The sequence below is a fragment of the Chionomys nivalis genome, chromosome 7 (genome assembly GCF_950005125.1).
Source record: "Chionomys nivalis chromosome 7, mChiNiv1.1, whole genome shotgun sequence".
NCBI classification, from domain to species: domain Eukaryota; kingdom Metazoa; phylum Chordata; class Mammalia; order Rodentia; family Cricetidae; genus Chionomys; species Chionomys nivalis.
In genome coordinates, this window is record NC_080092.1 from 98,481,494 (window position 1) to 98,617,738 (window position 136,245).

Genomic DNA, 136,245 nt, shown 5'->3' on the forward strand with positions numbered 1-136,245 from the left:
AGCAAGAGTCATGCAGAACACATCAGCAGATTCATTTTGATCAAATATGTACAGAAAATTAGACCAAAAGGAGATAAGTAAATGTCATCAAATGTCAAGGAATGAGATGCAGAGACCTGGATTAAGGGAGACAAGAACAGTATCCCTGCTGGGGCTGTTCTTGCCCAGGCCTGCTTCTTGTCTTGGAAGTCAGGGCAGTGGTCTGTTTGCTGAACATAGAGTTCATCAGGTTGTTAGTCCTTCCTGGATGTGAACCGAATACCTGGAACCAAAAGGGATAATGTTTGTTTGACTCACGGCTTCAGCGGTGTCAGGGATCTGGTGATACTGGGATTGGTGAAGTAGAGCATAGTGACAGCTGAACCATGTTACCTCACAGCATACAGGAGGCAGAGAGAGAGAGAGAGGAGAGAGAGAGAGAGAGGGGGGGGGGGGAGGGGGAGGGGGAGGGGGAGGGGGAGGGGGAGAGAGAGAGAGAGAGAGAGAGAGAGAGAGAGAGAGAAAGGAGACAAGATACAGTCTCAAATACATGCCCCCAGTGACCTACTACTCCCTTGGAGTAAACTCCCTTAGTTTACGAGGCAGGCACAAAAACCAGCTGGAGTGATATTTTCAAAAAATCCTGTCTACAGCTTTCAGTCATCTCTTTGTATTAAAAAAAAAAGAAATATAAGATAATCTAAAAGGAGGGAAAACTATGTATAGATTATCTACACCTCTGATAAATAGACTGGTACTGACCCAGGCACTGGTCCGTCCAGGATACACAGTGAGAATAGGTTTGTGGGAGGGGCTCTGGCTCTGGCCTGCCCCCCAGGCTTGGGATGAAGTTAAGTTGCTTACCTCACACACAGGAAGCTTTGGGGCAATCTCCAGCACTGCACAAACCGGGCACAGTACATACCTGTAATCCCAGCACTAGACAGAGGTGGATGCAGGAAGATCAGAAATTAGGGTCATCCTCAGCTGGACAGGGAATTTAAGTCCAGTTTGAGCTACATGAAATGCTGTAAAGGAAGAAGGAAAGGAAGGGAGGGGGGGAGGAAGAAAGAAAAAAGGAAAGAAAAAAGAAAGAAGCAAAGAGAGACGCCAACTTCTGATACATTGATCATGTACTTCTAGCTTTTTGTTTCCTGACCCTGCTCAATTGCCTGACAAGGAGATTCAATGCCATGCTGCGGGTAGCTAATGTGGACACTTCTGCTCCACCCCAAAAAGAGGGGGCAAAGGTTAAGTCCATTCTCCTCTTGCTATGCCATCCTTTGCAGAAACACTGCCTACCCAACTTCTGCTTTTAATCTCCACCACACTCAGGATGGGCCCATGTCCATTCCACAGGCCCACACCAGCCCAACCCCAGGCTTGACAAGAGATGGCACCCACAGTCAGGCAGACAATGAGAGTGGTTTGGGCAGATTTGGAGTTTATTTGCTGCAGTTCCTTGGAGCTAGTTTACAAGGCAAAAACAAACAAAAACAACTGGAATAATAATATTTTTAAAAAACCCTGTCAACAACTTTCAGTCATTTCTCTGTATTTTGACAAATCCTTTTTTTTTTAAACAAATACAAAATAATCTAAAAGGAGAAAAACTATGTATGGATTATTTACACCTCTGATAAATAGACTGGGACCGAGCCAGATGCTGGTCTGCCCAGGACACACCCATGAGAACTGGTGTGCGGGAGGGGCTCTGGCCCTGGCCCGACTCCCCCGACAACAGGGACCGGCACTGCCTGGTTCTCTACCAGGAGGCTCAGTTTCCAGCCTGGACCCTCTTCCCCGTCACTGTCGCCTTCGCACACTCCAGCATCAAGCACCTGAAGCCACTCGAGGCCGGATCCACAGGAAGGGGGCCAGAGTGCTGCCCCCAAACTCACCCCTCTTTGCAAAGCTATTTCCAGAGGTGCTGACCCCCTTCTGAGATTGAGCTCATGCAGCCCAGTGGGGACCCATGGCTCCTCCAACCTGCCTGGAGGCAGCATTCTGCCACTGAGGCCTTGGCCACATGGAGGAGTGTGCCAAGATACCACCTGCCACCTGCTCTGCCTGGACTGGCATGCTGGTCCTGGCCGAGGAGCAGGAGCTGCCCTTGAGAGTCCCTGAGAGAACGGCAGGAGATGCTGCATTTCATGGCTCCCTTCACACTGAGTTAGGAGAGCAGGGCCAACTCACACACGTGCCGTGGCATGCCATGTCATAGAGGGCAAGGGGACAGAAAGGCCACCTCACCCTTGCTTGACTGCATTGCACCCTGCTGAGCAAAGCCCCTGCTCCTGGAGGCTACCACAGAGTGCACCAGAATAGTCCAGTTGGGGATACATTTGAGGCAGAAAAGGCTGAAGCCCCAAGGCGATAAAACCTACTCCTTCCTCTAGAACGAGGAATGGAGTTCTCGGGGAGGAGAAAGAAAAACCAGCTATGAAACAGTCAGCCACCCAGGACCATGGGGTGACCTCCTCACAGTTTTGGTTAATAGGAAAATGCAGACTTTCCGCTTTAAAGCGCAGTGGGCCTGGGTACTGAGGGCCAGGCAAGGAGCTATCCACTTCACCCCATCCCACAGGCACTGGGCAGGAGCTACCCATACTGCCTGCCTGCTGCCCTACTGGGGCCCTGGAGGCCTCCCTGTGTCTGCTGGGAGCTGCCAGCAGCTCTGCTTTTGCCCCTCCTGGGGTGCCAGCAGTCCCAGAGTCCCTTTCTAGGGGAGGCTTCCCAAGCAGGGCACAGGAGAACAGGATACAGTGCTACGTTCACTTTTGCTTAAAAAAACAAAAATAAATCTTTATAGTGCGTGGCTTCTTTTCCTTTCCTCCTTTCTCCTTAGTACGTAAGAGTACGTCCTCACAGGCATCTGTGGAGCAGAGGTGAAGGCCCTTGGCCAGGAACACTGCGAGGTAAAGAGAGAGCTCTGGGCGCTGCTGTCAGCCCGCTGAGTCGAGGCGTGGGGATCGCAGCACTAGTCTGCTGCTAGCAGCGGTTGGTGCTGGCAGCAGCAGTCTCCAGCCCCAGCCCTCACTGCCACCCTTCTCCCACCTAGAAAACTGCGAAAGCTGAAGCTTAGTCTCTGGGAGCTGGCAGGGACTGGCAGGGGAGCCCTCTGCTCTCCTTTGCTGGGCTCCGCAGCGCCCCTCAAGGGGAGGCAGGAGAAAGGGCCACAGCTTCCTGGGCTGGCTGTGCCCTGGTTCGCTCTCAGTGTCTCTTGGTGGAGGAGACCTTCTTTTTCCGTGCTGCAAGCATCTCGTAGAAAGGGTCTCTGCTGATGGCAGCTCTGGAGGGCAGAAAAGGGAGAGAAGAGGCATGAGGGGCAGATTGACTTAGGCTATCCAGCTGTCACCAGGAACGCCCACCCTCACTCTGTCCAAGCTTAAGGTGACACACAGAGACATGTAACAAAGTAACTGTGGTGGACTCTGCCTATTTTAAACTAACATTACTTAACATTTGTGAGTAGACTCATACATTCCGTAGCTGAGCTCCAAGTTTGGGGATGTGGTTTTCTCAGCCAAGCGACTGTCCTCTGTAGTCCTGAGCGCCATGCTGTAATAAGTTACTCCACTCGCAGTGTTCGAGAGGCTGGCATGGACGGCAGAGGAACTTCTGGGGGCCTGTGAGAACCAGCTCCATGTAGACGAGTGCTGCTGCTGGGGGCCCAGTGTGAAAGGGAACAGCCGTGTTGAAGGAGGGCATGCATCACCTGCACTAGACAGTGGAGGCGGCTAAGGCCACAGAGCTGGTGCTTGGCCTCCTAGGGAAGCAGAGTCTGTGTGATGCTTAGTTCTAGTGGTCACCAGCGACCCGGAATCCACAGCACACATTCCAGTGCTCGCTCTCCCTGCCACAATGCTGGCAGCTAGCGGGGTCTCACCACAGGGACTCAGCACCCAAAGGAACATGGCCCGTCAGAAGTCTCTCATTTTCAGGGTACAGGTGATTCTACTTTGGCTTCTGGGGGTGGCTAACTTTCTGGTAGGCTGCTTGTCCTTGTAGAGCAGTGCTCATGACGTCCAGATGAAATTATGCTTGGAAACGGTGCCAAGAACTGGGTTGGCATCAGACACTCCTCAGTTATGGGCTGTGTTTTGCTCCCTCTTTATCCCTGGTTCTGAGATCTTGCCCTGTTAATTCTTGGCATTGGAAATTGTATCACTCTGCTCCAACAGGTACAGGCTCCCCGTGGCTGACAGTGGACATCTCTGGTTTCCTGAGTGTCTGCTTGCAGCCTGGACTCCGTTGAACTCAGTATTGAGATGGACATGTGCAACACGAGTCTTCTCAGGCTGCTGGGAACCCCTAGGAAGGGCAGCTGCCAAGGGAAAGTATCTCGGCTCTTCTACAACTCCACGAAGCCCATCACCCCAGTGCTCTCTCGTCTCTCCCCTCCACACAGGTTCTGAGCCATGCAGTGTCACAGCTCCTCATCTGTGGAGTGGTGTGTACCATTTTCTGGGCCTTCCTCATGGGGATGGGGATGTAGAGACCACAACACAGAGTCCCAGCATCTGCATATCCTCCAGGGGCAGAGCCAGATCACCCAGGGAAACATTAAGACTAGTTGGGGGAGTTGTGAGAGGAGCTTGGCAGTATCATGAGGAAGTCTAACATCCACCAGAGGCCCAGTATTCACAAGAATTCAAGAGCATTTTAAAGAACACTCCATTTTTCTGATTAGAGCAGCAAAAGCTTATATGATAGCCAAAATGGATAAAAATAGCCAAAATTCTTTTGAAAGAATTGAGGGGAAGGAGCCTTTACCAAAGCATATTCTACTGTCAGAGGCAATGGGTGTTCACAAGGGAAGACAGTGGTCCACACAGGCCGGTCAGAGGCTATGCAGACTGTGGTATAACCACGTGTCAAACAGACACTTACTGGATTGAGAGAATAGTTCCAACCCTCGCGCTAAACCACAGGCAAGAAATGAACTTCCAACAAAAGGGCATAGGAGATATCGAGTGCTATCTATTCCCTGGTCTCAGGTCTTTCCACGACACAGAGCCAATGCTCAGAGGATGGGTTGCCTACCTGGCCCCATCTGTAGACCATAACTGTCACAATGGCTGTCACTTAAGGACAATGCCTAAATCAGGGCAGCATGCTCTCAACCTCAGCACTCAACCTTAGTCCTCAAGCAGCCCTCTAAGTTGGGAATTCCAGAGAAAGATGGGTAACACGCCCCCCAAAATATCAAGGACTGCACTGGTGACCTGAGTCCTAGCCCCAGCCATCTGCTCCCTTTCTTTCCAGAGCAAAGCACCAGCCCCGCTGTACTGGCACTCCTACGCTGTCTCATCTTGGGCAAACAATGCACTGGGTGAGTGAAGTCCTCAAACTTAATTTAGACTAGGTAACAGTTATGTCCCGAGGAGAGGCTGTAGCTTAGTAGAAGGCATGCTATGTCTGACGACACAGAGGCAGCCTGTGAGCTGATGGCATATCTCCGTCACTCCTCAGGTCACTAGGGCCCAGATAACAAGGAAAGCTAAGGAAAACACCTGCATAACTGAAGATCGAAGCCCTCACAACTGTGACTAAGTATGTATTACTGCAAGGAATAATTGCAGAGAGGGTGGGGAAGTCAGAACGCACAACGGCCATCTTCCTGGGACAAGGAGAAAGATGCCCATCACCCAGGTTTCATCTGAGTCCCAGGGGCAGTGTTGGTGGAAGATGTCAATGAGCTTTGCAAAGCCTGTTTCCAGTCACGTGCCACACTGGGACGTTCCTGTCTCTGCAGTAAACATCACGCTGTAGGACTTGGAGAAGCTCCTCCACACAGGTTGCTGTGTTCTCACAGCACATGGTGAGGGGCTGGGCTCTGCTTCATGACCGTGCCTCTCCCTTCTGCCCCTTTCTACAGATGGGTCTTAGTTCCCATATCTGTGACTGGGAGAACGGTCTCTCTGGATAAAAAAGTACAATGAAGTCGAGTGTTATTCACTGAGGAGGCACCAGGGAGAGAGCTGTTCCCCCAGCCACGCACACAATGGAGGTAGGTGGCCTTTGTCCCCACTCTGGGCCTTTGAATTCTCTTAGTGCCTTAGGCTGCAGACTTAGTAAGGCTCTAACAGGAAGAAAACCAAAGGCCTGCTGGGAAGCAAGCTGGGAACCCAGAGCTGGAAGGACAGGAGCTGCAGAGGAGAGGCCAGTCCTCCAACGTGTGGGGGCCACCTACTTGATGCACTTGATCCACTCCTCCTTCTCTTCGGGAGTGGGGGCTGAGATGCGGTACACAGTGTGGTTCCCTTCCACCACTCTCCCGTCAGCCTCCGTCTTACAGGCCTTAATCACCTGATCTTTATTGTCAGGGATATAAAGTTCAAAGCAGTTCTGAGAAGAAGATGAGAAAGTGCAGTCAGATTTTAGGAAGCTGCTGACCAAGGAAAATATTATTTCCCCACACTCTTTTTTCTCACTCTCAAGAACTATACATTAGGGAAATGAGGGCAGAGGACAAAGTCGGTTGATAAAGTGCTGGCCATAGGAGCATGAGGACCTGAGTTTGCTTCTGCATTTAAAAAACCAAGTATGTGTTAAGCCAGGCGGTGGTGGCACACACATTTAATCCCAGCACTCGGGAGGCAGAGACAGGAGGATCTCTGTGAGTTCGAGGCCAGCCTTGTCTACAAGAGCTAGTTCCAGGACAGGCCCCAAAGCTACAGAGAAACCCTGTCTCGAAAAACAAAAGACAAACAACAACAACAACAACAAAAATTTTAAAAGCCAAGTGTGAGCCAGTGTGATGGTGCACACCTTTACACCCCTCCCCCTGCTCTTGGGAGGCAGAGGCAGGTGGATTTATGAGTTCAAGGCCAGCATGGTCTACAAAGCAAGCTCTAGGACAGCTAGGGCTATGCAGTCTCGAAAAAACAAAAATAAATAAGCAATAAAAATACAAATTTGTGTGTGGATACACACAGGCAGGTGCGCTGAACGGGCATGGTATGCGGAGGACAACCTCGAGTGCCAGTCCTTGTCTCCTACCTTGATTGAGACAGGGTCTCACTGCTGTTTCCCACTGCATACGTGAGGTTAGCAAGCCCATGGGCTTCTCCATTCCCTGCTTCACTGCAGGAGTGCTAGTTACACACGTCACCACACCCAGCTTCTCTGAGGATCCCAACTCAGGCTCTGGCGCTTGCCAAAACTTGTCTCACTCACACTTTCCCCACCAGCCCTCCCCCAGCCTGAGACCCCATCTCAGAAAACAAGGTGGGCAGTTCCTGAGGAACGATACTTGAGGTTGACCTCACGTGCATATGTGTAAGCACATTCCCCATACATGTGCACCTGCACACATACACAAATATTTCTTCTATGTAAAAAGACACTCAGACTAGATGTCAACTGTGTTTCGGACCTCTCTGTTGACTGAGATGCTGGCCTGACATCTGCTGGCTCCATTCCTGACGACAGGAGCACGCACAGAGCTGCAGGGGAAGCTGCTCCCACGCCTCATAGTGCATCAGTTATAAAGTCAGCACTGAGCTGCGGGTGCTCACGGCTGACCTGTAGGGACGGCTCAGTCACTAGGTGATGGAGGCAGGCCGACTAAAGACAATAGGGCTATTTGTTTCATCTTTCCCTTGAACACTAAGGATAATCAGAACAGGGGGAGGCAAAGGCATGGCTTTGTTTTCCAGGTTCTCATGTCTGTCTTAAAATGCCTTTGAATGTCACTCTTCTTCAGAGCGAGGTTATGACCAGCCCTTCTGGCCCTGGGCATTGTCACAGGAACACTTACTGGCTTTTTGGAGTCTTCTACCTCTCGGATGCTCAGATTCTCTAAGGGGATGATCCCACGGGGCTCTTTATCCTGCAAGAGTGCAGAAGGATGTCACTCTCGGCTGAGGAAACACCTGCTTCCCCCTCAGCCCATCCTGACTCCTCCCAGGTTGGCTTCAGCCACCCTTGGGTTCTACAACAGAATCAGGGTCAGCAGTGTGTGGCAAAACTTGTGTGGCATTACAAGGTCAGAGAGCTCAGCAGGTGCCATCAAAGTGTCCCTGGAAATGACCCATTAGGCATCAAGCAGGAGACGTGTCTTCCCCCTCCTTCATGTCGTTATCTGGTTTTCCTTTCCGAGCCATGGTTCTGAGCCACTAACTCCTGGAAACCTTTTCAGGCCTATGTCTAGGCCCTCCTGCTCATGCCTGACATAGGGAGTCCAGCTGATTTTCAAATTGCCTCTTGCTCACTGCACATCACCTGAATTTGTAGCCCCTAGGGTAACACTGTCTTTGGGACAGCTGCTCCAAGATCCACAGAGGGGCCTGAGCTCAGGTCCAGACAGACCCTCACCCCCTCCTTCACCTCAGCTGGCCCTCTGAGGTACTGCCCATTGTGTCAGCCAAGGCCCCCACCATGAACATACTTCTACCCATACCAGCCAGCTAACCTAGGTCAAGACGTGTTGCTCCTCAAACATATTAGTCAGAGTTATACATATACAATATGTCAAAAACGAGCTGAAGTCCTGTTCTGCCTTCTAGATCATTCTGGTCACTAGTTAAGAGACTCCAGACGATTTCCCTGGAATCTCTGGGGACACTCTACTTTCTATAGTGTGTCAAGAGAACTGGAGGAGGCTCGTGTGGAGCTTGTCCAGAGAAGAGCTGGCTCCACCTGTTGGCTCCCAGAAGCCCCAAAGGCAGCTTCCTGGGTGAACACACCATCCCATTACAGAGACAAGTCCTGCCTGCTCACTTCCCACCCCTCTATCCGCGGTGGACTTTCCTCCCTCACTGCTCTGCCCCACTCTCACCGGCCTGTGTCTTCCTCCAGGCCAAAGGGTGGAGTGGGCTGATCTCATGCCCGAGCTGCAGCAAAGCTGCTCTGCAAGCCCTTTCTGCTCTGGCTGTCTCATCCCACGCACTCAGTTACTCTGTGTCACTGTCTCGTAGCCCTTGCTGGGAAACCTCTCCTTGCTGCCTAGACCCTATAAAGTCAAAGGAAAGAAGGGTTTTGGAGGGTGGGGGCCCTGGAAGGAAACCTACTTAGCCTTTTATGCACAGTACCCTGGGGAAGGAACAGGGAGACTCTTACTATTTTTATATACTTAATGTATTGTTCTAATGTTTGAAAAGAAGTTAAACACAGCAAAGCAAAGCCTGCTTGCAGCACTTGGGCAGCATGAGTGGGGCCCTGGTGAGACATACTTTGAAAACAATTTCCTGTCAGGCCCACAGCCGTCCTTAGCATGAATGACTGAACTAAACCTGTTAACTCTATGAGGTTAGCCTGGAACATACTATGTAGCCCAGGCTAGCCTCAGACTTGTGTAATGCTCCTATTGCTTTTTTTAAAAAAAACTTTCTTAAAACTATTTTGCACCTCCTTGACCACAAATAAGGCTTCAGCCCTGCTTTCTCAGTGGGGTCAATGACTTTTAATCAGTGAAAATTCAGCCAAGTTAGCTACACTGACCTAGTTTAAGACTTTAGTCCAATATATATGCAAGAAGAACCACCTCCTACAGGTGCCCAGGAAGATGGCAGAACACCAGAGTGCCATGTCACCAGTGTGGGGTCATGGTCTGAGCACCAACACCCTATGGCTTCCTGCGTGTTCTGCCCACAGGAGGTCTGGAGGAATTTTACTGGATATTTCTTATTCCTGCAGCTCCAAAAGGCATCTGCAGGAAGACCGTCCTGCAGTGACGTCTTATCCCAGTGAGCAGACACCCACGAGTTTCCACGGTGTAAGGAAACTTCCTCCCATTCCATCCCGCCCTTTCTCTCTGTTGTCCCTCTTCTCACTGGGGCTCCTCCTTCTGAGTCAGATCCTTTGGCATTTCTGAGACCACAGAAAATCTAAATTCTCCAACTCACGATTATTATCCCTTTCACTAGGTTCACAAGTCTTTCCTGGCAGCTGGCCCCAGTTCCTTGTTTCCAGCCCAGCTACAAACAAGCCCCCAACACTGTGTTCACTGCTCCTTCTCAGTTCTGGGACTTGTGTCTCCATTTTATCTAAAGTCAGGTGCTGGCTCTGAACCACAGTGTCCTGGCCAGCCCCTCCACACCCATTCTAAGATCTACCTTAGCTCTTCCTTGACCCCCCCCCAGGGAAGTAGAGGGACAGATCTGACTGTCTTCCCAGGCCCCGCTCTGGCTGTGTTTGGTTAGAGTGGTTTGGAAGTGGAGGACTGGACCAGCAGATACTCACCGTGGTGTACTCAAAGTAGTAAAGGCAGTTGTCTGTCAGAATGAACCAGCGCCTCTTCCAGGTCTTCACCCTGCCACCTGCCAGCAAAAAAGAGGATGTTCTTGACAACAGACATCAAAGCAGGTGCATGCTACATACACACACACACACACACACACACACACACACACACACACACACCCCTCTCTTCCCAGGGAGGGCATGGGTCGGGCAGGGCATCAGGAGAACATTTAGATCATGGCACAATTTACATCAGTGACAAGACACAGCCAAGACAGAAGCATCTTTCACAGAGTGAAAGTCTATGGTATGAGCAGAGCAAGCGTGTCTGGGTGACACCCTGAGATGTCCCGGACAGCAAGATGAGAGCATGGGCTAGGGAGGAAGACCCAGGGCGATGGCGGTGCAATGCAGGTGTACCTGAGGCTGGAGAAGCCAGCCTACCCTGTGTGGTAGATACAGGCAAAGGAAGAAAGAAGGGAGGTGTCAGCACCCTGATGCAGGCGGCATGGGCAGGGAGTTCCATGAAGTGACAGGAGAAAAGATACAGAAAGTGAGGCAATATGAGCCCTTACAGCCAAACCATGGCTTTCCTCTCCCACCTGCCTGTGGAAGTTCTCACTGGCTTCAGCCCCTTTGGTTAGTGTCCTGAGAGTCATGTCCTCGAGTTATGGGTGTGAACTGAAGCAGGGCTCCTTTACCAGGAAAGGACTAGCTTATCCAAGAGGTCAGTTCAGGAGCCTTTCCACTGTGGCCTCATGTGACTAAGTACAGGAGGCAGCCCTGACAGCTAAGAGGTGGTGACTAGCAGCTGATCAAGGCCTTCCTTAGTCCTCTTCAATGCTAGCAAAATTTAAGCAGCAAAGTTTGGGCCTTGTGAAGTTACTCTGAGTTGGTACAGGGGAACTGTGCCCACTCTGAAGGAGGCTACATCCTCATTTGAATCATGCTCAGGACGCCCACTTTCCCCGACTTACCTCTGGTCAAGGGAGACCATCTTGACACGAACCATTTGGAATTACCCAGGGGATTCCCGTGCTGACATGTACACGAGATTGCATAAACACACTCAGTCCCTGACCTTAGCACTATGGAGAAAATTACTTCTCTACAGTCTCCATAGAGGGCAGGGGAGTGGGACACTTGCCATGCCTACTCCCCTGCTCCCCTGACCTCTTGCTAACATCCATGCAGAGCAGGGCAATTTTATAAAGACTGTTTCCAAATGCCAGCATCTGCCTGCGGGCTCATCCCTAAAATCTGAGAGAAGAGGTCCTGCAGAACAGGTAGGACCTAGACCTTTCTGGGCTATTTTTCAGCTCTGCCTGGGTGCCTGAGCTGGAGGGGTGGAGAAGGACATGTAGGCATCATTAACTACAAGACTCTAAATGACCGAGACCTAGGTTTCCAGACGGAGTGTGCCAGCCACCAACCCTTCTGTGTGGTGCACAGTGAGGCACTCTCCCTCATGGTGATCGTCTGTAAGTTTCATGGAAGCACCCCAAGGGTAAGTGGCATGAACGAGAAAAGACAAGAGTAATATGACATGCATGCTGGCAACAGGGAGGCTGGGCAGAATTAGAACAAATGAGAAGGAAGACAAAGAATGTGCTCAAAACTGAAGGCAGTTGGTCTTAAATTGGATCCCTTCCCATTTCTGAGTTTGAATGCTTCTGTCTTCCAGCCTCTTGGGGAGATCGTTTCCCATTCAGGGCTTGGTACACAAGGATGGCCAACCCATGCTGACCTCCCATGCACTCTGTCACAGGACATTACCCCAGGTGACAATGGGGCTCAGGAAAGGGTGGAAAAAGTGAGTTAGATACCAAAAGAAACAAGATGGCAGGAAATCAAGAAGAAGAAGCAAAGCTGGGAAGTTCTGTCTGGTTATAAAGCTTCATTATGTCCCCCGGACAGTTTGCTGCACCACAGAGCCCTCTACCACAAAGCGTCGCTGCGGGACCACGGGGAACACTTCCACGTGGAAAGAAAAACAGACATGGGACAAGCAGACAGACCGATGTGAGCCTAGAACAGTCCCTGTGGAACTCACAGGACACCCCCCCACAGGGCTTCGCGGGCCTCCCTTAGACAGAAGGCCTGCACTGCCTTAAGGGTGCAGCCTGCCTGTTCGGAGCACTGGAAGGAATGACTGTGTTTGCTCTCCTAAGGGTGGCTCTGTTCTAGTCGAGCTTAGGCACAGATCCGAGGAGTATTCTGGTTCCTCTGAATGTTTCCCCATATCAGCAACCAGAGAACTACAAGGCCAATCTGGGTTTTGAGGATGACTCTTTGAAACAGATGGGGATTTGTACCAGAAGAAACACAGACAGAGGATCCAGGCTATGAGGCCTCCCTGATACTCAAGAAATGGAATCAAGGACTACAGGTAGGGGTTTCTGGTTTCGAGGTTTTAAAATTTCCACTTGTGGGTGTGGAAGACACCATTTCTCTTTTTCATGGAAAGGCAAATGCCGCAAGTATCTTCTAATTTAACCTTTCCTCAAAAGCACATGGCTTTGGGAGTTAACACGCAGCACCCTGTTCTCTGATTCCTCACGTCAGAAATAACTTTTGATCAGATCAACATCAGGGGTCAATTTGAATCCAGCAATTCCCAGGAACACGAAGCCTGTACTCCTCAGCCTTCCTCAGCTCGCTCCAGGCTAGGACTGCGAGAACTACTTGCAGTTTGGGGCCTCCGACCTGGCGGCTGCTGTACCACTCTCTGCTCCAAGAGGAAGTGTGAGCACTGCCCCAAACCCCTGATCCTGGCTGGTTCCCTAGGGACTGTACAGTAAGTTAGAAGCAGCATTAACACTACTACCAGCAATTAAAAAACAAAATAACCAAAAGTAACAAAATTAAAAAAAAAAACCAAAACGCTGCAGCAATGACAGTGGCCTGGGCAGAGTGAGCGAGCAGGTTGCAGGGTTACATACCTCCTGGAGTTTGGGGCAAGGAAAAGGAGAGCCAAAATCATGGAAACATATAAATGAGGGAGAAAAGAAAATTAAAACAAAGAAATCAAACCCGATTCCTTAATCTTAAAGTGCAGCGCACCGGTCACATTTATGTATGCCTGGAGAGGGAGGTAGACCTGAAAACACTGGTGGGCAGCTGACCACCATGCTGGTCAGCAAGGTTGGAGGCCTTACCCACACCTGGCCTAACAGTGCCACAAATCCATTGTTGTAAGACCAGCATTTGCCAGACTCCTCACAATCCAGAGCAAAGAGGGGGATGTGCACTTCTGAAAAAGTCGGTATCTTCCTTAAGACACCCATCACTTTTTAAATGTGTGCAAGGATGCACACACGTAACCCACAGATATACATGTACATATGTGTGTACACAAGGACACACATGCTTATGGCTCTCTGCATACAGGGACATATACAGACAACTACAGATGGCACAAAGCCCTACCCTGTGCAGTGTACAGACACACAGGACTGAGTCTCAGTGTGCCACAGTGGAAACACCCTATCAGGAGTATAGGCAGTTGGAGAACGTGAAGCAATGGCCCCACGATGAACAAGTCCCATATCGTTAGAGTTTTATTCTTTAGGATGAAGCTTTGCTCTACCACCGGGCCGGCTCGATGTCATGGGCTCCAGGGATTCTCCGGCTGTCTCCTGCTTGTCTGGGATCACAGGTGTGCACCATCGCACTTCGTTTAAATTTTTGATTTTTAAAAATATAGGATGCCTCATGAATTTGCATGTCATCCTGGTACAAGAGCCAAGATCATCTCTGTTCTAATTTTAGTGTCTCAGCTGTCAAAGCTAACACTTAGCATTCTCATGGAAACAAATTTCCCTGGAGGGGAAAATACATCTAAACTTGGAGACACTTTTGAAATTCCCAGCACATTTCCTCTTCACTCCATGGGTTGGACAAGAAGAATGTGGAGCAGGTCACCCATGGGTTAAACATTTCAGACCCTCTGCTTAGAGATCACAGACTGTTGGCCACAGTCAGACACTGCAAGGCTCTAATCAGTGAAGTGGTACTTGAAGGAAATTTATGATTTGTCATGTGGGAACACAGGCTTTAGGCCTTATAAAGGAATGTCAACCCTAGCCTAGCTGGATGAATTAGTAGCAGAGGGTATGTTATCTTACTTTTCTGCATGTGTCAGTAATGGCCAAGAATGGGATGCTGCTTATCAGGACAAGTAACCGAGATGGAAGAGGAGCGTGTCTCTAATGGGTTACGTCCTTCTGATATGGGATTAGCTCATCAAAGGCCAAGGCAGAAGGAAATGAATGTGCTCTCTAGTGGTCAAAAAAACTTGAATATTATCATGTCCAGAGAGTTCAGAGACCTCTCTTATGTCTGATAATTAATAAAGCAATCACAGGTGGACATGGATGTGCATGAGAACCCACTGAATTTCTTCTGTTTGGTTACTTTGTCACCTTCCTGGTAAGGCATGACCATAAATCTTAACAATACAGGCTTACTTCTGGCAGAGGGAAGAGAAATGCACCTGCAGTTTTTTGATGACACAATCATTAATGTGGCTGATTGGGACTGGAAAGGGGGTCAATGCCAGAGCATAAGGAAGAGTGCTGTGGTTTGCGCTGCAGCCAAGGGCTCTAGGTTTGCCATGCACACTGCCTGTGGGAGCCAGATGCAGAGGGAAGTGATGATGCATTGGGTGGGGCAGGAGTGCCAGGGATAAATCTGGGATGGGAAGTAGAGAGATGGATATGGCTGGTTACCCTCCCAAGGGTAAGAGGGCAGAAAGGGGGGATGGATCAGGTCCCTAGAAAGTGCCTTAAAGAACATGGCCATCTATTCAGGAATGAACACACAGGGCCCAGATACACATGGGCAATGTTTACAAGGGAGCCCAGGAGTCTCTATTCTATGGTGAATGGCCATCAGCAGCTTTCTTTCTGGAGGTGGGACTTTTAATAAAAGCATAACTCAGGGCATTTTCTGTGGGTGGGATGCCTGTGACCTGGCCCTGCCCCACACCCCAGGCCTGTGTGCACATAGCCATTCTTCCTGAGCTCTACTGCAGGGACCCCACGCTGGGTGGCTGGGAGAGGGGACTCACCAAGTTTCAGCAGCCAGCCTTCTCGGTCTGGGTTGAAGAAAGTGTGGGTGAGGTCATTCCCGTCATCTTCCGGGATTTTAAAGGGTTCGTTTTTTATGCTCTCATAGAGATTCTGGGACAGAAGATGACATTGCATGTTTCATTCTAGAAGTAGCTTTTCTTCATCCCCTCTGTCTACTCATCCCACAGGCACTCACTGTGAGCCTGTAGTAAGGACTAGAGAAGAACACAACCATTTTTCTGCTCTACATCAGCTCACAGGGACAAAAATAAGAAGCCTGGTGGATAATTAAGGAAGGAAAAAAATAGCAGCTTGGAGTCTACTCAAGCCTTTAGTTTCAGATTTAGAAGGCTCTTCCCCTTCCTGTTTCTCTGGCCTTTGTGAAATTCACATATTGAAATGAATTAAGAGAGCAGGCACTTGGCAAGTTATCCTTGTCTCCTCTCCTCTAAGGACGATCCTCGGCCAGCTGAAATGAAGCCACTCTGGCCCTGCTCACCCGGAGCAACTCCTCGGGCAGGTCTCCTCCATCATTGATGCCTCGATTCATGGCAATGAACCTCTCCACTGTAGGCTTGTCCTTGACATTGGGGTTGTGTAGGCTGGTGTTCAGCATGATGATGGCAAAGGAGAGGACGTAGCAAGTGTCTAGGGAAGAGAAGAACAGAATGTGAGAGCAAGGGAAACACCCACTCAGGACCGGAGACACAAAGCCAAGTGCACACATATTCCCAGGCTTACGCTCATGAAAGGAGCAAGGCACATGAGTATACTAAAGATTCAGACAGAAAACAATAAAGTGGCCATCTGGGCATGGTGGAACATGTCTTTTGTCCCAGCACTCAGGAGACAGATTTCTTGTGAGTTCCAGCACAGTCTGATCTCTAAAGAGAGTTCCAGGCCATCTAGGGCCACATAACAAAACCCCAAACCAATACAATGCATAGAAAAGATAAAAACTACCTACAATTCTATTTAGTAATGTTTGGTCTGCTTTATTTCTTCTATATAAATGTGACTATGTAGAAAAATCATGTTACAGACATGGTAACACACTGTCCCCCCAACGCATATATATGGATACTTACATAGGGGGTAGGTACATAAACATACACAATACACAGGTGACAAATAACACACATATATACACACATACATAGGTGATAGACACACGCGTATATACACACGTATTTATACACACATATACATAGGTGATAGGTACACACATATACACACATACACAGGTGATAGACACACACACGTATATACACATGTATTTATACACACATATACATAGGTGATAGGTACACACATATACACACATACACAGGTGATAGACACACACACGTATATACACACGTATTTATACACACATATACATAGGTGATAGGTACACACATATACACACATACACAGGTGATGGATACACATATACATACACACACATATATACAAATACACATGCTTTTTGTTGATCTTATCATTTTCCCATGCCAATATCTTTTTAAAAACATGACTTTCTTTCTTTCTTTCTTTCTTTCTTTCTTTCTTTCTTTCTTTCTTTCTTTCTTTCTTTCTTTCTTTCTTCCTTTTTTTCTAAGACAAGGCTGTGCTTAACTGGCCAACTACAGTCATAATTCTGCTTCTGCCTCCTGAGTAGCTGGGAAGACAGATAAAATCACAGCAGTCAGCTTCTGAACCCAGGGCCTCACGCACAGAGGCATGCACTCTACCACTCCGTCACACCCAGGTCTTTACTGCATCTCTGTCGTGCTCTTCTGGATACTTCCAATCTTTCACAGTTATACACACCATTAGCAAACTGTTCCTCATGCCTTAGAAACCCTCCACGGCCTACAAGAGAACCTGTGGAGAAAGCTTTCCTCCCCACTCACACAGAAGCCTCCTCACGCACCTGTGGACTGGAACACCCCGTTATTACACTGACAGTACCGCTGGGCAAAGGCCTCCATCATACGGTCAATCTTCTGGGCCTCTCCAGGGAGCCGGAAGCTCCACAGGAACTGCCTAAGGGTGGAGACAGGAGCACTGCTTTGACCTGCCTTGCTGCTGGTGGTGGCTTTAATATCAGAGGGCAAAGGGAGGTGAGGGGGCTTCTGTCCACTTTTACAGAAACTGAACAGAAGCGAATTTAGCCACTGCCCATCACTGTGGCTTTAATTGGAAGTAAAGTGCTTAGGTAAACCAAGACATTGAGATTTTCCTATTCCAAAGAACAGCCCCCCTCCTCAGAATAACACACAAAATTGAAGCACAGGAGTTAATCATTTAAAATGAACTCTAAGGTAAGGATTCATCAGAGCATTCATGATGAAACTATGGAAGTCACATGGACCCACGCCATGGGTTTAAATGTGTCTGCAATTACCACATGTATTAAAATCACAGCTCAAAAAATAACCTCAGAATTTATACCTGTAGCAGAGAAAGTTAAAAAGACACAAAATAAGTTTGATTAAAAAATTAAAGTTGCAGCCGGGCGGTGGTGGCGCACGCCTTTAATCCCAGCACTCGGGAGGCAGAGGCAGGCGGATCTCTGTGAGTTCGAGACCAGCCTGGTCTACAGAGCTAGTTCCAGGACAGGCTCCAAAGCCACAGAGAAACCCTGTCTCGAAAAAAACCAAAAAAAAAAAAAAAAAAAAAAAAAAATTAAAGTTGCTGGGCAGTGGGGGTGCAGGCCTTTAATTCCAGAACTCTGGAGGCAGAGGCAGGAGGATCTCTGTGAGTTCGAGGCCAGCCTAGTCTACAGAGTGAATTCCATGATAGCCAGGGTTATATAAAGAAACCCTGTCTCAAAAAACAAACAAACAAAAAAGTTAATTTATTTTTTCTTTTTAAAATGAAATGAGATACCTAGTTTAGGGCAAGATATTAAAGGGCTCTATATTCTGAATAGTAGAAACAATTTTTTGAAAAAATATTTGAACACTGGACAGTTCTTCCACCCCCTAAACCAATAAGCAGTCTTAGCATGCTTTCCCACTCATAGACATGTACACTGGCCCCTTAAATACTTTAGCACAGTCACCAGGACCCCCGCAAAGGGACATTAGTCAAACAGCACACAGGCCCCGCTGACAACACCCACCGCAAGGCCTGGACGAGGTTTAAGTCGGTGAACTCGTGCAGCTCAACAAATGCATGCAGGACCTGGATGCTGAACTCATCTCTGCCAGGAAACAAATAGGAGATGGGATGGAGCACAAGTCAGACCCCTGACCCCAAACAGATGGTATCCCCAGAGTCCCAGGCCATGAGGCTTCTCAAGCCTGGCCATCCACAGAACGACGTTGGACTGGCTCTGTTTACTAACTAGACAAGCAAGGAACCTGCATACCTGAACAGGTAAGTCACTGTTCCTCAGGACACTTCCACTCAATACCATGGCTCCTGCTGCCTTAGGATCATAGTTACCCCATGAACTAAGGAACTTGTCTCTTCCCATGAGTCTGACCATCCTCTCTAAATGCCTTACCTCTCCCCAAGGTAGTCACCAATGGCTGTTTTGTTAAGCCCTTCCCCTTTGTATAAGAATTGGGCAATATCTTCACAAGTGTTCTTCAGCAGGTCATTTTCTATTAAGAACTGGATCCCCTGCAGAAAGACCAGAAAGAGTCAGTGAGAATGAGTAAGGTCAAAGGCGACAATGAGTGTGGGCCCTGGCACATGTACAGTAAACATCCACCAGTGGACACAGGGATGGGGCATCGCAGGGCGCCAGACTCAGGACAGTGAGGTAACCACCCAGCACATACACCAGCAAATAGCAGCTTAGAACAAACGCTGCTGGTTCCCCTCGATCACCAAGGAGGCTGCACCTTAAGACTAGGGGTTTTTGTCAATTCTTTTTGCATACCTTTTTAGGATCCATGTTAAATTTCTTCCTGCCCATGGCTACCTGTTTGTTCCTCTGCATGTTCTTCCTGGAAGAGAAGTGCAGCCATTAGTGCTCGGCAGCGGGAGCTCTGGGGCCTGCAGCAGTCTTCACGAGCACTGCTGACAGTTTTAGAAGACTGGGCCAGCTAGGTCTGGCCAGCTAAAGTCCTGGTCAATGCTCAGGCTCACTGACCTCTTTCCCTCTAGATTCATGGTTTCTCTTAGAATTTTTATTTTCTTAAACTTTGTCGTCTACATATTATAGAATCTGCCTATTTTAAGTGTATAGACCTGGGGATTAGTGAGAAACCTGGCAGTAGGGAAATTCCCAGGAATCTACAAGGATGATCCCAGCTAAGAATCTAAGTAATAGTGGAGAGGGTGCCTTACCTGCCCTTCCTCTGAAATCAAATTGACTACCTTAATTGTCATCATAGAGCCTTCATCCCGTAACTAGTGGAAGCAGATGCAGAGATCCATAGCTAAGCACTGGGCTGAGCTCCTGGAGTCCAGTCATAGGGAGGAACAATATTATGAGAAAAGCGATCAAGACCATGATGGGGAAACCCACAGAAACAGCTGGCCTGAGCTAGTGGGAGCTCACTGACTCTGGACTGACAGTTGGGGAACCTGCATAGGACCAAACTAGGGCCTCTGAATGGGGGTGACAGTTGTGTGGCTTGGACAGTTTGTGAGGTCACTAGCAGTGGAACCAGTGCATGAACTGGCTTTTTGGAGCCCATTCCCTTTGGAGGGATACCTTGCTCAACCTAGACACAGGGGGAGGGCCTTGGTCCTGCCTCAAGTGATGTGAGAAACGTTGTTGACTCCCCATAGGAGGTCTCACCCTCTCTGAGGATTAGTTGGGGAGTAGGGTAGGGGTCAGGTGGGGGGAACAGGGGGAAGAGAAGAATGGGGAACTGGAAATGGTATGTAAAATAAAAAAAGGTTTTTTAAAGTGTGCACCTGAATGCTTTTAATAAGTTAAGCTGTGCAACCATTACCATAAGCAGTTTTAGAATACTTTCATCGGTCCAACAAAGTCCCCACACCCATCCCTACTTCAATCCCAGGAACTCTCAGTCTACCGTTTATGCACTGATCTGCCTGACTCTGACCTTTCATGTGAGCAGAATTGTGGAGTATCTGGACTTCTTTCGCTTAGCCTATTGTCTTCAAGGTCTGTCAGCACAACACTCCTGCCTATTGCTGAGTGACATTCCTCTGCATGTCTACCTCCCTCTGCTTTTCAGATGGCAGATGTAGAGTCAAGTCTGGGGTCATTATGCCCAGGGCTGCTCTCAGCATGTGTCGACGCGTGTGGTGGTCATGTTTTCCTTCCCTTCGGGCAGAAGGGTCAAGGCTGTATGGAGATAGTCAGGTAGTGCTTTCACAGTCAGCTTTTAAGATGCTGTACAAACAAGCTGCAGTTTTCTTAACTGTGCATTAGACTAAACAAATGCAGGTTCATAGACCATGCTTCCCAGGGTGTGGTCCACACACAGATGAGGGAGCGCATCAGACATGCAGAATGCCAGCTCTTAGCTAGTGTGTCTGCCCATTTTATCCAATCCCACAGACGAACTGAGTTACACATTCTGGGCCACTGAGTGACTCAGAGTTTTAGGGGTAGAGGCTAGGTGACATTTCTAAAACCTCCTGTAAGCCTGGCTATACCTGGGAACTGACAGTAATTCTACCGTTTCTGAGCCAATGAGCTACTCAGAAATAGCTTATGCACTGTTTTAAGGAGCACATCAGCACTGGCCAAATCCCCAAAGTTCTTTTTTTCCCCCTTCTTCTTCTTCTTCTTCTTTCCTGGTTGAGACAGGGGTGACTGTAGCTCAGGCTGGGCTGAAATTCACAACAATCCTCCTGCCTCTGTCTCCTAAATGCTGGGATTACACGTGTGAGCCCACCATGTTTGGCCAGCCTGACTTGAGGTTTGGAATGAACAGGTGTGAGTCTTAGGTTATCTACTTACATTTTCCCTAAACCCAATACTACTACTTTGATCCATATTTTAAAAAAAAAAAATACAAGAAAAAAGCTGTTGGGCGATTTCCTATAAGAGTGTGCAATATTTGGCCCTACAATGGCAAGGCACATAACCACCCAAAAGGGCCCTCAGCATCCTTTGCCTTGGTTTGGTTCCTTGCTGAAGGCTTCTTGGGTCTCTGACAAGCCCAGAACCCAGAGCCCAGACTTCAGTAGTACACTTCCAGATCTCTACCAGCTACAATCACTGCTTCTGACAACTCTAGGTGCTTACAGCAGTGGCTGGCTAACTTCACTAGTTCCCCATGAATCAGCTCCCGGCCCTACCCATTCAGAGTGGCCGCTGATGACTGCCTGACATATCACAGGATGCGGCTGGCTAAAGTTCCCAGTTCTCCATGAGTCAGTTCTTGTCCCTACCTGTCTAGCATTGCTGTTTATGACTGATGGGACAGTCACTGTCAGTGGCTGGCTAAGTCATCAATGCATATGGGTCAGCTGTCCTAACTTCGGCACAGTCTCCCGTGGACAGCAGCTGTATCAACTAGGTCAATTGAGAAAGCTTCTCATAGTTTTACGTTGTCTCTATTTCTTACACAGCATATGGACTTATTGCTACAAAATGCTTATCAGGCCTTTGATTACAAGTATGACAACTACCTAATGGAAAACCAGAATTAATAACAAATCCCAACTATACAGATGCTCAGAATCTGCAGAACAGCTCCCCTTTCAGGATCTTTAATTCTGGAAAACTAGCTTAAACTCCAGAGTTTAAAGCATAAATCACTGAAGTATGGTTCTTGAGCTCACAGGCACTAGATGCACTGATGAACATTGGTGTTTTTTCTTTATGTTATTTTTTACATTTTTTATTTATTTGTATTGTTTGTGTACACCTACACAATGTGCATGCATGGGTGTGGAGGTCAAAAGACGGCTTTGTGGAGTCTGTTCTCTCCTTCCACCTCTACATATGTTCCAGGGATTGAAATCAGGTCACCAGGCTTGCAAGGCAAGCACTTTTATATGCTGAGCCATCTTGTCAGCCTTAATATGTTACCTTTAAGGCATTCTTTATGTTTCGAGTTTCATCAGATGATAGTGTTACTTGTCTACTCAAAACCATGGTATCCTGTTGTCCACTCACATAGAACCAGTCCTGGTTCTCTAGCTCAGGATGGGCAGGTCAGGACCCCATGGAGAGCTAAGCACTAGTGAATAAAGAGCTGGGGTTCTCAGGGCCTATCTGCAGACACCGCTGGGGTCTTTCGTCCACTGGAACTGTGATAACCCACAGGACAGTAAGCAAACAGTACCCCGAATCCCACATATATGTGCTGGCACAAAAAGATACAGAAAGAAAGCATACTATGATATTAATCGTTCTTTTTCGGTTGCTGATTTGGGAAAATCTGTTTTCTTCATACTTTTCCATCTTTTACCAGATTACTGCAATAAACATCTACTCCTGGACAGTGCGATGACTCAGCAGGTACAGGGACTTGTAGCTAAGCTGACAACCTAAATTCAACCCCTGGACCCACACGGCAGGATGGAACCAGCTCCAGAAAGGTGTCCTCTGACTTCTATGTGTGTGCTGAGGCACATGTGCTCATTTTTACTAAATAAATAAATACATATAATTTTTAAAATGAAAAATTCCACTTATAACCAGGAAAAGGCCAACAATTTTCTTAAGTCAGGGATAATTCTAATTCAGTGTGAGGCTCGCATCCTAAGGACCCATTCAGTCTGACAGGTATGTATGCCCTGGTAACCACCCCACTGGGTTCTGGTCAGGTCTCCCCTGACACTTGTCAACATCCACTGCTATTTTTGATGGTACATCCCTATCTTCTGTCTCAGCTTTATGACATAAGTATGTATTGTGTCCATGTGGTACTGTGTACACACATACGAACTGCTTCTCTGTTGTGTTTGTGGGGCCTGCACAGGCTATTGCCCTGGATCAGCACGCTCCTCTGATACCTCCGAGTAATGGCCCATTGTCCCAGCCTACTTATGCATTCACCTATTGGTGGATGGCTGGGCAATTTCTACCTTGGTCCATTTTTAATAAGAGTACTTTAAATATCCTTGGTAAAAGTGTTTAAGGACATGTTTTCTTTCTCTTGAGTAAACACCTGTGTTGCTGGGGATCAGCGCTGAACACGTATTTAATACCGTTTGATTCTAGCCATTGCAAGATGTGTTAGGCTGCATTTCAGGTAGTTTTACAGCGCTCACCTGCACAGATGATGATACTGAGCCTCTTCCATGCGGACATCTATTATTTACAACGTCTTGCATAGATCTGCTCAGGATTTGTGTCCATCTGCTTGAGCCATCACATGGTACTGCGCTGCATGGTGTCTACACTGGACAAGGTCTCAGACACACACTGCAGCTATTCTCTCCTACCCTGGGACTTGCTTATCCATTTAGCAGTTTCTTGCTTGCTGTGGTGGAAGAGCTGCTGATGCACTGAATCGAGGTCCTCCCATGCCAGGCAAGTATCCTGCCATTGAGTCACAGCCCTTGCCTGTTTGTTTAGTTGGTTTGGTTTTTGGTTTTGGAGATGGGGGTCTCATTATGTAGCTTTGGCTGTCCTGGAACTCACTATGTAGACCAGGCTGGCCTCAAACTCACAAAGGTCCATCTGCTTCTGCCTTCCAAGTGCTGGGATTACAGGTGTGCGGCACCACACCCAGCTTATTATCTTTTCTATGAGAAGAAGCTTTAAATCTAGATGAACTCTTTTGTTTGTTTTGTTTTTGCTTTCCAAGACAGGGTTTCTCTGTGTAGATCAGGCTGGTCTCAAACTCACAGAGTTCTGCCTGCCTCTGCCTCCTGAGACGAGGCTAGAGACCCAGCTCTCTAGAATAACTCTTGATCTACCAATTTCTATGCTTTTTTTTTTAACAGAAAATAAGGGGCTGCAGAGATGGCTCAGCAGTTAAGAGCACCTGTTCCTCTTGCAGAGGACCAGGGATCATTTCCCAACACCCACATGATAGCTCACAACCATTCATAACTTTAGTTCAAGGAGATCTGATGCTCTCTTCTGACTTCCTTGGGCACTAGGCACACATGCAGTGAACACACATACTAGCAGGTAAAGCACTTATATACATTTTTTTAAAAATCTAAAATAAAAAATTTAATAGAAAGTAAGAAAGCTGTAACCCTAAAAGACAACCTGGAGGCTGGCAATGTCCCACTGGTCACTCTCTGTGGAGGATGTAGCGCCTTCATCCCTATAGCACTGCACACGCGAGTTTAAAATAACAAATCAAAGGGCTTTACAAAGTCAGACAGAGAAGCTTAGGCTTAGAAAAACACAGACATAGAGGAAGCTGGAAGCAGATCATTTATCGAGTGAGACCATTAGAAACAGCCTGGGAATTCTGCTCAAAGTCCCTGACATCTTGTCATTTTACACTGTAATCATTTCCACACTCTTCTCCCTGAAGCATAAAGAGGTACAAGTGCACCTGACATTACACCAGGCACAGGCGGTACACCAGCCTTTGGAAATGATATCAGAAGTGCTAAGCTTTTCCTCCATTAAAAGTAAAACAGAAATTTTAAAAATTCATACAGAGTGGACAAAAGAAGGGGAAATAAATAATCTATACAACAATCTATAAGCACTTAGAGCAGTGTTTTTGCCCTTCCTAATGCTCTAACCTTTAACATAGTTTTTCATGGTGTAGTGACCCCAACCACAAAGTTATTTTGTTACTACTTCATAACTGTAATTTTGTTACTGTTATGGATCATAATTTAAATATCTGATGTGCAGGACATCTGATATGTGACCCCCCTGTGAAAGGGTCGTTCCCCAAAGGAGTCATGACCCACAGGCTGAGAACTGCTGACTTAAGGTTTCTGGGTGCCTTTGAATTTTCTAACTCAGTTTTACACATGTAAAAGGTATCCTGAGGCCAGGTGGTGGCACGCACTTTTAATTCCAGCACTTGGGAGGCAGAGGCAGGCAGATCTCTGTGACCAGTTCAGCCTGGTCTACCGAGTGAATTTCAGAACAGTCAAAGTTATGTAGAAAGACTATCTCAAAAAAGAAAAAAGTTTCCTGTGTTCAGTGAGGACTCAGAGGAAGGCCATGAAGGCTTCCGTGTATCTGCTAGGGCTACACGGCAGAAAACCTACTTTCTCCTCAAATGTGCCAGGACACATGGGGAAGGATGGGTGCACTGGGAGCTAGATCCGGGAACCCAACCAGCAGCAAGGCAGACTCACCTTTCCTCTGTGGATCCCAGGCTTTCAATTTCATTAGCGACTTCTGCTATCTCGTCTTTCAGCCTCTGTAAACAGGAGTCACCAGGATGAAAACTGAAGACCACAGCGACACTTCCAAAGACTCCCTCCATCCCAACACCACAGCACAGCAGAACAGAGCAACAACAACAAAGACACATGCAGAAACTCTAAGAGTTCAACTAGCAGAATGCATTACTCAATAAACATCTACTGGGCTCCCACCAGTGAGCACTTTAGGACTGTGAAGGTGAGAAGGCTGGTCTGTGGTTCCTGGGCTAAGGAAGAAGCCTTCTCGGCTCATGACGTTGTAAAAGGAGCACTCACTGAAGAACAGCCACTTTGGCATAGTGCTTCAGAACAATCTGCAGTCCCCAGACACAGGCATGACGGAGCTCATAGCACACAGGCACCCACACACATGGCTGGCTGGACCAGCTGGGCCTACATTACTGCCTCATGCTGGACATGAGAGTGTCCCACTAAATCTGCTGACCATTCACCCTAGCAGCAAACTCACTACCAGCCAGTGCCTTTCACTTCACTCAGTCTTGGAAGGGAGGGACTGTCTCCATGTAGAGGGTAGGGTGAACTCCTCCATGTTCCTAGCACTTACCAGAGAAACAAGAATCAGAGAATCAGGAAAAACCATCCAAATAGTCCCCAATTGCCAATGGCAAGAGGGCCTGTCCTCTCACTGCCCTGTGAGGTTCCATGCCCTCCTTTCTCACCCCTGAAATCTTACAAAGGGTTTTAGAAGAGCGGCATCCAGCTGCCCAGAGAAAAATAACCCACCCCATAGCTCCTGGACCTTCTTCCCAACACAGTCTTCGGCTATGAAAGGAACTTGGGAAAAGAGCAGCACTGCTGTCTGCAGTCACCAACCATCTCTAGGGATGACCCCTGCAAGCCTCAGTGCAGCAGGCCCTCGCAGGAAGTTGTGAAGGTGCTGCTGTTCTCAGTCGTGACAGCTGGAGCTGCATCCCATGCCCTCAGCTGGTGAGCAGCAGAGTCAGGACCTACAGAAGGAGCCGCAAACCTGAGGCCTGTGTTCTGTGGTGTGTCAGCTGAGAAAACTTAGCTCAGAGTTGCTCTACCTCTGACAAATGGCAAGCATCCAGAGACTCCACTTTCTGGTAAATCAAAGATAACCACTAATACTTGTGCTTCGGCCATAGGTGTGGCAAGCACCAGCTCTTAAGGGCACCTTGTGACACCGACAGCCACAAACTAAGTGTTCCTACATTGGCCAGCCTCCCAGCACCCTCCAACCTGAATGTCAGCCAGCAGCTCCTGCTTCCTTCGCCGGATGTTCTCCAGTTCCTGACACTCTTCTGCAGTGAGGTCACTGGGAACTGCAAAGAGAGGAATGTCACCAAGAAAGCATCTTCCCACAAAAAAATGACAAAAATTTGCCAAGCAGTGGTGGCGCACATCTTTAATTCCAGCACTTGAGAGGCAGAGGCAGGCAGATCTCTATAAGTTCAAGGCCAGCCTGGTTTACAGAGCGAGTTCCAGGACAGGCTCAAAAGCTACACAGAGAAACCCTGTCTCAAAAACAAAACAAAACAACCCCTACTACCACCACCACCACCAAAATTTCAAAGACTCATAGGTAAAAATGTGACCAAAGAAGCCAGAAGCCAATTTTGGCCATGACCGCTGCTGGGAATCACTCTGGCAGGCTTACGAAGAGAGGCAGGACCCTTCAGTTCTTAGACCAGCTGAGCAAGGACAGCTCCAAAGGAAGGACAGGAGGGAGATGCTGCCAGGTGAATTTGCCAGTGAGGAGGGGGAGAGAGGCCTTTCCTCTCAGGCCTTTTGCCTCAGGACAGGCCTCGGCTCCCTGGTGGTCAAAAGTAGAACTACATCTCCCAGGAGCTGTCCGTGGCATCTGAAGTGGAACCAGGCCAATTGGTTCATGAAAGCAACATGAATGTTCTGTGCCATTTTGGAAAAAAGTGGGGTGAGGATTCTTGGCAAACAGAGAAGAAAATCTAGAAGACCAAGAGCAAAATGGAAAGAGCATTTACTCTGGGAGCAGGGATCATGAGACTCTTTCCAACCTTTTCAACCTGGTGTGAACGTCCATAGTGTGCTCCTACCATCAATACATGAACATGGGCCCCCCAATGACCAGCTCCTTGTCTGAACACCCCTCTGTTGAAAGTGGTGGCTACATGGACAGCAAGCACTGGAAACAGCAAAGTGTCCCTGTTCCCACATCTCCAGTCACCATGCCACCTGTCCGCCATCCCCACGCACCCCACCCCCAGTCCCCGCCGCTTCAGACAGACCACATAACCCACTCAGTCACACACTGTCTGACTTCATGGGTGATCTGAGGAGGAAGTGGAATACAGATGTATTCTCTTACCCTCAGAGGACACATTCCAAGGACCCCAGCAGACTTCTGGACAGACAGATAGACTGGTTTTGTCTCCATGTACATCCACATTGGATGCTTTTTCTGTCTGGCCCAGGCACCACCCTACACTGTGGCCAAACCTTTGGCAGCCTGAGGTACAGCATCAAAATGAGTCAACAGTTTCTCACTATTACGAGGGTCACAGACAGAGCAAGGCAGAGCAGGAGAGTGGAAAAGTCATCCTGCTACTCAGAATGCAAATGCAAACGAAGGCTTAAATTAATTATTTGTTTCTGGGATTTTCTATTTAATACTCTGGGCTGCAGATGACAATGGGCAATGATTTTAACTAAAGTGCCTCAACCCTGCCTGGTGTTTAATGGGCAAAGTGTTGGCTCCTGTTCCTGCACAGTATGGTGACACACTGGAGTGACGGAGTAACGCCTCACACTGACGACACACTGGAGTAACGCCTCACACTGATGACACACTGGAGTAACACCTCACACTGAGGGCACACTGGAGTAACGCCTCACACTGAGGGCACACTGGAGTGATGGAGTAACGTCTCACACTGAGGGCACACTGGAGTAACGCCTCACACTGACAACACACTGGAGTAACGCCTCACACTGACGACACACTGGAGTAACGCCGAGGGCACACTGGAGTGATGGAGTAACGTCTCACACTGAGGGCGCACTGTGACAGAGTAAGTGTTTAGCTGACCCCTCAGAGGTTTAATGATGTCTCTGTTTACAGCACAAATGGACACACACTCATCCTAACATAGCATGCTATGGAAGTTCACTTTAAAAATATCTATTCTGAGCCAGGCAGTGGTGGCTTACGCTTTTAGTCCCAGCACTCGGGAAGCAGAGGCAGGAGGATCTCTGTGAGTTAGAGGCCAACCTGGTCTATAAGAGCTAGTTCCAGGACAGACTCCAAAGCTACAGAGAAACCCTGTCTCAAAACAAAACCAAACAAAAACAAAAAAAATCTATTCTAGGGCTGCAGAGGTGGCTCAGTGGTTAAGAACACTGGCTGCCTTCCCAGAGGGCCCGAGTTCAATTCCCAGCACCAACATGGCAGCTCACACCTGTCTGTAACTCAGTTCCAGGGAATCTGACATCCTCACACCAATGTACATAAAATAATATTAAATAAATTATTTTATTTTATTTTTTAAAAAAAACCTATTCCATGAGGACATTAATACCTAGGATCTGATCTGATGCTTACAGAGCTGGTTAACTAGATCATCAATGAGCCTCTGGTGTAGGAGATCCTTCTGTCTGTGTGTTGCTTTCATTGGTTAATAAAGAAACTGCTTTGGCCTGTTGATAGGGAAGAACTTAGGTAGGCCGGGAAGACAGAACTGGATTCTGGGAGAAAGAAGGCAGAGTCAGAGAGATGCCATGGATCCGCCTCCAGAGATAGACGTGCTGGAACTCTGCTGGTAGGCCACGATCTCGTGGTGATACACAGATTAATAAAAATGGGTTAAATTAAGATGTAAGAGTTAGCCAATAAGAAGTCAGAGCTAATGGGCCAGCAGTGATTTAATTAATGCAGTTTCTGTGTGGTTTATTTTGGGGCTAAGCTAGCCGTGACGAGCAAGAGGGCCCTCTTCCTACAAGCATCCATTTGAGCAGAAGCAAGACTAATAAATCCCAGGTCCTTACTATAAAGCTGATTAAAAAAATAAATAAATAAAAAAACTTACCCCCAGACTGCTGACCATTATCACTTGAGTCAGAAACTCGGGGGTTGCCTTGAGATCAGAGAACCGACACTTCCCTCATCACTGTGACAGTCAGGTCCCATTATCTGCATTTTATATTCAAGTTGTGCTTTTCACTGCCTTCCTTCCAAGACGCTACTTTAGAAATAAGGAAGACAGTCTAACAAGTCAACAAACCTACACTCTTGTAGGGCATCAGGAGACAGGATTCCAGCAAGTCTTCCTGACGAAGAACCTGGGACTCAGAAGGCGATCACGTGATGATGCCATCATCTCTCTGGTACATAGTCACAGAGTTCTGTGTGCCAAAGTCTGGAATACATATTTATCACAAGCAAACAAGAACAGACTAGCTGCTGGTGAGCAAGCTATCTAGTGGGTAGTTGCCCCAGGTGGGATGGGAGCCTTTGGTTCTGATGCCTGGAGAACCACAGTGCCCTGAGACAAAGGCTCCTGCCTGTTCCACCTAGCAAAGCCCCATAGTCCTAAGACCCAACCTCCCCACAGTTTTCCCTTTTATTACACCTACAATGGGAAAGAGGAAGACCACAAACAAACCCTGTAGCAAATAGAAAACTCTGCTCTTTAAAACAAAACAAAACCCAGACTCTAGAAAAGGGGACAATTAAAGAGGAAAAAAGAACACAGTGTTGCGAATTAAATTAAACCTTTTTCCCTTTTTCAATCCTCCTATCTAAATAAAAAGATGTCAAGAAACGTGTAAAGGACAAACCTGAGTCTACAAGAAGAGCAACAAGAAAAGACCTGAACGTGAGCACCAATCAGTCCACTGCACAGTAAAAACTAAAGTCCTATCGAGAAATAAATAGATGCAAATAGCCCCAGACCTCTACAGGGCCAGGAGTGGGGTTCACCAGACTGCAGCTGAAGAGATCCACACAGTCCAGTGAGGAGTGTGAAGGTCTTCAAAATTCTAAGTGAAAATTCTTGGACCCCAACCCTCAGCCAAGATGGGGATAAGTCAGAGTCATCAGATGCCTCAGTAGCAGAGAGCCAGGCTCCTGGCCATATGCTCTAAACTGACTTCAAGAGGAGCACAATGTAGGACAAGGGGCAGGGCCAATTCAGGAGCCTGAGGATGGCAAATGACTGGGAGCAGAACAGGTTGGCACGCAGGCTGTGGACTGCAGGAAGGGTATTGCAACAAACAAAATCGACTGCAAATGAAGAACAGGGTGTATTAAAAACACATTAAAAATAAAACAAAAAAGTCATGGCATTTGTCATTTGTTTTGATCCAGTCTCCTGATACTAACCATGAGATTTCTAAGTTACTTCTTTTGCAACACATGTCTGTGACCCCAAAAATCCTGACGCTGAGGTAGGGGGCAGCCCGAGTTTGAAGCCAGCAAGGGCTGTACAGCAATACTGTCTTGGGGATACTGGGAAATGCTTGTGAAATGGGCATGTTTCACCTTCTCCTAACACAATAGGAAAAAGAATACTGGGAGGAAGTCAGTGAGAGTCTGGGCAGCCCGGGATGCTAGAGCAGCTCGCTCAGTGTCTCTTGCACTATCAGTCTGTTTGCAAAGCATAAAATGCTCACCTGGGAAGAACAGTTCTTATCATGGCAACAATGGACAAGACAGGTGTGATGGGAGAGAGTCAGGGTCCCCACTGCAGGGAAGAGGGACAAAGGAAGCAAGAGCCTGAGTAAAAAGACCAGAGTGAGAAGAGCATAGTGCAGACACACTTACGGGACTTGCGAAGGTAAAATAGAAGAAAAAAAGGCACAGCAACTACTCAAAAGAAGAAAAGACGCGTTGGAGCCTCTGTCCACGACAGAGGAAGTGGGAGTTCATTCCTGGCTCTGACACAGTAACAAGCCACTGAAGACGCAGGCAGACTAACACCAAGGAGCCCACGACTCACTTGAGACAGCCTCAGAATGGACTGATGGGGCTACCATGAATATTCACATGTCACATGTCTGACATACTAATCCAGAGTTTCCAGGGAAAAGGACTCTGTGTCCTTGCAGTCACACAAATGGCTTCTAGCCAGTTTGCAGTTATAAAAGACATTAAAAATAAAACAAAAAAGCCATGACATTTGTTGTCATTTTGATCCAGTCTCCTGACACTAACCATGTGATCTCTAAGTTACTTCTTCTGTAATATGTAATAACCTGAAACCAATGCTTCCTTCCATTTTGGTTCAAAGAAGAACTAAGAAATTAGGAGAAGAAATAAAAAAAAAATCTAGATCTCATCTTATCCTCCTGGAATTTTGTTCTAAGATGAGACAAATATAACACTTTAACAAGTACTTCCCCCTGCAGAAACTCACCAACATAACACCAAATCTTACCAACACAACACCAGACCTTACCAACACAACACCAAACTTTAACAATACAGCACAAACCTTAACAATGCAGCACTAAACCTTACCAACGCAGCACCAAACCTTACCAATGCAGCACTAAACCATACCAACACAGCACCAAACAACACCAATACAACACCAAACCTTACCAACACAACACCAATCTTACCAATGCAAATCTTTAGTTCAAGCCTCTGTGCCAGAGGAAAAAACAAATCCCAATGACTGCTTCATTTTACACAAAGGATCTAAATGATTGCTGGGGTGTTGGGGGTGTGAAGGTTCCGGGGACTTGGGCTGATAACACAGACACTATGAACAGTGGAACCATGCTGGGAAGGAGAAGGGAGAGAAGGACAAGGGACACTGGGTCACCCAGTCTACAGAACCAGGGAGAACCAGCAGGAAAGGCTATCTAACCCCATGGTCCGCCAGGGTTAAACTGCACAAGAGCTCTCCGGCAGGCCAGATGGCAGAACAACAAACAACTTCCCTTCCCCCGCTGCCACGTGCTATAGCCATGCTTCTGTGCCAGGAGGCGGCTAAACCCTTTTCTCTAAAAGAATGGCCACTGGGCAGGGCAGCAGGTTGTCCTTGCCGCAGTCAGAGCACAATGGAGACAGATCAGAGGAGCCTCCTGCCACACCAGGACTCACCCTTTCCTGAGCCTGAGGGCCAGGAACCCATGCTCTGAGGTTAATTTGTAAGGTGTCCAGCCGGCAGGCAGAGGGAACAGTACGGCACTGGTCTCCACACCAATCCTTTCCCAGGTTCCAATTTAATGAAGGGGATTAAAGTGGCCGAACAACAAGGAGCCATTGTGTCCAGTTGTAAAGGCAAAAGCCATACAAGGGAAGCTTTCATTTATTTATTTAAAAATGTTGCTTTGCAGATTTTAACTGTAGGCAGAAACCCAGAGCTAAAATATGGTCCAGCCAGTGCATACAAAGGAGAACTGTCTTAAAGAGACGGTGCCTTCTTTCCAAGCCAACGAAGAGAAAATGTGCACAGGATGGCAGGCACGGGTCTAAAGCCCTGCAGTCCCTGTTCTGTTCCATGGCAGCTGCCCAGTGGTGTGACACGAGGTCCCACTGAGGATGTAGCTCCTGTGGCGTGTCAGGTTCTACTCAGCAGCCACACGGGTGCAGGCGTGCTTTGGAACTCAGATTTCCTTCTTCGTGCTTTTTGAGGTCATCTTGCTCTCCTCAGACCCCTCTGCCTGGCTTGAAAATGCACTACCTGCCTTGTTTTTAATTATTATTACCATAGTTATTAACCAGCATCCACAGAGTCCCCCATTTAATGCAGTATTACAGGGAGACATTTAAGAGTAACCAAGAAATGGGTCTTCTCGGAGGGCTCACCTTTTCCTCACTGTGAAAAAGATAAATAGACAAAGCATGGCTGCCATGGTAATAGCCCCAAACCCAGGCCGCAGGGCTCCCCCATATTTCCGTGCAACTTTCCTGCTAAGCTACCTTTCCTATCCAGACCTGGAATGAACGTGTATATGGGTTTTTCCTTTCTCTCCTTCTCCCCATCCCTTCCCTGTCTTTGGCTCACCTCCGGCAACCTAAAGAGCTACAGAGGTGGTAAAACCAAGCCCAAGTTTTCCCACGCCCCACAGAGCAAGCACCTACTCTCAGAGGACAGTGGCTCTCTGAGTTCCAAGAGCACAAACACAGCAAGCTGCTGTTGAAACGTCCACAGTGTGAGGAGCCCTGAAGGCCAGCAGCACCAGCCACAGCAAGGCACCAACCCACCAACTGTCTGCCCCAGAATGAACCTGGCCAGTGTAACCTCAGCAACGAGGCCAGGGTCTGTCCCCTCCAGGGGCCTATATCCCCTTTTCACCCAGGAAACCCCAGGGACTTACACTTTCAAAAGTTTGCAAGCACTAGAAAGAACTCAGGTTCTGGAGCCACACCAATGCTAAGCAGCTGCTCGCCTCTCTGTAAGATGGAACTACCCATCCACTGCTGTAACCGTCGGCTCAGGAAAAGAGATGGAACAGCTGGTTCAGTGGGCACCCTGACCTGAACCAGGTCCCTTCACCTACAGATCCAGCTCACTCTCCTCTTTTGCCTACATACCACTGATGTTCATCCTACCTACAACTACTGCTGGCTCACAGCTGGATGGCAGACTCTCCCTTCCTGGAGGAACATCAGTCCAGAGATCTAGAGGCCATGGACAATTTAGAAATGCATGTTAATGTGAGCCAAATCTGTTGGGCGCTGCCCGCACCCAACAGCTTAGCAGGAACTGAATAAAGTCACTTGGTCCTATCACCCACAGTCCATACTCACTGGCTATGTGGCCCAAAACAAGCTATCTCATCAGTGTGTGTCCCTCAGCAAACAGTAAACTGGCAGACTGCTTCTTGAAGGAACCCTCTGAAGTGGAGCACAGAGAAAAGTGACATCCCTAAGCCTATATAGCGGTGAGTCAGAAACCACAGGGAATGGGGGGCAAGGCAGGAGGGGCTGGCATAGCAGCTAGCAACTGCAGGTTCAAAGACAGGACCAAGTTTCTTACTGATCACTGCTACACTGTCTTGAGAGTCTGTTTTCCCTCAACTCCACTCACAAGTAAAGGGGCTGAGTCACTCAGAAGGACTGAGAATGCAACCTACTTTCCAAGAATCCTTTAGGTAACAGCAAAAGATGGAAACCCACAGCTTTGATGCTCCAGGCCACATAGAAAAGCCAGAATTGTTTCCAGTCCTTGGGACAGTGATCAGGATGGAAGGATGAAGGTGAACACAGGAAAGGCGTGTGATCGTAGTCAGAGACCTAGTGACACACGTGCTGCCTGAAGTGTGCTAAATTCCCATCACACCTTTGTGGAGTCTGCCAGCTTTAGAGAACTAATCCCATTCCTTCCTACTGAGTCAAGCCTTCACAATCCTCCTAAAACTGAATACACCAGCAGGGGTTTAAAAGGAAGGAAGTTCTGACATCACTATAACCCAGATGAACCTGAAGACACTCAGTAAAATGCCCAATCACATGATGGGCAATGTGAGATTTCCCTTACTTAAGGGTTCTTGGTTCGCACCCCCAGAGACAGAGTAGTGATGGTTTGGGGAGGCGAGGGTGGGCTGAGAAGATTAACAGGGGCAGAGTGGTAACCTTTTCTGGGGACATTTCTGGGGATGGATACACCACCATTGTTCAGCACCATTAACTGTATGCTTCAAATGGTTAAGATTAGGTAAGTTTTATATTATATGAATTTTGTCATAATTAAAAATAAACAAAAATTTTAATGATCATATTCTAACTTCTTGATTCCGGTTTAGAGCCTTTTTTACTATGATTTGGTTCTTGAAAGAGCACCCTTTATCCACTACGCTCCTGCACTATATGAGTTTTAAAGAAATTCATGCACTCACAGGCTTGTTGAATCCACATGCAGCAAGCATGAATGGCCTCCGAGACAGATGTGGTGGGCAAACTGCCAATGTGGACATTTACACGCTCTAGTTTACATTCTTTCCAGGCAAATACACCCAGGCCTCTGCTCAGAAGTAAGAGTATTAAAGATTTTATTGCCACATTTTGCATTTTGAGGGAAGATTTTTGTTCTGTGTTTAAGGCTCAGGGACAGCCCCTTTGATGAATACCTTAACAAGAGCCTCTGCCTCAACCTTGCCTGTTGAGTTCAGAGGGGACACTGTCCAGGGACAGGAGGAAGGGAGGGGGCCCAGCACCAGTCAGGACTTCACTGACTTCTTTGTGACCTTGGGCAAAACATGACCTCTCTTCCCCAGTTTCCTCATGTGTATTCTAAAGGCTCCGAGAACATTCTCACAAAAGGAAGATATTTTACTATCATTTAGAGAAGAGAATCAATGCAATTTATCCAATAAATCCTAGAACTCAAAACTGATTTTGAGTGCTATAATTTAGGCAACTCACCAAAGGAAAATGAGATCAAATTTCAAAGCAGTAACAAGAACTAAGCCATCAAATTTTATTATAAAAATTTTATTATTAAAACAAACAAGTAGCTATCATCATAGCTGAGAGATCCCAGGCAGGAGCAGTGACACGGCCAGGGTTCTCAGCGGCTTCTCTTCAGCACCAGGATCCCCGCTTTCTCTACACAGTACAAAGCTGGGACCCCTAGGTGAGGAAGAACCTTCTGGACCCTTTCCGGACAGCACTGGGTTCTTAGCTCTTGGACAGCCAGAGAGTTCCCTACTCCCCCAGGAACCCAGATCAGTGAGCTCTCCTTCCTCTGGGGGTCTGAGGACACTATCTTTTGGGTTAAGCCCTGTCATTCTGGTGCCTGCCAGCTGCAGCCACCATCACACTGCACAGCTGGGCCACCACACCCCTGTGCATCCCGAACAGAAGCAGACTGGGGGTTTTCAGAAGTTACTTCTCTGTCACTTTTCCTCCTCTCTAAAGACTGTCAGCACACCAGTCCTTTATACAACCTTGGATTTTCCTGCATACTCCAGCCTTCTCCCTGATGAGCAGCTGGAAAGGGCCTAGGGTCAAATCTTGCTCTTCTTGGTGTGTTCTGCTAGAACCTCAGCTGCCCCAACCAGGAAGGTCCAAAGGCCCCCGAGTCAGCGGAAACCCCAAGTGGTGGGCAGATCTAGACAATTTGGCTGTGAATTTGCCCCTTGGTTTTTCTGCTATCCTATTTTTAACCTCATCAAAGCCAGAACTGGGAACTGGTTACTGGGTTGCTCTTAAGTCCCAGCCCAAGAAGAAACAACAACAAATCATTGAATACCTATCCAGAAGCACCTTGGAAAATCCCTGAGAGGAGAGAGCAGGGGATGGGAATCCAAGGACAGACATGCAGAGTCAGCGGCACACGTCAGCTCCTGCTGCCTGCTGCAGGGTATGGGGAGCAGGGTGGGAGAGGCTGCATCTAGGCAAAACGGGGGAGCTGCTGACCAGTTCCATGCACACCCACTAGAATCTTACCAGCGGCGTGTCCCCTCTTCTCTGGCCCCAGTGTCCTGTCAAGCCCTGGGCAGCAACATCAAAACCTCAGCTGGTCTGCAGTTCTTCATGTCAGAGGCCATGGTGGATCTGTACAGCAACCCCACAGGCCCAGGCTTCTCGGAGCTCTCCCAGCTCTGGGTGCAGGGAGAGCTGGAGCAAGGACAGCATTTGAGTGCCAGCACACAAGGGCAGGGGAGGAGGCGTCCAGAGGAGACAAAAGCCGAATGGCCAAACAGCGGGCGGGAGTGAGCGGAGCCTGGTGGGGAAGGCTGGCGCAGCCCCGGGGATGCAGCAGCAGCTGACACTCGTGCGCGGCTCCTCTCTAGCAGGCTCATTTCCATGAATGTAATCACACCGCCCCTCCTGCTACCCTCTTCCTGGCCTCCTGGGGGAGGGGAGGCACGGCTCGCGTTTGCTCATAGGCTGCACTTGCCTTCTTCCTCTTAGAAGCAAAGCTTCATGGCTGCTCTCTCCAGGAGGAGGGTGACCCTTCTGCCTTCTCACACAAGACACGGGTCTGGGTGTCAAACATCTGTCACCCATGTGGCATAACCTCAGCCTGCGTGGCAGTCCTATGGCAGACCAGTCTGCCCTTCCTACATACCGTCTGGGAGGGTCTTGAGAGGCAGCACATTCTACAAGATCCACCCCTGGAGGATCTCCTCCCTCCACCTCCACGTGGATACTGCAGTCTTCTTTCTTCTGCTGTTCGTGTATGCTGGCACCCAGGCGTTCTTCACCAGAGGGGAACCACATGTGCTAAGTGCCCTGAGTAGCAGGGCCAGGCAGACTGATTCTGGGATGATTCTATAAGATGGCTGGTGACAAGAAACACAGCTACATACAGCCTAGGCACAAGCAGTGTCTCTGAGTCTTCAAGGAGTGCAAGGGTCACAAGAACACCTATTAGGCAAGGTAAGTGGGACCCAGAGCCCAGGACAAAAACTCCACAGGTCCAGGCCTAACGTTGAAGGGGCAACAAGGCATGTCATGACTGCGGACACACCAGGAGGCATCGCTTGAGACTATGAAGGGAGGAGGTGGCCATTTAAACAAGTAGCCAAATAAGCAATGAGAACGCCCCACTGCCCTAGGCCAGTTCTTCAGTCTGGGCCCAAGGCCATCTAGAACACATCACTCGGTGCTGGGAACTCATCCCTGTGTGCTTCTGGGACCAGCTGAGGCTACCAAAGGAAACAAAAAGGAAGCCAGAAGGGGCTAGATTACCAGGCCTCTTTCCATTGCCATAGCAACCCTCTCTCAGCCAGGTGTGACTACCAAAATGTTTCCAGATATTGCTGAGAGTCCCTGGACAACTCTGATTAGGAATCGTGTCTCTAGACATATAACAAAAGGGGATCCCCACCCCAGGCCTCTCTTCCTTATAGCCTTCTGCACTAAGGAACCACTGTCTAAGTTTGCCCCTCTTTCCACAGGCACCTGTCCCTCACTGTGTTCTCCATTCCAACCCATGTCTTCTAAAATCAGCCACAAATCCTAAATCACTTATAATGTGTCTGCCTTAAGCTGCAAAAGCCTACAAGTCTTCAATGAAATGTGGATAGGGAATCCTGCTGGACACAGTCATAGGCTCCTGTCTCTCAGCCACTTGTGTGTGTGGAGCGTCCACTCTCCCTGCTCTGCCAGGTCTGAGGAGTCTAGCATCCTCCTGTTTGCAGGCTCATCCCCACACTCCACAGACCCACCTCTTCCAGGGAGACTCCCTGATCACCTGTGTATCTCCTTATGGCATCGTCTGACAACCTTCAGCTCACAGGATTAGCAGGTTTGTTTGTATCACACCAGCCATGGCCCACTCACACGCTCTCCACGCTCAGTACCTTACACTGAATATGTCTGTCCGCACTTCTTCTCACAGTCCCAAGTGTTACAATTGCCTTGTTGAGGTGGGTGGCAGTGCTGTTCTTATACAGGTATGTGCACACTCTGGGGACTGAAAGACCCCCGCAGGTGAATCCTGACCTATCCCCTCCCCAGGTGTTCACCCATAATGTGCAAGGCTCTCCATGGCTCTCCCTTATGTGGCCGCTTCCAACATGCATACTAAGTGGATCTTCTGCTGGCTTTACTCATGGACTGGTCACCTTCAGCTGGAACCCATGCTAAATGAATGTGGTAGCAAAAGCCTGTATGAACTCAACTCTAGGCACAAACTAGAAGGTATAGGGAGTCAGCAGACCAGAAGGAGGGGGAAAGGCTGCAAACCGAGTCCCTCCCATACCTAAAGAAAAAAAGATGCTAAAATAAATCCATGTACAACCAAATTTATGAAAGCATAGTGACCAGGAAAACAAAACCAAACAGGGAAAAACCTGCTTGCAGCACAGGAATCCAGACACAGAAAACAGAAGTTTATAAGAAATTATTTTCTTAGACTAATAATTCAACAATTATTTATAACAATAAACCAATCAGGTTTATTAGTGACTGTGGAAGATACAAAGTTGATAAGATAGGGCTCCACTGTGTTTCTTACAAAAAAAAAAGGATCAGACAGCAGGCACACATTAGTCTAAACTGACTCTATACAAGAGCCAAGATTGACATTGAGCCAGAGTTCACCAGGAAGGAAAGAGTTCCCAGACTCAGGGGTGAGGTGGGGGTGGAACAGAGGCGGAAGGGTGGCCCAAGTGGGAAAAGTCTGGAAGGCAAGCTGGAATGGGCTAGTAACTTTGACTCCAGCTGAGACAGTGGGTTCCACTGTTGTTGAGCTGAGCTGAAAAGCAAAAGCAGCAAGGAGGCGCCAGGGAGAAAAGGACCTGGAGGCCTTCCAGCTCCAGAGAGGAGAACAGGGACTGATCGCTAAAACTCCAAGTGTCATAAAGAGAAAGTGCTTCCTCGCCTACTGGTGCTGGTGGCTTCCACTGACTCTCTTGCCTGATTCTAACACTCGAAACACACCCACTAGCGCCCCTACCCCTGTCTCAGGCACAGGGTCTGCTGGAGCAAAGACAGCCTCTGACGAGAGTCCACCATTGCTGGTTTCTTCGGCAACTTCTGATGAGATAGGCAGAGACCAAAGTATCCTGGTGGCCCCTCAGCTCACTGAGGATGCTCAGTGCTGCCTGCAGGCTCTCTACACCTAAGACACTAAAGAACACAATGAACACAAAGTCCCTGCCCAGGCATAACTCCAACCTCCCAGTCCTGGAGGATCTGAAATTCTTTATACTTAAAATGCTTTGAGACTCTTTAGTAAGAAGAGAAACAATGAAAAACTTCTCCAACAAGGCCACAGAAACAATGAAAAGCTTCTCTGACTTTCACTCAATAAGGGCCTGAAAGCTGAGAGGGGTATTTCTACCCTAACCTCACATGTATTAGTTGGGTTTTATTGCTGAGATAATCACCATGACCAAAAGCAGCTTGGGAAGAAAAGGGTTCCTTTAGCTTACAGCTATAGTCCGTAACAGAGTAAAGCCAGGGAGACCCAAGTTAAGAAGACACACATAGAGGCCTAAAGGAAACACTCCCACAGGTGACTAAGTTTACTCTTATATACCAGAGGACCATGTGTGTAGGGATGGAACCACCCACAGTGAATCGTCCCACATCATTAATCAAGAAAATGTCCACAGATTGCCTACTAGTCAATATGATAGAGGCAATTTCTCGGTTGAGGTTTGCTCTTCCCAGATGACCTAACGTGTTGAGGTGCCAAAAACCTAACTAGAGCATCACAGAAGAGTGCCAGACATCCACTCTTTGGAGTTGTTCTTAGTCCTGGCAGCAGGATTAAAGTCTGAAAGGAGCTTGGGAATAAATGGTGACACTGGGTGGAGCCCCAACACCCTGAGCACAGCAAGTCCAACTGCTGGCCCATTAGAGTCACTGCAGCTTAGCAGGAGACCAAGGCCGGGGAGTAGCCACAGAGGCCCAGGCCTCTGGCCTCTGCTGCAGGTACCAGAGCAATGTGGGGGGTGGGAGCAGATTTCATCTCTGCTCTATCCACAAGTGTTCTCAGGCGCTGCTCTTAGATGGGCCCTGTACAGAGGAGGGACTGGAAGAAGCAAGACCTGTGTCTCTGAGACCCAAGGTAGGATGTAAAAGGCAGACTGAGGAGGCACAAGAACTAGGACATGAAAAGATGCTGAAGCTCACCTAGCCCAGGAAGTGCAAACAAAAGCAGACGGACCGCCAGAGCCCGCGCCACCAGCAGTGCAGACGGCTGGCGCGGTGTAGCTTTCTGTGCCACCTTAAACACACAGGTCTTTCCATCTGAAAATATGAGTCTGCTTCTCAAGCTAGATTTGGATTCTTTTTTTTTTTTAAAGTAGTGTTCTGACTGCATGTTTGCCTGCAGGCCAGAAGAGAGCACCAGATCTTATTATAGATGGTTGTGAGCCCCCATGTGGTTGCTGGGAATTGAATTCAGGACCTCTGGAAAAGCAGTCAGTGCTCTTAACCTCTGAGCCATCTCTCCAGTCCCTAAATTTGGATTCTTAGTTAGTGTATAAGAATTTTCCCAATGACAACAACATCAAAATGGTAAAAGCTGAAAAGTTTCAGTACTGTACACAGTGACAAGAATGAGGTATTCTAGAGGTGCCAGGAGTAACACACGATGGCACCAGGCAGCACTATGTCAGGTTCCTCCTTATGTACGATGTGTGCCTGGTGGACACGTGAACCCTGCACCATCAGCGGGCACCACATAAATGAGGTCCACAGAGAGGCTGCATGCTTTAACTCTTCCTTTGCTATGGTTCTATGAGCTGGGTCCACAGGAAATGCAATCTTTGCCATTGAGGCTTCTCCTCAGAGAAAATGCAGAAAAGCCACTGGCTCCTTTGCCAGACAGAGCGGGAGCCCTTCTCTATGTTAGGAACATTCATGTTCTCTGGTTCACTGTCAGCTAAACGCCTGCTTGGCACCCTGACGCTGCTGTGGTAGCACCATGGCCTTTCATATGGGCTTGCTGTTCAGAATCCTAACTCAAAGTAAGGCAGGGAAAGAATACTGAGCACTAAGAATGGGGTCAGAGCAAACACTGACTCTCAAAAGAGACTCACGTCTCTGAGGTCAGAAGTTGAGTTCTATGAGTCTGTCCTCTGTAAAGTGTGAAACACAGGGTTAAGGCAAAATATGACTTCCTTATTTTCTCAAGAAAGGAAGGGACGTACTGGGTGGGTCCTTCCACAGCAGTCCATCTGCAGGGAGCAGGACTTGACTTCCTGCCCCCATAGCTCTCTGCCATACCAAGGCAGGAGAAACAAAATGGTAGCTGATAACCTCCATGGACAAGAGGGGTTACATCGGCAGGGGCAGTACACTTCTTCCTGGCTGTTTGTGTTCAGAGGCCTGCTCTTCTGGGAGCCAAGGCAGTGGCTGTTATTTTAGTGCTGAGCAGGAATTGGCTAGATAACTGCAAAGGCACTTCTTGCTCTGGAAGTCTGACTGCACAGCTACTAGTGACCCCTGACACTGAGCTGGAGCCACACAAAATGCTTAAGCGAGGCTGAAGACCCTGGGAGGGTGCACAGGCGAAGCAGCATTCCCTGGCGTTCTTCCTAAGAAGAAAGTACAGCTAAGTGGGAGACAGATGGATGAGCAGACACTAGTACACTATGTTCAGTGAAGCTGCTTTCAGAAGGGTGTCAAGGTCCAAAGGAAAAATGTGAGGTGGGAACTCCCAGATATTTCCAGGTCTAGCTCTCCATCCTCGATGCAGCCAACAGCAAACTATACAACCTCCACCCCATTTCAGCAGTCTCTGCCGCCCTAGGATGATGGCTGAGAACAGAAGCATGCTGCCTCAAGCCGCTCCTCTGCAGTGCCCAGCTTCGTCCTCGCTGACCACTCTGCAAGTCAACAGGACTCCTGATACCCAAAACCTAAACCTGCTTTTCTTCCCACTGATACTGGACTCTGAAACTCTAGCTCCACCTTCTGCCTCCCCAGACCTCCTTTCTAACTGGTCCTGGGTGTCTGCAGCTAGCTTTCATACTCCACACAAGTAAACGTGGCAGGTGGCAGAAGGCCTCAGGCCCCTGCTTCTGCCCCACCTCCTCATTAAGGAGAAAAGGTGCAATCGTGGCTGCTGTGCTCCACAGGGAGGCCTGTAAAGCTCAAACCAGAGGGAAGCCCTCAACACTGTAACTGCAGATGGTGGCACAGTCTTCCTGCCTTGATGTGTGCTTTGAACAAAGTCAGATATGCTCCTGCTTAAAAATAAGATGAAAGCAAGGGTCACCTGGAGAAGCACCTGAGGTGTTCATCCACAGCACCTTGGGTCTTCCTTCTAACACCTACCAAACAACTTGTTCCAAACCAGGACACAGGTCACCAGGGATGCTGCTGTGGGCCAAGTTAACATCAAGGTGAACTGTTTATCTGTCACTGAAATCCTAGTGTTCTAGTCAAGAGGTGCTATATTCAACTCTGTTTGGTGTGTTTTCCTATAAATAATACTATTTGATACCCTTGTAGTACCTCAAAGCTTCAGACATTTATGAGTCTTTTTAGCTCAGGTCTGAACTGCTCTCTGAGATGAACCGCTCGTGACAGCTCCTCAATGAGGCACAGATCCAATACCAACAGCCTGCTTCATATTCTGGTCCCTGACTGGTCCTCAGCAATTTATTCTCCTACTGAAACCTACAGATCCATCTAGCTAGCATTTGCTGAGCATCTGCCATAGGCGCAGCCTGTGCTTAGAGCTGGGACTTAAATAGCTCTAGACTCAGCCTTGCCAGTGGGGAGAGGCAGGCAAGCCTGTGGCAGCAGCAACCTGACACAGCATCTGTGCATGCTAAGGACATGCCAAGATGCTGCAGAGGGGCCAGCTAGATCAGGACTTAAGGGAATGGTGACTCCTAAGTGACAGAAGAAGCCTTAAGGATGGTGGGCACATCACCAATCAGGACCTAGGGAACACTGGGCCCAGAGAACCCAGGAAGAGGGCTTAGTGACTGCTGTGGAGGGCCATGGGTACATATCAAGAGGGACTACACATAAACAGATAAGCTCAAATAGCTAATTTACTAGAAACAAACCTTTGGCAGTTAAGGAAACAGTGCCCAATTAATTATATTGGTAACTCTCACTTAGGCAAATAAACACAAGATGCTGGAGAACAACCAATTATTTAAGTACAGATAAGAAAGGAGGGTACCGGGCTGGAGAGATGGCTCAGCCGTTAGAGCACTTGCTGCTCTTCCAGAGCACCCAGGTTTGACCCCCAGCACCCACATGGTGGCTCACAACCATGTATAACTCCAGTTCCAGGGGATCCGATACCCTCTTCTGACATCCCAAGACATCAGAGGCACATGTGCTACATGTACATACATGCAGGCAAAACATTCATGCACATAAATAAGTAAGTAAATGTAAGAAATAATTTTTAAAAGAAGGATGTGAAAGCAGCACAGCTGATGTGCACAGCGGAAGGACCTGCCTTCTGAACGTCTGTCCAAAGCCCTCGCTCTCCTCCCCGGGGACCTTAGGGACTTGCCACAGGAAACTCCACTGGTTCTCTTCCATTTTACACCCACATAAATGCCATCCTGCGTCTGTGGCTACACCTCGGGAATCTACCTTAGCAATGGTTAAAAGGGCAATGCTTTTCCCCTTTGTTCCAAACAGGAAACATTAGGAGGGGGTTGGGAAATGGGGGCACTGGCTTTTCAGGGTTGTTTATTAAAAGCAGAGCTGGTCTGAACCCCTCAGGCCCTGTCCCTAAAGCTCTGCCCTAAGACCTGCTCCAGGTCCATCACCCCAGCTCTGGATTTAGGCCTGCACCCATACTCAGGGCAACTGATGATACACTTTAGAGCCTATAAGGCAATGGGGGAGCCAACCACATAGGACCCCTCTGGCTCAAAGTTACTATACCACACTTCCTAGCTGGGTGAAGTTCTAGCAGCCAGTAGCCATGGAGATGTGACATGGAAGCCAGTGATCACTGGTTAGGCAGCCTCACTCTGATATTTCTAGCATTTTATTCCATGTCTTCTTCTCTCAAAATTATTTCCCTTGGAGAAATAATACCAGGGCTAATGTGAATTCCACCTCTGGAAAAAAAGTTTGCAGCAGGCAGCTTACCCTGGCCTGGCATCGGCTCTCATTACCAACCTTCTTTGAAATCAAAAGGACTGCAATAAAAACGGCACAACCTTCTCACTCAGAAGAGTACCCACAATAGAGTTTTCCAAGAAGCCTCGTGGAAATTGCCCAGGGTGAGCTCTCTTTAAAGGCGAGACTTCAAGTGTGTGCTCAGTAAGCCAGGAGAGGGAAGTGAAAGAGACAGCCAGATTTCCTGAACCAGCCCCATGTTAGGTTTACTCTAGTACCCACACTGGCTGCAGCTGGTCACACTTGCTCCCTTTTGCCTCAGGGCTGAAGCACTGCAGCTGAGCCAAGGCAGGCACAACAGGGAGGTTCCCAGGGTTGCAGCTCCTGCAGCTGCACAGCTCCTCTGTTTACAGCATGGGTTGGGGAAGATGAGGGATGCGCAACAGACACCACAAGACTTCAAACAGTCTTCACCTGGCCAACAAAGAGGAATCCTCTACGCTGGCTACACTTCATTTAGGAAAAACAAGAACCACTGAAGCCGAATTTTGATGGCATAACTCAGGAGACGTCTTCCCAGCCCAGCTCCACTGTGTCAGGGAGTTCCCAGAGCTATAGTCCCACTGCTCAGCAGATACAGTAAACGGTCAGCAAGCAGGAGGCCGCAGCTGGTAAAAGCCTGGATGACTCTTGCTACCTCATTTAGAATCTTGTATTTATTCACTCTTTTTGCCTCTCTCCCTCTGACTGAGACACACACACACACCTTAGCATATTGTATATCTTCTGAAAGGAACAGGATTAAAAACCAGACTCTAACCGCACCCTGCCACAAAGGCCCAGTAAAGTTGTTCCCACAGGAGCTCACAGTTGAGTCCATGGAGACCCTCCGAAGCCCATCCCACCCACCTTGGGCCACCTGGATCTAGTCTGGGGCTGGGACTCACCATCCTCCCCTTCTCCTTCTTTAAGAACCATTGTTTGGCCTCTCGGGGCAGCACAGGCTGGGCTCTGCCAGGAAGGACAGCTGCGGCTAACTCACTCAGCACAGTACCCTGAGCAAAGTTTCCTGGGCAGTGGTTGGGTGGGGCTAGGAACACCTACAGGGAGCTGTCCAGTCACTAGGACAGCTGGGGCTGCTTCTAGACTACCAGAGGAACAGCCAGTGACAAGGGGACCAATTAGCCTGCAGGCTGTGCACGCGTCACTGCAGTCTGTCACCGCCCAGTTCCTCAAGTCAAGCTCAAGCACCTTCTAGCACATCAAAGAGCACTGAGTCATCACAACAGCTCAGTAGAGGGCCCACCCTGTCCTCATTCACCCAAACAAGGACACAGCAGCTGCTGCTTTCGGCTTCAGCTCCTAAGTCTTCCCAGTGACAGGATCCCCTAAAACTCGTCACCTTTTGGTGAGGAAGCAGCACACTAACAGCCACAAGACGGTGACAAAGATGGCAATCACCACAGCTTGCCGTCACGGCCCAGCTAAAAGCAGAAGGCAGGGCCCAGAGATGAGACAATCAAGGGCCACACTCCCAATCAATATGAGGTCAATTTCAACTCCATTCTCATTTCTGCAATTTTAACCTACATGTAACAATTGCACATTTATGGTATTCAAATTGAAAATTCCATATATACAAGGTTTAGCTCCTAAATTAGGGTGAGTAATGGATCTCCTTGTCCTTAAATGTCATTCCTTGTACTGGGGACTCCCAACTCTTCTCACTGTAAACGTGGAGCTGGCAAGATGGCCCAATGGGTAAAGAGCTTGACACATACATAGTCTGATGATCGAGTTGAACCCCAGAATGCATAAAGGTGGGAGGAGATACCCAACTTCCACAAGTTGTCTTCTGGCCTCCACATTCTCAAGATGGCATGCACCACCCTCACACCCCAGCACAACAAATCAATGTAAATAATAGTAATGATAATAATAGTAAATCAGGAAGCCAGGTGCGGTAGCATGCACCTTTAGTTCCAGCACTCGGAAGGCAGTGGCAGGCAGACATCTGAGTTAGAGGCTAGCCTAGTCTAAACAGAGCAAGTTCCAGGACAGCTAGGGTTATACAAAGAAACCCTGTCTCAAAAAAACAAACAAACAAAAAAACCAAAGTAAGTAAGTTAAAAATAATAACAACAACAACAATAACTCAGGCCAGCCAAACAGTTCCACACAGCATTTGCTGCAAGGCTCGTACTCACCACCTCTGCGGCCTAGTCAACAGTTGCTACTTTTTGCTGACATCATCCCTGACGATTGGGTGATACTGAGCATTTTAAATATTTTGGTCATTTTTTGTTGCTGGGTTTCGGGGTTTTGTTTGTTTGCTTGAGACACAGCTTCATCATATAGCCCAGACTGACCTTGAACTCACCCACCTACCCACAGACACACCTATACTTGGGGAGTGCTAGAATTACACACAGGCCTATTTCACCATGCCTGGCTCATCTATGGCCATTTGTGTTGCTTCTTTCAAAATAGGTCACCGGGCAGTGGTGGTGGCACATGTCTTTAATCCCAGCTCTCAGAAGACAGAGGCAGGCAGATCTCTGTGAGCTCAAGGCCAACCTGGTCTACAGAGTGAGTTCCAGGACAGCCAGGTGGTTACACCAAGAAACCCTGTCTTGAGAAACTTAAAAAGTCTACTTTGATCTCCTGCTTTGTTTTTCTGCTGTCTTTCCATCTGCTTTAGACAGTCTTATGTAGTCTGGGTTGGCCTCAAACTTCTTAGTAGCTGACAATGATCTCAACTCTGACCTTTCTGCTCCACCTCCCAAGTGCTAAGGTGCAGGCATGTACCACCATGCCCAGTCGCTGGCTTCTTTTTAATTATGTTTCTTCTTCTATTTGGTTCATTGTATATTTCAGATATTATATTCTACACAGTTCACAAATATTTTTTCTCAAAAGCTATTTGGTTTGGTAAAATCTCGTGATCTGTTTCGGCCTTACCATAGTTCCATTGCCTATAACATCTTACAGCACCGCCCTGCTTTTCTATTGGTTTTGTAGTTCCTAATATAATTCAGGTCTTTGATCGTCTGGAGTTGATTTTTTACGATGGTGAGGCAGGGTCAGGTTTCATTCTTCTATATGTGAATAACCACTTTTGCTGGCACCACTGCCTCTGTTGAGAGTCAATTGGCTGCAGACATGTGACTTCTGGGTTCCCACTTTGGTTTCATGTCTGTATGACAATATCATACTATTTGGGCTGCTCTGCTTTACACTGTGTTTGAATCAGCCTCTGGCTGTGTCCATTTTCCTCAGACTGCGATAGTCATCAGGGACTTTTTGTGAATTTTACTACTGTTTTTTCCTATCTGTGAAGAAGGGCACCTTTGTTTAATGTATTCTGACAAGTAACACTAATCTAGAATTAGAAAGCTACCTCCTAAGGAAGATGAACTCAAAGTGGTCTCTTGCTTGAGTTTACAGACTGTCCTCTGCCACCCTGCAGACTGGGTCAGGTTGCTTGACCTTGCTAAAGGACTCTGGGGTGCATCAGTCCCCACTGTTCTGATGGCGGCCACATTGGAGCTGCACATTGCACAGGGTGTAATGGCCTGGCCTGTCCCTTTAAGAGACAAGCCCCACCCATTCCCTCCTCAGTTCACCGAGGCAGGCAGATTTTCCTTCCTGCCTGTAGCAAGTCTTTCCTTTTCTGTCTCTCTCCTAAAGAGGTAGCTGCTGCCATGGCTCCTCTCCTCTCTCTCTCTGCTCTTCTCCTCCAACCTCACTCTGCATGTTGTGCCTATCTGTCTGTCTCTCACCCATGGCGGTTGCGGCTCCTCATGAGACTGGCTGCCCCATCTCTGTCTCTCACCCACCATGCGGCTCCCAGCCTGGATCCGCCGCACGGCCCACAGGCCACTCGGGGAACAGCACCATCTTACTTAAACCAACACTGGGTAGTACTCCTTTCCTGAATCCTAATGCACCACACCAGGATGTTCTTTCCTGTGTGCTTTTCACCATGTTCATGAAACATATTCAGAAAGCAGTAGCAGGCAGTCTGATCCTTTCCCCCAGTGTGAACCACAGACGACACTGTAGGGTTTGGCCTGATTCTTTTGCATGCAATATATATTATGTTACACTGTGTCTTTCATGTCACACACATCTATGTATACACACACCAGAAAGTTAGCAACTATTTTTGCATGCTGTTTATAAACACCTCGTTTTTACTTTTGTGTGTGCACATGTGGGTTCATGGGGTGTGCATCAAATATAACAGGCATTTTCTCAGTTGCTTTTTTTTTTTTTTTTTTGAGACAGGATTTTTCTAGATAGCTCTAGCCAGAACACACTATGTAGACCAGGCTGGCCTCAAACTCACAGAGCTAGGCCTGCCTACCACCGCCTCTTTAATGCTGGGATTAAAGATGTGGGCCAACACACCCAGCTCTTCAGTTTAATTTTGAGACTGGGTCTCTCACTGAGTCCTCACTGGCCCTCACTGATTCAGTCAGACTGCCTGGCCAGAAAACCCCTGAGATAATAATGCAATATGTTGCCACCCTGACTTTTACAGGGCCAAGCTCAGGGTCCTAGGCCCATGAAAGCTCTAGTTCTCTCTAGAAGTCTTTCTTAGAAGTAGAGTTCCTTGATCCAAAGCTCCCCTGTGTTCCCAGGGTGGACTGTGAAGTTCCTTAGCCAGCTATCTGCAATAGCATCAACTTAAAAGGAAACAACCACAAAGCACCGCCATGACATCACTGGGTGGTATCCTAGTTTCATTTCTGTTAATGTGATAAATATCCTGATTAAAAGCAACTTCTGGGGAAACAAAGTTTATTTGGCTTACAATTCCAGGACACGGTCCATCAATTCAGGGAAGCCAAGGCAGAACTCAAACAGCTAGTCACATCACACCCACCGCCAAGAGCAGAGAGAAATGAATATACCCAAGCTGTCTGCTTGCTTGCTTTTTTCTCAGTTAGCTTTACAGCCATAAAATGGTGCCACCCACAGTGGACTGGGAACTCTCATATCAATGAACAAACAATCAAGACATCCCCAACAGACATGCCCGGAGGCCATCCTGATCTAAGCAAGCCCTCTAATCTCAATTCACTCACTTCTTGGGAGAGTCCCGGGTAGTGTCGAGTGGACAGTTAAAATTAAGCAGTACTGGTGGCTTTCACCAACTCTCCTCTCTAGGCTTCACTGACATAGTCTACCTTGTCTAACCCTGAAAACCCTGTAGGCTGAGTGTTCTCTCCAACCTCTGCCCTTGATGAATCCTGTCTGCACCATTTAAAAACTGTTTGAGGGCTGGAGAGATAGCTCAGAGGTTAAGAGCATTGCCTGCTCTTCCAAAGGTCCTGAGTTCAATTCCCAGCAACCACATGGTGGCTCACAACCATCTGTAATGGGGTCTGGTGCCCCCTTCTGGCCTGCTGCGGACATATACACAGAATATTGTATACATAATAAATAAACAGATAAATATAAAAAAAAAAAACTGTTTGACAGTTCCTAACCCGTACTTCTACCTTCTGGCATTAGACCTGATTCCCAGGCAATCCTGACTTGGGTGGAACAGGTCATTTCTACTTCCTATGTTCCAGTAGTAGGACATCACATGTACACTGAACAGCACTGACAGGTAGGGACATTCCCAGTGCTGACCTCTGAATGGACCTCACTGTCATCAAGCTTGTCTTTCCCTAAGTGTGAGAACACTTCTGTTCTGTGCAATGATGTCACACCTTATGTTCTTTTTTCTAACTGTCATCCCTCCTACTGGTTTGAAGGACTGAATAGAATATTTACAACATGTAATGCAATCTGTCACTTGTTTTTAACTCCAGTTCTATCTTCAGTTTCACACATTTAAAAAGAAATCAATCAAATCTATAATCTTTCTACTGTTTCACCCAATAAGGGTCCCTGAGCACAGTGGGTGTGCACTGTAGAGACATCAAGGACTAAAGGGACACAGCATTTCTCTGTGTGGGATGACGACAGCAGGGAATACACAAAAGCAGAGTGGGAGCCACTCTCGGGCATGTGCTCTGGGGCTCAGGACAGTGTCAAGTTCCACGGGAGCAGGAAGGAATGCAAGGTGAGGTCAGAGGGCTGAGGCCTCTGGAGCGCTGTGGGGAGCCTGGGCTGTTTCGGGGACTGCAGTTTCTGTTCTAGGCAGAGCAGACATCTGATTTCCTTTGTGACCAGAGCACCCTGGGTGCTGGCTTATAAGAACAGACTGCAGACAGCCAGGGCAGAAGCAGGGTGGCCTGAGAAGCTGCTATGAGAGGTGGAAGCTGAGCAATAAAAGGGTCAAATTCCTGTTCTATTTATGTCTAGGTTATGTCAGGGCCTACAGATGAACTCCATCTGAGGCATGGAGGCACGAAGAAGAGTCAGGTTTGAGAGCAGGCCATAGCCTGGGCCTCTGTAGCTCCTGCCCAGTCCTCTCCATCAGCCCAGGAACCTAGACCCCTGTTTCTCGGGTTCTCAGCCTCATCCCCACAGCTCCTCACAGCCCCATCCCTTAGCCCCTTGTTTTCGGCCTTCACAACTTTCACCTCTATTAGCCAATGATTCATTCTTAGTATAATTTCCAAAAAGTGACTCAGAATAACTCAAACAGTAGCTACTATCCCTATTTAGGATGACTTCCCGGCAGTCCTGAGTCCCAGCCTCCGGGAGCCTGACAAAAGCTGCCCTACACACTGGAGTGCAGCAGAAACCCTGGCCAGCCCACAGTGCCGCCATGATGCCCTCTGCTGACTTCTGTTCTGCTAAAGCTAGTGCAGCATCAACTCTGCTAACTAAAAAAGGGAAATAAAGAAACCCTTCTCCAATCTTTAAAACAGACATTAGCTCCCAAAGGCCCATGTCTGGCTCAAAGGAAAGTGACTACATAATTTATCATCCTTACTAGGCAAGGCATGTGGTGTACCACTGTAATTCCAGCACTCAGGAGCCTGAGGCAGGGGGATCATAAGCTAGAGACCTGCATGAGCTACACAACAAGAACATCTCTCTCAAAGTCTAAACAAGTAACAAGAAGACCCACGGTCCTGGAAGTACAGGCCGAAATGGCATCTACTGAAAGGGCTGAAGCAAGAGGACTACAAGTCTAAAGCCCGTGCTACAAAGTACATTCAAGGCTGGACTACATAACTTAGAGACTCTACACAGACAAGAAGGGGGATCCGTGAAAGAACATTCATCTAGCTTATGCCAGGCTTTAACCCTAGCAATGACCAAAACAAACATCATGAGAATTTATCTTCCAAATTGCAATATATAACTTGAAAGCTGGCAATATTAAGAGTTACAGCATCTACTCACGGAGTTGGGGAGATGGCTCAGAGGTTTAAAAAAATATGCATACACTGCTCTTCTAGAGGGACCTGGGTTCAATTCCCTGTTCCAAGGGCTCTGGCACCCTCATATAGACATATATGCACATATAATAAAAATTAATTAATTGATTAATTAAAAAAAAGAGTTACAGCACCATACCTGGACATAATAGCACACATCTACAATCCCAATATTCGAAAGGCAGAGTCAAGTGGATCTGTATGGATTCAAAGCGAGCCTGGTCTATCTAGTGAGTTCCAGAGAGCCAAAGCTGCATACAGAGACACTGTCTCAAATGCATAACAAAACTAGTTATAATACAAGCAGGAACAAACTGGAGAGATGGTTCAGCAGTTGAAAGCACTGGCTGCTCTTCCAGAAGTTCTGAATTCAATTCTTGGCAACCACATGGTAGCAGCTCACAACCATCTACAGTAAAATCACTCTGACATAAAGGCATACATACAGATAGAGTACTCATATACATAAAATAAATAAACAAAAATGCAAGTGGGAACTATCCATAACACTGGAATATATAAGCATATATCACATATACTAGACATATGTCTGTCAGTGCCGAATGGAACCTTGTAGAGAAGTCACTGTGCTGTGCCTGGATGGGAACTGTTAGAAAGCTCCCATGTACGTTCTGAAATAACTAGGCACATTACAAAAGCAGACCACGTTACGAGGCCTCAGAACAGTGATTCAGATGATGTAGACGCGCAGGATCAGGGCAGGCCCGACAATGAGTATGAAACTGGCCAAGGGGAAGAAGACACTGAAAACAACGCATACTCATATCATGTGTCAGAGCGTTCCTACACAAGTTTGCTTTTAAAATAAATTTTACTATGCATATTTAAGGTACGCAGTATGATGTTCTGGAAGGCATGTAGATAATGAGAAGGTTGCATGGTGGGGCAAGTTAACACACCTGTCATCTTACAGCATGCCAGCCCAGCACACTGCTGAGCTGTGTTTTCACACCAAGCTGTAGTTCTTCTGACCTATATCTCAAACACTAATGCAGCGTCTAGACTCAAGATGTTTCATGTTTCCAAACAATTAAGACCAAAAACATAGTTAATCCTTTACCCACACACACATCCACAATGGATAGGTGAGAATATCCAAACATGGGCCAACTTGCCACGACACTAAATGTCATGAATATTTCTATGATATTCTGTGCTTCCATTACCTTTTTCAAAAAAAAAAAAAATACACGGTTTCTTTGTGAAACCCTGGATATCTTGAAACTCGATCTGTAGACCAGGTTAGACTCAAACCCAGAGATCTACCTGCCTCTGCCTCTCAAGTACTGCCCAGTTCCACTACCACTCTTAATTCTCTGACTCTAGAACACACCCTGCCGGCTCAGAGGCTGTGGCTTGGCTTCTCTACATGCCTACTCACTGAGTGTAACTACAGATACATTTTGGTGAAACAACTACTTAGCATCTAAAAATAAATAAATATTGCTTGCAAAATACACTATGGATGGAATTACCACAGCAGCATGAAGGGTCACTTTTTCCTGTCTTATGTCTGTCACTAATTAAATGTCAAACTCTACCGCAGCATAAACTGTATCAGCAGGGTCAAGTGCGCCAAGCACTGTATCTTCCAAAGAAGACTCTGGGATAAAGGGATGCATACTACTGATACCCACCCACAAAGCCTGTTCCCATTCCCTAACAAGTCTCTCTGGTCCCTGGCACCCATAGGGTTCTCATGGCTGATGAGAAGAAGCCTTTATGAGGCAGAATTGTAACCCTTTCATCATCAAAACCAAGAGTCAAAGTTAACAAGGCGTCAAAACAAACACAAACCTTATGCAGGCCTTAATCTATGTTTTAGGTTGCCTGCCCCTCCTCCTTCTTCAGGTTATCACTGATCTAGGCTGGGTTTGAACTTGCAATCCAGGAAACCCAGATCACAAGAGTATGCCACCATGAACATCTCTTTTTTTTTTTTTCTAAGAAGAGCAACTGATATTTGTAAGAAAAAAAGTAAGACACAGGTGTGACACTGTAAAATAAAGACTGATCTTATCTACTCCTTTTGTGGAGGAAATCCACTGCTGGTACCGTAAGTGTCCCAGAAGGAGCACTGTATAGCACAGACAGCCCTGCCTTGACCTCAGAGAGTCCTCCTAAGGAGGAGTGATATCCAGAACATCATGATGGCCCTTCTTGGCCACTTGGCAGACAGATCACCAACTGACCACAGTCCATAGATGCTGGAAGGTGCATCCTGAAGACTTGATTGACATGTTCCTGATTTGAGGGAGATACTTTCCTCCACGACAGAGAACACACAGTTTGATCCACAGGGGGAATGGTAAAGCTAAGGCTGAAATAATATCCACACTACACTTCGACATTGTTGCTGAAATATCTTTAAATATTTTTTACGTTAAACAAATTAATTAATTAAAAAGAAGTTTAAAAAATAAAAAAGAAAAACCACTGTATCTAGAGACTTGATCTATGCTGCCCTCTGCTGGCTAAATGAATAAACTATTACTAGTCATGACTCTTACGCTACCTTGGAATGTGTTCAGTGCAACCATAATGCAGGAAATGCACTTTGTGACTATGTAGCAACTTCCAGCTTCACTCCTCCTTAGGGCTTTTTTTCCCCTTGATGTCTTAAACAAGATCTCACTATGGGCACCAGGCCAGCCTTGAAGTCACTGCTCCCTCTGCCACCCAGCATGGCACAGGCTTACACCACCATCCCAGCCTTCCCTGTGTCTTTAGGGTTCCCCAGGTGTCCTCTTCTCCAGGGTAACGTGTGCACAGAATGCTCTGCACTGGTTCAGCAAACACTGCTGAGCCATCAAGTGCCATTCTGTCTGGCACTTCGTTCCCAAGTGCTTAAGTGTGGGGGGGTCTACTGAAGGACACAGGTGGCAGCACTCAGACCAATGACCATAAAGCAGCTAAGGCTGGGTTCTGAGGCTTGAGGAGCTCCACGCTCAGAGGAAGAATACAAAGAAAATTTCCCCCATGGGAACGGTAGAGCGACTGGAGAAGGAAAACAAAAAGAAATACTTTTCAAGAAGATCATGAACTTGGAGGCATCATCTGGCATTTCCTCAGGAAGTGATCTAAGAGGCTAAGAAAGGATGCAGAGGTCACTGTCTCAGGGGGTCTATATAACCTGTAGGATGAGGAGGCCTCCACCAGCATACTGGCTCCTCCCACCAGCATGCTGGTTCCTAACCCTCCACTCTAGCTTTCCTTGCTGCTCTACTCTTTGAAAACAACTGTATGACCAATCAGAACCAACCTCAGCCTCTTCTCAGGCTACAAGAAAGAGACACAGGGATGGAGGAAAGGCTACCTCAGAGACAGAGGAGTTGTCAGGAAACCAGGTCATCAAACTGCCAGGTGGGCTGGCAAGACCTGCTTCACCAGCTAAAAGACCAGAGGCTTCGGTCTGAGAATCCACTGGGTAAGTTTGTTTGTTTGTTGTTGTTATTGTTGTTTTGTTGTGAGACAGGAATTCCCTGTGTAGTCCTGGACACCCTGGAATTCGCTTTGTAAACCAGGCTGGCCTTGAACTCACAGAGATCCACCTGGCTCTGCCTCCTAAATTCTGGGATTAAAGGCCACCACCACCTGGCTATTGGTTAAATTTTAAGGTTTTTTGTTTGTTTGTTTGTTTGTTTGTTTTTGGATTTTCGAAACAGGGTTTCTCTGTAGCTTTTGGTTCCTGTCCTGGAACTAGCTCTTGTAGACCAGGCTGGCCTCGAACTCACAGAGATCCGCCTGTCTCTGCCTCCCGAGTGCTGGGATTAAATGCGTGTGCCACCACCGCCTGGCTATTGGTTAAATTTTAAAGGCAAGTATCAGTTTGCAAAGAAATACAGAAATACTTCTGAGGGTCTACGTGATCACTCTGAGAGGTGACTGAAACAGAACAGGCACTCTCCAGTCACCTCCTCCTCCTAGTCATCACCATCATCTCCATCTCAAGACTCTGCTTCAGAGTGAAGAGAGCTGAGAGACACCTGGCCTGGCCTGGCCAGCCTTGGGAGTCCTCTCATTGGCTCTCCCCTGTACCCCACCCCCTCCTACTTTACTCTCCCCTGCACTCCACTCCCTCCCACTTCACTCTCCCCTGCACCTCACCCCTTCCCATTTCACTCTCCTCTGCACCTCACCCCTTACCACCTCACTCTCCCCTGCACCTCACCCCTCCCATTTCACTCTCCTCTGCACCTCACCCCTTCCCACCTCACTCTCCCCTGCACCTAACCCCTCCCATTTCACTCTCCTCTGCACCTCACCCCTTCCCACCTCACTCTCCCCTGCACCTCACCCCTTCCCACCTCACTCTCCCCTGCACCTCACCCCTCCCATTTCACTCTCCTCTGCACCTCACCCCTTACCACCTCACTCTCCCCTGCACCTCACCCCATGGTACCACAAAGGCACTGTTTGCCTAAACTCTAAAACTCCTAAATGTCAGCTCTTCTCTATCAAAATCTCATGCTCAGAAAACAGCAAGGAAGTTTTCTGAGCAGCTAAACGCCAATCTTTGTTTTATTTTTTATCAAAATAAACTTCTTATTAAATAAAACATAGGCATTAAATGAGTAGCCTAAGTTGTTTTATAAAAAACACAATGAGAGTTTTTAAAACATTTCATCAAAGGCATACTTTCAAGGAATAAATACATGGTGACGTCTTTGTATGGAGCCAGGCATGCAGAGTACATAAAACACAGAAGTAAAAGTCCTGAGCACACTCAGCCCAGCAGGAAGCCTCCATCCATCCCTTACGAATGGTCTCCAGACTAAACAATACAACTTCCTATGAGGTGCCAGGTTTTTCTGTCACAGCATGTGACTTCACTTCAGGTTGTATCCAGGGATGCACTCCACAGAAAGGTCTGTCTGAATGTCTCCCCAAGCCACACTAGAGAGCATTCTCCCACAGTCAGCTGCCTGCACCTGTGGGAATTCTAAGGCAGTGATTCAGAGAGCTGAGTCATCTCTTCACCCTGTTATCTGAAAACTTTGGATGGGCAGCAGAGAATGATGCTTCCAGAACTCTTGCCCCGCCTTCCCGAGGTCACATCCTATGTGACCACAGCACAATGAGACGAGTGCCTGGCCTGTGGCTCCAGTGAGCTTACTCACACCTTACACCTTCCACATAAATGCCATTTTCGTTCAAACTCAGAACACCCCATCCTAGTTTCAGTGTTTAACATTTGAATATTATTATTTGTCTTGTTTTGCTAAGACAGGGCCTCATGTAACAGGCCCGCCTCAACTCACTCTGTAACTGAGATGGCCTGAACTCCTACCCCTCCACCTCCCAGTGCACATCACCACAAGAGGCTTCCATCACATTTAACCACCAAGCCCTTCAGTCGCTTTCAGTCTGGGACAGCGCCTCAGTCCTCCATGTTTCAGAGCTTGCCGCATGAGCAGACCCTAAACAGTCCCTCAGCTTTGGTTCTGTCAGCTGCTTTCTTTGGATCACACTGAGGTCAGGCCATGTGGACAAGAATAACACTAAGAAGGAGGCTGCGCCTGGGTCAGGGGTATGTGATGCCAATCAATCTTTCTGTTAGCACCGATGACCTCAAATTGGGACAAGGTGAGAATATCGAGCTTCTGTGAGGTCACCCCCATCCGCACCTACGGTCACCATACTAGTCTCTCACTGGGGAAACTCTTGCTCCTCAGCACCTTCTTCTGCCTGGCAATTTCACTGCCAGTGTCCTCAAGGTGGCTGTCACTTCTGAACCCCAGGCTAGCTCACTGTGGCATCAGCTATCTTCCAAGGACTGTGGGTCTTGAAGGGAGATGTGCTTGGAAACAGCATTCGGGTTCTTGAGTGCACTGAGTGAGCGGCTGTGGCTGTGAAGTGCCTCTCAGACACCTTCAGGAGGGCGCCAGCCACTCTCCTTCCCATGGTGTGACCAGAGCCTGTGCTGGGATGCCAAACACACATGGACCCTGTTCTTCTGGCTGAGATTTTTATTGCTGGTTGTAGGTGTTCTGCATGTAGCTTGGATACTGATCCTTTGTATCTGTGTGCTACACACTTCCAAATACATCACCTCTCTTAGCTTTCTTTGGAAGGACTTTTGTACAAAAGTCCATTTATCTACAGTCTAGTCTGTCACACTATTCTTTTTTTTTTTTTTTTTTGGTTTTTCGAGACAGGGTTTCTCTGTGGTTTTGGAGCCTGTCCTGGAACTAGCTCTGTAGACCAGGCTGGTCTCGAACTCACAGAGATCCGCCTGCCTCTGCCTCCCGAGTGCTGGGATTAAAGGCGTGCGCCACCACCGCCCGGCTGTCACACTATTCTTTATGACTTCTGGGTCTGCAGGAGAGTAACTCAGGGGACTGTGTTCCCAATAATACTAAAACTATTCAAAATTTACATACACACACAATAATAAGTAAATTCAAATTTCTTTCTAAATGGGTAATTAGCTGTCATCAACATCTGTGAAAATGTCACTGGGATCAGCAAAAACCCAGCAATCAAGGTCCTGGGCCACTATATATTCTCTTTGTACAGAAGCTGCCTGCTCTCTGCATATATGAGGATTTTCTCATCTAAGAAATATATTTCTTACACTTCAGAACCAGGTGTAAGTCCATGCCTGTAATTCTAACTAAGGCACAAGGACCTTGAATTCGAGGTCAGCCTGGGCTATATAGAGGGAGTTTGTGAAACAAGGAAAGAAAGAAGAGGGGGAGAAGATGAGAGGAAGAGAAAACAGAAAATAAATTAATCTTAAGACTATATTTTACGAAGTAGAAAGTAGAAAAAGACAAGATCTTCTGAGTAAATTGGGAGCATGGAGATCTTGGGGGAGGGGAGAGGCAGGGAGGAGAGCAGAGAAAAATGTAGAGCTCAATAAAAATCAATTAAAAAAAAGTTGACAAGAAAACAGACTGAAAAAAAAAGACTATATTTTATTTAGCAAAATTGTGGTAGTTTGAATGTAACTGGCCCCCAGAATCTCACCGAGATTGGCATTAGCAGGTGTGGCTTTGTTGGAGTAGGCATGACCTTGTTGGAGGTAGAGTATCACTGTGGGGGCAGGCTTTAAGGTCTCATATATGATCAAGATACCACCTAGTGTTTCAGATCACTTCTTGTTGCCTGCAAGATGTATGACTCTCAGCTACTTCTCCAGCACTATGTCTGCCATGTCCCACAATGATGATAACGGACTGAACCTCTGAAACTGTAAGCCACCCAATGAAATGTTTTCTTTGTAAGAGCTGCCGTGACCATGATGTTCCTTAACAGCAATAAAAATCCTCAGACACAAATATAGCTGAAACAGTATCTCAACATGTAAGCAATATGAAAGTTAAGGTATTTTTGTGTGAGTATGTGTTGTGTGTGTGTGTTTTGTATATTTCAAGTCTTTAATAATATCTGTCACCCAAGAAAAGCACACCAGACTTTGTGGAATAATCTTTTTGTATACTGTGAATGTGTCATTCAGATTGATTTAATAAAAAACTGAACAGCCAATATTTAGGTAGGATTTTTCAGAGCAGAGAGAATGCTGGGAAGAAGGGTGGAGTCTCAAGGAGATGCCATGAGCCACGTGGCAGCACGAAGATGAATAGAAGTCAGTTAATTTAGGTAGTAAGAGTAGTTAGAGACAAGCCTAAGCTATTGGCCAAGCTTTCATAATTAATAAGAAGTGCCTGTGGTTATTTGGCAGGAGGACAGAAAAATCTGCCTACACCTCATTGATTAATTGTGTAATTTTTTGAAATATCATATATGCACAGGTGGAAAAGTATTTAAAAAGTCGAAGTCTGCTTAAGATTGAGAAAAATTTCTTGGAAAGCCAAAACAAGAATTTCTTAGTATAATAAAGTTATCTACTACAACATACATTATTTTACATGACACACACACTCTGTGGAACACAGGCACAGCTCTCCCTTTACGATCTGAGAAAATGAAGGCTGCCCACCATCAATGGCTTAATTTTCTATACTAGTTTCCCTCTAGCAGGAATCCCTGAAAGGATTAAACACTCATGCAGAGGCCAATTACACAGGGCAGAAAAGCCAGAGGAAGGACTGGGAAGGGGAAATAAAAACGTTATCTCTCAGTTGTTTTGACTGTCCACACACTAGGGTAAAGTGTCAGACTCATCACAGAGTTTAGTAATGCTGCTGACTACAAATCCTCATGTCAGCAGCTCAAGTGCCCAGTCAGGAATTTATCACAATGTGCAAAACTTTACAAAAAAAAATCTAAAATGTTATAGACTTTCTAAAGAAGCAGAGAGGAGCGTGCTCACACATAGAAGGCTTCTGCACACTAAAGGGGTCGGTTTCTCCCAGTGACCTCCAGAAAGTGTTACTCAAGTCATTTTAGGGATTTGGGGTGTTACAGTGCTGTACAAGACACAGAGTTCAGAAATCTCTCTCCAGAGAAAAAGTTCTAACAAATGATGGAGCTGGCTCATGGATGTAGCCCTCATACTCACACGACAGACAGGAGTGTAAATGTTCATGTAGCATCCATAGCAACACTGGAAACCACCTAAGAGTCCATTAAAAGTATAGCCAATGTTCCTAAATTGTGGTGTGCTGGGAAACAAAAACACAGCATAGCAAACCTGAACATTACATATTCTCTCCCCCCCCCCTTCAAAACAGAAGAATTCTGACTAAATACAAAACAACTGCAGATTCATGAAGGCAGCTTCTAGCATGAAAACTCGAACACAAGTCTCCCATGCACCCTTTGCTAAGGAATTTCTAGAGGACTTCTGAGAATGTCACTGACACCTAAAATAGGTCCTCAACTACTCAAGGTGATCCCACAGAGAAGGTGGCATGGTGGTTGCAGGACACTTCAGGAGGGAAGTCAAAACCCAAAAGTCCCCAGCAGAGCTAGTTTTAAGAAGGCTCCAGGGTCCTCCAGAGGAAGAATGGCTACCTGGAGGTGGGAGCAGGCAGAAGACACTGTGGCTGGGCAGAAGGTAAAGAAGGGTGAGTTAAAATAAAAAAACAGAAAAACAAAACAAAGAACCTGAGAGTTTCAAAGAAAACCAAACAAATGACAAACTGATGCAATCGGTAGCTCCAGGAAAGGCTGCAGAAGACAGAGAACACGTGGTTCTGTCCCCTCCTATTGTACTGGGGAGGGGATCTCGAAATGAGTACTGTGGGTTGCACTATGCAAAGACTTAACAATGTTCTGAAAATTACTTTAACCTGAGAATTGTATCAGTGTTGAACATCCTTACAGCAACGCTTAAGGGACTGAGGGATGCTTCAGCCCTTAGTGCATGAGCTGCTCTTCTAGAGAAACAGGTTTGGTCCCAGCACCAAATTCCCCTAAAAGAAAGCCCCATCTACACTCCTGCCACCCCCAGTTCTGGAAACTACCAGCTAGCCTTTCCGTCTGGTCAGGTCTTTTATGTACACGTGGCCTTTTGTGACTGGTTCTGGCACAATCTGTCTTCAGGCTGCAGCCATTCTACACCTTTGACCTCTTCAATGCCTCAATAATCCTAATAGATCGTCCACAGCTCCCTGTTGATGGGCACCCAGGCTATGTGCACTCTTTGGCTCTTCTGATTGGTGCTGCTGGGTGTACTCAATGTCTCTATATTTTTCATGGCCTTACACTTCTGCATGCAGCATTTTGATAGTGGTTTCTGCTTTTCTAGCTCTACCATCCTTCACAGTCCACTCCAGGACCCCTCTTTCAGCTGCCTGTCTGCTGTGGCCATGGAAAAGGAAACAGAGTGCTGGCTCAGATTGCTGAGCCTCACCTCTACGCATTTTAATTTTATGGCCTACAAGCACTGTTCTCTACTGAACATGTCTGCTGAACATGCCTGTATCTTAGGTACCACCCAGCAGTCATGTCAAGTGTCCTATCTGCTTGGTGTAAGTACTGGCCATCCCATCAGAAAATGAACAAACAATTTCAATACGGCAGTTGCTATAGGAACACATCTGGTCAGGACACAGGGAAATCTGTTCTGTATCTGGAATAAGGTAATACAGTACAAGCACTTGCAGTATATTTTAAAACTACAGTCCCTGGTTACTTTTAGTAGTTGGAGATACAGGACATAAAGAGGAGAGGAGGTAGATTATTAAATTGCTTCATATTTTTCTCTGCATTCTAACACAAATTCAATTAGGGATTTAAGACAAAATTTTTAGCCTTTACCAAAAAAAATTGATTGTGATGCAAAATTTAAGCTCACTTATGAAGCAGCTCGCTGGCAGCGCAAAGCAGTACAGACAGGTGTGTAATGATATTTTGTTTATGTTTTAACAAATAAAGCTTGCCTGAAGATCAGAGTGCAGAGCTAAGCCAGCAGAGGCCAGGGAGTGGTGGCACACACCTTTAACCCAGCACTAGGGATGTGGAGACAGAAGTGATACGGCTGTGTCTGGAAAGAGAAATATAAGGCAGGAGATAGGAGTTCACTGCAGTCTGAGGTTTGTTGGAGACAGATGCAGTCTGAGGACTGCCCCTGAAGTCAGAAGATGAAGTCTGAGGAGACAATTTGAGAACAGGATCGCCCCTTAGGTCTCAGCACTGGTAGAGGAAAAGGTCTCTCTAGTGGCTGGCTGCATTGCTTCTCTGATCCTTCAACTTTCACCCACACTATCTGACTCCAGGTTTTATTTATTAAAACCAATTAGAATTCATGCTACAACAGGTGGGTGTGGTCTCTGCTGCTGTCAAACACGTCCCCTTCTTGTTTCGTCTCTCTTCTTCAGTCTAAACTACACAGCCCCTTCTTTGTAAAACCACAGACCAATGTTACAAAATGAAGCACTCCACCCATCCTCCTAGTCAGCTGACAAGCCGCCAGACTAGGAGCTGCTCCTGCCACAGTGACCCAGGAGCTCCAGCCAGTTCCCCTGAGGTCAACTAGGCCAACAGCTCTTCGACACTGGCCACAGATTTTTTTTTTTTTGTTTTTTTGTTTTTTTGTTTTTTTCGAGACAGGGTTTCTCTGTGGTTTTGGAGCCTGTCCTGGAACTAGCTCTTGTAGACCAGGCTGGTCTCGAACTCACAGAGATCCACCTGCCTCTGCCTCCCAAGTGCTGGGATTAAAGGCGTGCGCCACCACCGCCCGGCTCCTGGCCACAGATGTTAAACAAAGGTGAGAGAATTCTGCTTGGTCTAACCTTTGCTTTAGAAAGCAGAGGTTGGTTCAAGAATAAAAAATGAAAACACCTTTAAATCTATTGTTTAAGCGACATTTTACTTAGGTCATTGTCTAAATGTTTGTTTAAAACAAGTAATAGCAACAGGAACAAAAACCTGGGTCCAAAAATACCCCATCAGGTTTAGAAGTAAATCAGAGAAGCTACGTCAGCCTAGGAAACGAGCACTGTCACAGGAACTGTCCCAGCAGTGCCATGGTCCAGTATGTAGCTCTAGAGCAATTTAGCACTTGTTGGCAAGCCATTTAGACATCAACTAAAATGTCAAACAGTGTGACTCTATCAGGCTGCATAGAGACATCTGTGTATGGGTGAGAGCTGAAATCTGTCCCCTTTGTTCACAGCGGCTCAACCTGAACTCTTCACTGTTCTGTGTCCACCCAGAATGGGCCCTGATAACAAGACTCTGGGAGACAATAGAGCACAGGTAGTACTTGTGGCTATCAGTTATTTCATTCTATTTTTACATTAAAAATTTTAGAGTGTGTGTGTGTGTGTTTGTCTCCATGTGTGTGCATGCATGTGTGTGTATGTATGTAACAAGTGGGATTAGGCACACACCATGGTGCCATGTGAAGGTCAGAAGACAACTGTCTTCCCATTCCACCAGTTGGGTCCTGGGGACTGAACTCAGGCTGTCAGTCTCAGCAATTAGCACCTTTACCACAAAGCCTTCCTACCAGCCCAGCCCATCAGTTATTCAATTCTAAAGAATCTGGTTCAGAGATTCTAGCTCTTGGAAAGAAACGGAGAAATTTACAAATGTGCAGCTTATTTCCCGATGTCTGACACTAGTGGTCACTAGTCATAAGGCCGATGGACTGATTCCTTGTTCTACGTCTCTAGTCAGTTCAGAACATGGAAGGGAAGAAAGGAAACTATTGCTCTCTCTTGCTGTCAAGGAAAGTATTTCAGCGTTGTAGTGCTGCAGAAAGAACCCAGGGCCTTATGCACCCTAGATAAATATTCTTATCTAGACACTAAGCCACACCCCAATCCCTCTTTGTTTAAAACTGGGTATTATATAGCTCAGGCTGGCCTCAAACTCAAGATCCTCCTGCTCTGATCTCTCCAGGACTGGAGGTATGTGTCACTACATTCTGCTTCCTCGAGCCCTAAAGTATGTCTGAAGTAGAGGATACTGGGAGCCACCAAGAACATGAGAATGAAGCTGGTGAACTCAAAATGAGGAGTCAAATGGATGCTAGCACCCCCTTAACCACAGGGCTTACAAACTGACTTTGGGGAATCTATCAGATCACAACATTAAGTGGTAATAACAATTAGGACAGAAAACAGTACATAATGATGATCTGCCATATTGCAGTTATGAAAGAACCAATTTCTCCAAATTTAAATTAGTATAATTACTTAAATATAATTATTGTCATCTAATTCATCAGGGACACAAATCACTAACTCTCAGAATAACCTATAATTAAAAACTTAGTTCCAAAGCAGAAGATCATCCATCTACCTGGCAGTTCAAATAACTAAATAATCTCCCTAAACAATGAAGTTATTCTCAAATAAGTTTTAGAAAAAAATCCCTTAGCCGGGCGGTGGTGGCGCACGCCTTTAATCCCAGCACTCGGGAGGCAGAGGCAGGCAGATCTCTGTGAGTTCGAGGCCAGCCTGGTCTACAAGAGCTAGTGCCAGGACAGGCTCCAAAGCTACAGAGAAACCTTGTCTCGAAAAACTAAAAAAAAAAAAAAAAAAAGAAAGAAAGAAAAAAATCCCTTAGGGCTGGGGTAGAGCTATGTTACAGCAATTAGCAAGCTTGAGACCCCAGGTTCTACCCCCAGAAATAATAAAAATACATAGGCATGTGAGTGGGTGCGCGCACACGCACACATGCACACTTTTTAAAAAAATTTATTTATTTAATGTATATGAGTGCTCTATCAAATTTTTGCCAGAAGATGGCTCAGACTCCATGTTATGGTTGCTGGGAACTGAACTCAGGTCTTCTGGAAGTAGCCAGTGTTAACTGCTGAGCCGTCTCTCTTCAGAGCCCCTTTGCACACACACACAGTTTTAGAGATTAACAACTGAGTAGTGACTGTGTGTGATCTGTAGGTTGCCAAGCCCCCCTGATAACAGGAGGGAATCCTATTTTCCTTAGGTATGGGTGAAGGCCAAGTAACCATCAGAAGCTGTGCTGTGTTGTGTCACAAATGTCATGGACAAATACCAAGGTGGTATTTTCATGGGGCTGACGATGACACCCAGGTCTTCACATTTATCAGGTAAGTGCTCTGCCACTGAGCTACAACCCCAGCTATCTGGATGTCTCTAACTGACTGTTCCTGAGCAGGCAATGTTTTCCTTACTAAACATAAAACAGTGATTTTAGTGGAATCATTTTCTAAAGTCTAACACATTTGAGAGCACACAGGCCTTATGAAAGATGCCCTGTCAGTCACTATGGGGCTCCAGAATGCTGAGAAGGTAGAAAAAGTTCAACCACAAGCCTGTGTTCAACAAACCCAGGAAACTAAATGAGGATTAGTCACGGAGGTAGAAGAGCAGACATCATGTCACCATGGTTTTAACCGCTAAGAAACCCTCATCTGAGCTCAACAACTCCAAATACTGCTGATAAAACATCCCCTCTATATGGAAATCACCAAGTTTCCTTGGCTAAATGTCCTCGGTCATGGACAGTACAAGAAGACCTGAGTGTACAAAGTCCTGAGTGGATATGTGTAGTTGGTATGAGTTGGCCACATGAAAGACCATGCCACAGACCCATGGGGAAATGGCAAAGCCTTCCCTCCCAGTCCAAGTGTAAATGTTGACAAAGTGTGCACAAAATGTCCACTGTAGCTTTCTCCCGCCAGATGTTTACAGCCCAGAGACTGCTCCTACCTAGCTAAATCTGACTCCTTGTACATAATAGATATGCTAAGTGTCTACGGAGCTAGGCCTCTCCATTAAAGAGCCCAGCCCATCCAACCCCAACTTCTCTGTGCTTCTGTATTTGTCTTTTCTTCATTCCCCTGCCACTCTAGTTACTCAAATCCCTAATGCCATTGAAGGACTCAGCACCTGTTCTTTTCTCTAGCAAAGATGCAGCTTCTCTGGAGACTGTCCAGTCTGAGGCCTGTGTGGCACACCGCCACAATAGGCTGAGGCATACCTGACACAACAGACTGAGACATGCCCGTCACAACAGGTTGAGGCACACCCATCACAATAGGCTTTCAGGTACACCCGGTCACAATAGGCTAAGACATACCCGTCACAAAAGGCTAGGCACACCTGTCACAACACGCTGAGACACACCCTCACAATAGGCTGCGGCACACCTGTCACAACAGGCTGACCCTCACAACAGGCTGAGGCACACCCTCACAACAGGCTGAGGCGCACCCTCACAACAGGTTGAGACACCTGTCACAATAGGCTGACACACCCGTCACAACAGGCTGACACACCCATCACAACAGGCTGACACACCCTCACAACAGGCTGACACACCCTCACAACAGGCTGACACACCCTCACAACAGGCTGACACACCCTCACAACAGGCTGACACACCCTCACAACAGGTTGAGACACCTGTCACAATAGGCTGTCCTCTGAGCACAGCAGTCTCCTTCTTCATCTCATCATTGCTTCTCCTTGCAGGGGACCAGGACTGGCCTGCTGACCACTGATGTTCCCTCACTGAGGGAAGTAGGAAAGGCCACTGGACTTCACCTGAGACTCTGGTTGCTCCCCATGCATATCCTGGAGATCTGTATGTAACTTGACTCTAACTGACATATCCTCATAGTCTTGGTAGGTGCTAAGCCAAGCAGAAAGAGGAAGGTTAACTGAAGGAAGGACACTTTGTATGCAGCCAGGGGAAGTTGTCCATGCTGGATAAGACTTTCTGAGTGTGTGGTCACTTTAGGGTCATGCATGTTCCTGTAAGTAACCCCTCACCCATGCTGATAAATCACAGGTTCTCTATGTTGGATGTTGGTGGATTTGTGTTTTGGCTTATCTGTGCTGAGGGGGCAGACCTCTGCTTAAGTCACCCCAGGGAAAAGGCTCCATAACAAGGTGCCTAAGAGATACCTGCTGAGTAAGTGAACTGAAAAATGACCTGGTAGGGCTAGGGAGATGGCTCAGTCAGGAAAGTGCTTGCCACTCACGGATGAGGACCTGAGTTAGTATCCCTGGTAGCCAGCACAGCAGCATGAGGCTGTAGATCTTAGCACTGGAGACAGGGAGACAGATTCTTGGAGTTCATTGTTTAGGTTAGACTGGCTGGCCAATGAGCTCCAAGTTCAGTGAGAAACCCTGTCCCAAAATATGTGGTGAAGCTGTGCGTGATGGCACATGCCTTAACTTCAGCATTTGGAAGCCAGAGGCAGGTGGAGCTCTTCTGATGCCAACCTGACTTAACAAGTTCCAAGGCCAGCCAGGGCCATACAGGGAGATCCTGTCTGAAAACACAACAGCAAACGAGGCAGAGGAAACAGGGAAGGACACCCAATACCACTTATGGCCTTCACACTCATGCCCCACGGACACATCAGACCCACTACTTGGGGGAAAAAACAGCTATAATTTTGGCTGATAGACACGAGTAAGACTTACTGACGAAGTTCATTCCCACCAACACTGAAACAGACTTAAAAGATATTTTTAGGAACTATATCAAGGTAGCTCTCACAATAAATAAATAAATATATTTTAAAAGGGCTCAAGAGGTTAAAAGTACTATTTTTCCAAAGGATACAAGTTCAATACACACACACGTTAAAAAATATTTTTTTAAGGAGCACGCCACAAAACATTCCATATTTCCAAAAAAGACTTAGAGAGAGAGAACAGGTAGGAGAACAGGTACAAAAGAAAAACTCAAAGGTGATCACATCCAACGCTAATGAAGAGAGTCGAGGGTCACACACTCTTCTATTTTTGCTTATGTTTGAATATTTCCATAATAATTTTTCAAAATATGCACAAGTGCTAAAGTAAAGTAAGAAGGCACAATCGTTGCCAAGTACAGCATACCGCCTGCCTGACCCCACGGAAAGACAAACTGCCACCCAAAAACCCTTGGGGCAAACAGCTTGGCTTCGCTCTTCTGAAGGTCTCCTGTGTCTGGCAGATGGCAGGGAAGGTGGAGGGTCCTGTGGGACACTTCCTCTCTGTTGTAGAGACCAGGGCCCATGCCTAGCACAGTTGGCACCAGGCCAGGGGCTGCCTAGCAATGGCAGTTGTATGTAGGGAGGATACCTCTTCAAAGAAACAAAACAGAAAACCACACAAAGGCACTCAGGAAGCTAAAGTAGGTGGGTAGTTAAACTTGGTAATTAGAATAAAGGAGCAAAGGCAGCCAGGCTCGGGTATTTCTTGCTTCTTTTATCTGCTGAATCTCTTCTTAAGAACTTCTGAAAAAGTACAGCTCTCTAAGGGGAATTCTGAATGGCCCAAGGCAAAATCACAGTAATCAAACTAGAGAGTCACAGTTGGGGAAGTGTAACCAGCCAGCACACCCACCCTGTGCAGCAGTGATGGCACAAAAGCCTGCCCTCATCCAACACCATCTACATGGGGAACAAAGGCAACCACTCTTAGGCCAGCCCACGTCGTCACCAGCCTGTGCAGTCTGCCACAAAACCTTGTGGAGGATACTCTGAGGCTCCTGGGGTTGAGTGGTCTACAACTAGGGTCTCCAAAATTTCAAGCCTTAAAAATATATAACAGGGTCTCTCTGTATAGCTCTGGTTATCCTTGTGTGCACTATTTATAGTAGACTGTCCTGGAGCTCAGAGAGATCCACCTGCCTCTGCCTTCCAAATGCTGGGATTAAAGGTGTATGCCACCATGCCTGGCTTTTATTTTTTTTTTAACAGTGATATATAAACTGCTATATTTTTAAGAAGAGAAATGTTTCAGTGCAGACAAATATGAGTGGAAATGGTCGTTTTCTCACTGGGTGGGCATTATGGATTGTTTTCCACTCAGCAACACATACTCAGCTTCCAGAATGCACGGCAGGCTCACCTAACACTCTCAAGCATGAACCTGGGCTAACACCTTGGATGGCTCCTCCAGGTCCTCATCCCAGCACGACTGAGCACTTCCTGCCTCTAAATCCAATCTACTGAGGTTCTTGTTTTCTCCAAGGGAGACAAGTCCTCCTGGGATCTGCTCCTCTTCCTTCTGCCCTCTGTAGCAGGCTTTCTTTTGGGCCACCGACCAGCTCACAAATCATGACACAGAGAACTTATTATTAGCTATTAATGTTTGGCCTCATCTTATGCTTGCCCCACTAACTCTTATGACTTAATTTAACCAGTTTCTCTTCATCTATGTTTTGCCTCGGGGCTTTTTTACCTTTGTTTCATTCTATATGTCCTCCTTTTCCTGCTTCTCCCCTGTCTGCTGTCAGTTGCCTGACTAGCTGGCCTTGACAGTCTCCTGTTTCTCTTTTCCTCCCTTGCTCTCTCTTCTCTGGAGTCTAGATCCCCCCCCCTTCTTTTTCTGTCTGCCAGCCCTGCCTATCCCTCCTCTGCCTAGTTTGGCCATTCAGCTTTTTATTAGACCAATCAGGTGTCTTGGGCAGGCAAAGCAACACAGCTCTACATCATTATACAAATACAGCATGAGCAAATGGGTCATACATATCTTTATGTAGTTAAACGTGTCACACGTATCTCTATGTAGTTAAACGTGTCACACGTATCTCTATGTAGTTAAACGTGTCACACGTATCTCTATGTAGTTAAACGTGTCACACGTATCTCTATGTAGTTAAACGTGTCACACGTATCTCTATGTAGTTAAACGTGTCACACGTATCTCTATGTAGTTAAACGTGTCACACGTATCTCTATGTAGTTAAAATCATATTCCAAAACAGCCCTTGGCTGCAATGTGGTGAAACCTGACCTTATTTTGGTGTGGAAATGAGCTGGCCTAGGGATATGATAATAAAAGAAAAGAAAATCACTGTGACGCCCTCAAGCTGACTAAAGCCCTTCCAGAGCCGCATGCACTGTAAACCACATTTTTCTGTGCTGACCTTTGAGGATATGTAAATTCCCCTTATTACAATGCTGTGCACACAAGTTTCTATGTTTAAGAAAATGGAAGCTAACACAATGGCCAGGAAGGGAAGGACACCAGTATTTAGCCAGAAACTTGGCTTGGGATCTACTCAGAGCAGAAATTAAACTGAGTTAGCCTTCAACACAGAAACGCTCCCCTTCGTCCTCCAGTGTGTCCACGTGATGTAGGAAAAGGACAGACATCTGAGGAAACAATCATCAAACAAGGTCCTTTCAGAATAAGGAACTCCTTTTCCTTCCCAGCCCATTGTTCAGACATATTTCCACTGCCTAAAAACAGAAGAGAACTAGCTGTATTCTGGAAGAGATCACAGAAACACCTTAAGGGCTGGGCAGCAACAACAGTCTTCTGACCCAGTACTCTGGTGAGCCACAGAGTGGAGGCTGTAAGAATTACTATTATTTTTTGTTTTGTTTTGTTTTTCGAGACAGGGTTTCTCTGTGGTTTTGGAGCCTGTCCTGGAACTAGCTCTTGTAGACCAGGCTGGTCTCAAACTCACAGAGATCCGCCTGCCTCTGCCTCCCAAGTGCTAGGATTAAAGGCGTGCGCCACCACCGTCCGGCTGTAAGGATTATTTATGTCTGCCCTTCCCCTTGAATTGGGAATACACTTCCTTCCTTCTTTCTTTTCCTTTTCTTTTGGGGGGTGTGCTTTTTGTTTTTTGAGACAGGGTTTCTCTGTGTAGCCCTGGCTGTCCTGGAACTCAGCTCTACAGACCAGGAGGCCTTGAACTCACAGAGATCTGCCTGCTTCTGCATTCTGAGTGCTGGGATTAAAGACATGTGCCACCACCTCGTGGCTAGGTACACTCATCTTTCAAGTATATAATAATCATATTTTTCAAGAAAATGTGCATTTTTTAAAAATTGTACTGAAATCTCAAAGGCACAAAGTGATTTGGGGACATACACCTTTAATTTCAGTACTCAGGAGGCAGAGGGAGGCAAATCTCTGTGACTTCCAGACCATCCCTGGTCTACATAGCAAGTTCCAAGTCAGTCACAGGCTACATAGTTAGACCCTGTCTAAAACAAACAAACAAACAAAGCAAGGCAGTGGTGGCACGCCTTTAATCCCAGCACTCAGGAGGTAGAGGCAGGCAGATCTCTGTGAGTTCAAGGCCCTGTGAGTCCAGCCTGATCTACACAGCCGAGTTCCAGGACAGCCAGGGCTACACAGAGACACCCTGTCTCAAAAAACATAAAAACTAAACAAAACAAATCAAATCAAAGGTACAAAGTGTTTCATCACTGTCCCAACAAGCCAAGAGTGGAACTTAACTGCTTTAGCCCACATCCAGCTGCATCAGGAACTGGACCTCCAAACAGACCACAGACCCACAGAGGAGGAAAGCAGGTCACGTGCATGAGCTACAAGGGCTCTGGTTCCAAGTGGGACTTAGTTAGCTGCCATGAGCAAGCCTGTGACTTCAGCTCCTACACTGAAACTGACTGGGGCAGAGATTTTAGGATTTAGTCAACAAACTTAGAGCCAATGTGCCAAGCCCTGCTAAGCTTGTAGACTGGTCAGATAACAAGAGGAAGTCCTGTCAACTAAGTGACACAGACAAGCAGGGTCAGAGGTCACTGCAGCAGGAACCCCTGGGCCTCTGAGACATCCCAGACACAGAGGAGCCTTCCTGCTGCCCTGTGGTACACTCCAAAAGTGCTGCTTCCTCTGGAGGCAGAATCTAGGCTGGGAGATCAGAGAACCATTACACGGTATAAGACAACTTTCCAGGTCTAATCCTAGAAACCCCTGCAGAATCTTGCCTCCTGCATGCTTTGCCACAGCAGTCTGAACAGAGAGCATCCATAAGATATCTCAGTAATAGGTAAAAAAGAAATTGCTCTTTAACTCTCCAGTCAAAACTGGAGTAGCGGGAAGTGGCTGTCAGAGCACCAGCAGGGTCCTCTGAAGCTCCAACCGCTCAGTCCAATTACCAGGTAGTCATCCTCCCAAGAGTGACAGTCCACCAAGAGGCATCAGAACAAGATGGCTTCAGTGTTTCCAGGGCACCTGGATGTGCTCCTGAGACCCACAGACCACAGCTGAGCCTCCGGCACCAGGTGACACAAGACTGATTTTGCAGAAGTCCCTCAAAGACAGTTAGTGTTCTTACTTCACAGTTCTGGACGGAAGCCCAAAGCTCATTCTTAACCTGTACTGCTTGAGCTCTCTGGCCTATTGATGACCATGCCCAAACCCTGCTTCTCCTCTGGAAGCTGCACAGTCAGCTCAGCTACACAGATTCTAGAGCTGTACCTATCTGGCTCTGCTCTGCTCCTCCACTGAATGTGTGCTTCCCACAGACAGTCTTTGTCTCTACCACACAAGGCTCTAGGTGCCCATGAGGCAGTCAGCTCAGACTGTAACTAAGCTCTGGATGACCGCTACCAACCTGGAGTATTTGGGCTCCAGGGAATCAAAGACTGGTTGCATGACCCTGATGCCACCATACCAACTCACTGGCCAGAAGCTCTAAGAGGATATGGGTTCATCCAAATTACTACTACCCAGAAGGCTTAGGAAACAGAAACTACCTTTACCCGTGACCCCACAAACACGTCAACCCTAGGAGTCGCAATTCTTTCAGCATAAATGATTCAGTGACCTGCACCACAGACAACACTGGGACACAGAGCTATTTATGCCCAGTTACGAGGGGAGGCAAAAAAAAAAAAAAAAGTTTTAAAAGTGGTATTTAAACAGAGTATACACAGCATAGAACACATAAAATGTGTAATAACAGATGTGGGCAGCAAGAGCGACCCAAGGACAGGGCAGGGCACATCCACTGGAAGAACAGCTTTGGGTTTGAGAAAGGTTCTAGCGATGCCAGGAGGGAAGGAGAGGTGGCAGGGGAAGAGCAAGGAGAGCAGGAAGGAGGAGCATGGGGAGGAGAAGGGGGCTCTGCCACTTCATTGACAGCAATCCTGCAACCCTCCATCCCTCGGTGGGGATAAACGGCAAGTACACAACGCCAGCAGCTCACCATGGTAGAAGCAGTTCACAGGGTCACCCTGAACAGGAATGCTCCCTCCTCGACACAGAGCATGGTGGAAACTAGGTGCCTGTAGGCCTCACAGCCTTGTCCCTGTCCCCACACAGGTCTCATACAGTCCTGAAAACAACTGTGAGCCCCATGCCACAAGCTTTGTGAAAGCAGGACCTGTACTCTCTTAGATTCTCAAAGCAAGTTTCTTAGCAGAGAGAGAGGTTTGTCTGTTCTAAGTTGACTAGACAAATAGAACAGTTTAGACCACAATGGGGGAGAGAGGGAGAAAGGGAGAGAGAGAGGGAGAGACAGAGAGAGGAAAGAGAGGGAAAGAGAGAGAGAGGAAGAAAGAGAAGAGGGGTTGAGGAGACAACTCTGTCAGTACATGCTTGTCTTGAAGCATGAAAGCCTGAGTTTGACTCCCCAGAACCCATGTAAGAATGCTGGAAATAGTGGTGTGCACATGAAATCCCAGGGCTGGGAGGCAGAGACAGGGGACTCCCTGGGGCTCACTGGCCAGTCAGCCTCGCCAAATTGGTGAGTTCCAGGCCAATGAGAGACCCCCTATCCCAAAGGTGGTAGATGGAGGGCATTCCTGAGGATGACAGGTGTGTGTGTGTGTGTGTCTGTGTGTGTGTGTGTGTGTGTGATGGCACATGAATGGTGATAAAGCAATGATGCTAATGGTACGTGGAGGAACTCCAGAGTGGAGAGGATGCTTTCAGATGACAAGGGAGTCTGGTCAGTGCTGAACCATCAGAATTTGCTAAAACTCAACATATGCTCCTACTTTTGGTCATTATGGTTGTTGGAGATTATGTTTCAGGGACTCAGAAGGCAAGAAAAAGTTACATGCTGAAGAGATTCCAAAAGCACATGCAGTCTGCAGCTGCTACACACAGGGCAGGAGGGAGATGAAACCTAAGCCCACTCCTGCTGGTCACTGCCCAGCACAAAGGAACACTGTTTAACTCAATACTGGCCTGGAATAACTCCCGAAAGGGGTGTTTTTAATTCTATTATGAGCAGGGGCAATGGCTTAGTTGGTAGAGTGCTTGCCTAGCATGCGCAAATCCCTAGGTTCCTCCCCAGCACCACACAAACCAGGTGTAGCAGTACCACCCATCACCCTAGCACTCAGGAGGTACAGGCTGAAGTTCAAGATCACCCTTGGCTACACAGGGGTTCAATGCCACCCGGAATATAAATTAAAAGCAAAAAGCATTCTCTATTCTGCATCACCTCCAGCTACTGAGTGTGCTCCTGGTGTGCCTTTTCCTCCACCCTCTTACTCTCTCCATTTACAATCTAGTTGCTTGAAGCATGGCATGCCTGTGTCTTTGGTCTCCTCTCTCCTGCCCATCAGTGGGACTGTGCTTGAGGCGCCACTGCTGGCATCTTCGCAGTGAGCTCTGGGCATCGCCTCCCACTCAGATACTCATAGTCTTGGTTTTTATCCAAATCCAGCTGTGTAAAGTTCCAAAGACTCCTGCAGTATGCCCACTGCTGCAGCGGGTTAGACTCCCGCAGTATGCCCACTGCTGCAGCGGGTTAGACTCCCGGAGTATGCCCACTGCTGCAGCGGGTTAGACTCCCACAGTATGCCCACTGCTGCAGCGGGTTAGACTCCCACAGTATGCCCACTGCTGCAGCGGGTTAGACTCCCGCAGTATGCTCACTGCTGCAGCGGGTTAGACTCCCGGAGTATGCCCACTGCTGCAGCAGGTTAGACTCCCGCAGTATGCCCACTACTGCAGCGGGTTAGACTCCCGCAGTATGCTCACTGCTGCAGCGGGTTAGACTCCCGGAGTATGCCCACTGCTGCAGCAGGTTAGACTCCTGAAGTATGCTCACTGCTGCAGTTAGAATCTGGTGTTCTCCAGCAACCAAAGTCAGAAACTAAGAGTACCTGACTTTGGTACTTCCTTTTGGCTCTTCCTTCACATCTTCTCAGTGTTGTGCCCTCCTAAGCACTGGTAACCAAATTTTGTCCACTTCTTGCCCATCACTGTATTTATTCTCTCCTCTACTTCCACTGCCCCAAGTTAGGCCCTCAGCATGCTACACATGGAAGGTTGTGCACTCAGTGCCAGATTAATTCACAGATCTTTTAAAAATACACGCACACTCTCATACATTCACACACACACACACACACACACACACACACACACACACAGAGCTCCTGCTGCTTCTTAGCCACTCAGGCTTCCTCCCTCCACCTTTTGCCAGGCACACACCATACCTGTAGCTCAGGCCTCCTGGCCTACCTCTCCCTCTCTCTGCCTGCAGTGTGTCTGCCGTGTTCTGCCTACTTAGATCACCTGACCTTTCTAAACAAGTCCAAGCACCACCAGCTCCTCTATGACAGTTGCCCTGCCCAGTGCAGTGCCTGTCACATCCATTATCACATGGTCCTTCATGGCTTACCTTCATGTCCATGTCCTTCTCTGAGGCCCAAAGCCTCCTGACACCTAGGCTGTGTGGACCAGAGCGGTGACCACTACCTGCTGACTAAATAAGCAGTTAAACCAGCTACTGGAAAGGTTCTCACCAGCGCACCCTTCACAGCAATGGCATGAAGGACAACAGGGACCTTAAAAGCCACCCCTAAGCAAAAACAGTGCACATGGGCACATGGCAGGCAGGAAGGTGCTGTCCCGACCCATGCTGTAAGTCCCAATCAACCATCAGGAACACCGGCATCATCCTCCCTGAACAACAACCTGCTAAAATCCCCGCTGCCCCCGTCTGCCGGGGCAAAGAGAAGCAAAACCCCATCACCAGCAGTTTGAGAGGATGTGGGATTCACTTCTTGAACATTTCTAAATGCTTCTCCGCCTCCTCCAGGCCTCTATTATTGCAACTGAAACTAAGCAACAATAATTAGACAGACAACCAGGCTGTGGCTGGGGATGCAGTGCAGACAGGTTCAGGCAAGAGCTTTCCTTTGGAAGCCCACTCTGCAGGACTTTCATCTTGGGGCCTGGGTGTGGCAGGAGACTGGTCAGGGGCATGAAGGAGAGATCTACTAGCAAGGATCTTCAGCTCAGATTCTCCAACCTCTGAAGCTTGCTGGTCAGGGCTGCCCTGCCCTTACGTGACCTCTAATCTGGTTCTACACCCTTGGGAAAAAAGGCCATCACCTGGTTTGTACTGGAGAGTAATAGCCTACTAGTCATGGGTGCTCCAAACAGATAAGACAAAACTCTACCAGAAAAAGGGATCTCCTTTGACACATGGAATATTCAGAGAGGAGAGAGTATGGTGCCTACAAACCCACAGACAGAGCTGTCCACCATCAAAGGCCAGACTAACCATCCATTCAACTTGCAATTTTCCTCTAGCGTAGTGTTCTCAGCCTTTAATGCTGTAGCCCTTCAACACAGTTCCTCGTGTTGTGGTGACCCCAACCGTAAAATTATTTTCATTGCTACTTCATAACTGTAATCTTCCACTGTTAGGAATCGTAATAAAAAAAAGCTGTGTTTTCCAAAAAAAAAAAAAAAAAAAAAAAAAAACGAATGACCCTCTAAAAGGGTTATTTAACCCTCAAGCCCACAGGCTGAGAACCACTGCTCTAAAGGAAAGATTCTGAACTTTATCAGAGGTATAACACTATAAAATAGAGAGATTTTAATTTTAGGAACAATATCAGTGACAGGTTCAAAGCAACTAAAACTGACCAAAATCTGACTCAAGCCCCCATCAGAACTGAAATCTACTTTCCCCATGCCTAAAATAGCAGAGTGAGCAAATATGTTAAATCAGGTGATTTGACAGAGGTCATTAAAAGGGCTCATCTTGGTTAAGACATCATCATCTTTTTTTTTTTTTTTGGTTTTTCGAGACAGGGTTTCTCTGTGGTTTTGGAGCCTGTCCTGGAGCTAGCTCTGTAGACCAGGCTGGTCTCGAACTCACAGAGATCCGCCTGCCTCTGCCTCCCAAGTGCTGGGATTAAAGGCGTGCGCCACCACCGCCCGGCTAAGACATCATCATCCTATAGCCAGCTCATGACACACAAAAATGCAAAATGAATACTTCTAACCTAACTAGGAGTCAACATATTTAGCGAGACATCATTTGATGATCACCACACCAGTTCTAGCTGAAAAGCTCTTAGATGCCACCCTCCCACCAGGCTTAATCGCACTTATGTGTACATGTAACTGCCCACATGGCTAGGAAGGGGGCACACAGGTACAGTCCTTTTGAAAAGCAAACTGGCACCATGCACCAACAACTCTTTTTTTTTTTTTTTTTTTTTTTTTTTTTTTTTTTTTTTTTTTTTTTTTTTTTTTTGGTTTTTCGAGACAGGGTTTCTCTGTGGCTTTGGAGCCTATCCTGGAACTAGCTCTTGTAGACCAGGCTGGCCTCGAACTCACAGAGATCCGCCTGCTTCTGCCTCCCGAGATTAAAGGCGTGCGCCACCCATGGGAAGGGGGTCATCTGCCAGGGTTCTGATGCAAAATGATCGCTACCAGGAAGTCACCCTGGACGGCCATGTCACTCTAAGCCTATCCCAAGAGAAGAATGGGGTGATTCCACGTTGCTAAAAATCTGGAGTTAGCCAAGATCCTGGCAAAATACACATTCAGAAGTTATTACACAGTCTCTGAGAGTTCCCAGAGGTCTGACAGGAGACCAACCCTTGGGAACAATCCTGGGCACAGGAAATCAGGTTACAAGGCTTGAGGTCAAAAACCAGGAAGAAGAAACAAAATCCCCAAGTCAGTCTTCTCTGGGGCAGGGTACCCTATGAAGGTTAAAAACAAGTCTTATTTTCAAGCCTGAGGACTGGGGAGTCAGGATGCAAATTGATGAGTAAGGAAGTAGTAAGAACCATAAGGGGAAAAAAGAGTCAATTATTTGAGTGTTCAGAGAGACTAGGATATCGACCAATAGTGAGAAATATGAATACCTTTCTTAAGACATCAGCATTTTAGAAAATGTGGTTAAGAGCACTTCCTGGTCTTCCAGAAAATTTAGGTTCAATTCTCAGCACCCACATGGTGGCTCAGAGCCATCAGTAACTCTATATATCAGACACCAGTCATACACATGGTACACAGGCATACAGGCAAAACACCCGTACACATAAAAACAAAAATAAATAAATAAAAAAGCTTCAGGTTGTGGTGGCACACATCTTTAATCTCAGCACTTGGGAGACAGAAGCAGGTGGATCTCTCTGAGTCCAAGGCCAGCCTGGTCTACAGAGTGAGCTCTAGGACTGCCAAGAAACCTTGTCTCACACCACAAACAAAAAGGAAAGGAAAGGAAAGGAAAGGAAAGGAAAGGAAAGGAAAGGAAAGGAAAGGAAAGGAGGGAGGGAGGGAGGGAGGGAGGGAGGGAGGGAGGGAGGGAGGGAGGGAGGGAGGGAGGGAGGGAGAGAAAATGACTAATCCTATCTTTTTTCTTTAAAGAAAAATCAGCTTTAAAATTATTTTGGGGGCTAGAGAGATGGTTCAGTGGTTAGGAGCACTTGTTGCTTTTGCAGAGGACCTGGGTTTGATTCCTAGCATCCCCACAGTAGCTCACAACCTCTGTAACTCCATGGATCTCCACAGCTCACCCTAGAGCATGGTCAGCTCTTCCTATATCAGATACGGATATAAAGTCTCCTTTCGGCTATAGTACAACACATGGATTTCTTGTTGTGGACAGTTATTATTTCCACTCTACAACCCTTTCCCTGAAAGTACCTTCCAGAGTCCTGGGCACATAAAATTAGGCTACAACTGCCCAGAGGCCCTACTCCCACCAACAGATTCACTACAGCCTACGTCCTCCACACCTGCCCTTCACAGCCATGCTTCTCCATGGTGAGGTTCTTACAGTTACCACAGTTCAGGACAGCTCTACTTCTCCTGGGGCAACCCTGTGCTTTAGACACCACACCTAACCATGCACAGAAACCAGGTCAGATCCTGGCAGCCTTCAGTGAACACGGCGACAGGAGACAGATGGACAGAAGGAACAGATGAGAGGTGATCCTGAAAGCCCTGGGTGCTGTGTCTGTTTTTATCTCCCCATCCTAGCCCTGAGTGCGCTCTGCACACTTCCCTCATGAGCCAGGGACACCAAGTGTGCAGCTGCACTTCAGTCATCCCCACATGCTATGCAAATCAGCTATCTTCCTGCATGTCCTACCTCACTGCTCGCGCTCTACCAAGAAACTGAAACCTAGATTTTCTCAACTCTTCTTAAATGCTGATAATCTAACTAAAAGTTGACCCCACTTTGCTTGCACTGGGCCCAGGAGCTCACACGGAGATTACATCACAGGCTCTTCAGGAGCTGGATGGTGCTGGCTATCTGGTAGACCTCTTTTGTAAGGTATAACCACGCAGCTCATATGAAAGTTTTCCTAAACATAAAGGCCAGTTACCTATCGACAGCTTGCCTAGGTAATCCGACCTGAAAGGAGCAGAAACAAGGTGTTCAACGTGTGTCTGCTACGATAAAGGGAGGAGTCCAAGGGCTTTCCTTTCAAATTTCTAACGGGGAAGACAGGCATGGTGCGCACACCTTTAATCCCAGTGTTAAAGAGTCAGAGACAGGTAGATCTCTGTAAATACAAGGCCAGCCTGGTTTACATAAGTTCTCGGCTAGCCAGGGCTACACAACGAGACCCTGTCTCAAAAAAAAAAAAAAAAAAAAGTATTAAATGGCAGCTGGAGTTATCTCTGTGGTTGAGAGTGCTGACTACTCTTGCAGAGAACCCAGTTTTGATTCCTAACCCCCACATGATGCTCACAACCCTCTGTAACTCCAGTGTCGGGGATATGACCCCTCCTCTGACCTTCAAGGGCACCAGCCACACATATAGTGCATATATATACACAATAGACAAAAGACTCATACACATAAAGCAAAAACAGAATTAAACTTATATGGACATGATGCTTAGGAAAGACGTTAACCTGGGAGTGCTGCACATCTGTGATCCAGCACTTAGGAGGTAGAGGCAGGAAGACCAGAGTTCAAGGTTATTCTGAGAGACATTGAGTTTGTGGCAAGCTTAACCTACATAAGACCTAGTCTCAAAGTTCAAAAAAAACTTAATAATAGAATCCAGGAATTAGCCCCAACCTGATGACCATTACTGTGCAGCAGAGTGAAGATCCGCCCTGGGGAGGCCCTCCCGTGCTCCGTGGTCACAGTCCTGCACAGTACTACACAGAGCACTATCTGACTCCAGTTAGACCCAGTGTCTGTGTCCTAAACAGGATGGACGCAAAATCTGAGCTTACACTTTTTTTTTCCTTAACACACACAGTTGAACATAAAGGCAACAGTATTGTCCGGCAGGACTCCATGGTGCCACCAGAGTTTTTTTCTAGAACCAGGAAAGGTACAGCCTGTATAGGTGCAGTTATCGAATGATCTCTGCCTGGTGAATACTAAAGAGGCTGCAGTCAAGACAGGCCTCACTGTGTGCTTTTGTAAGTTCCTTTAACTGAGCAGCAAACCTCGAAGATATGCACTCTGTCTTCAGCACACCATACATGAGTTGTGCTCCAAAGGTTTCATTTCAATACCAAACTGATGGCTCTGTAATCCAAACGTATTTCCCACAGAACGGCAGTAAAGACCCAAGGCAGATAGGGCAAAGCTGGCTAAAACATTTGCATGTAAAAATGTCAAAGCCACATGAAACAGTTTCTTATTATTTAAAAAACGAAGTATTATGGCGCAAGAAGTTCATCTGGAAGACGACAACGGAGGCCCTGAGCATGTCTGTGTGCTTCATGAATCCCCAGCACGCGGTTCCTCTTAACATGTGGAAACTGGCCTAAGTGAATTCTCTACATAACCTCTAAGGGGAATGGGTAGTTCTGACACTAAACAAAATGAGCTGGCAGGTCAGCCAGGCACAAAGGCAACACATCTGTAGTACCAGCTACACAGAAGGCAGGAGGATCACTTAAACCTAGGAGTTTGAGGCCAGCCCCAGCATCATAGGGAGGTGCTCCCCTAACTCAAAAAGGAAAAAGAACAGGAGAAGGGGGAAAAGAGAGAAGACAAGGAGAGAGGAGGGGAAGGGAAGAGAGAAGAGGGGAGAAGAGGAGAGGAGGAGAGGAGGGAAAAGGGGGGGAAGGAGAGAGGAGGGGAGGGATGGAGAGAAGAGGGAAAGGAGGAGAGAAGATGGGAAAGAAATGGGAAAGGAAAGAGGAGGGGAAGGGAAGAGAGAAGAGGGGAGAAGAGAAGAGGAGGAGAGAAGGAAGGAAGGGGGGAAGGAGAGAGGAGGGGAGAGATGGAGGGAAGACGGGAGGGAGGAGGAGAGGAAAGGCGAGAAGACGGGGAAGGGGAAAGGATAGAGGAAATAAGGGGGAAGGAGGGAGAAAAGGGGGAGAAGAGGAGAGAGGAGGAAAGGGATGGAGGCAGGGAAAAAGCGAGGAAGGCTAACCTCCACCTTCCCATGATCATTGTATACCATATGATACTTGAAGTTTTCTTGTGTTTAGTCCCTCTAGTTCCTCCCAGATAAAAAGATGTAAAGGTGTATAAAGGGGGAGACAAGCTTTTTTTTTTTTTTTTTTTTTTTTTTTGGTTTTTCGAGACAGGGTTTCTCTGTGGTTTTGGAGCCTGTCCTGGAACTAGCTCTTGTAGACCAGGCTGGTCTCGAACTCACAGAGATCCGCCTGCCTCTGCCTCCCGAGTGCTGGGATTAAAGGCATGCGCCACCACCGCCCGGCGGGAGACAAGCTTTCACCACTCTGTGCAGGTCCTCTAACAATGGCTTGCAAATATGCCCACATCTGGGATGGTGAGACACCTTAGAGGGTAAAGGCACCTGGTGACAAGCCTGACAACCTGAGTGTAATCCTGGGACTGGAAGAGCAGAAGCAGAGAACCAATTCCTGTAAGTTGCCCTCTGACTTACATATGCATTAAACAAACAAAAATATGCAACAAAAAACTTAAAGATGTCAATGTGCTAATCCTAAAACCTTTAAAAAGTGTCTCCTCACAGGACACAAGAAAGGCTGATGTCCTGGGTGGCTACAATGTTTATCCTGGGCTCCCCAGGTGGCTGTGACACAAAGTGTCCTCATGAAAGCACAGCTGGTAGACAGAATGGAGAGATGCTGGCCACCGGCTTTAAAGAGCGGAGGGAGCCATGCACCAAGGGAAGCGAACATGCTCAGAGCTGGAAGGACAAGGAAGCCGACTTTTCCCTCCGGTCTCTGGAAGGAATACTGCCCTAATGAATTCTTGGTACCAGCCCTGTGGGACCTAATTTGGACTTCTGACCTCCAGAACTATATAGTAAAGTTGGGTTTCAGTCCCTGTTCATGTCAATAACGGGAACTAAAACGCTCTGCTTCCATTTTTCCTTTCCAAGTAGAAGTCATGCCTGAATCAAGGCAGTTACTATTAAAATCAACCAGAGCAGTGGCCTCTTGCCTCACGCAGCAGGCAATAACACCAGGGGAGGGCATGAACAAAGCATGGCTGAATGGGGGGGGGGTTTGGCCTCAGGGGCAACAAATGACAGGAGTAAGAGAGCAGCAGGCAAAGCTTGTGAAGGTTTCCAGCGAAAGACAAAGCTCAGAGGGTCCAAAGGGGACGAGCACTCGCTTGGGGCCTGCCAGCAGCTTTTCAACCATAAAGGAAGGCGCACATTGCTTTTACCTGGAAGGCAGCAAAGGCTGGCCTGAATTCCACTGCACAGGCGCCACCTCTAACGCTCAAGGTAACAGTGTTCACACATCCAAGGCTCAGGGTCGGGCTCTTAGCCATAACCCTCCTAGCTTCACCAGGTCAGAGTTCTCTACGGTCTACCTGCAAAGACCTAGCATGCTTCCCTTCTGGCATTTTCATACCTGATGGAGAGTAGAAGGCAGCAATGCTGCCTGTGTGGCAATAAACCAGAGTCCGCCTCCAAAAAGCATGCTAAGTTCCCGATCTGTACTTCCCTGCCAAACCAGAAAAGTTTGCCACGCTCTACCTGCCATTCTTTCTTCCTTTCCTCTTGGACACAATGCTGACACCATGTAAGGCATTTCAAATAACCTTCTGCAGCTCCTGAGACTGCAAAGCCTCTAAGCCACCAGAGCCCTGGCTGACCACCAGCAAGGTGAGCAGAGAGAATCTGAATTGCTTCAGTCCTGACCAAGGGTGTGGATTGGTGTCATTACCCTCCCATCTACCTGCAGGCAACAGCTCAAACCTGATCTCCTTGCCAAGTGTGGTCAGGCCGTGACTGAGCACGAACCTGGCCGTGGTCCCGTCTCAGAGGCCTTGGTCAAGCCACTCGTGTTCATTTCGGAACAAAGAGCTGGATGGGGCACGTAACTTCTAACACCCCGGAGAGCCGGAAACTACTAGGGAACGCAGGCCGGGCGTGTGGCTCCCGCAGCCGCTCGCGGCGCCAGCCAAGCGGGTGACAAGCAGCAGGAGACTCGCCTCCGAGACGCCAACCCAAGCCACCCGGCCCTGGCGACCCTCGACGTCCCGGGGCACCGCGGCATCCTGATGACCCTGGCGACCCTCAGCGCCCCGGTTACCCCCGCCCCGGGGACCCTCTAACCCCGGTGACTCCCCTCCTGGGGTCCCTCAGACTCGGAAACCCTCAGCCCCAGCGACCCTCAAGCCCGAGTAACCCGGGTCCCGGAGACCGTCAGACCGGGTTTAAAACCACCCGCTCCAGGCACCCTCAGCCTCGGGCGACCCCTGCCCCGGACTCTCCAGGCCTGGGTGACCCTCAGCCCCGGGTGACCCTCGATTCCCGACGATCATTAGGCCCGGGTGACACAGTTCCCGGCGACTCTAAGGTCCAGGTGACCCTCAGCCCCAGCGACCCTCAGGCCGGCGAGTGCCTGGCCAGTCACCCCGGGGCCCACGCACTACAGCCGCCCGTAGCTCCGCGCCCCCCGCCCCGTCCCAGGGACGCCGGGCGCCGGCGGAAGCGCACGGAGGAGCGGCGGACCGGCCGGGCCCCACTCACCATAGCTGTCGTCGTCCTCCATGGCGCCGGCGACCGGCTCCGGCCCCCGAGACCGCCGCTGACCTCCCGCAACCCGAGTCCTGCCAGACACCAGCTCGCCTCAGGCCAGCTCCGAGCCCCGGAGCCCCGCCCCCCGCGCCGCGCCCGCACTGCCCCGCACGCGCCTGCGCACGCGCCTCCCGAGGCCCCGCCCCCGGCACGAGGTCCCGCCCCTTCTCTTCCCCCACCCCCGCGGATAGCGCGTGCGTGGACGCCCCCCGCCCCCGCCCCCGAGCTCCAACCAGGTGTTTACGGACGCCTCTTTGGTTTGCGTTTACGCACGCGCGGCACCGGCAGCTCAGCCTATTATGTGGCCCCGCCCTAAACCACGCCTTTGCTTTTAAGCACCGCCCCTTACCCTCCGCGGGGCGGAGCAGAGTTTCGGGTTTCGAGTTTCTTAAGAGTGCGTAGGCCGCAGGCGTGGCTTACTGGCCGAGCGGGCGGTCCCGCCACTTGGCCGATTACCGGACCCAAGGTCATGTGCGCCACCGAAGTGTAGGTGGCCCAAGCTGAATTCACCTTGGACTCCAGCTTGGCCAAGAGGAAGTTACCTAAGTTCATCTGAGTTCTTAACTTATGCTTCCTAGCTGGGTCCGGTTCCAACTGCAGGCTTCTCACGACCTTAGTAGCGTCAATTGTGCTGCTTTCTTGGGCTCGTTCGGGGAGGACCAGTTGATCCTCATTAGCAGTGCTGGCCAGGGGCTGTTCCTGGGGAGGTTCAAACATTTGTTCCCCAGGAGGTCTCTGCGGAATCCATACGTGGAAGCACCAACTAATGATGTGGAAAGGCCCTTAGGGAATACCCTGTCCTGTGTGTGAACCCCAGACAAGTGACACTTAGGGCAGGGACTGCAGCTCAGTGACAAAGCACTTGCCTAGCAGGTAAAGAGGCCGTAGGCTGCATCCCAGAGACCAGAGAAAAAGAAAACTGATCCCCAAAGAGTCAAAGAGTCACATGTAGGCTGGGACATCATCACCAGGTGATAGGTCCCTGTCCCGGATGTCCCCACCGCTACACCATGCAAGCACTTTCAACCGCACTGAGGTCCTACAGGGCCCTTTAAAATAACTCCCGAGGCCGGGCGGTGGTGGCGCATGCCTTTAATCCCAGCACTCGGGAGGCAGAGGCAGGTGGTTCTCTGTGAGTTCGAGACCAGCCTGGTCTACAAGAGCTAGTTCCAGGACAGGCTCCAAAACCACAAAGAAACCCTGTCTCGAAAAACCAAAAAAAATAAAATAACTCCCGAAAGGCCTAGGGTAGTGGTGCCTGCCTGTTGCACGCCTGTTAGCCCAGCATCCCTGGAAGCTGAAGTAGAAAGACAACAGAATGAAACTCCATCTCAAAAACAAAAACAACTCAAAATACAGCAAAAGAATGTACAAAGGGACCAAAGGGGACACCGGGCGGGAGCTCCTTCCTCACTGAAACAGAACTGAAATCCCAGAGCTGCCCAAGGGCAGTCCCAAAACCAGCCTTCTCTCTCCACAGCTCCCCCTTCTGTGACATCACTACCTGAACAGCTTCATGGGACTCTCTGGGGCATGAAGGGGTTAGATCAAGGTGGAAGAAAAGTCAGGCCTTTCCTTGTGGGTCCCCTCTCCTCAGTACGTGCCCTTGGCTGCAGAGCATGGGACTGGTGGGTGGCCTACAGCAATTCCTCCTCCCCGAGGGGTGACAGCCAAGTCTGTAATTGCTCAGAATCAATGCATTTAGATTCCCCAATGCACCACCTTATATGTGCCCCTGTGCAGTAAGAATATGCACATTTTCCTGGAAGGATCTATGAGAAAAATATCAGAAATGAAATGGGAGGTAGAGAAACTGGGACTTGATATTTTTCTTTAAAGACTTTTTAAAAAATGTCTAAGTCTGTGTCTGTGTTAGTGAGAATACCTCTGTGTGTGTGAACATGTGTGTGAAGGTATCCATGCAGGCCCAAAGAGGGCATCAGATCCCTTGGAGCTGGAGATACAGATGGTTGTGAACCACTAGAAAAGGGTGCACTTGCATACACTAATATCAACAAGAAGAAAAGGCCAGAGGTAGAGAGATGGCTCAGACGTTAAGAGCACATGCTGTTCTTGCAGCGGACCCAAGTTCAGTGCCCAGCATCCACCAGGCATGCATGTGGTGCACATACATACATACACTCACGTGTAAAATTAAAATAAGCAAATCTTTTCCTCCTCTTCCTCCTCCTCCTCCTCCTCCATCTTCCTCTTTTGAAAACATTAACATAGGTTTGGTGAGGCAGGAGAGCTGTTAAAAGCACCTGTTCCTGTAGAAGACCCAGGTTTGATCCCCAGCACTCATGAGGTGATTCACAACAATCTATGACTGCAGTTCCAGATCTCCTGGACTCCAGGGCACTGCATACATGTGGAGCCTACACATACGTGCATGCAAACGCCCATATACTAATAAAATTAAATTAAATTTAAAAAACAAAATAGAATTAGCCTCCTCAGGCCTCTCTCTATGATGTTCTCTTTTCTAGTTGATCCCACTGACAACTTTTCTTTAATGTGTCTGTCTGTCTATGTGTCTGTCTGTCTGTGAAATCACTCTTTACCTTGTGATCATACAAAATGCTATAGTTTGCTGGAAGTCTGGCTCACCCTGCCGGTTCCATTCTAACTCCCGCCCATGCCTGCCTCACTCTTTCCCCAGCTCAAGTCCTGGTCCTTGGTCCCTGGTCCCCTTTTTTCAAATCCTCTGGGGCCTTCACGTCTGTTGTTCACTCCCTCAGTGGCCTGTGAATCACACGTTTGGCTCTTGTTACCTCATTCTCTCAACAAGGATCCCCATGGTGTTGCCTCCAGGGAGTTGGTTATTTGCTTATGCTAGGTACATTAGGAAGAACAAAAGGAAAAAAAAAAAAACGCCAAAAACATTTTCTTGAGAAATTTACCAGCATGCAGTGGTGCATGCCTTTAATCCCAGCACTCAGAAGTCGCAAGGCAGAAGCAGGTGGATCTTTGTGAGTTTGAGGTCAGCCTGGTCTACAGAGTGAGTTCCATATTATTACATCATTTCCCACTTCCTTTCCTCCCTCCAAACGCACCCATGTATTTCCTCATTACTGTCTCTCAATTTCATGACCTCTTTTGTTGGTACCCATGTGTAGGTGTGTTCCTGGCCCTAAATGTACAAGCACAGCCTGCTCAGGCGGGACACTCTTTCTCATATGTATGTTTTCAGGGCTGACCATTTGGTTGTGGGTGACCAGTTATTCGGTGTGCTCTTCCCTGGGAACGCTATTTCCCCCACTCTCGGCATTCCTTAGCTTCCCCCAATTCTCTTAGTAGGGTTGAGCTTTCCCCTCCCACGTTAACGTGACTATTGGTGTCAGCCTCATTGGGTCACGCTTAGACACTCATGTTGCTGAGACTTCATGGATTTCTAGGAGACACAATCTTGCAGCAGACATCCCAATCCTCCGGCGCTTAGAGTCTTTCCCCCTGCTCTTCACTGGGTGTAGAACGTGCGCCTTCGATGTATCAGCTGGGGCCGGGCTCCACAGCTCTGCATTTTGATTAGTTGCGGTTTTCTATAATGGTCTCTATCTGTTGGTTAGAACAGAGAATTACTCTTATCTGTGGGTAGCAGGACAAATGCCTCGAATATAGTGAGGGATTATGCTGGTTCCGGAAAGTGGTGGTTGTAGGCTCGTCTCTGAGACGATTGACTTCACAAACACTGGGTAACGGACTTGGCTTCTAGTACTAGGCGATTCTCCTTGTGCTGAGTGAATTTTAAGTCTAATTAGAGAGCTGGTGGTAACCACCAACGTCCATGTGCCACCGCTGCCGTGCTGGTCATCGTGGCGGCTCAAGGTTGTCGTAGGTAGGTAGGTTGGTTGTTCCCCTCCTTCGGAAGCTTGCGGGGTACCTTTTGGTAGTATGAAGATAGTCCTCAAAAGCCGGGCGGTGGTGGCGCACGCCTTTAATCCCAGCACTTGGGAGGCAGAGGTAGGCGGATCTCTGTGAGTTCGAGACCAGCCTGGTCTACAAGAGCTAGTTCCAGGACAGGCTCCAAAACCACAGAGAAACCCTGTCTCAAAAAACCAAAAAAAAAAAAAAAAAAAAAAAAAAAAAAAAAAAAAAGATAGTCCTCAAGGATGCTTCCAGGTCAGTTCCAGCTCTTGGGCCTCTGGGCCGTGTCTGAAGTATATGGTTTCTTCAGCAATAGGGATTTACAATCTTTGGGGGGAGGGGTGTAACTGAGGGCAATAACCCATAATGTTTTGGGAGTCTCTTGGACAGCCTTCAAAACAACTCAAAAGACAGCTTCTCATGCCTGGTATTGGGTTTTTGTTAGTCTACGGCTCTTGGGGGTGGAGACTGTCAGTCCCAATGGGAAAATTTCACTGAAACAGATTGTTTATACACCGACTTCTAGCTTTATAGGTACCTTAGGTAGATAGGAGGAAGAGTAGACCTTAGGATTTTTCCAGACATCCTCGCTGCTATTTTACCCTCCTCCTTCTTTCTCCCATAATTATTTCCCTCCCCATCCCCAATTAGAGCCCATTTTCCCTATTCCCCCTTCATGTCACATGCACCCTGCTATCCCCCTCTATTGCTCCTTTCCCGCCCGCCCCACAGTCGCCCTTTACTGTACTGGTTCCCGCAGTTACTCCAGGTTATACACCTGAAGATTTGAAGCTCCCAGCTGACCTCCTACCATCTACCCCAGCCTTCCATTATAATTTCAAAATTTAGAGTTGAGAAATAAATTTGTTTAGCAACAATAACCCCAAATATCCTTGTGGGAAAGCATCCTCAGAGACAATCAACAGGGGACAAGCTGAATATGTTTGGATTGCTGTGTATACAGAGTGCTGGGAGCCTTCAAAAACACTGAGGCAGAGTCAGGGAGATGGCTCGGTGGGTCAAGGTGCCTGCTGTCATTCTGCCGGCCTGATTTCTGTCCCAGGGGCCCCAGAGGATGGAAGGAAAGAATCAGCTCCGACATGTTGTTCTCTGACCTCCACGGAACACTGTGGCAACCACCCTGAAATAAATACAAGTTTTAGTGTTTGCTTTTTGTTATTTTTGTTTGGCAGAGAAGAGAGTTGGAGACATGGCTTAGCTGCCAAGAGCACTTGCTGCTCTTACAGAGGACCTGGTTCAGTTCCCAGCACCTACATCAGACAGACCACACTCTAGAGTCAAGGGATCAGATACCCTCCTTTGGCCTCCTCTGACACCTGTATGCACAGAGACACACACATGCATATTAAATAAATACATATTTTTGAAGAGTAAGAGCTTTAAATGGTTTTACTGTGCTGATATTTTTTGAAAAAAAAAAAAAGATTGAAGCCGGGCGGTGGTGGCGCACGCCTTTAATCCCAGCACTTGGGAGGCAGAGGCAGGCGGATCTCTGTGAGTTCGAGACCAGCCTGGTCTACAAGAGCTAGTTCCAGGACAGGCTCCAAAACCACAGAGAAACCCTGTCTCGAAAAACAAAAAAAAACCAAAACAACAAAAAAAAGATTGAGACAGATTTCTGTGTTTATGGATACAAGATGATTTCTAAGCTGTAGGAAGTGGGGAAAAATAAAAACAGAACAGCATGCAAACATTTATCATTACAATACACATTCAAAAATAAATAAAAATTTAAAAAAAACCACACATGCAAGTAACATACATTTGCCCTCGTACATCCAGTCAGTCCACATGCAGAGTTTCTGGGAAGCCCTGCACTCTGAGTTCCCTAACAGAGCCTTTCTACATGGTCATGGCTTAAGTTGTATCCCATAAAAGATGTGTTGATGCTCCAATCCCCGCTACCTGCGAACACAACTATATCTGGGGACTACATCCTTGCCGTGTGATCAAGAGGATGTTAGAAAAGATGGTGGGACGTCTAATATGGTGGGCTGGACGCAGAAGCAGCCCAAGAGAAGCCATGTGAAGAGGCACGGGCTGGCGTGACGCCAGCCCGAGATCACCTGGAACAATAATTGAAAGGCGGGAAGGATCCTTGCTCAGAACCTCTGGAGGGAACACAGCCCCGCAGGCCCACACCTGCCCTCCAGAACCTGAAACACATTCCTATTGTTTCAAACCAACCAGTTTTGGACATGCTCCCCATATGTTTCTGTGGTTTTATGACTTATTTGAGGACTGGAAGGATGGATCAGTGGTTAAGAGCATTTGCTGCTCTTCCATCCAGAAGAACCAAGTTCAGTTCCCAGGACTCACATCAGGCTGCTCAGAACTGCCTGTAACTCTAAATCCAGGGAATCTGACACAGGCTCCTGCACACTCGTGGTACACATAAACTCATGCAGGTATACATGTATGTGAATAAACAAATATTTTAAATGTTTATTTTTATTCTTAATTATGTGTATGCAGAAGTAGGTGCACATAAACGCAGGTACCAGTGGAAGCCACACAAGGAAGCCAGATGGCTATGTTCACACAAGTGTGACCAACACGGGCTACTGGGCAGCGGCCCAAGGAGGACTGACGCAGTTTTAGGAGAATAATGACAAAGCCTGAGAAATCATCAAGACACCTGCTTCATGATCCAGTGAACAAATGCCATACCTGACCCTGTCCGGAGTCCTCCATGCTCCCCAAGGAAGGAAGCAAACGAACCGAGGCAGAGCAAGCTCTCGCAGGGGCCAGCCTTGGGTCTCTCCCACCTAGGTGGAATGTGTGGGCATGCCTTTGATTCCGAACTGGAGGCCTTCGCGCTCAGGCAGGAGCCATCGTGGCCTGCACTTGCCAGCTCTGGGCTTTGGAGAGCCTGGAGGCCATGGGAGAAGAGGGTGCTTATGCAGGTAAAGGCTGTACAGGCTCAGATGGGGCACTGTTTTGCTCTGTAAAGCCCCAGATTTTGTTTTGCTAAAGCGCGCAGTTTCTTCCGTGTGTGAATGGCACTTAAAACGTGTTTGTAATGGAACTTGATTGTATCCAGCTGTCACCAACTGTTCCTGTGCCACCCAGAAGGCAGTTGGCCACGGGCCACATTGGGGCGTTCACTTCCAATAGAGGAATTACTGCTCTGGTTCCAGCTCGACTTCACCAAAATGTTTCCAAGCATGAAAAAGGCAAAGGGGGTGGGGTGGGGTCCTCGGAAGGCACAGGAAAGCCAAGTGGGTAAGGAGGCTTTGGAGACCTAGCTTTGTGTGTGTTGGTGCTGGGGGGAAAAGCTGCCTGTTTCCTGAGTCGTCTAAATCATGGTCACAGTCATGCTTCTTCCACAAGCTTTTCAGTTCGTGCATTCAACAAATCCTACCAGGTAGCTAGGCCCTGGCTGAAGACAATGGGAACGATTTAACTGTAATAGTGTAGGACAGAAATGTCAGAAGAGTACATCAAGGTGTGGGGGAAATACACTTAACGGGGTCACTTCTAACATCACAAGAACAGAAGGATCATATGCGGGGTGAGCCGGCTCTGAGCTCCATCCCTGGAACCCATACGGTAGAAGAGAACAGACTCCCACACTCGGTCTTCTAACCGTAGTATGTGCCCACACCCCACAAAATAAATATAATCCAAAAATAAAAACCAAATCATCTAAGATATATCTTAAGAATGTCCACTCTTGGTATGAGGTGATGGCGATTTAGATTCATTTGACAATACAGCCATTAGAGGCTGGAAAGACGGCTCAGCAGCTAAGAACCTTGGCTACTCTTGCAGAGGACCTGGGTTTAATCCCCAGCACCCATACTGAAGCTCAAAACTGCCTGTAGGGGGCTGGAGAGATGGCTCAGAGGTTAAGAGCACTGCCTGCTCTTCCAGAGGTCCTGAGTTCAATTCCCAGCAACCACATGGTGGCTCACAACCATCTGTAATGAGATCTGGCTCCCTCTTCTGGTGTGCGGGCATACATGGAGGCAGAATGTTGTATACATAATAAATAAATAATAAATCTTAAAAAAAAAAAAACTGGCCGGGCGGTGGTGGCACACGCCTTTAATCCCAGCACTAGGGAGGCAGAGGCAGGCGGATCTCTGTGAGTTCAAGGCCAGCCTGGTCTACAAAGGGAGTTCCAGGACAGGCTCCAAAGTTACAGAGGAAACCCTGTCTCGAAAAAAAAAAAAAAAAAGAAAGAAAAAAACCTGCCTGTAACTTCAGTTCTGATAATCTGTAATCTTCAGATCTGATAACCCTCTTCTGGCCTCTGAGTTCCAAGCTAGCCAGGGTACACAGTAAGACCCTGTCTCAAATAAATAAACAAAACAAAAAAGTATAGTTAATAAAATCTTGCTGCGGGGCTGGAGAGATGGCTCAGAGGTTAAGAGCATTGCCTGCTCTTCCAAAGGTCCTGAGTTCAATTCCCAGCAACCACATGGTGGCTCACAACCATCTGTAATGAGGTCTGGTGCCCTCTTCTGGCCTGCAGGCATACATGGGAGGAATGCTGTATACATAATTAATAAATAAGTTTTAAAAAAAAAAAACAAAAAACAAAAAACAAAATCTTGCTGAGAGTAAAATCCCACACATTTCGTAGGTATTTGCTATGTACATTAGAGGATACCCAACCATAGCAAGAAGCTACTCTGATTCCGATGCTTCTATTGGCAGCAGGGACTGTCCTAAATGAAGAAGAAAAGCATTGAAAACAAGTAAACCAGACCCAGGATGACAAAGATACCCCAGTCATAATGGTGTGGCTACACCCCTGGACTTTAGAGTAGAACACAGGTGACATCATCAGCAATGCTGACCCGTGTAAGACCCCATCACACCCTGATCTAGATTCCTGTCCTTCTGATAGCAAGTCATGATTGGCAGCCTCAGTCCAGTCGGGTAATGATGGCACACACCTTTAATCCCAGCTTGTAGGAGGCAGAGGCAGACAGAGGATCTCTGGGTCTGAGGCTAGTCTGGTCAAAGAGTGAGTTACAGGGCTATCTATATAGACAAACTCTGTCTTGAAAAACAAAATCTCAGTCCAACCTGACCTCAACCTTGGCAGATCTGGAACAGGCGAAAGGAGGTGTCCTTGAGGAAGTGTTGGGCCTAAGCAACTGCCTCCGGCTGGTCAGTGGGGAGGAGCCAGTGTCTGACCCAAGGCACCTGGTAGAGGCTGACCTTCCAGACAGGAGCTCCAAGGTCACTGGGACCTCACAGACACCCTGGCTGAGAGCAGGGGGACATCATCTGATCGTATCCTCTCACAGGCAGCTTGTCCATCCCACCATTCAGGCAGGGGTTCCTGTTTTAGGAGACAGTGAGATTGGAGAACTAGAGGGGAGACTGAATCCTGGAGAAGGAACGATGTCCTAGGCTTCATCAGGCATTTCAAGACAGCGGGCAGTTAGATCAGGTGTTTAAGACAGATGTGTGCATGTATACAGGTGCATAGAGGGGAGGAGCTCCAGGCTGAAGTCAGACACTCTAACCAACTAACTACAGGAGTAAGAACAGATCAAAGAGGCAGACCACAACCTGCAAGCAGGGTGATCCCAAAGAGCCACTGAGCTGCGAGAAATCACACTTGAGCGCCCGCTGGCTCACCCGGAATGGGGGATGAGAGCAATTGGGGAGGGCAATGACAGGGGATCCTGATGAACACACATTACCTATGGGAACCGAAGTGGGGCACAAATGGAGGGAAGAGGACAATGGAAAGGGAGAGCAGAGAACAAGAAGCTGACACATACTGGAAGGTTGAAGGAGCTGGGTGAAGGCAAAGAATGACAGTGCTCAAGACGGAACTTGTGGGCATGGTGGAGAACAGGAGGCACAGGAGGCAGAGAGGGTATGAAGGCAATACGGTCCACCCCTGGATGAAAAAAAGTGGAGGGCCCAGCTCAGCCAAAGGTACCTCTTCCTGAGGCTGCAGGCCACAGAGGATGGAGGGCAGTGGTGTCCATAGCTTCGTTTCATGCACACAATGGTTAATATTGCCAGTTTGACAGGGTCTAAAAGTCACCTAGGGGACACTTCTCTGGGCAGGCCAGTGATGAAGTTTCTAGTCTGGGTTTATTAAGATGAGAAGATTCACTCTAACTGGGGGTGGTGGCACCATTCTATAGGCTGAGGACAAGTTGAGCACCAGCCCCCATCTGCTTCCTGAGAGCAGACACAGCGTGACAGCTGCCTCATGCTCCTGACACTATGACCACCCCATCAAGAAGGGCTGTAGCTTGGTGGTCCAGAATAAACCTTCCTTTTGCAAGTTACTTCTTGTTGGAGGAGTCCGCCTGTTGGTTCCCGGCTGCTCAGCCCGGAAATAATCACACAGAAGCCATATTATTTGCGATACTGTTTGGCCAATAGCTTAAGCGTATTTCTGGTTAACTTATATTCTAAACTAACCCATCTCTATTAATCTGTGCATCACCACGTGGCTGTGGCTTACCAGGTAAAATTCTGTCCAGTGGCTGTCTACAGTGGCAGAAGGGGGGCAGTGCTACATGGCTTCTTCCTGACTCTGCCTCCTTTCTCCCAACATTCAGTTTAGTTTCCCCGGCCTAACTAAGTTCTGCCCTATCAACAGGCCAAGGCGGTTTCTTTATTCACCAATGGTATTCACAGCATACAGAGGGGAATCCCACATCAACCTCTGTTGGTACTTTGCCACAAGAAAAGTAAGCATTTAGCTCTGGGCTTCCAGCCTTCTTGGCCTCCCACAGGCCTGGTCATCCTTACCGTGTCCTCTGTACTCCACCCCTCTCCAGGTGCATAAGTTGTCAGCTCAGGTGTCTAAGAGGCCAGTCAGACCAGGTTAGCCAGTATCACCTGCCTAGATCACCTTTATCACTGCCTGAAGTTATCACAGGAACCCAGCTAACCCCATGTCAACACTCTCACACTATGCCTCCTTCATGCACTTCCGGTAGACCCGGCCACACCTTCCTCCATCCTTGTGGTCTTTTTCCAAAAGTACTCATCCTACATTGGAACCACCAGTTCATCAACCACAAGTCATCGGCTTGGCTTTACGTTCATGCCAGAGCCAGCCAGGCTTTGGCAAAGTGGCAGTATGAGGGTGATCTTAGTACCCTTGTCAGCACTGTGCCCCAGAAGTGTCAGCCTGGCTACTGAGAAGTCACTGCACACTTCTCTGGTTTGTGGCCAGCAGTGACCTCACTCACTTCACCCATGCTTGCTTTTCTGTTCTCATATTGTCTGGATAAACAGCTGAGAACATTATGCCAAAGACCAAACCCCTGTGTCTATTAGACCAGAAACTTCCAGGTCTGAGCCACGGGTTCAGAAGGTTGACTTTCCTAATTGGAACCCTCCTGCTCACAGGCAACTTTGGAGAGAACTGCCTGATCCCAACTTTCAGGACAGATGCTCTGCTGAGCAAAACCAGTGGCGTTGGGATGGCCATTGAGGGACCAGCAATTTCCATAGACACCTAACAAAGTCCTGTGTCAATAGAAGAAACCCAGTCCACACAAAACACAAGTGTCTTCTCACCACGCCTCCAACCTGTGGCCGGGGAAGCTGATGGGACATCGTGCCACTAGATCAGAAGGGACTGTGTGGTATGAGCATCATGGTACTGTACGACACGATCCTTAGAACGTAACAGCCATTGTCAGAGCTGGGGTTTCTTTTTTTTTTTGGTTTTTCGAGACAGGGTTTCTCTGTGGCTTTGGAGCCTGTCCTGGAACTAGCTCTTGTAGACCAGGCTGGTCTCGAACTCACAGAGATTCACCTGCCTCTGCCTCCCGAGTGCTGGGATTAAAGGCGTGTGCCACCACCGCCCGGCTTGGGGTAACTTTCAAAAGACCAATTCTTTCAATTTCAGAATTGGGCAGCTGACAGCTGATATTCCTGCTACATGGGCCGAGGAGCATCACCAGACTCTCATCTATATCAGCCATGGTAGAGGCAATTCATTTGTATTTTTAATAAAGCTTGCCTGAAGTGCAGAAAGTAAAACAGCCACACTGACCAGCCTTACAGACCAGGTCGCAGTAACACACACCTTTAATCCTGGTAGCCACACTCGTTGCCAGAGAAACCGGGCAGTGCATGCCTTTAATCCCAGAACTAGAGAGGACTGTAAGATGGGAGACAGCTCTCAGTCTCACTGAGATTCCTGGAGGCAGGATCGCCATTTTGGACTCGGGTCAAGATTAAGAGCCAGTGGCTGGCTGTTTTGCTTTTCAGATCTTCAGGCTGAGCCCCAATTTCTGTTTTTATTAATCGTGTTTCAAGTCATCCCTTCAGCTCCTCCCAGACACCTGTAGGTAATTTTGCCATAACTGTATGTAAATGGAGACTGCATGTCCGTTTCCTGGCCGTTCAGGCCCGAATAGTCTCACAAAAACCATATTAATTACAACACTGTTTGGCCTATTAGCTCAGACTTCTTATTGACTTTTACATTTTAAATTAACCCATATTATTAATCTATATATCGCCATGAGGTTGTGGCCTACTGGTAAGGCTCAGGCGTCTATTTCCTTCAGCAGCTACATGGCATCTCTCTGACTCCCACGTACTCTCTCTCTCTTCCAGCCTGGCTATATTCTGTCTGCTATAGGCCAAAGCAGCTTTATTCGTTAACCAATAAGAGCAACACATCTGCAGAAGGACTTCCCACATCGATTGTGCATGAACCTGTAGTCTCAGTATTTGCCAGAGTATATGCCTTGTGCAGGGTTGACAGAAGGGTGGGAAGTCACCATCCATGCCTGGGTGTGGTTCCCTTCTAGTCAGTCAGATTCTGTAGGCAAACCCAATAACCTTTCTGGTCCCCAGAGCTGTGCTCCAGTGAAATCTACAGTTTGTCCCTGGCACCCTATGACATTTGTTTATGTCTCCCCAGAAAGTGTCCCACACAACTGATGGTGACAACGTTCTACACCTGACAATACACCTAGGAGAAACAACACTTCTTTGAGTTTCCTTTCTACGGTATTCTCTAAAAACTACCCCCAACGTTTACAGAACCAGAAGTTGTCTTTTTTATTTTCTTTTCTTTTTTTTTTTTTTTTTTGGTTTTTCGAGACAGGGTTTCTCTGTCTCTTTTTTATTTTCTTTTACGGATTTTTGAGACAGGGTTTTTCTGTATAACACCTCCGGCTGTTCTGGAACTCACTCAGTAGACCAGGCTGGCCTCGAACTCAGAGATCCACCTGCTTCTGTTACAAGTGCTGGGATTAAAGGAGTGTGCTGTCACTGTCCAGCCACCTTCATTCTAAAATTTAAACAAATACAATTGTGGGATAAACTTAGATACATTTCTTTAAATCTTTTATTTAAAACCATTTTTTTTTCCCGAGAAGGGGATCCCAGTACATTGTCCAAGATGGCCCGTAACTCCTAGGCTCAAACGACGATCCGCTCTGATCCCAGCTGTGGATGGCTGCCTAAGAGTGCAGCATGGAAACACAGCCTGGCCATTGCTGGGGTGGAACTAACTCTGTAGACCAGGCTGGTCTCGAACTCACAGAGATCCGCCTGCCTCTGCCTCCCGAGTGCTGAGATTAAAGGCGTGCGCCATCGCCCGGCTGAGCTTTTTTAAAAAATGAAAGGAAAAGACAGACACAGAGAGAACTCACAAAAATGCATTACTTTATTGCACCAAGATCTTGGCAATATCTGGGAGCTCTTGAGAGAGAGAGAGAGAGAGTGGAGAGTGTGGGGATACCTGTATACATACAGACGCAGCCACACAAGGATGTAGGGTAAGAACAGCCCCCAAACAGGCGGGTGAGCGAGAACAGAAACACCAGGGAGACAGCCCTCTGCACATGGGCCCAAACCACATCTACTGCCAAACACAAAGTTCAAACTGATATGATCTGATCCAACAAAATGGCTACTTTTAGAAAAGCCTCAGTTACTTATGTCAGGATATGTCGCCTAGAACTCTTGATGATTTTTCCAGGACCATTGTGTCCCTAGCCTGTTTCTAATGGCTTCTAAGGAAGGAAAGGACTTGCCTTCACTGACGGTAACATATGCTGCCAGAGGTCAGGATGTCAGTTGGGGGATCGTGACTATCCAAGAGGCAGTGGGTTACACTCCCTGGCAGAGATTTTACAACGGATAATCTAGCAGACAAAGAAAGGAATCAATGTAGAGGAAAACACAGGAGACAGATCAATTCTGTGCTGGCAGCTTCTACGACACTCAACTAGAGAATGTCATAGGAAAAAACAAATGTGGCCTAGAAGCAATTGATACAGGAACAAATGACAATACCGTAAGTGAAATGACAATCCCTGCCCATGAAAGTGCCTGCCTCCCTCCAAGACAACGCATGGAGTCCTCACCCTTCCTGGACACGGTGTCCAGAACCCGGCCCACACAAGACTGATTACATTCGGCTGGAAGACTCAGTCAGCAGACCCACCATGGAACTGCTGCTCCCTCCCTTTGGAAATAAAGGGAGGGACACAAACAGAAGGGAAACACCCACATGGAAACAAGACCTTACCTCCTCACACAGAGAACACAGCCTTTTCCACATCGCAGCACCAAGGCCCTGATTGGGCAGCTGGATAAAACGCTACACGTGGAATTGACAAGGCAGCCCCCACCCCTCCCAAGAGGCCCAGACTGAGGAGGCCAGTCCAGAGCAGCCTAGGACTTCGGGAAAGAGACGTGGCCCATGAGCAACAACCTTCTGGAAACTCCCATCTCCTGGGTGCTGTCTTCCCTTGGAAATATGGCCCTCACTAGGGAGTCTTGTTAAACCAAAGTCTGCAGGGACAGCTTGAGCAAGACAGAAAAGGACTCCTTTTGAGTCATACAATCTTCTCAATTTCAAAGCACTCACAAAATTGAGCAAATGAAGCCAGTATTTGCATATCAAGGAACATATTGCTACAGGAAGCCACAGGCCTGGTCAAAAATAAATGCTTTATCATTAGTAGTAAAATAACGGAGAATTCATCTCTAAAGACCACCACCTTGACAGAGACCCGTAGGTTAGTGCAGATGCATGAGAAGCTTGTCAAAGTTACCTCGGCAGGGATAGCAGCCTTAGAAGCAGAGGCGCTGGCACGTAGTTCAAGGCTCTCCTATGCCTAGAAGCTGCTGATTTCTAGAAGGTACGGAGGCCTTTCAAGGAGATGCACTTGGGGGTGGGGGGCAGTGCAGTCACCAGGGGCTCTGCAGCTGGCAGTCAGTCATACAGAGGCCCTTTTGAGGATAGGGCCACAATACAGCTCCAGCAGGAGAGTAAAGGAGGGCTCACCAGAAGAGGCACTAACATGCCGCCATCCTGAGTGAAGGACATGCTGGGAGATGCTGGCTCCAGTCTTTGACAACCCCAGACCAGGAACAGAGGGGTTTCCTACATAGACCCCAGGGTCTATAAGGATGCTCAGCCTTTGCAGATGTCTCCTGCTTTACTGTCGGCATGACACCACAGGCAAGTCTTTCTCTTGTGAGGTTCGTTATGAATGCCACCAGAGGCCCTGAGCTGAAGCCCCAGGGCTTCTACGTTAGATCACCTGTGAACAGTGGCACCAGGAGCCTCCACCATGGCAGGCTCACAGTGCAGTGGAGTCTGCACAAGGCCCCTCCTCCAAACCAAGTGGACAGTTCCCAGGATGTGATGTGACAGCTTTGGGATGAAGTGGCACAGGTGCACTGGTCTTCCTGGTGAGAAGAGAGACCATGACAATCCTATGACATCCCTGGGTCCTTCAAAAGACAGTCGGCCACAAGACACACACACTACAGACTCATGCACCAGACATGCAAGACATTTAGCAAACACACTACATACATCTATCACATGCACCAGGCAGACACACTACACACATACACCAAATGGTCACAGACACCATACATACCACAGGTCACACATGCCATATACATACCAGACATACATACCATAGACACACATGTATATTTAATACCATACACACGCCGCAGACAGATAGTACACACACCCCACAGATAAACACATACACAACAGACCATACACCAGATATTACACATGCTACACACATACCAGACATACAATCAGCTACAAGAGACAGATGTACAAAACAGAAGTACACACTAACACGCACACCATATGACTAGACATACAGAGCACCACGCACAGCAGACAGGCACACACCCAAGCTGACCTCTAACAAGCACAGCGAGCTCAGCGGCGATAGCTGAGACTGGCGACCTTAGCCGGGTGAGTCACAGACCAAAAGTTCCGTCTGCTCTGGAGCTTCTGGAAGGCATTGAAGTTTCTCTTCTTTTCTCTCTTGAACTTTTTAATTTTCTTTTCCTACATTAAGAACCACAGTGTCACACAGTTCCCAGAGAGGGCTCCTCCAAGCCTCAGAGGCTACTTGCTGCATACATGGCATATGCTTCCTAGACACACGTGCAGTTACCGCACATGGATGGCCTCTGAGGGAGGCTCCTGCCACCCTCGTCTTCCTGAGGATGAGACAGAAGAAAGAGACCCACACCTGCCCAGAGTACTGGGTGCACAGAAAAACAGTTCAGCGGGAGGGAACCCAGGAGGCCGACTCCAGCCTCGCCCAGCTGCTCTGTGCACACATAACTGCACCAGAAACTGCTCTCAATGCTCACGTTGAACCATGCCCACCTGCGGCCCCAAACCTATGGTCACAGCCACACACCATACCTTTCCGCGATCAAACTCCTCATCCCAGTCATCAAGCACGGTCTGGGTCCGGGCCAACCTGCTGTCTTTGATGGCATCCTCACTGACCGCTGAAGGCTCACCATCCCAGGTCAGAACTGTAAAGACACATCCTGTCAGCATCCATCTGTTCTAACCAGAAGAAACACGGAAGGGGAGGTGGGTGTGATCAATGTGAGCTCCAATTCCAACTGCAAACTTCTCTCTAACCTGGGCTCTCACTTCAGAAAAATGGTTCATGCTCCAAGTCTGCTTTGTAAAACAGGGCCAAAGTCAGTACTGCCAACACGAGGGCCGGAAGGCTTCATCCCTTCGCTCTTCTGAACTGGGGACCGGGATATTCTGCTCAGGTAGCCCACGGTTTATGCTCCCCACTTTGCCCTGCTCTTGGGTCTCAGATCTTTCGGATCCAGGGAGAGAATCTGCCTTTCTGCCACAGCAGAGGTCGTGTTAAAGCATATTCAACAACTGTTGAAGTTTTATAAACCTGAGCAGTGTGGTCTCCACATCTCATAGCACACCAAGACCCATCTCACCCCCTCCCACAACCCCAATGAGTCAGTCCCTAGGAAGCCCTGCCTCAGACCCGTACCTTTTTTCCCATAAGCCTTATCAGATGAGTCCTGGAGCAACGCCTGGACCACATCGGGCTCTTGATCTCTGTTCCAGCCAATAAGAGGCGCTTGTCCCAGTCCTGTAATCAGAGGACATACTAAAACAAATCACTGAAGAAACAATCACACATCCTTGTAATGGCACCAACAGATAACTTCCTAGTGAAAATCCTACCTCACTGTCCAAGTCCATTTGTGAGAAAACAACAAAAAGCACTGAGATCTCTGTCCTCAGCTGACAGAACCACCTCCAAGTGCAATCTAACTACCCAGCCACAAAGGGCCTGCTGCAGGTAGGACCTTCAAGTGTCCCACAAGACCATGCCCTGTTGCGGGAAGTGTTTCAGGGCACTGGGTGCTTGCCCTTCCTAGGAGGAGTAGATCCACAGTCACCCTTTTGCTCTCTCTGGCTTCCTGACTGTCGGTGAGCAGCTCTGCTCTGCATGCGCCACAGTGATGAGCTGCACCACAGGCCCAGAACTACAAGATGCACGGAACCTGCCTCCCTCCCGAGCTCTTGGATTATATGTTCACGGCTACGCTAGCCATGCCTTTGCTCTGAAATGACCGAGGATTAGCTGCTGACAGAAAGACAGCATGTGGTGAGAGCTCCCGTTGCCTACAATGAGGAATAGTGAGAGGCCACCTTTGTGGCTATCAGCAGCAGTCCTCACCCAGGCGGTCACTACAAAGATGGCCATTCACGCTGAACTCAGGGGCTGGGGTGACACTGGGCCTCGGGTTCCTCTGGCCTTCTGGGTGCTGGCTTTCTTCCTCTCCCTGCTGTGAGGCATGTGTCCTTTTTCTCCTCTTCTTCTTCCTCTGCAACTCTGTCCTGGCCTCAGGCTCACAGTGGTCTGCAGGGCAGCAGCTGCGGGGAGCCAGAGGAGGGGGACAGTCAGCCCTGCAGGCAGACCACAGGCAAGAGTGAAGCTCCTTGATGGCACCACAGCTCCACTCCATGGGCCTGGGAGACAACTCCAAACCTGCTGACCTGAGTTTGATTCCTATTCCCTCAAGTTGTCCACTACACATGTGCCATGGTGTGTGCAAGCATGCTCACATGCACACACACGTGTAAACAAATAAATATAATGCTTAAAAATGTTGTTGAGATGGCTCAGTGGGTAAATGTGCTTGCCACCAAGGTTGACAACTTGAGTTTGATCCCCAGAACCTACATGATAGAAGGTGAGAATTAACACCTGCAAGCTGTCCTCTGACCTCCATGTACATGCATGTGCACGCACGCACACACAGCACACATACACAAATTAAAATTTAATTAAATTTATTTAATTACAAGGGGAAGGGGGACTTAGAAAGAAACCAAAGCAGGGCTGGAGAGATGGCTTAGAATTTAAGAGCACTGGCTGTTCTTCCACAGGACCAAGATTCAACTCCTAGCACCCACATGGCACCTCATAACCACCTGTAACTCTAGTTCTAGGGGCTCTGAAACCCCCCTATCAATGCACATAAAACAAACAAATAAAAAAACCCGAAAGCTCCACCCCAACACTCCTGAGGCCGCTGGCAGTGCCATGCAGATGGGAGTTTACTCCACACCGAGCTCACTCCACCCTGTGTGAGGCTCGCTGTCCACAATGACAGTCAGCATGATGCTGAAGATAACACACAGTCCTTGCTTTATCCGGGGCACGTACACTGCATCCACAGGATGTTGTTGCAACCTCATCTAAACACACAGCCTGGCCTGGGGCCACATGACCCTGTAATTCTTGGCCCTTCTTATGCACAGTGATTTCCATGGCCTGGATGTGGCTATCTTCTTTCAGCCTATGGCATAAACTCACACAGGACACTTTCCACCCCACGTCAAGGCCAGCACTGTACTGTTAGCCCACACCACCCGGGAAGGCTATGGGTACGTCCCAGCCATGCTCTTACCCATGCTGCAGAAGACTCTGGGAGAGGATGGCTTCCTGGCTAAGTCTCTCTGATCTCTTCCTCTTCCTCCTTTTCCTGCTGCTCACATGGTGACTGTCCAGGATGTGACTCACTTGATGGTCATTTACCTGGGGCTGTGTACCCTCTTCCTTCTGGTCCCGAGACTGGCCTTTCTGCTGGGGAGCCGTGGCAGCCATATCCTCCAGGGACTTCTTCTTCTTCCTCTTCTTGTGAACTGCTGCAGGTGCTCCCCCGAGGCACTGTGGGAGATGTGTATCTATACCCAGTCTCTGGGGATCTCCATTAGGGGTCTTTTTCCTCTTTCTGGAGGGGCTGTGCGGGGCCTCGCTGGCCTCTGGCAGCTGGTGTAAGTGGGACATGAAGTGCCCGTTGACCTGAGGCAGGGGCATCCAGGCAGAGGAGCGGCAGCTCTGTGGCTCTGATGTCCCTAAGGGCTTGGCGCTACTACTGGACAGTGATGCAGAGTGGGGGTGGATGGAATGCTTCGGGAGGGTAGATGGTCGGGGAGCAGGTGCAACAGCCCTGTAGACAGTGTACAGGGAAAGTCACTGTAGAAGACCTGCACAAGTCGTTCCTCTGCCAACCCTCACCCCAGCTCCCTTCACACGTTAGGGTTTGAGACGAGATTTCTCTATGTAGCTCGGGCTTGCCCAGAACTGGTTAAGCAGACCGGGCTGTTCTCGAAGTCACAGAGATCTGCTTGCCTCTGCCTCCTGAGTACCTAGGTTAAAGGTGAGCGCCACCCTATCCAACTCACCCTGGAATTTTAAAAGGTTATTCTGTCTCTGATTCTTAGATACACATGCAAATTCCATAGCTTTTAAAGGCAGGCTAACAAAATTCAATCTATGTAAAATCAAAGTTAGTCCATGTCGCAGTTTCTTGTTACAAAGTTTTTTGTTTTTTTCGGTGGGTTGAAAACTGAACAAGAACCTTGGGCATGCCAAGCAAGCACTGTACCCCTGGGCTACACGCAGAGCACAGATCTGAGCATTATACATTCTATTCTTTTTAAATCCAGGCATGGCAGCACATACCTGCAATCATAGCACTTAGGAGGTTGAGGCAAGAAGACCAGACAGTCAAGGGCAGCCTTTACCACTTAGTGAGTTGAAGAGCAGCCTGTGCCATTTGACAGCCTGTCTTCAAACAGACTGATAAATGATTGATACAAGTGAGTGTGTCAACACTTGCTGTGACCCAGAACTTAGGGAATAGAGGCTGGAGGGTTGTAAGTTCAAGGTCATCCTCCAACACACGTCAAATCTGAGTTATGCAAAGGCTACAGCAAGCAAGATCAGCTGGGCAGCCCAACATAAGCCTCAGTCACAGCTCGTGGGAGGCAGAGACAGGTGAGCTCCTGGCCAGCCAGGGCTATGTAAGTGAGACCCTGTCTCAAAACCAAACCCCCAAACCCTCCCTTCAAACAACAAAAACTAAAAGCAAAACAAAGGAACCAAATCCTTATGTTTCAAGTTTTCAACTCAAATGTGTTAAGAGCTAAAATAAACAAAACATCCTGTCCAGGATGATTTTCCAATCTCCAGAGGCCACAATGGTTCCCGTGGGGACTGAGCATTCCAAGAGCAGCAAAACAAGCTATGCACCATCCACAGTTATGTTGACACAATTTCATAGAGGCAACTACTGCAAGAGGAATAAAGTAGGGACTGAGTATGTGAGGCACGCCTGCGTGGGCACCTCAAAGGCTTAGTGGATTCATGGAGGCTGTACTTGTCATCACCCAAACGGAAGAGATTGCTGTGCTACCCAAATTAGTGTCACTCTCAGTATCTGCTGGAGCTTTAAGAAAACATTTACACTGGGGCTGGAGAGACGGCTCCGCACTTAAGAGCACTCGTTGCTCTTGTAGGTTCTGTTTCCAGCACCCAAATGGTAGTTCACATTCACTGTAACTCCAGCTCCTCTCTTCCGACCTGTGGGCACCAGGCACACATGGTGCGGATATACAAGCAAGCAAAACATTCATACACTGAAGTCTAAAAAAAACAATTAAAACAAAATAGCTTGTTAGCTTGTGCCAAGTGTGGTGACGCAGCTTTAATCCCAGCACGGAGGAGGCAGAGGCAGGAGGATCTCTGAGTCTGAGGCCAGCCTGGTCTATATAGGAAGACCTCATCTCACACAAAATCATGACAAGGAAGGAACAACTCCCCCCAGCGCCTCAACATTTGGGAACCTTAATATTTAAGAACACGCCAAAAATATCATGCTAGAGACAGGATGGATGCACACTCAGGGTGGGGGTGGAGGCAGCAACAGATGTCACCCTAACGGCGTCCTGGGATTGGAGGAGCCCAGCAGTGACCCAGGACCTCACTCTTGCCCTCTCTTTGTTCCTATCTCCCAGCTGCCCAGCCAGTTGGGTCCCTGTGAACCCAGATAACCATATATCTTCATATCATGCCACTCAGTACTCCTAAGGGACACCAGTACCATGTGTTTCTGTACCGCACTGGATCGCAAAGATCATCTACAGATGAGATTAAAGGGCCCTGAAGAATCCTAAAGCACTTAAGGTCTCCCTGTCCAGCCTGGCATGCAGCTGGCAGCCTGGATGCTTTACAGAGCTAAGGAATAGAAGCACTGTAAGAGACCAAGTCATGACCCTGGCAGGAAAGATGTCCCTACAGGGGTTCACAAGCCTCTGGACTCACAGGGTTTAACTTCTTGTGGAGGTACAGGTCAACATAGTGCCCAGCACTCCAGGTTACAACGTGCTGTGGCAGGCAGGTGAAAACTCAAGACTTGGAACTATGAAGACGATCAACTCTGATCAACTGAGGTTCTTTTACCAGACAGGGATGGTAAGAGGGGCCTCTGTCCTCGATGACCCATGGCTCTTCACTAGCCAAGTACACGTAACCACAGGAAGGAAGGAGTCGGCACCCCAGGGCCTGTGCCCAAGCTCACCTGGTTTTACTGACAGGCCCAGAAGAGGCAACGACGGGGTGGGTGGCTTTCATGGGGTAGGTGAGGTCGGAGAATGCTGAGGGGGGAGGTGAACGGATGTCATTGCCGGTCGCCCTCCGCAGGGTGCTGGCCTGCAGTTATTGACATAAATAAAAACTTGGTGGTCTAAAAAAGGTTTCCGTGAGTGAAGAGGGAAAATAAAATTGAAAAATAAATAAAAATAAAATAAAAGAGCCCAGAAAGATGAATAAAGGGAAAGAAAAAAAAAGGAGGGGGTAGGTGGAGAAAGGGGATGGCAGAAGAAGAACCAGAGAGTGTTGTTGGTTAGAAATAAAAAGGAAAAAGGGAGGAATTTAAACAAGCACCCAGCACAATTCCCACCTATCACTCATTGCCCACGCAAGTTCTGAACGGGAAACTCCTTCCCAGTCCCCTACATCCCTTCCGTCGCCATAGCTCAGCTGTCCTTCCCACCCTGAGCAGCCCGAGAGCCCACCCTTCCTCTGTGGCTCAACTAGCAGACTCCGTTTACAGAGAACTGGTTAGTACTCTTAGCAGACTCCACAGACACCTGCGGTGCTAAGTAACTGGTATCCCCTCAAACCACCACCTCCACCTAGACAACCTGCTCTCAATTGGCAAATGGCTGGGAACGCCAACCGACACTCTTCCTCTGGATTAAAGGAGAGAAGGAGGCCACAGTCCTTTGTGATGTCCTATCTTCCTATGCCCACATCGAGTCCCAAGTGACATTTTACAAGTCACTTCCAGAGAGGAGACCCCCACAGACCCACCTTCTTGGCCGACAGGGCCAGTTTTTTGGCTGGTGGAGGAGACATGAGGCTTGTGGGCTCAGAGGCGGTGCTGCTCAGGGCAGGGGACTTCAGCTTCACTATCTTGGGATCTGCTCCATTCAGCAGTGCTTTGGAATGGCCAGTGGTGGGACAGTCTGTTCCCTGAGAATCACAGAAATGCGTAGCTCTGCCCTCTGCAGTCTGCGGGGCCTTGGCAGGGTCACTGCTGGAAGAGTGTTCAGGGCTTGAGCCACTCGAAGCCCCCTTCTCCAGGTCCACACCACTGCCTTCCCCCTTCAGCCTGTGCCCGTTAGCAAAGGCTTTGACCAGGAACTTTGGGGAGGTAGAGAAGATGGAGTCTCTGCTTGTCCAGGACCCAGGTCGCTGACTCCTGGATTCGCTGGTCCCAGGAGAGCCCTGAGAAGTAGTGGGGGATGCGGTGAGAGACTGTGGGGGTGCTGACTTCTTCACCTTCTTTCCAGGCTCATCCAGAAGTGTAGGCATGTGTGTGGGTGTGGGGGTGAGTCTTGGGGAAGGAGACCCAGCAGATGTCTTTGCAGGAACACATCCATTCTGTAACTTCAGGGCTGGGAGGGAGCCATTCCTGGATACAGGCACACCAACCTCCTCAGGGGCCTGTGGCTTTTTCATCATCACAGAGTCTTGTCGCTAAAGAAGATAAGAAAGGAAGCCTTCAGAGTCCAAGAGAGCAGTGCCCGGGGAATACAGTCAAACCAAAGCAGGCATCCCAATCAGGGGTAGCTTCTGGGAGCCAACTGGGTTCTGGCTAATGGTAAATACTTCAGGACACATATACAAAACAGGCCGCACTTTAGGACTGCCCTTCCTATAAAAGCAACAAGGTTTCACCAAGATCTGAGAGAATGCACAAGGAAAGAATGTAGCAAGGCCCCATCACATAAACATTGTCCTCCACTGGGTGTCCTCTGTATCCCTTTCATCATAGTGCCACAAACTAAAGCCTCCTCACAGGGTAGGCCCTCAAAGTCTTCAGTGTCTCACTGGCAGCCATGTATCTCTTCATGGCTTATACTATTCCCTATGCCGTGACTAAAACAAACAAACAAACAAACAAAACATTTGATAGTTTAGAAGTCATTTTAGAAGTCCAAGAGGTCAATCTAAAATTCCTGGAAGTCAATGGGAACTAGTTTTGGGGACTGGTGAGATGGCTCAGTGGTTAAGAGCACACTGGCTGTACTTCTAGAAGACCCGGGTTCAATTCCCAGCATATACAGGTGGCTTCTGGATTCTGTGAGCACTGCATGTACATGGTACACAGACATACTTGCAAGCAGAGTAAGCACCCATACACAGAAAATAAAAATACATCTTTAAAAAGGGGAGCCATTTTCTTCTGCTACCTCTTAGTCTCTACGAACTGAGGCCCCCAACGCACCACGGCAGCCCTCCAGAGAAGTTTTCCTTCACTGCCCTTGGCCCCACCTCACTACTGTCAAGCACAATACTGGATGCAGTCCTGCCCTGTGCGGCAGTTTCCAAGTCAAAACGTGCCTTTTGATACATTTACTCAATGAAATAAAAAATCCATATGAAAGCAATCCACTATTCATAAACCTCTCATAATGACCACCCCCTGCTTGAGCATACTCCTATCTGCACCTCTCTCCTCGGTCACCACAGTCCTTGTGGCTCAGGCATGGCCTCACATAGAGTCAGCCTTTTCTGTACTTAGTAGTCATGTAATAATTTGCCAGAAATGGGATTCCTGGGCTGTGGATTACTTCATGAACTTCGACACAGGTGGGTCAGACTGAATTTCCTCTTGTCTGGCAACGTATGCATATTTCCACACACTGCCATGGCATCTGGGCTCTCGTTACACTACCATCCCTACCCTTCACAGCAATCACAGCAAATGTGAGCTTCCTTGCATCTGCTACAGTTCCTTTTGTGTGTATGTGGGGAGTGGGTGGGGGGAGAGCAAATGCTGGTGCTGGAACTCAGCTAAGTACACACTGACCACTGAGAGATACCTCTCCCAGCCCCATATTGCAAACATTTTTAAAACTTTACTGTGTTTTAAAGATTTATTGTTTGTTTGTTTATTATGTATACAATGTTCTGTCTGCATGTATGCCTGCAGGACAGAAGGGGGCACCAGATCTCACTGCAGATGGTTGTGAGCCATCATGTGGGTGCTGGAAATTGAACTCAGGGCCTCTGGAAGAGCAGCCAGTGCTCTTAACCACTGAACCATCTCTCCAGCCCCTCAGTTTTTGTTTTTCTTTTTTTTTTTTAAAGATTTATTTATTTATTATGTATACAACATTCTGCCTCCATGTATGTCTGCACGCCAGAGAAGGGCGCCAGATCTCATTACAGATGGTTGTGAGCCACCATGTGGTTGCTGGGAATTGAACTCAGGACCTCTGAAAGAGCAGCCAGTGCTCTTAACCTCTGAGCCATCTCTCTAGGCCCTGCCCCTCAGTTTTTCAAGACAGAGTTTCTCTGTGTAACTGACCTGGCTGTCCTGGAACTCACTATCTAGAGGCTGGCCTCAAATTCAGATCCACCTGTCTCTGCCTCCTGAGTGTTGGGATTAAAGGCGTGAGCCAACATCACCTGGCAATTTTTATATTTATTTTATTTTGTATACAAAACTTTACATTTTACTTTAGCCAATAGCTATGTTTCTTATCAATTAAAAAGTTACAAAGCTGCCTTTCAGAGGTTTAATTACCTCTGTCTTCCGAGTTTTTGGCCTACATTTTATGATAACTTACTCATACAAAGACTATTTCCTGACATCTCTCTCTCTGCTAAATCAAGTCATTTGTTGTATATTACATCTGCCTGGACTTCAAGTGAAATGATACCAGGTGTGAGAGCTCGCATCTGTATCGTTACATCCCAGCACCCAGCAGGCACAGGTGGAAGGAGCACTTTAAATTCAAGGCCAGCCTGGGACACAGAGGAAGACCTGGCCTCCTCCTCCAAAGGCGGTTTTACAAATGTGCAGTATAGGAGTGTGTGTGCTGAACTGGATCATGCAAGTAAAGCAGCCTTGTCCTCGTGGCTGTACCTGCCACTGCTTCTGCGTGCCCAGGTTTGCCTCCTTCAACCAGGGGCATCTCTGCAAGTGAGGCTGCCAGCTTCCCAAATGGCTGCAATGACTTCCAACTCTGCATTTAAATCATGTAGATTAAAATTCAGAAGTCCACAGCTAAGTTTTATTACTGTGTATATGTGGGTATATGTTTGTGTGTATATAGACATACCTATGCTTTTACTCTGAACCATTTGAATAAATGCAGACATCGCATCCTTTTACCCACAGGTATGCCTGTATCTAGCACCAAAGAATTATAAAGAAACAAGGCCATGACTACAACCAGGATACCAGCATTAACAGAAAACAGCGGGTGTTTCCCTGGGAGTCTGTCTAGCGCTCCTGGGCAGCAGCTGAGCCCTACAGTCCTATCTTTCCCTTCCCAGGGCAGCTGCTAACCACCTGAAGAAATAAAATTGTTGGTACAGTGCCACAGCCTACAGCTTCCTCTCACCATGGCAAGGTCCCTGAGAGAAGACCCCTAGACTTCTGCAATGTTCAAAGCAGGAACCAGAAGAGCAGCCAAGCAAGTTCTTCCACTTACACAGTACCTTTGCCATCAGTGGGGAAGAAACGACCCCATTGCCAGGGCTCTTCTTGGGGTGATCTGGAATGACACTGGGACGACTGGGAAGAGTGGAACCCACCCTGGAGACAGGGCCCTCAGGACTTTTCTTAGAGCCTGGAATTCTGCAGGGGGAAGAAAGGGATTGGGATTTCCTTACTTGTGCCAAGAAAGCAATGCAAGGAGCAGCAGAGGCCCTAGTGTCCCAGCAGTCTTCTAGAACCCCCGCCGCGCCCTCTGCATTCTAAGGCTTGACAGAAGCCTTGGACAGAGCCCTACTAGAGCAGATTCTCAAGGAGCCAGAAAACCAAAGAACCCCAAATCTGCCAGACTTGGCACCAAGTGACAAGAACACCTCAGGGATAGCCAGTCTCTGTGGTGCCTTCCTAAGATCTGCTGCATGCCTATCCCCAGTGTGAAATGGGTCACTTCACTGGAGAAGTTGCCCAGGCTACTGTCACACCAAGGCAAAGGCCTCATTAAGGTAGCAGCATGAGTGACAATTACCCACCCACTGCTGTAGGCAGTCAGAACCCTCCCCGCACTGTCATCCAGTTTTCAGCCACCCACTAGCAGGACACAAGCTCCCTACATGTGTCTAGAGATGGTCTGTTCAAGCATTCCCCCTCCAGCCAATCCCCAGGAGCTTACAGACAGGAAAGCGCTGCCGGGAACCCTGGCTCAAGTAGAACATGCTCTAGAGCAGGACAATCCAGGGAGGGTGGAGGCTACTCACCGCAGGTAGAAGAGCACGTAGGCCTGCTGGTTCAGAACCACCTTGACGTTGCTGGAATGGACCAAGGAGTCATTCATCTGGTACCACTGTCCATTGCTAGCCTGAGCAGCAGTGGGAGGGGATGGTTATAGAAAACAGCAGGCAACAGATGGGCCACAAGCACATTTCTCTTCAAGTTTAAGGCAGAGGCTCACAATGTTTTCAGTTGAGCTCAAACTCTCAACCTTCTAGAATACTGGAATTACGAAGGTATGGTTTACCATACCCACTAATGAACCTTAAAAAACCTCCTAAAATTGGTATTTATTTACTTATTTATTTGGGGGAGGGCATGTGCACATGCCATGCAAGTGTGGAAGTCAGAGGACAACTTGAAGGAGGTCAATCTGTTCTCCCACTCTGGGGGTTCCTGGGATGGATCTCAGGTGGTGAGGCTTGGTGGTGACCATTTTGCTGGCCCCAGGACCACAGTGTAAAACTCATTTTTTCTATAAATTCACGAAATGGAAGAACAAAACACAGATGCAAAGGACTTCTGTTTCCCAGAAAAAAAAAACAAAACAAAAAGTACAATGGCCTTGTTTAGATTTTATGGGCACCGGTCACTTGCCCCAGAGGGTGGCACAAGTTCACCTGCCCACAGCTGAGCTCAGGCGTCAACGCTCACCTTCACATAGCAGTAGTAGTGCCCAGCGTGGCAGCTGTAGCCTGAATGCACCAGGACAGCATAGAGCCCATACATGACAGGGTCACCACTGCTCTGCGACATGTATGGGCGGATGTTCAGGAACTCGGGATAGCCAACATCCTGGTTTAAAAAAAAGGAAAGCTAAGTAACACGCAGGAGAATATGGGTTATTTATATCCATAGTCTCAGAAATGTTTGCTTTGACCAATCTTCATTGTGTGTCCAAGGAGAGACTCCAACTCCCTATGTCTGGCTGGCCGTGAACTCGCAGCCCTTCCATCTCCATATCCCAGGTGCTGGGGATGACAGGCAAGGGTTGCCAGACCCAGTTTTTTTCTATGTCTTTCTATGACAAAATTTCATAAGCCAATATGTAAACAATGGGCTCATAGCCCTGACCCAACTTTGTTATAATACAGTCTTCAGATTCAAACAAACTGCACTCCTCCGAACTATTGCCAAGAAGGGCTCACAGGAAACCCAAGTTCCTCAGGACACCGCCATGGCATTTTCCCCACCAACCATGTCTGCACTGCCCAGCTCAGGAGGATACATTTAGTTCTTTCCATTACATTTTATCTATGTATGTGTATGTATATGTATGTATACATGTATACACACACACACATACATGTGGGTATATGTATATGGCATGGCAAGTTTCAGGAGTCAATTCTCTCTTTATACCAAGTAGGTCCCAGGAATCAAGTCTAGGTCATCAGGCTTAGTGGTAGGTGCCTTTACACACTGAACCATCTCACCAACCCTAGATAATTTTTTATAATAAGTCCTCTTAGAGATTCAAGACTTGATACAACTTCTATAGCTAGGTAATGTCACATGCCTTTAATACCAGCACTTTAAATACCAGAGGTAGGTGGATCTCTGAGTCTGAGGACAGCCACAGCTACAGAGAAACCTTGTATTAAAAAAAAGGGGGGGGGGGCGCATCTAAGGGACTGGAGAGATGACTTGTAGTTAAGAACACTGGCTGTTCTTAGAGGACCCAGGTTTAATTCCCTGCATCACAGGAGGCTCACAAACGTCTGTAACTACATTTCCAAGGGAATCTAGCACCTCCTTCTGGCCTCTGAGGGCACCAAGCTTACAAGTGATATACAGTTAAACAAGGAGGCAAAAACACTCACACACATAAAATAAACTAAAATAAAATTTAAGCTGGGTGGTGGTGGTGGCGCAGGCCTTTAAACCCTGCACTCAGGAGGCAGGACAGGCAGATCTCTGTGAGTTTGAGAACAGAGTGGTCTACAAGAGCAAATGCCAGGACAGGCTCCAAAGCTACAGAGAAACCCTGTCTCGAGAAACCAAAATAAATAAATAATAAAAAATTTAAAAGATAGACGTGCAGATCCCTAGACCTGTTCTTCTCAAGAGCAGCCTGGACATCAACAGGGTGACTCACCTTGGTGATCTTTCCCCCACTGAAATTGGCAAAGCGCTTGAGGGACAGAGTTAGGACATTGGATGTTCTATGGATGGTGAAGCGCTTGCTGGCTGGAACCTTCTTCTTACACCTACAAGAGCAAATGGAAAAGCTATTGGTGTGCTCGGCAGGTGTCCTGCTGCCTTAGTAGCAGGAAGGCCTGTGACAACAAGCATCTGAAGCCAAACCCACACACTCTTAGACAATCACAAGTCCCAAAGCAAGAAGACCCCTCAACAGGAACCTAAGTGAGAGGTGAGACTTTGTGAAACATGGGAAGCACACAGGGCCAGTGTGGAAGCACAAAACAGCCAGATGAGAAACGGGCAGGAAACCGGGATGAAAGACAATCTCATCCCAAGCCAGAGGAAGCAAATTTAAAGAGGAATAAAAGCAAGAAACCCTAAAAAGCCCAATGTGGCCGGACATGGTGGCTCAAGACTTTAATCCCCAGCACTCAGGAAGCAGATAAGTGGATCTCTGTGAATGAGGACAGCCTGGTCTACAGAGAGTTCCAGGACAGCCAGGGCTACATGGTGAGACCTGGTCTCAAAACAAAACGAAAGCCCAATATAATGTTGTTGGCCTTCAATCCCAGTACTCAGGGGGTGGGGCAGGTGGATCTGTGAGTGTGAAGTCCGTCAGGGCTACAGAGGGAGATCCTGCTCAAGTCAAAAACAAAACAAAATTCCAACCTACCCCCCAAACAAACCAGTGCTGTGACCAACTGAAAACTGGAGTGAAGGGACTTTGGGTGGTTGCAGCTTTAAAATGACCCCCATGCCAGCTCCCCCAGGGTGTGCCTCATGAGGACAACTGTTCGTGCTGAGACAGGATGACCCGACCCCTAAAAACAGGAGTTGCACACAGATCTCATTTAAGATCAAGACAGCAGGGTGGAGGGTTCTCCATTGCATCCACTGAGGGGGCTACGGATCAGACCCTTTGCCTCTCTTCGACGCAATTTCCACGGTAGACACAGGGAAAAGAGTAGACACGGTAGACATGCTAATACATGTCACAAGGACAGGCGCTGGGTGAGCAGCAGTTATGGGCCTCAGGCTGCTGGTGGGCCGCGTCCATAAGCCAGCTGAAGGCCACTCAGGAAATGTGAGCAGCGGTCAACCCTGAGGAGGGTCAGGCAACTATTTATAGTGTTCCGGATGGTCACTTTCTTATAAGCAGGTGACACTTACTTAGCACACATATAGGCGTTCTCTCCACTCAGCACATCTGGTTTCACGAAAAGTTCCAGAGCACGTACAATATTTGCAGCTTGCTGAGGAGGACGAAAACAGAACAGAATGAACAGCAAGAGAAAAAGCCTGACTCGCGAAGTCCCAGATTTAAGGTTTTTTCAGGCCGAGGCAGCAAGTGATAAAACCTGACTTGCATAAATATTGGCCTTGCTAACTCATCCCCACCCCCAGCAGAAGCAAGGAGCGGACGGACAGTGCCCTTCTCTAGAGGTGACAGGTGACAGCCATGTGAGATCATGAGTCAGGCACTTTCACTGTGACTGCAGCTGGGGTGGCTCAGAAACTCAAGGTCCCTGCAAAGGCAAGGATAGGCTGACAGCAAAGAGGCGTTCTCTCCTCAAGCACCAGTGTGAGGCACTGCCACTATTGATGCCTCAGAACACAAAACTAAGTTTTACTTTTTATTCTTTAACAGGAAGGAATTTGCATAGGCAAAGGCTAGACCTACCCCCCCAAACAAAACAGTACTGTGACCAGAGAAAGCTGAAAACTGGAGTGAAGGGACCTTGGGTCACAAATGTTGGCTTATCTGTGCTATGTGCAGCAGAGGCAACCACCCCGCTGCAAACAGAGGACACAGGGGAGCCGAGTGCCCTTACTCCCATCTATTCTGACCCACACCTTTCTTGCTGTTGATCCCTCTGGCCTCCCTCTCACCCTCGTCACCCCTATGAACACAGATCACTGCCAAGCATACCCGAATCTCCAGCGCTATGTCCAAGTAGGGATCGTATGTGTCTGAGACGCTCTTGCACACAGAGCACTTCACTGCAACAGAACACAGAGGCAGTGGGCAGCTGGGACCCACCAGAGCACCACCCAGGTCCAGACACCCAGAACCACAGGTCTACAACATTAAACTCAGCTCTCACGAAAGGAGACTGTCCCTTAACTGGAGACACAGATACAAGTCACGCCCGGTTCTTTTATCAGGCCTTGCTTGCCTGGCTACTCCCACAGGCCAGTGGACAAGCCCTCTGCAGCAGAACACAGGCCTCACCCCAAGGACTGAGAGCGATGAAAGAACTCAATCATCACATCACACACTGCTTCTCCAACTCCCTCAGGGGATAGTCCCACGGTGGGCAAGGGTGGCAAGTCAGAAAGACAAGGCCTGGGACCTCCAGCCCCTCCAGCTCACGGTCTTGCAGCTAGGGGCATACCCCCACCTGTCTGGGAATGCTGAGGACTTCCTGGTTCAGAGTGCAGATCATCTGCTTACCTCGGGATCTGAGATACCCTCCAAAGATCTGATGTACCAGGGTAGTAGCCTGCGTCTGCCGATCCAACCTAAAAGGAAGCCGCAGTCATGACGAGGAGAGGACAGCACAGCACAGCAAGGCACGCTATTCACAGCCAGCACCCCACCCTCATCAGCACCAGATCAGCTGACAGATGACGCCCTACTCCACTCCAGCCCCCAGCAGCGTTCCTAAACTCTTCATCAGACCTTTGTCTCCTTGGGCCCCCACCCCACAACAGCACCTTCAACCTTCACAACCACTTGACCACCCCACAGAACACCCCAGCATCTTCGTCCAATTGTATCCCTGCTTTCCACTCTCTGTAGAAGGACCCAAGCCTTGACTGGGAGGCAGGAACAGTCCTAGGACCCATGGCATTGGCCCTTGCCATGTCTTCCACTGGGCTGTGGAGGCTAAAGCTGCAGGTTCAGTAATATTTCTTGACTGGCTGTCACATGAAGGGACATGACAGCAGTAGCCTTCAACAGAGGAGGGCCACCATACCCTTCCTTTTTCCTGATACCCGGGCAGCACTAAGCCACACTGACTAGCACCTTCTCTGCCTGGCCAGGCACAGTTCCTCCACTTCAGTACTCTACTTGACTGACCTGCCACAGCCACCCTCGCACACTAGGGATAGGCCTGGAGTATTCTCCAGAAGACGACAGCAATAGGAGAGTGTGGCCAGCTCTCAGCTGCTCGCTGACTCCCCCAGGTTCTATTCTTGGCCAGAGGTTACATCCTCAGCCACTACCACTGAGTGGCACTAAGTTTGGAGATCTCCCAAGGCCATCTCCTGTGGTTGACATCACCTGGCCAGATCCCATGCTGCACACTTCACTGCCCTCTGAATGGATGATGTGCAAGGCTTTCCTGTGAACTTTTAAACACTTATCACCAAAACATTTGGAGAACAATTTTTTTTGTGCAATGATGGGCAATGAAAAAAATATGAACTGCCGGGCGATGGTGGCGCACGCCTTTAATCCCAGCACTCGGGAGGCAGAGGCAGGCGGATCTCTGTGAGTTCGAGACCAGCCTGGTCTACAGAGCTAGTTCCAGAACAGGCTCCAAAGCCACAGAGAAACCCTGTCTCGAAAAAACCAAAAAAAAAAAAAAAAAAAAAAAAAAAAAAAAAAAAAAAAAGAACTACAACTATTAATCAAAAGAAAGGACAATCGACTGCCCATATTAGCAGGTCCACAGCCCTTCAGTCGGAAGCAGCTGGAGCGCACAGAGCTACAACCACGGCTCAGAGGCTGGAGAAGAGAGTCAAATGCAGCTCCACCCTGGCCCAGGGCAGGAGCTGTGAGAACTGAAGGACGTGGAGGCAGCAGGATCCAAAACCTTTCGAAGAAGGCAAAGCGACAGACTAGCATCTTGACACTGGAGAGCAGGGACATATACGCCACTCCAAAAAAAAAAAATCATCAATGCAAGAAGGTGCACTGCACACTGCCCGGTGCAGGCAAAAGACAGATGGGCTCTGGAGTAAAGAATCATAGGCAGCTTCAATCTATACATAGGCGTTCTGCAGGCAATTCTGTCTGTCAGTGAAAACCGTCCCCAGGCCAAAGGAGAAGAGTGACAACAGGGTCTAAAGGGACCTAAACAGCCTGAAACACTCAAGAGACAGAAGGAACATCCTAAAGAGAAGACTTCAAATAAACAAACACATGCTAAAAACAAAATAAAATAGAACATAGATCTCATTTGGGGTTGGAGAAAAGGCTCAGTGGTTAAGAAAGATTGGCTGCTCTTGCAGAGGACCCTGGTTCAGTTCCCAGCACCCATGCCATGTGGCTCACAACTGCCTATAACTCCAGCTCCAGAGGATCTGACATGCTCCTCTGGCCTCCATGGGAACCCACACACGATACTCACTCACAGAGACATACATCCACAGACAACACACATAAAAATGATAAAAATAAATTAAAAAAAAAAAAAGGTGCCAAGGCATGGTGGTGCACACCAAAATCCCAGCAGAGGGAAAAGGATCAAGAGTTCAAGGGTTACTCACCACCCTGTCTCAAAGGAAAAAGAAAAGAACTGGGCGGTGGTAGTACACACCTTTAATCCCAGCACTCGGGAGGCAGAGGCAGGCGGATTTCTGAGTTCAAGGGCAACCTAGTCTACAAAAAATGAAAACCAAAACCAAAATCCAAATCAAATTAAAAAAGAAAAAAGAAAGAAAACAAACAATAAAGGAACAGCCTTTCTGAGTGGAGACTGCAGAGAGAACCTGTCCAAGTGAAAGTGGACCTTCCTTCCCTAAGTGTGAAGCCCCTGCTTCCTTCTCTAAGCATGAGCGTGTGATTTCCCTACCTTCTTTCTCTAAGTGTGAGCCCCCACTTCCTTCTCTATTTCAAAGTAAAGACGTGGTTTTAGAGGCTGAACAAGTTCATGGCTACAGGTCAACTTTTGAAGTTTTTTTTTTTTTTTTTTGAGACAGGGTTTCTCTGTGAAACAGTCCTGGCTGTCCTGGAGCTTACTTTGTAGACCAGGCTGGATTAGCACTCCCAAGTGCAGGGATTAAAGGCGTGTGCTACCACCGCCCAACTTCAAGAAATTTTCTAGAGCAGCTCCCTCCAACAGAGCTTAATGGCCCAGGCTGCAGAGCACCAGGTAGTCAGACCTGGGCAACAACACAAACACCTCAGAGGATGGCTAGAGGGAGGCTGCGCTGTCCCCAACATAAAGAAGGTGCCCTCAGCCAAGTAGCACATGTGGGGAAGTGAGACACATACTTAGCATAGCCGTTCAAGCAGGCCTTCTGCATGGCATCGATGGTGTACCGCAGGAATTCGTGTGCATCCTCTTGGTTTCCGAAGCGGAAGTGCCGGGCGATCTCTGGAGGAAGAAGAGAAAGATGCAAAAGGATCTTGACTGTTGGAGGCCACTTTTACAGGAGCCAGCATCATGTCAGAGTGCCATGTGACTAGAAGACAGGGTCTCTACAGCGCACATCAGTGCACATCTCCCTCACCCCTCTCCCAGCTTTCATGCTCACCTGTGTCTTAATTTCAGACACAGCCCTCCCACCTGGCTAAAAGCCTAACTATTCTTCCAAGTAGTGCCCAGAGAAAGCCTTCCTTCAGTGAAACACTGAGCACATGTGTGCATACTAACTACCATGCTGGGGTCTGCACCATTATGTGGGACCTTCCATACATAAGGATTCCTGAGACTCCATCCATGGCTTTTCTCCTTCTTCCTCCAACCACAGAGCTAGTACTTGGCAGATACTCAACCAAAATTCTTTCTTACTTTTCAGGTCTCTGATGAAGGAAACGGGCTTGATGGCATTGCCACTGTTGGCAAAGGCCTGGACCATGTGGTTCTGCATGACACACAACATGCAGAAGTTTCCTTGGTGACCTACAGTGGGCAAGAAGCAACTTTAGGGTGAGTAATTTCCAGACAACCCATAATAACATCCTCACTTCACGTGCAGGGTGAACGCAACACAGGCTACATATGACAGCCTAGAAGTTCAACGGAAGCAAGCCTGATGCTTATGTAAACGGACTAGTTTCTCATTAAACACTGCACTAGAACACGATACACTCCTGCCTTAAAACTGACTTTTAGCAGGGCGGTGGTGGTGCACACCTTTAATCCCAGCACTTGGGAGGCAGAGGCAGGAGGATCTCTGTGAGTTCGAGTCCAGCCTGGTCTAGAAGAGCTAGTTCCAGGACAGGAAACAAAAAGCTACAGAGAAACCCTGTCTCGAAAAATCAAAAAAAAACAAAAAAACAAAAAAAAACCTGACTTTTAAAATAGATGTAGAAAGAACAAGACCCCACCCTGCTTCAGCTGTCTTGGGAGGCTGTAAGTGAAATGCCGATTATCATAGTCCAACTCCCCACAATCCTTCCCCCACAGGTACCTTGACCCAATCTGCCTGCTCACTGTAACACACGAACAGTACCATCACGACCACAAGTCAACAGGCTCACGGAGGTGTGCTGGTTATGCCATACACCTGCAATTTGCTTTCCTGACATCCATGCTGCCCACCCAGCTCTTTCCCCTGGTTCTACAGCTGGAACATTCCACAAATGGACAGACGGGTCTACTTATGGTATCCACCCCAACAAACTCCACTTTTTCACATCTACCACCACTGCAATGAATGGACCTGCCATTTTTCTCCTTATGCACTAAGGAATACACCTGGAAGAGAAATTCCTGTAACAAAAGAAGCTGTCAGCTTTGTGAAGACTGAGGTTACTTACACCTCTGAACCTTGGCTGCCTGCCACAGGCTAGCTGCCTGCTGCGCTGGCAGGTACACCTTCAATTCTATGAGACAAACTCTGAACATGACGCTTCAGGCCAATCTTGTCACACAAAATCCAACCCAAACCAATTAGTGCCACTCTCAGTAGCTGAGACCAGTGTACTGACCCCTCACCAGCAGCACTGGCTGCTCCTCGGTGGGTAGGTGCTGCTCACAGTCAGGTGACCCACACAGAGGATACAGACCACAGCTGTGGTACTCTCCATGCCTGCCGAACCACGCTGCAGCTAACCTGTGCCAGGTAACCAGGATTCAGTTATATCACCGCTTAACTGAATCAACCCACAAAGCTGAAAAATGGCTCAAAAAACCCCTGTGGAGCGAGCAAAAAATGGAGGACTCTACAGGGAAAGAGCAGACAAGAAAAGAACAGAAGAAAGCACTTATGTAAGGCTCGGGTAGGAGGATGTGACTGCCAAGGCCGTGAGGTCAAGATGACAGTCTGAGCACTCTGACAGCAGTCCCAGCCTTTCCTCTCCGAGCTGTGAGTATTTCTGGCAGCAGTGAGATTAAACCCTGACCCTGTACAGCGTGAACAAGGGTGCTACCCCAGACACACTCACTCCTTTAAGTAACAGAATGCTCTTGAGCTCATTGCGCAGCTCAACGTCATGTTAACGCCACTACTCCTATCACATCCATCTGCCTCTGGATCCAGCCTGATCTGACTCCTAACTTTAGCCACCACCCTCCCACCCGTGACTGTATTTTTGTTTTCTCTTTCTTTCTTCCTGAGTGAAACAGGGATTCTCTGTATAGCCCTGGCTATCCTGGAACTCGCTCTGTAGACCAGGCTAGCCTTGAACACAGAGATCTGCCTGTCTCTGCCTCCCAAATGCTGGGATTTAAAGACATGCGCCACCACTGCCTGGCCATTGTTTTCTTTAAAGTCTCATTACCTATGAGCTGGGGACAGACTTAGTAGGAAGAGTGCTTCCTTTGAAAGCAAGAGGACATGATTTCAAAGCTCCAACACTCATGCTGGGCATGGCCACCTAGGCCTGAAATCCCAGCCTTGCAGACGGGCACTGAGACAGGCAGACTGATCCTGGAAGTTTGCTAACCCATCCTAGCCCAGTGAGATCCTGGTTTAGTGAGCAATCCTACCTCAAAAAAACAAGGTAGAAAATGATGAATATTCAATGTACTTCTGTTCCTCTGCATCTGCTTGCTCATGTGAACTCACAAACACACACACCCTTTGTGTGTTTTCTGTGACTTTCCTGCCCACTGGACATTATGTTACTAAGATTTGTTCAGAAGATAAAACATACTTATATACACTGTTTTTTTTAAAGATTTGTTTTTTATTTTATGTTTAATGAGTATTTGGCCCAAGTGTATGTCTGTGTATCGTCTGTATGCCTGCTCCCCTTGGATGACAGAAAAGGGTGTCAGATAACTGGAGTTACAAATCGTGTGAGCCACCATGTAGGTGCAAGGGATTGAACCCAGGTCCTCTGCAAGAGCCACTGAGTCACTTTATATGAGACTAATTCAGCTCCAGCTAAGGTTGGGTTCTTGGAGTTGGTTTTGGATACAAAAGTTTTTCTTTCCAAAAAAATACATACACGTATGTGGGTTTAGTGACTTATGCAGAAACACTTTTTTTTCTTTTTTTATTTTATGTGTATTTGTGTTTTGCCTGTATGTATGTCTGTGTGAGGGTGTCAGATTCTGGGAGTTACAGACAGTTGTGAGCTGCCATGTGGGTGCTGAGACTTGAACCCAGGTCCCCTGTGCTCTTAATCTCTCCAGCCCCTTTTCTTTTCTTTTCTGAGGCAGAACTTCACTAGGTAGCCCGGGCTGGCCTGGAACTCTGTGTGGACCAGGTTGCCCTTGCCTCTACCTACCAAGAGCTGAGATTAAAGGCGTGAGCAGCTGTGTCTGACTAGAATACTGTTTTTAGAGCACTTTCCTTTTCTAGCAGTCTTACAGAGTGGCAATGCGGCCACCCACGCTTGACTGTACCTTACAGTACATACTTACAAGGTCACTACCTAGGATAATGCTCCGCCGCCTCCTGTGCACTATCAGAAGGGAAAGGCCCGTCTACTACTCTAAGAGGGCTTGTTATCACCGTCAAGTTTTCCAGGCAAGCGTCCTCTCTCACTCCACTAATATAGCGACTACCTGACCACCTAGACACCCACAGCACGCCCTCTGCGCCAAGTGATATAAGACCAAGCCTTTGAAGGAATTCATTTCATCCTTACAATTCTGTATGGAAGCCAGTATTCTTCTGTAAAGCAGAGACAGGGGGCAGAAGAAAGCCAAAGAACATTCTAAAGACCCAACTAAGTTTAGCGGCAGAACTGGGGCACAGATAGGCAGAGGCTCTCGCAGCATGCTGAGCATCTGTGGGAGGCTTTCCTACAGGATGCCTGTACTCTCAGGAGGAACCCCAGTTCTCCAGATGATTTCAAGCTGCCCAAGATGCTTTCGTATTAGCTAACAAGTTTAGAGCAGCTCATCAGTAAGGCAGAACGGGTTTTGCTTCTCCAGGTTTAAGAACCCCTCAGCATAAGCTAGTGTTCACTAGAAGAGCTACTAAAGGACTAACATGAGCTAGCTCTGGTAAATCTCACAGCTCCAGCTTCTTCACCCGATTTTTTTTTTTTTTTTTTTTTTTGGTTTTTCGAAACAGGGTTTCTCTGTAGCTTTGGAGCCTGTCCTGGAACTCCCTTTGTAGACCAGGCTGGCCTCGAACTCACAGAGATCCGCCTGCCTCTGCCTCCCGAGTGCTGGGATTAAAGGCGTGCGCCACCACCGCCCGGCTTTTCTTCACCCGATTTTAAATTCTATTTTGGGGCATGTTTGGTTCCCAAAATTGGTTCAGCACACACACAAGATAGTTGAACAGACGCTGTGAGGAGGCATCTTTCAAAAACCCTTCTCTCTAGAGAGCATGACCCTGCCTGAGTGAAACTCACACATGGCCCATACGATAGCAGATGAAATTCCCCTCACTGTGTCAACCACCATGTCCCATTAGCTTCACTCTAACTGTCAGACAGACAGAACGACAGCCCCTCACACACAGGGGTCTTTCTAGCTGGTGTTAAAGTGAGGGACTGCCTGGTTCAGTGACTCACACCGAAGCCCACTGTAAGCCCCACTCACAGCTCCGTGCGTGCTCTTTGGAGAGCAGGTAGTTGGCCAGAGGCGGCGTGTAGGTCAAGCACTGAATGGTGGAGTTCAGGAAGCAGGTGTTACCCAGGTTGTGCAGCCCTGCGCCAACGCGGAAAACGCGTTCCCACCTTAGCGACAGTCTCTCCGTAGGGAAGAGCACTTTCTGTGGGGCAGGGACTCCGTCGCCTCCACTTCCAGACACACGCTCGGTGCCTAGAAGAGAAAAAAATGAAACCAGGTCATCCCAGGGACCTTCCATGCTCAGTTCAGAGCTCAAGGCGCCTGTGATGAGAAGAAGCAGTGGGTTCCAGCTCCGCGCCATACTGTGCACCAAGGAACCCACCCGACATCTGTATTTTCATCCCCACGTTCTCTCCACCCGAAACTAACTGTGTGCAGGTATACATGAGATTAAGATGGCGCGTGTGTCGGGGTCAGAGGACAACTTTTAGGATTCGACTCTCCAACCCGCCCACTGAGGCAGAGTGTCTCCAATTGTTTCTCCCGCTGGCACACACGCACACTCCAAGTGAGCTGTCCATGAACTTCCTGCTGATCCTCTAGTCTCCTCCTCCCCTCTCCCTGCAGGTGTGCTGCGGTGACAGGCACACCAGAGCACTCAATCCAGCCATTTCTGTGGGCTTGAGCTGCAGACCCACACAGCTAATGCCTTCATTGGCTGAGCCATTCCTTAGCCCCTTGGACCTGCTTTCTGACCTCACTAAAGAAGGAGGTCACATTCAAGGAATGTTCAAGTACACAGATATCCTTCCCGGTCACCCTGTATCATGACAGCTATTATGACAGACCACTGACTCCTGGAAGCCCAAAACTACTCCAGCTGCCAACTCAGGGCTACTCACTTGGGCCAAAACACAGCCCCCAGTACCTGGTTTCCTGGGCTGTAGCTCATCTCCACTCTTGTGGCGACTCGCTCCGTCGGCCCTGGAGTTCAGCAGCACATACTTGCTCTTCAAGGACTCTAGCTGGTAGGAGAAGCTCTTGCTGGCAGGTTCAAACTCAATCCTCTGCAAAAGGACCTTCTTGGCAGAGGCAGCCAGCAGCTTGCCCAGGTCCCCATCCTCTGCTGAGTCCTTGCGGCCAGGCTTAAGAGCCTCCTTCAGCTTATCGACTATTGGCATGGTGCATACCTGTAGGGTGGGAAGAACCCCAGACCCATAAACAGCTACATCCCAGAGCAAGTACACGACTTCTGCCTGCTCCTTCTACTCAGCAGCCATCAGGACAGCTACCCAAAAGGCACAGGGGCAGCTAAAGGCAGAGCAAGCAGCGTTGCATGTGACCACTGGCATTATTTCCTGAAACTATTTAAAAACCAATGGACGGCATATTCTCACACGCTCTGGTTTCAGGCAGCAAATGTGAAAAACGAATTGGAGGGGGGTTGTAGAGATGACTTAGTGCATGCACTACTCTTGAAGAGGACCAAGTGCAGTTCCCAGCACTCAGGCCAAGCAGCTCACAACCACGTATGGCCGGATCCAGGGCGTCCAATACCCTCTTCTAGAATTCACAAGCACTTGCATTCACATGTACACCAACACAACTACGTATAATTAAGAATAAATATTAAAGCCGGGCGGTGGTGGCGCACGCCTTTAATCCCAGCACTCGGGAGGCAGAGGCAGGCAGATCTCTGTGAGTTCGAGGCCAGCCTGGTCTAGAAGAGCTAGTTCCAGGACAGGAACCAAAAAAAGCGACAGAGAAACCCTGTCTTGAAAATCCAAAATAAATAAATAAATAAATAAAAGAATAAATATTAAAAAAAGAAATGTTGGCTGGGAATAGTTCACAAACCTTTAATCCCAGAACTTGGAAGGCAAATCCTTGTGGATCTCAGTGAATTGGAGATCAGCCTGCTTTACACAGAGTTCCAGGCCAGCCAGGGTTACATAGTGAAAGTGTGTCTGTCTGTCTCTCTCAAGATTTATTTTATTTTACATATATGGGTATCTTGCCTGCCTACACAGATATGTGCAACACATGCATGCTTGGTACAACAGATCCCCTGGAACTGGAGTTACAGTTATGAACTGCCATGTCGGTGCTGGGAATTGAACCCAGGTTCTCTCTAGAAGAACAGCCAAAGCTCCTAACCAGAGACATCTCCAGTCCCAGAGAGACCCTCTCAAAACAAAAACCAAGCATATGTGCATACTCACATGAGAATCAGCATAAGACAGATGGCCAGGCTTGTCTGCACAGGCCTCTCCGTGCTCTTCTACAGAGGCCAGGGGCCACATTCAGTACCGAGCATGTGGACAGCCTGGTCCAGGCCGAGAGCTGTGGGAGTCACCATCAGGTTTCCATGGCTTACTTTAAGAAAATGACACAAGGCATCTCCATCTCTCACCTGGTACATGTTGAAATGTCAATATCTTACATAGCCCGATTCAAATAAAATATATTACAAAAATCAATTTTACCTTTCTTATTTTTCTCATGTAGCTGCTGTGAACTTTGACCTTGCATTTAGCCATTCTATTTCCATGGTGCAGCATACATACAGATTTTCTCTCTCAGCTGGGCATGCTGCTCAGTGCTGCCTTACTCCCAGCACATGGGAGGTTGAAGCAGAAGGACTATTGTGACTTTTAGTCTGGCATGGGCTACAGACTATGACCATGTCTCAACCAGATGAGACAGACAGACAGACAGACAGACAGACAGACACACACACACACACACACTCTATCTGTCGCCAAGTGAAGAGCTTGAGAAGTAAAGCTAAGTGGGCAACAGGGACCCAGGCTCCACAAGGGCAGACCTGTGTGTTCTATCTCCACACAGGTCCAGGCTCAGATGGTTAACTGGGAGGTGGCTACAAGGATTAGTCAGGAAGCCTGCTGCACAGCAGCTCCTAACAGAGGCACAGTCAGCCAGGACAACAGCAGAAACACCGCAACAGAGATGAGCCCCTCCATCATCAGACTGTCACCCATACCCATCCTGCCCGCCACTGGCTGCTAGAGCCACACTTACAAACATACAGACCTGGAACTGCTCATTCACATCAGACAAATGAGACCCACTACCCTGACTATCCAGGAGTCAGCTACACAGGTAGACCCCAAAACAAATAACAAAAACAAAGCAAGCACCAGTCCTCTGACAAGCATCCTAAAGCCTTCTGTGATGGGGACTCACAAAGACCTTCACCCACAGGCCAGCCACTGCCAGGTTTGGGTCACTGGAAGAAATAAAGATGAGGCAGCATCCAGGGCTTACCTGGGGTGTCTGTGCTGGCTGCTGCTTTTCTCTGCAGCAGGGAATCAGGCTCTCAAGGGAGGGACGGAGCTGACCCAGCAGGTGCTTTCCTGGACTTCAGCCTGCTCAGTCACCAACACTGCCAAGTGTAGAGTCCAGAATGGGCGCCAGCACCTGGAGGATGAGCAGCGAGACTGTCACCCACGACTGGCTTCTCCCGCGGGCCCCATAAACCGCTTTCTTGTGTGAACTATGTATGACCTTCTAACAGGAAAGCGGCATCACTAAGGTTAAAGGAAGCCAGGCACAGAGATGCATGCCCATAACCCCAACATTCAAGAAACAGACACAAGAGGATCAAACATTTAAGGCTAGCCTGGGCTACGGAGCAAGACTTAAGAAGCTCTGAATTCAGAGTCCAAGGACAACTGTATTAACACCACTAAATCCACAACCCGATGGCCCTGTCCTCCACTCTACATCACCATCGTCACGTTTCTCAAACCCAGGGGGCAACTCGAGTCCGAAGATCATGTCCACAGACAACGAGACAATAGGAATGATGGATGAAAATCTCAAACTTTTTTGATTTCATTAGCCAGTTATTTTCTTTTTAAGAAAATAGTCATGAAATTTTACTTTAAGTATAAACCTTTTCTTCCATTTCCACACAGTCAACTTGATCATATAAAGGCATTTTCCATCTGTTCAAACACACGCAAATCCAAAGGACAGCACAGTCAGCACAATGCACCACCGATGGGCTTAATGACTGCTCAGTCTTGGTTCCCCTCCCCATGCCTAGGTTCTCATGCAGCATGCCTCAGAATGTTCCTTCCATCTAGCCAACACCCCCGATAGAACGTCCTCAAGCTGCAGAAGGAGGACAGCCTGACTTCTGAGAGTTCCGTTGACATCACTTCCAAAATCCGACCTTCCCACGGGGAGGTGAGACCTTTGTCCTGGCCTACTGTGAAGGATGACCAAATGGGAACGTTAAAAAAGTTATTTGCCAGAAGCACCTTCTGGTTCATTTGGTCAGGATAATGTGAAGTAATGGCAGAAAGCTGCGTGATGTAGGAACCAAGAAAAATGCTCTTGTGATTCCCCGCAAGCCCTCTGCCGTGTATGCGCAGCAAGTGTGGCTGAGGTTGAGGGATGCGCGCTCACCTACTCAGCTCTCTTAAGGGCTAGGCTACGCTGTGCCCTCAATATGCATACCCAGTTCTGAGCTCAAGCCTGGCCCCTCCATTCGGACAGGCAGCATTTAAACAGAGCCTTTCTCTCTTTAAAACGTTTTCCAAAAAAACCTCCCTTAAGACTTATGAGGTCAATTACATGCTGGGGGAGAAGGGAGACAGGGCTGGGGCCGCCCCGGTTCCACACCGCAGAGCATGCCGAGCCAGGCACAGGTGAACTACACGTCTCTTGGGCATACACCACTAAGCCAGACTATGCAGATGCCGGGGTATGTCTGTTTTAGGATTCTATTCCACCATCTCCATCCCTGAGGGATGCGCCAGACGCAGGCAGGCGCGCGCGCACACACACTCACAAGCAGCAAGGAGCATTTGGGTTCGAACGCGGTCCTGCTATTACAACAATTCGGTACGGATCCGCGCTACAGATCTGTCACCGCCCTAGGCTACAAGCTCGGCTTCGGCTCTGCCTGGCTACCCTGAGGTCTGCAGCCCCGGGAAGCTTCTGAGGAACCACCCGCACCGAGAGCGCAACCTCGGGGTCACCCAGAACCATGCGACCCCAAGTTCCGGAAGAACCCCGGGATGCAGAGTGACTGATGCAATTCCCTGGCCACGCCGGGGTTCGCAGGCACCCCTCGCCATCACCGGTCCCGTCCTCGGTCTCCGGCTGCCCTCCTTCCCCCACGCTCCTCACGCGCCATCCCTCCTCAGTGTTCCCTACGCCGCTCGCATCCCCCGTCCTCCTCCCCGCGGTCCCGGACACCGTCGCCGGCCACGCACCTGTCAGCCTTCGCCGGAGTCCCCAAGCCCCGCGGGTACGGCACGCACCTCCCGCCTGCCCTCGTCCCTAGCCGCGCGGACGCACCTGCGCTCCGCCGGGCTCAACCTCCACCTCACAGGCCTCTCGGGGGCCCGCGGAAGGCCGGCGCAACTAGAGCATCCGCTCCGGGCCGGGCCCGCACGCGCACCATCCGGGCCTCCGGAGCCTCACACACGTGTCACCACGGCCTTTAAAGGAGCCGCACCGCGGGCGCGCTCTGAGACCGCGTGGAGAGGTCCGGCTAGCTTTAAGAGGCGGGGCTAACGCCGAACACCCTTCTCTTCGACGCGCCCACCTCCTCGTCACTACTCACACGTCACCCCTCCGTCCCGCAGCCCAGCCAGTCTACGCGATGACGCATGCGCGTACAGCTCAAAGTTCCGGAAGCGCCCGGCAGCCTAGAGGCTCTGCGGCGGCCTGGCATGGTTCCCGCGGAGTGGGTGCGGTGGCGTCACTTCCGGCTGCGTGCCCGACACCGCGAGTGCGCAGGCCCAGTGGGCTGGACCTGGGAAAGGGCGGAAGCTGGATGTCGGCTCTGCTGCGTGCTGTGGGCTCTGTGGAGTGGCGCTGGGGCTTCGCGGTAGACAGCCCATCCTGGGACCGAGTCTTTGACGATTTCACCATTGCTTGATTTCTGGGCTGCTGGTGTGCTTTTGAAAAAGCTAGCAAGGGCTTGGGATGAGGTTGCAAGGTTCCACTCGTCACTGCAAGAACCAGGCGTGGTGGCACGACAATGCAGTTAACTGCAGTTCCGAGGCGTGGATGCGGGGGTGATGAGGACTTACACGTCGCCCGGGGGATACAGGATGAATATCTCCCTATAGATAAATAAATAAAGTAGAATTAGTCCATCCTTTTTTAAGTGGCCGAGATCGGAGGATCATGGAGAATGTGTTATCCTGGACCACATAGGAGAACCTTGTCACTAAGAAAAAAAAAAATCCTGCCAGGCGGTGGTGGCGCCTTTAATCCCAGCAGAGGCAGGGGGAATCTCTGTGAGTTCGAGGACAGCCTGGTCTACAGAGCGAGTTCCAGGACAGGCTCCAAAAATACAGAGAAACCCTGTCTCGAAAAACAAACAAAAAAGTCCTATTAACCTATGCCTAGCTATAAAAATGCCCCCTTAAGAGCTAGAGAGATGGATCAGAGGTTAAGAGGGCTTGTTCTTGCCCAGGACTTCCCAGCGCCCACACAGAGGTTCACAACCTCCTCAGGATCTCTTGACCTCTAAGATAAAGAAAAAAAGTTCTCTTAATTTTTATTTCGAGACAGTGTTTCTCTGTGTAACCACCCTGACTATCCTGAAACACTGTATCCCAGGGTGAGACCCGTCTGCCTCTGCCTCCCAAGTGCTGGAATTAAAAGTGTTCGTCACCACTGGTTTCTTAAATTTTTAAAGCTTTATTATTTTAAATTATGTCTATTTCTATGTGAGTGTAGTTGCCCGTGGAGGTCGGAGGTCCCATCCCCTCTTAGCACTGGAATTACAGGCAGCTCTTACATTGTGAGCTGCCTGTTGTGAGGGCTGGGAACCACACTCTGGCACTCTGTAAGAAAAATATGGGCTGTTAACTGTTGAGCATTCGCTCCAGCCCCAGAATCCTCCCTTTCTTTAGACTGATTTCTTTTGTCCTCTGACCACTCTTTGTCCCCTGGCTGGAGGTTACTCTAAACCCACTGTTCTAGGCTGGATACAATAAATTGCTACTTTTGTTGTCCTGATGCTAGCCCTGGGTGTACCATCACTGCTTCCCTGTGCTTCCTGTGTGGGAGCTGGCACCTGGCATGAGATCTAGGTTTTTATCCTTTCTTTGCCCTAATTAACCTATTACTTCAGATATTTCTCTTACTCAAGACTGGATTTCCCATCTGTTTATTTTTGGGGGGTGTGCAGGGGAACAATACCTAGAATAGTGGTTCTCAACCTTCCTAGTGCTGCAACCCAGTTCCTCTTGGTGGTGACCCTCAATTGTAAATTATTTTTATTGCTATTTCATAACAGTAATTTTGCTACTGTCGTAAATATCTAATATGTGGGATACCTAATACGCAACCCCTGTGTAAGGGTCGTTCGACCCCCCAACATGACCCACAGGTTGAGGACCACTGACCTAGAGGCAGAGTCAACAGCTCAGTTGACAGGTAGTGAATTCAATCCCCAGAACCCACCAAAAAAAAAAAAAAAAAAAGCCTGGTGTGGTAGAGTTACAGACATGACACGAGAAGTCACGCTGAGCACTTTGAGACCTGTAAAGGAAGAGTTCTTTACTTGCAACCAGATACGGTGCTGCCCAAGGGGGAAGCCAGTCTCGGATAGAGGGTTTTACTAACTTACAGACATGTTAGGCTGGTGCATCTTGCATACACCATCACCCTTAAATCTCTTTCAGGTCCAGACCTTGATTACATCTTGAACTTACTATGTAAAGATGGAAAACTCCAGTCTGAGCACCTGGGCAGGTGGAAGATTGCACGGCCAAGACGTTGTCAGAATTCTTTCTTCAGTACCTCAGTGCTGTCCTTGAAGACTTGGTACCCAGGGTCATCTTGTCCCCCTGGCAGAGTTATGCTTTTCCTGATGAGAGCACAGAAGACTTAGTGGCAGACCAGGACTGTGGTAGCTATGGCGCTGCCAGGCTCCTTGAGCTTCCTCATAAGGCATGCTCTTTGGGGATGGGGCTAATGGCTGGTCAGTACTGGTGAATATTACAAGTTCTGCTTCTTTCTTTCTTTTTTCTTTTGTGGGGGAGCAGGTTAGGAACAGGGTTTCTCTGTGTAACCTTGGCTATTCTGGAACAATCTCTGTAGACAACGCTGGCCTCAAACTCACAGAAATCCTCCTGCCTCTGCCTCCCAAGTGCTGGGATTAAAGGACTATACTGCCACTGCCCAGTAAATTTTGCTTATTTCTTTTTTTAATAATTTATTTTTTATTTTATATGCATTGGTATTTTGCCTGCATGTGTGTCTGTATGAGGGTGTCAGGCCTCCTAGAACTGAAGTTACAGACAGTTGTAAGCTGCCATGGAGTGCTGGGAATTGAACCCAGGTCCTCTGGAAGAGCAGTCCAAGGTCTTTAACTACTGAGTCACCTCTCCAGCACCTAATTTTCTTATTTCTCAATAGGCCTGGTTAGCATACTACTTACCTTTGGATGTTTTGGAGGCAGCACTTTCTTAGCTAAATTCTGCTTTGTGTGATTTAATGTATCCCAGGCAAATCATTAGTAAATCCTTCATGACCTCAATTCTGTCTGTGCAGTGTGCACTTGTAATGAGATAGTGCATAGGAACTTCATCCTCTGTGTTCCTGTCCTACCTTCAAGAATGATGCGGCAGACAGCTAAGGGCACAAATGGGAGCTACTTTACTGTTGATTCAGGATTAAAATAAGTTAAAACAGATGGCCTGTCTACCCCAACAGTAATCCCAGTGTTTGATGGCAAAGACAGGTAGATCCCTGTGGCTGACTGGCCAGCTGGCTTAGCCTACTTGGCAGGTTCAGGCCAGTGGGAGACCTTGTTTGTTTGTTTGTTTGTTTGTTTGTTTGTTTGTTTTTAAAGTGGCATTTCTGAGGAATGACACCTGAGGTTTTTGTTTTTGTTTTTGTTTTTGTTTTCTGTCCTCCACATTCACCCCATACACACAAACACCAACTGCTGAAGTTATACTAAGTAGCAAATACCAAGCTGGCCACAGTTAAATCCCCAGAGCAGCCCACAAAAAAATATACATGTACTTTGAGCATGTAAGATCCCAGAGTCTGGACTGGTGAGATGGCTCACGGGGTAAAAGCACCAGATTTGATGGTCTGAGGTTGGAAAGTAGTTCTGCCCTTCCCACCCCACCTCATTTTTGAAACTGGGGCCAGTACCTGCTAGCCTCTGGATAGCTGCCCTTGAGTGCTCCCCTGGGCACCTCAAAGTTCTCATGTCCCGAAATGGACACATCTCCACCTCCTCTGAAGGGTAGCAGAAGCTACCCTGTTGTCTATTTAAACTGGTGGAGCAACACTCAGACTCCAGTCATAGGTGACTTAGCCAGGCTCCTCCCTCTCCCCTTTGGGATCTAACAGCTGCCTATCCACCTGTGACTCTGCTCCTTTGACTCTGACACCACCTGTTCTTCCAATCAAAGTGGTGATGCTAATTCCCTGTGTGTTTGGCCACTGCTCCCTTGTTGCATCTCTGGTGTTCTTTGATGAGAACATGACCAGTTCCTGATGTGGGATTCCCCTCTGCATGCTGTTAATATGTTTTATTACCATTGGTTAATAAAGAAGCTATTTGGCCTATGGCAGGGCAGAATATAGCTAGGAAGGAAATCCAAGCAGAGATAGAAAGAGAAAGAAGGCAGAGTCAAGAGAAACATGAGCAGCCACAGGAGAAGCAAGATGTGAGGTAACAAGCCATGAGCCTCATGGTAAAATTTGGAACAACGGAAATGGGTTAAGTTGTAAGAGCTAGTTAATAATAAGCCTGAACTAATAGGCCAAACAGTTTGTAATTAATGTAAGTTTTTGTGTGATTGCTCAGGACTGGGTAACCAGGAAATGAAAATGCAATCTCCAGTTGCAAGTACCTGCATCTCTGATCAGAGATACATTCTGGTTATTTTAGTTGAGACCATAGTTATAACCCTATACCTACAGCTGCCCTATGTCCTAGGTTCCCCTCTCTATAGTAACTCGCCAGCCTGTTGTGGTATAGGTCAGTTGGTAAGTGCTTGCCTAGCATGCATGAAGTCTTGGGTCTAGTCTCTAGCACCTCATAAACTGGGGGTGGTGACATATGCCTGTAATCTCAGGTAGAGCAGACATTTAGGGTCACACTTAACTACGTAGTGAGAAGCTAGTCTCAGATATAGAAGATCCTGTCTCCAAAAACTAACCTATCAAGTTTGTTCAGTTTACCACGCAAATGTTTCTCAAGACATATTCCTCCCATTCAGTTGTTTAAGAAGGAGCTTTTGCCTGGGACTGGAGAGGTGGCTTTTGCAGAAGACCTGGGTTCAATTCCCAGCACCACCACATGGCAGCTAGCAACTGTAACTCCAGTTCCAGGGCATCTGACGCCCTCTTCTGATCCCTTCTGGTACACAGGCAAAACGTCCATACCCATGAAATAAAAATAAATACCTCTTACAAAAGAAAAGTATCTCACCATCTACATCAATATTAGTGAAACAGTCAAATATGCCGCTCAGGTGTCAAATAAAATCACATATTTAAGCAGGGTGTGGTGGTAGCAGATTCCTTAATCCCTATGCCCAAGAGGTAGAAGCAGGAGGATCGAGAGTTCAGGGTTATCCTCCACTATGTACCTAACCCTCGGCCAGCCTGGTACATGACCTATAATTATACATTCAAAGCTCACCCTTGAATGCGTGTATAACTCCCCTGACTGAGGAGCTGAGCAAGCCTATCAGCTGTCTCCTGCCTCAAGACACTTCCAACTCTAGATTCTTCACAGGCAAATCCAAATTCTCCATCTCCACCCCAATCTGATGTCTCTGCTCCGGGCTCACACTAGTCTTTGGCCAGGAATTCCCTTTCACACCTGCCCCTCAACCCTTGGCTGAGGCACTGACCACTTCAGAAGTCTCCCTGGATTCCTGATGTGGGATGTCCTTCTGTATATGTGTTGCTTTTATTGGATAATGAATAAAGCTGTTTCAGTGGACTATGCAGAGTAAAGCCAGGTAGGAAATCCGAATAGAGATATATATAGAGAGAGTAGGCAAAGTCGGCGAGAAGCCTTGTAGCTGCCGAAGGTGAAAGATGCTAGCCAGAACCTTACTTGGTAAGCCACAGCCTCGTGGTGATACACAGATTAATAGAAATGTGCTAATTCAAGATATAAGAGCTAGCTTAAAATACACCTAAGTTGTTGGCCAAACAGTACTGTAATTAATATAGTTTCTGTATAATTATTTGGGTCTGCGTGGCTGGGAGACGGAAGAGCAGTCTCTGCCTACAGATTCCCTCCTCCCCTGCCATTCTTTTGCAGTATTCTGTGGACATCTCTGTCTCTACCACGGCTCCCAAGAGCCAGAGATCACGGGGTCTCTGGAACTTGTGTGTTGTAGGCTTACTGTGGACAAATGTGTTTTTTTTTAAAATATTTATTTATTATGTATACAATATTTTGTCTGTGTGTATGCCTGCAGGCCAGAAGAGGGCACCAGACCCCATTATAGATGGTTGTGAGCCACCATGTGATTGCTGGGAATTGAACTCAGGACCTTTGGAAGAGCAGGCAATGCTCTTAACCTCTGAGCCATCTCTCCAGCACCTGGACAAATGTTTTTGAAGAGACAAAACAGCAAAGCAAGTTGCTTTCGGCGAGGCAACTGAACAGTCTCAGAATCCTAAAACAGAAGACCAGACAGACACCGAAAAAGGAAGGAAAGCTGATGCTTTTCTCCCTCTGTAGACCACGCTGACCTTGAACTCACAAAGATCTGCCTGCCTCACCCAGCAGGACAAGTTTGTTAACAGATTTGGTAAAAAGTAATGTTGATGGGGGTAGTAATGTTGCTCAAAAGTTACTTGGTCAGCTCCTGCCCTGAAGGTCACAGCAAAGCGGATTCAGTTCTCCCCCACTTCAGGGCCCATGGTTGTTGGAAGAAGTCTCCAAGATCGGAACTGGGGCCATGGACCAGTGGATAGAGTGCTTGCCAGGGTGCATTGCTGGGTGCTTGCTGGGGTGACGGGGTGATGGCTCAATAGGTAAAGTGCCTGCTGGGTAAGCAGGAGAACCTGATTGCAGCTTTCCAAGCTCCCACACAAAACCTAGATGTGTGGTACACAACCAACTATAGCCCCAGCACAGGGGAGGGGAAGCTGGCAGATCCCAGGGGCTCCCTGCTGTCAGCCAATCTAAAGGAAATGCAAGCTCCAGGTTCAGAGAGAGAGAGATGAGGGGAATAGAGGCGGAATGAGGTGGAGCTTCCTCCTGAACACCCTGGTCTCAAGTACAAGCAAGGTAGAGAAGTCACTGAGGAAGATACCCTGTCAACCCTGTCAGGTGTCAACCTCTGGCCCTCACAGGTGAGTGCTCGCCCATGCCATTCCTAATGAGTTCTTTTCTATGCCTCCTGTGTGTGGATCAGATACAAGCTCTCAGCTACATCTCCAACACTGTGCTTGCTTGACTGCTGCGTTACAT

At 48.1% G+C, this 136,245-nt stretch overlaps 2 protein-coding genes and 1 pseudogene across 9 annotated transcripts; all 3 read right to left on the reverse strand.

Moving 5' to 3' along the window:
• Nucleotides 1–1,402: 1,402 nt before the first annotated feature.
• Nucleotides 1,403–84,597, reverse strand: Cyth1 (cytohesin 1). 3 transcript variants are annotated; one of them, XM_057773848.1, is made up of 13 exons: nt 84,475–84,597; nt 26,688–26,770; nt 25,398–25,462; nt 19,117–19,183; nt 18,736–18,854; nt 18,349–18,429; nt 17,155–17,267; nt 15,739–15,887; nt 15,238–15,350; nt 10,168–10,246; nt 7,745–7,816; nt 6,176–6,330; nt 1,403–3,271 (listed from the first exon to the last, which is right to left on the reverse strand). In XM_057773848.1, exons 1-13 carry the CDS (start codon nt 84,494–84,496, stop codon nt 3,193–3,195), a joined length of 1,197 nt encoding a protein of 398 aa, XP_057629831.1. In that variant the 5' UTR covers nt 84,497–84,597; the 3' UTR covers nt 1,403–3,192. The 3 variants fall into 3 exon arrangements, with proteins under 3 accessions (XP_057629831.1, XP_057629830.1, XP_057629832.1); XM_057773847.1 differs by lacking the exon at nt 84,475–84,597 and adding an exon at nt 45,831–45,902 and having other exon boundaries at nt 10,168–10,244; nt 15,239–15,350; XM_057773849.1 differs by lacking the exon at nt 84,475–84,597 and adding an exon at nt 36,826–37,384.
• LOC130878850 (U6 spliceosomal RNA) lies at nt 13,864–13,958 on the reverse strand (annotated as a pseudogene).
• Nucleotides 84,598–98,017: 13,420 nt separating the features above from the next.
• Usp36 (ubiquitin specific peptidase 36) lies at nt 98,018–129,220 on the reverse strand. 6 transcript variants are annotated; one of them, XM_057774553.1, is made up of 22 exons: nt 129,123–129,220; nt 127,077–127,229; nt 126,011–126,164; nt 124,717–124,978; nt 123,819–124,040; nt 119,661–119,771; nt 119,141–119,243; nt 116,369–116,436; nt 115,844–115,914; nt 115,084–115,166; nt 113,867–113,978; nt 112,423–112,563; nt 111,756–111,856; nt 111,006–111,144; nt 107,361–108,029; nt 106,567–106,697; nt 103,612–104,154; nt 102,375–102,604; nt 101,679–101,780; nt 101,069–101,184; nt 100,551–100,702; nt 98,018–100,071 (listed from the first exon to the last, which is right to left on the reverse strand). In XM_057774553.1, exons 3-21 carry the CDS (start codon nt 126,089–126,091, stop codon nt 100,571–100,573), a joined length of 3,417 nt encoding a protein of 1,138 aa, XP_057630536.1. In that variant the 5' UTR covers nt 126,092–126,164; nt 127,077–127,229; nt 129,123–129,220; the 3' UTR covers nt 98,018–100,071; nt 100,551–100,570. The 6 variants fall into 6 exon arrangements, with proteins under 6 accessions (XP_057630536.1, XP_057630535.1, XP_057630539.1 ...); XM_057774552.1 differs by having other exon boundaries at nt 129,038–129,206; XM_057774556.1 differs by having other exon boundaries at nt 102,375–102,571; nt 129,038–129,199.
• Nucleotides 129,221–136,245: the final 7,025 nt, after the last annotated feature.

Coding starts and splice junctions, on each gene's coding strand:
- Usp36 (XM_057774553.1), bottom strand. CDS start 126,091: ATGTGGCCCCTGGCCTCTGTAGAAGAGCACGGAGAGGCCTGTGCAGAC. Junction 115,167..115,843: donor ACATAGCGCTGGAGATTCGG/GTATGCTTGGCA, acceptor CGTCCTCCTCAG/CAAGCTGCAAATATTGTACG. Junction 113,979..115,083: donor AACGCCTATATGTGTGCTAA/GTAAGTGTCACC, acceptor TTGCTCTTGTAG/GTGTAAGAAGAAGGTTCCAG.
- Cyth1 (XM_057773847.1), bottom strand. CDS start 45,861: ATGGTTCTTAAAGAAGGAGAAGGGGAGGATG. Junction 17,268..18,348: donor AACCTCGTCCAGGCCTTGCG/GTGGGTGTTGTC, acceptor CTCCACCCTTAG/GCAGTTCCTGTGGAGCTTCC. Junction 7,817..10,167: donor ACTACTTTGAGTACACCACG/GTGAGTATCTGC, acceptor GCACTCTTGCAG/GATAAAGAGCCCCGTGGGAT.